Source organism: Mixophyes fleayi, chromosome 5 (genome assembly GCF_038048845.1).
Source record: "Mixophyes fleayi isolate aMixFle1 chromosome 5, aMixFle1.hap1, whole genome shotgun sequence".
Lineage (NCBI taxonomy): Eukaryota > Metazoa > Chordata > Amphibia > Anura > Limnodynastidae > Mixophyes > Mixophyes fleayi.
In genome coordinates, this window is record NC_134406.1 from 208,197,007 (window position 1) to 208,341,185 (window position 144,179).

The 144,179-nt window shown below is 40.0% G+C and overlaps 1 protein-coding gene across 2 annotated transcripts; it reads left to right on the forward strand.

The window, feature by feature from the left end:
• The first annotated feature begins 11,392 nt into the window (after positions 1 to 11,392).
• Positions 11,393 to 106,498, forward strand: MYOM1 (myomesin 1). Of its 2 annotated transcripts, XM_075213362.1 has the most exons (37): positions 11,393 to 11,532; positions 25,483 to 25,633; positions 29,891 to 30,013; positions 32,200 to 32,413; positions 38,507 to 38,664; positions 40,284 to 40,376; positions 43,701 to 43,789; positions 43,888 to 43,947; positions 45,585 to 45,749; positions 48,039 to 48,200; positions 57,947 to 58,088; positions 60,609 to 60,808; positions 62,130 to 62,186; positions 63,587 to 63,711; positions 64,611 to 64,794; positions 65,034 to 65,208; positions 66,788 to 66,909; positions 74,413 to 74,609; positions 78,262 to 78,388; positions 79,412 to 79,596; positions 81,038 to 81,152; positions 81,302 to 81,461; positions 81,617 to 81,723; positions 83,076 to 83,120; positions 84,226 to 84,362; positions 84,958 to 85,102; positions 88,233 to 88,292; positions 88,613 to 88,680; positions 88,874 to 88,987; positions 89,374 to 89,461; positions 91,738 to 91,776; positions 93,624 to 93,729; positions 93,952 to 94,115; positions 94,336 to 94,372; positions 95,559 to 95,581; positions 96,749 to 96,804; positions 104,689 to 106,498. In XM_075213362.1, exons 2-37 carry the CDS (start codon positions 25,500 to 25,502, stop codon positions 104,971 to 104,973), a joined length of 4,461 nt encoding a protein of 1,486 aa, XP_075069463.1. In that variant the 5' UTR covers positions 11,393 to 11,532; positions 25,483 to 25,499; the 3' UTR covers positions 104,974 to 106,498. The 2 variants fall into 2 exon arrangements, with proteins under 2 accessions (XP_075069463.1, XP_075069464.1); XM_075213363.1 differs by lacking the exon at positions 25,483 to 25,633 and having other exon boundaries at positions 11,406 to 11,532.
• The last annotated feature ends 37,681 nt before the right edge of the window (positions 106,499 to 144,179 follow it).

Consider the following 144,179-nt stretch of genomic DNA (forward strand, 5'->3'; position numbering starts at 1 on the left):
ATCACCAACTTTGAAAGAACATAGTCTGTAATGCAGGTCTGCATAAAGTTTGGACTTAAAAGAGGCTTGTTTGAGGGCTATATGGACTTAATCCATATAAGTGAGAGACGGCCCGCGGAGTGATGAGAATCCGGGATTTTGGAGGACGCCAGAATGGACAAGGAGTTTGACCGTGGATGGAATCCCAGGTCACAGAAGAATGTAGACACCTGTGTAGAAGAGTGGTATGCGTTGTTGTAAGCGAACTCCGCCCATGGAAGCAGAGAGGACCAGTCTTGATGGCATTTGGATACAGACAAACGAAGAAATTGCTCGAGGGATTGGTTGACCCTCTCGGTTTGTCCGTTGGACTGTGGGTGATATCCTGAAGAAAATCAGAGTTTGATTCCCAGCCGGGTACAAAATGCTTTCCAAAAGGTGGCGACAAATTGAGTGCCACAGTCCGAAACAATATTGACGGGGGAGTCCATGGAGTCGGAAGACGTGTTGGATGAACAAGGATGCCAGCGTTCTGCACATGGCTACCCTGTAAGTGGAATGAAGTGGGCCATCTTACTAAACCGTTCAACGATTACCCATATGGTGTTAAAGCCAGATGAGCGAGGTAATTCCACAATAAAGTCCATAGATATATGTGTCCATGGTTTAGCTAGAACAGACAGCGGTGTGAGAGGACCAGTAGGAAGACTGCAAGAGGACTTCTTCCTAGCACAACTTTCACAGGAAAGCACGAATTCTCTGGTATCAGCGAAAAAAGAAGGCCACCACACTGAACGGGATAGCTGTTCAATGGTCTTAGATACTCCAGGATGACCCGAGGTCTTGTTGTCGTGACATTCGGTGAGGACAGTCTTCCTCAGGTGGTCTGGTACAAATAATCTACCTGTGGGAGTCACTGGTGGTGCCAAATGCTGTAAGTCCTGAAGGATCGTGCCTAAATCCTGGGTCAGATCTAGAACAATGTCAGAGGCAGAGATGATAGAAGATGGTTCAGCGAGAGGAAGATGCGTGGAGATAAAGCTGCAAGACAAGGCATCAGCCTTGGTGTTTTTGGATCCTGGTCGGAACGTGATGAAGAACTTGAAACGAGAGAAAAACAGGACCCACCGTGCTTGTCTAGAATTTATGACCTTAGCGGATTGAATGAATTGAAGATTCTTTTGGTCACTATATACTGTAATCACATGAGCTGCTCCCTCAAGCCAGTGGCGCCATTCTTCAAATGCCCACTTTACTACCAATAATTCCAGATTACCGACATCGTAGTGGGTTTCAGCGTAAGAAAATTTTCGAGAGAGGAATGCACAGGGGTTCAATTTGTGGTCGTAGGGATCCTTTTGTGAAAGGATAGCACCAGCTTCAACATCGGAGGCGTCAACTTCAACTATGAACGGCAGTTATGGATTTGGATGTTGAAGTACCGGTGCAGAAATGAATGCATTCTTGAGTGCCCTGAAGGAATCCAACACTGAGGTAGACCACTTAGTGGCGTCGGCCCCTTTGCGAGTAAGGGCTGTAATGGGAGCCACCAATACAGAGAAGGAACAAATGAATCGCCTGTAGTAGTTTGCGATCCCCAAGAATCTCTGAATGACTTTCAGATTGGTAGGCTGTACCCAGTCAAGGATTGCTTGAACTTTACTGGGGTCCATTGAAAAGCCAGCAGGGGAGATGACATATCCCAGGAATGTGACTTGGGTAACATCGAACTCACATTTCTCCAATTTAGGGACGAGATGGTGCTGACGTAATTTGAGAAGTACCTCCCTGACGTGTAATCGGTGAAGTTCCAAAGAATTGGAGTAGATTAGAATGTCATCGAGGTAGACCACAACAAACTTGCCCAGAAAATATCGCAGCACATCATTGATAAAATCTTGGAACAGGGCAGGGGCATTACATAGACCGAAAGGCATGACCAGATACTCGTAATGACCTGAATGGGTGTTGAAGGCCATCTTCCACTCCTCCCCCCTGTTTGATCTGAACCAGGTTATATGCTCCTCGCAGATCAATTTTGGAGTAAACAGCAGCTTGTTTAAGCTGATCAAAAAGAACAGAGAACAGCAGTAAAGGGTAAGTGTTTTTTACCGTTATTTGATTTAGGCCACGGTAATCTATGAATCCGGCTCCCACCACTGATTTAGAAGGCCTTTTGAATCCCCTCCAAAGATTTTCTTCTATGTATTCCTCCATAGCTTTGGTCTCAGGATATGGATAAGGTAAACAATCTCCCCTTGGGGAACTTAGAACCAGAAATAAGTTTAATAGAGCTATCATAGTCCCGATGAGGGGGAAGAGAGTCTGCTTCCTTCAAGGAGAACACATCCTGGAACTCCCTGTAGGCTGAAGTAAGCTTTTCGGAACAGGGCTGAACAACCCCGAGAGGAAGAGTCAGGCAGGTTGAAGAGCAGGCTGTACCCCAATGTAAGATTTCCCCCTTACTCCAATCAATATGAGGGTTGTGATGTTGGAGCCAGGGTTGCCCTAGGATCAAAGGCACGGAGGAACAAGGAATAAGAAAAAATGAAAGAACTTCGGAGTGAAGGGCTCCCACACAGAGATACAACGGCAGGGTTCTGGAGTGGATCCTGCCTCCGGTCAAGGGTTGACCGTCTAATACACAGACCGTGATGCTAGAGTCCAGTTTCACTGCAGGAATGCGAGGGACTTGGCAAATTCCACGTTAAGGAAATTACCCGCAGCACCGCTATTCAGAACGGCAGACACTGAAAAGGAATTATTCTCAAAGGCAACCCGGGCAAGAATCAGGACTGATTTCTTAGAATAGACCATTTGGAGACCTAGGCGCACTTCTTCACTTACACCTAGGCCAGATCTTTTCCCATCTTGTTAGGGCAGGTGTGCAGAGGATGACCCATGTTTCCACAATACAAGCAGAGCCCCAAGGAACGCCGCCTAGATCTTTCTTCTGGAGAAAGGCGATAGGCTCCTAGCTCCATGGGTTCAGATGGGTCTTGAGAAACAGGGAAAAAGACCGGAGGAGGGTATGATGGTACAGACGTGTCCTTCTCTGCTTTCCTTTCCTTTATTCTGCGGTCGATTTTGATAACAAGTTGCATAAGTGTCTCCAAGGTTGGAGATGAGGAGTACTGGACTAAGGAGTCTGCTCTGAGAGGCCCAGGCGGAATTGACTCTTCAGTGAAGGGTCAATCTACTGACTATCAATGGACCAGCGCCTAAATTCGGCACAGTATTCTTCGGCGGTACATCGCCCTTGTCTAAGTGCCCTTAGGTGCGACTTTGCTTAAGCCACCCAGTTTGGGTCATCATAGAAGAGACCAAGGGCATTAAAAAAGGCATCCACGGACTGCAGTGCAGGGCTGACTGGGGCCAGGCTAAAGGCCCAGGACTGTGGATCACCCTGGAGCAGGGAAATGATTATGTCCACGCTCTGCTGTTCCGAACCTGAGGAGCGGGGTCTGAGGCGGAAATAAAGCTTACAGCTTTCTTTAAAGTTCTGGAATTGGATTCTGTCCCCGGAGAACCGATCCGGAAGATTCAATTTAGGTTCTAGGGCAGGTGCCAGGGTTGCTTGAGAGGCTTTGGTGGCTTCCTCTTGGGCAGCCAATCTGATTGAGAGGTCTTAAACTACCTGCGAAATAGTCTGGATCTGTGCTGCAAGGACTTGGGCTGGACTAGGCTCCATCCTAGGATCCACCAGTATTTCTTTTTATGGCCGGTTATAATGTTAGGGCTGACGGCAAGTGTCATAAACTTGTAGACCAGGTCACAGAGGTCTCGCCTATAGCAGCCACCTTTGCCATAGAGCTGAACGTGCTCACAGGTACTCAGATGCCCCCAGGTCTTAAGCTCAAAGTAGTACAAGTTTATAACCCTACCGCAGCGCAGGCGAGAGCCAGGTGGAAGAATAGCAAAGATCAACCAGGCCGAGGTCAAGGAGGTGCAGCGGGCGGCGGTGGTATAGTCCAGGCAAAAGGTCAGGGCTGGCGGCAAACAACGAATCCAGGTAACTGGCAGAGATCAAGGTCACAGGCAATATAGCAGAGTCCAGTACACGGTTCAAGGCCATACACGGTAAGATCAATCCAGAGGCAGAGAAGAGGAACAGAGCATATTAAGGGAGCAGGTAAGTATGCACAGAGCAGGAACTACTGCCTTAAATACTATGATGGACAAATCAGAAAGGAGGAGGACAGGGCTAACAATCAGCCTCAGGAGGCTGCTAATTAATTACTAGCTTAGAACAAGCATAGGTCATATCACAAACCAGGAACATGTATAAATGACAAATAGAATCATGCGAGAGCTCCCCCTGGAGTTGGAGGATGTCCCTACACCCTCCTACTCTATGCCACAAAGATAACAGTGCATTGTAACTAATGCACGTGCTCGGCTGCTACCTGACGCCAGGATATGGCGTATCACCGCGGCTCGTAACACTTTCCACATTTTCCCAGGAAGCCACATACTCCCCCTCCCCCAACTCCCCCCTGCCGGTGCTCGGCTCCGTTCCTCTCCTCCGTCTGTCCTCTTTTTCCCTTTTTCCTCTATCTTCTCTCATAACATACTGTATTTATTTTGCTGTAATATTTCCTCATAATTGATAGTTTTGCTCTTGGTATCCTTGTTTTTCTACCTTTTGTCAATACTCCCTTTGAAACCTCAATAAAGAATAATTACATAAAAAAAAAAAAAGTACAATAAATTGAGAGCAAAATGAGCCTAGAAAAGAATCCTCTCTGTAAAAGACTCCATTAATCAGTTAACGTATGACATTTAAAATAAATTGTAGATTGAGTCTGAGAATACTATGTACTGTACAAATGAAATCCCATGCTCTGAAAAGGATTCATTCAAAACAAACATAGATATTTTAGTTTGTGTCCGCTTTCCAGGATCATCATCATCATCTATTTATATATATAGGGCCACTATTTTCGCAGAGCTGTACAGAGAACTCATTCACAGTAATCCCTGCCCCAATAGAGTGTACAATCTAAATCCCCTAACTCACACACACAGACCAAGAGAAACCAAGGGCAATTTAATAGCAGCCAATTAACCTGCCAGTATGTTTTTGGAGTGTGGGAGGAAACCGGAGCACTCAGAGGAAACCCACGCAAACACGAGAAGAACACACAAACTCTTCACAGATAAGGCCATGGTCGGCAATCGAACTCATGACCCCAGTGCTGTGAGGCACATACTAGTAGGTTAATTGGCTTCTATTAAATTGACCCTAGTCCGTGTGTGTGTGTGTGTGTGTGTGATAGGGACTTTAGACTGTAAGCCCCAATTGGGCAAGGACTGGTGTGAGTGAGTTCTCTGTACAGTGCTACGGAATCAGTGGCACTATATAAATAAATGGTAATGATGATGATATTATTGGAATTTGAGCGGACACTAAAGGGGATAAGCTAACACTGTACATGAGCAATGTCCTGGTTACACTATTACAACCTCAATTCTCTCTCCCCAACCTGTGTTGTGGAGAACACTCTGATTGCATATCCACAAACTACACAAACCTCCAGGAGAGGGAGGGAGTTTTTTGGGTTCACAATTTTAAGTATTACTATATTGTAGCTTATATAGCCCAATGATTTTTTGGGCTTTCTTCTCCTTGAATGGAATTTAGGTACTGAAAGAATCATTGGCCATCAATTATTCTTTGATCTCTGTGCTACTTTGATTCTTTCTCCTCCACAAATAGTATACAGCTTTAATTCCACACACACTGCAAAGTTCTCACTTCATATATGCATTACACTGCTCTACAGAACTACACTACAACTCAGACTTAGCTGCAATATGAATAATTTAGTTAGAGGCAGACTTACCCCAACTGTATTTGTTCAAAATAAGAATAAAAACAACTGTAAGAGCTACAGATTCCAATTTACCTTTTAAATTCTTTGTAACGCTGCCATGTTTTATGTGACTGCCTTATTTTATGTATGATTTATTTGCTTCTTAAGTTTGAAACTGTTCAATTGTTCAGAGGATTGCAACAATTGAATAATAGATACGTTTTTGTTAATGGAATACATTTTCATACTTTCTTACCAGGGCATTCATTGATTGGTCAGCCCAAGTTTAAATAAGAGCGGGTAAAGACGAAATCTAATATCTTCTGAAAACCTGCATAATAATTTGATTGAACTTTGCTTTTTCCTATGGATACAATTCTTATATTTGTTAAGTCAGATGAAATCAGTTATGGTTCACTTGATCGCTTCACCCGTTCCTTGGATAACTGTGGTAATAATTCTACAGCTAATACATGGTGACGTGCGCTGCCCCCCCCCCCTCCCCGAAATGCATTCTTTTGTCAGATCCAGACCAATCGAGGGTGCCAGACAATGCTCTAAAAAGAGCCATTGTAATTCATAGCAAAAAGCAAGTACATCTCTGAGCTTCGAATCAGTCACAAAAAATTATAATATAGTTAGGTACCTTGAAGTGCAGATTACAAACATTTAGTGCAATACTAATGAAATAGCAGCGAAGTGGAAGGTAATACATATACACGTCTCTTTAGACATCCATGCTTACATTACTTCTGCAAGCAACGTTGTTCTTTGTTAATAAAAGTGTTGTCTTTATACCGTTCAAAATTTTTTAAATAATCCTCCACCATTCTTTGGATGTTGATAGTAGGATCAGGTGGAGTTGCAGCAGAGGTTTCACTAATTTTGGTCAATTCTTTTACAGTAGACAAGACCAGATGTCAGAATGTTGTGCTGAGTCATCTGCATCATCAATGGGTGTCTAAGATTTTTGCAAAGCCCACAACAGTATGTAGCACATGCAGGTAACATTGGCACACAGGAAGGAAAAGTGGTACAAAATGGAATTGTCCTTATGTTGGATCTTAAAAAGGACATAGCAAACCAAGCACTTCAACGACAAGGAGTGCCATTTTTGAGGCTTATGTGCTTGGTTTGTTTGGGCTCCCACAAAACAAGCTTACAATGGGCTTAAGACACATAAGGTAACAGTGTTGTTAATAAACTCTGTGGCAAGATGTTGTTGTCATCATCCTCAGCTTCATCCTCACCCTCATCAGTTTGTACATCATCCTCACACATTATTAATTCATCTTTACCACCGTTACAGAAGTCACAGTATTTTGATGTAATTGGCGGGAAAGGCCTTCCTCATGTAAATTGAAGTTCATTTTTATAAACATCATCTTTTCCACATTTTGAGGAAGTAGCTTCCTGTGCCGATCGCTAACAAATTTCCCAGCTTTGCTGAAAACTCTTTCCAAGTACACATTGGAGGGTGGGCAGCTTAGGCAGTGCAAAGCGAGTTGGTACATGGGTCTCCAAATTCCCTTTTTTTCCTCCCAGTATGTAAATGGACTGTCTGATGTGTCTATTTCTATGCTGTCGTGAAAATAATCCTCCACCATCCTTTGGATGTTGATAGTAGGAACTGGTTGAGTTACAGCAGAGGTGTCATGTTTTTTGGTCAATTCTTTTACACCAGACCAGATGTCAAAATGTTGTGCTGAGTCATCTGCATCATCCCTGGGTCTCTTGGGAAAGCTAAGTTTTTTCCTAGCAGTAGTTGACTGAGAAACTGAAGGAAGAGACGCCGTCCTGTCACGTAACACTTGAGCTGTCATCTTGCTCGCCAGGAGCTCCTTGCATCTCATCAGATCTGGGTCAGTTGGAAACAAAGGGAAGACATAGCTCTTAAACCGAAGATTAAGCAGAGTCGCCAAAATGTAGTGATCCGATTTCAAGATTTTGATAACTCTTGGATCCTGGCGATCGACTAAAGTACTTGATCTACAAGTCCGACATACTTAGAGTAATTGCTTTGTTTAATCTCCTTCAGTTTCTCAAGCTGCTTTTCCAAAAGACAAATTAATGGCATAATTTCACTTGAGCTAGCTAGCAGTGTCTAAACTCACTTCACAGGTGACTACTTCAAATGGTTTCAGCACCTTGCACAACACGGAAAGTATTCTCCACTGCGCCTGAGTAAAATACACCCCCGCTTTTACCAATGTCATGGCTTGTGCAGTAAGCATGGATGGCTTTTCGCTGTACCGCCATCCGCAGAAGCATCTACAGGGTGGAATTCCACCTTGTCACCACCTCTTGCTTCAGTTGATGGCAGGGCAAATTAAATTGCTCTTGTAGCTGTTGCAATCTCCTACATGCACTTTTACATAGGCTTTAGCAGATGACGTAGAAGAATTACTATCATCATGACTGGTACCAGCAGCTGCTTGGTGTTCCTGATCTTCTGTGTACTGCTGTGAATCCATTTTGATAACACAGTACAATGTGACTGCAGATTAAGAACAACACTGCCAGCCCTATTATTTCTGTTCAGCAATGACAATTAGCATTGGAGCTCTCCACTTTGTGTTTTACCTATATAACACAGTAGAATGTGACTGCAGATTTAGAAGACCAAGCCTGCCAGCCCTATTATTTCTATTTCAGCAATGACAATTAGCAATGGAGCTCTCCTCTTTGTGTTTTACCTATATAACACAGTACAATGTGACTGCAGATTTAGAAGACCAAGACTGCCAGACCTATTATTTTTATTTCCGCAATGACATTAGCAATGGAGCAATGGAGCTCTCTTCTTTGTGTTTTACCTATATAACACAGTAGAATGTGACTGCAGATTTAGAAGACCAAGACTGCCAGCCCTATTATTTATATTTCAGCAATGACAGTTAGCAATGGAGCTCTCCTCTTTGTGTTTTACCTATATAACACAGTACAATGTGACTGCAGATTTAGAAGACCAAGCCTGCCAGACCTATTATTTCTATTTCCGCAATGACAATTAGCAATGGAACTCTCCTCTTTGTGTTTTACCTATATAACACAGTACAATGTGACTGCAGATTTAGAAGACCAAGCCTGCCAGCCCTATTATTTCTATTTCTGCAATGACAATTAGTAATGGAGCAATGAAGCTCTCTTCTTTGTGGTTTACCTATATAACACAGTAGAATGTGACTGCAGATTTAGAAGACCAAGCCTGCCAGACCTATTATTTCTATTTCAGCTATGACAGTTAACAATGGAGCAATGGAGCTCTCCTCTTTGTGTTTTACCTATATAACACAGTACAATGTGACTGCAGATTTAGAAGACCAAGCCTGCCAGACCTATTATTTCTATTTCGGCAATGACAGTTAACAATGGAGCAATGAAGCTCTCCTCTTTGTGGTTTCCCTATATAACACAGTACAATGTGACTGCAGATTTAGAAGACCAAGCCTGCCAGACCTATTATTTCTATTTCAGCAATGACAGTTAACAATGGAGCAATGGAGCTCCCCTGAATGTCACTGGTGACTTTGAAGAAAACTGCTACCCCTCCTCTTTCTTTTCTATCTATGACGCTGCCCAACTGCACTAAAGACTGCAAAGAACTGTGCTACCCCTTCTGTGTCCCTCCGCTGGATCGCCGTGGAGGGCGGTACTTATGGAATCCAAAACTCACGACACCCGACAACGTAACAATGACGTTTTGCCTCATTTTCAATCCCGAGGGTGCGCAAAAGTACCAAGCTGGCTCGGCTTGGTACTCAGATCTGCTAAGTTCGGGTGTGTACGGTTCTCAGGGAACCGAGCCTGAGCATCTCTAATTTAAACCTCTAATGATTTGTTTATTTTATTTTAAGTATTTTTCTCCTTACCCTTCCTCCCCTCATTGTACGATTCTTTTTCCTGGTATTTCCTCTCTCCCATCCCTTCCATTCCAATCCTTGAATAATTGTATATGTCTTAAAAATGAATGAACTTTAAAAAATAAAATGATAAAAAGTGTGAAAATCCTCTAGCGGTTTGCAGATTAGGAAATGTCTTAAAGTTTGTTCTATCACTACCCCATCACAGATTATTTTAATATCTAATGCACAGAACAAAATTTTTGCTTTAGCTTTTTTGGCGTGTGGTCATTTAAAAAAATCATAAGCTGTAGGATTGCCAGGACCCTGCATGATCCATCTTTAACTCATAGAAAATGTTTTTTTATCCTGTGAAAGATACCATCCTATTGTGGACATCAATGCATAGAAACTGGTAAAACTGGTCGCAATACATTCATGCACATTGTTTAGGAACTGACAAAAACAGGTTCCTTATATTATTATATTCCAAGTTTATGTTAAGAGGGAAGGGAAATCAAAATGTCAAAAACAGATGTCTGCCTATCACCTTGTTGAAGATACATGTCAATTGATCTTTAAATGCTTTCACTGACATCATTCCTACTCTCTAGCAGCAGCTGTTGCTGTACATCCAGTAAACTCCTTACTGGCTGAACAGGAAAAAGCCTCTGTAATTATCCTCTTCCGCGTGCTGGTATTGTGAATTTGGATGCAGTTATAGTATAATGTATAATATCACTAGGTGAGAACATTATTTTATTAACAGTTGTAGATAAAAAAAAAATCACTAGAATAGCATTCAAAAATATTGCAAGGAGAATGTAAACTCTTTATAAAGCTGCACAGTGAACATATCAGGGAGCCATTCATCTTATGAAAGTCTACAATATAAAAAGTGGTCATGGTTCCATTTCAAACTTTTATTTTAGCAGAAAAAGAATCAATAAAAGGGCAGGTGAGTGAAATATCTCATTCCAACAACAACAAAAGAAAAGTGAATACCAATATGCTATATGTTTTACATATTTATAGTACATTTGCAGAGTACTTTTTATATTGTCTTTGTGCAATGTTGCAACATTTTTATTCATACAACTCTGCTGCCTTTTGCGATGTTTTAAATCGCCTTGATGCCTTTCCATAATCAACACCATTGGTCCTTTTCTGAACGCTAACTCTCCTTATGTTGTGCAGGCTGATTCCTTATGAGTACTAATTACCTGTGTTTGGGCAAGCTTGCTTTACCTACATTTTTGCTTTGAATATACGGGACAGACAAAGGAAAATATGTGACCTTTCTTGTAGTAACTGTACCTTTAAGCATTTTTACTCAAGCAAGGTCATTATTTTGGGCAGCTCTGTGGGACCTGCATGCCAGTTCCCAGTGCTTTCTGGGTATTACAGAAGGCCATCCTCATAAGAAGTGTCAAAATCCTCTTAGTACACAGTTAGCCTGCCAGTTTATTACTTTCATTACAATGTTACTGACAGATGGAACCTTTTAGCACTAGCAATGATCCACAATAAATTGGAAAATCTACGATTAAGTAAGCTCCACCCTTCTACTCATTCACTGTCGCAGAAAACCGTCTTTCAGTGAAAGTTTAATGGTTAATCTATAATGTTGCTGCTTGTATGAGTGTATAAGTGGCTACGAGGAGATAGCAGCTTGTGTCTGTCGCTCTCCCTCCCTGTGCTGCTATATTTATCATGACATGTGGCCATAAATGGCTTGGACTGGGGCTCTGACATTCCACTGACAACCAGGCATCATTTTTGCCCTGGACTCCAATGTCCAGTTCCTAGTACTGGTCTCTTCAAACTCTTTGTTGGATTGTGGATTTTTCTTCACAGTTTTTACCTCCATTCTGAGAGTATATTCCTGCACTGAGGTAAGTGTGAACGTTTAAATGTGACACACTTGTCTCACATGCCCAGAATAATCACCTTTAATGGCTGGTGAGATCTGCCGTTAACACACTGAATGTCACTTGTTCGTACCCCTTGGCAGGGAACATTAACCTGGGAAGCTGCTGTCCATCTGAATTACATGTCTTTGAGACTGATCTAATCCTTACTAAATATCCTTAACAAGATGGAACTAATTGTCTTTGTGTCAGCCTTAACTAACATGTTGATAACTGTCTGCATATCTATGTCACATAGATAACCAAGTTGTGCAGTTTTGTTCATCTCTACTGTGTAATAAGCACAAGGACATGTAATATTGGCAATATGTGTTTCCAACATCCTACGGGATTTTGAACTAAATGGTTTTCGGACAAATTTTTTAATGTTAAGAATAAAAAGCAACAGATTGGTGCTAATTGTATTGAGTGCTAATCAAAATGATTCAACTCTATATATGAAGAATTCATTTTTTATATAAATGTTGTCTACATTAATTTTAACCAATACTATTATAAACACCTAGCTAATTTATATTATTCAGCAATGTCACCCAGTTACCAAATCATTTTAGAAATAGTAAAATGTCTGGTTAGTAATGCAAATTAATTAACCTCATTTACGAAGAAGACTGGATGTTCACCGCAAAATAATTGGTTTTGTATTGGTGCACCGTATGGTCTGCCCAGTGTACTTCAAGGTTCATGCTTAGTCTGCAGCGGGGCATCACCATAAAATATGAGTGTACCTAGGTTTACAGGAAGGTTGAAAAATCTGAAGCGATGCACTGTGCTAAGGTGTAAACATCACATCAAACTCCAACCTCCTACCACTTTGGTAACATTCTTTTTATTACATTACACTTTAGCAATTTTTTTACTAAAATGCTGCTCAGTTTTGCCTCATTTATGGGCTCAAATTAAGCAACACTGTGAGGTGACATTGTAAAAAAAAAAATGCACTTAAATATGCTTTTCTCCACCAAAGAACTGGAAGGTGCAAAATGCTTCTTATTAAAAGTATTGAACATGATCAAATCTCCACCAACCCAGAGCTGGTGCAAATTTCAAGTATTTTTGCAATAGACAATAGCTGTCTGTCCTTTCACACAGCCCCTAAAACTGCACGTCTCCACACTTTTATCTTGTTTTAATAATTCACTGGGGAAAATAAAATCTTGTTTTTGTACTGGTCCACAAAACTAGACATATTAGTGCACCTAATCTGCCTTGAGCAAGGGATGACCTCGCTCCATCCAGCTCCTCCCACTGGCTAGTGCAAACATCTTATTTCCTGGAAGCCCATGCACTTTGGTGGATATATTGGTGCACCTGTGCAAACTGAGGCGCACAATGCCACCAAAGAGGATGTTGAGCTGCCGCTAAGCAATGTTATGTCTTGTAAATGAGGTCCAATGATTCTAGCTGAAAGCATCATTTAATGTCATTGACTAGAAGAGACTAAAACAGCAGATGTTTCTGGCCAAATCGGGCCTGATGTTATTGGATGTGAGACAATCACTTAGTAATATCATGTAATATAATGGACTCAAGAATGACCACTGTGTCTTCCAGACGATGTTAAATTATGCGATTGTATTTGGCTGAAGGGAGGGATTGTACCCATTTAAGTTTATTTTAGTTGTTGGAACAAAAAAAAGAAAATGTTACACTATATTTGTATATTTATATTAATCAGTTCAATTTGTGAATAATATATTTTGCCTAGCAAAATACTTTAATATATAATAAATGACACCAATAATGTTTTGCTATTACATACTTGCCAACATTGGCAAGTTGTTTCCCGGGAAGTCCGGGAGGCAGGTGGGTGTGTGGGGGCGGGACTCGAAGAATTGCGTCATTAGCCCCGCCCCCAAACTGTCATCAGTATTTCGATTCAATAAAAACAGGGGGTGGGGCCACGATGACAAATGCACAACGTCACAAATCCCCGCCCCCACCGTTTAATTTTACGGATCTGGCCGGGATCCGAGAGAATTGCCTGCTTGTCTGGGAGGACTCCCAGAAATTCGGGAGTCTCCCGAGTAGGCAACTATTTGCTATTATCACACATTAAGTTTGGTAACGTGCATTTTAGAATACCACAGTCTTCCAATTGGAAAAGTGTGGTGCTCAGAAGCATCCATGGTGACACCTAGCATTGAATTTGAAACTTAAAACACTGTTTTCATGCTCCATGGAAAATGCTGCCATGCACTCAGAATGCCATGTGACATGTACTAAATAGAACACAGCCCAGCTGGAGTGCCTGTTACAAGTTTGAAATTGATTCATGCCGGAATATACTATGCAACACTAACCTAGATTTGAGGAGCACCTAATTTAAGCAACTTGCTATTGCCTGCACATTCTGAATAACTTAAAAAGGAGTTAAAGCAGAGCAGTTCTTAGGGTAAATGTAAACTAATACTCTGAAAATGACTCATTTTTATCCTACATATTCATGGCACTCAATGCAATCGCCCTCCTTCATTATTTATACTGGGAGGAAATAGGTAAATAGTCTCAGAAAAAAGATTAAAAAGATAAATAACGTAAATGAATAAAATGAACCTTGCCAACCTATATGGTAAAGAAAGCTGTGATGTTATTGGTAGTAATTGATATCATAGCACAGAACAGAAAATTTTAAGAAATATTTTTTCAATTTAAAGCACTAAAACTGAACTAAACCTAATACTGTATTTTGATATATGGTAGAAGATGGTAAACTGTAATATCTTGCAGGAAAAACTAAGTTTGCTCAGAAAATAATTTAGAAGTTGCTTATTGGATCTTACATTTGTATCAATTAACTGACTTGAATCAATACTTAAATTGCCCCATTAGCAGCAAAGTATGCCACAGTAGTCTGCTTAGCTTCATTCCCCATCTAATGCATAATATGGTTTTATATAAATAGAAGGCAGTTGGATTTTTTTTTTTTTACAAAACCCAAAAAACAAGCATTTCCATTTTTTATGTTTAGTTCTACTTTGTACTTTTGTTCTGTTGTTTACTATAGTTTTGTCCATATGTTTTGCCAAGTTCTATGTATTGTGCATCATATTTAAATGGAGGCAGCTAAAGGATTCATGAATGGTCTATTATCATGTACCCACAGAAAAACACATGACATTCCAAAGCATTAGTAACATGTCAAAACACGTCTACCTGCACACTAAAATGTTTTATTTCAAGAAATGGCTGCACAACATTATTAAATAAAAAGGTCAAATATAGTTAAACCATATAATGTACTTGTGTAGATCATTTGTAACATAAGCAATATACAAGTTTGCATCAATTCGCAATATTTGAAAATATCTCTTCCTCCCGTATCCTATTGTTGTCTGCAATTAGCCAGAATAATGTCAAATATTATTAGAAAAGCAAAGAGGATTTTCATGGAAATGTTGAGATTTCAATAAAGAGTAAAATAATAGCAGAATACGTCTATGGAACCATAAGAAGCCTACCTGGCCATTCAGCGGCCCAAGGTGGCTACTGAACAGGTGCCCTTGCTTTTCATTATGCAAACTGCCATAGGCTTTTTTTTTTGTCTTTTTTTTCAGTTGTGTGTAATAAAGGACAATATTGTCATTTTCGAACCATCAATTTCCCAACTAGGTCAATATTAATTTATACATTTGCAGAAAGAAATCTGGCATTAAATGTATAACTTTCATTTTACTGCCCCCCAAATATTATGTTCCCTCATTATAGGCATACCCCTATACATTTACTGAAAGGAATCAAATGTCATAAGAGTATGTGTTTATTTCATTAAGTAAAATTAAATATTGGAATGGTTCAGTTTGTTTTGTTATAAATAAAGTAATTATAGTTGTGGTGATTTTATTATAATTTCACTCCTCCACATATGTCCTGGGATGTAACTCTGTTACACAATGTAGTTGTGATTATTATTCTGACTTTATTAAAATGTTAATAAATAAAAATGATCAATGAACAAAACATAGCACAATATAATAAAAAAGGGGAGGTCAGCACCACAAATCAATACCTTTATTTCTACTAATGAAGTAAAATGCTAATTGAAGCTATCATTCCAAGCTACCATGAAGCTTCAACTTGCACCTAACTCTATGGATGGACGGGCTGTAATATGAAGTACAGTGCAGTCCATATTTTATGGTATGGTGCAAGTGTTCCTCCCAAACATACTGTTAAATTTAATACATATATATATATATATATATATATATATATATATATATATTACACATACACACACACAGACACAGTGTGGTCGAATATATACAGTATATATATATATATATATATATATATATATATATATGTGTATATATATATACATATATATATATATATATATATATAGTGACACGGGCACCCTTCTGGTGATGCACACACGGACAATTTTTTTTTTGTATAAAAAGTACTTTAATTGTTCCATCATAATAAACAGCATACACTTCATCATGATCACCCGAAGATACCGAACAGTGACTAGACATACTTTTCTTATCGGTCGCAATGAATAGTAGCACAACACAGGTTTTTTAGAATTGACACTCCTCTCACAGTCCTAGCTTGATAGACAGGTGACACTCCTACCTTGCCTTTAAAAAGGACTTCTCTGCAGGTGTTCTGTAATAACTCTTTACTGCAGACACATCCTGTCAGCCTGCGGTTATTGGTGGAAAAGTCACTTTCAAATCATTTTCAAAGCATGTAAATTAAATCACACTTTATACTTTTACATTGTCACACATGTCTTACACCTGTATATCTTAACCCAGGTGCACTGCTATACATGTGTGTAACCCTGTCTACAGCCTTTACCTGCAGACTGTCAGTTGAACACCTGACTCCTCTCTTAGAGGCCTGTGGCAAATCACTCCCCTTTATCACAATATATACTGTATATACAATATATATATATATATATATATATATATATATATATATATATATATAATTGGTTACATTCACAAAAACAGTAGTAGCAAAAAATACTCCAACATAAACAATTGTATACTTCCTATATATACTTTATATATGTGAAATAAATGGACTAACTATGTTAGACTTTTGCTATCACATGGACATGCATTATTGTACTTTCTCAAGTAGTAATACTTGCAGGTGACCTATATTTCTTTAACATGCCTATATAGAATATATAATCCTGGCGCCCTATGTAAGGTTTAAATCCAGCATTTACCCCCTCGAAACTCGCAGAGCAATTGACACGAGCTTGGCTGTTGCAAGGGAAAGTATTAGTGTACAAATAATTCCTCAGAAACATTTAAATATATATTTGGCTATGTCATTTATTAGTAGTTTAGATTTTAATACAATTATTCACTGCAAATTGTTCATAGCTTCATAAATGAGTACAGTTATTTATATACCACATGCATTTGGTTTTTAATATCCTTATCCTTTATTTATAAAGTGCCAACTGATTACACAGCATTAATTATTAAAAGTATGCTTTGTGGTACTGTGACAGTATGAGAGCTATGGAGTGTACATGGCAGTAAGAGGACATGGGCAGCACGGTGGCGCAGGGCCCTCTTAACAACATTTGGGGCCCCCGGGCAAAGCAGTGCACCGGGGCCCCTATATATATAAAAAAAAATAAAAAAAATGATTATATATATGGGCCCTGCAGCCCAGGGGGTCCCGTCAGAGGCAGCTGAAAAAAAAAAGTTCCTGAAAAAAAGAAGAAGAAAATACATACCTTGCTCTCAGCTGGCGATCCAGCTCCCTCCCTGGTCCCCTCCTCCGTGCTGCGCTCCGCAATGAATGTCGGGCGGGCGTGATGACGTCATGCCCGACATGCACTGCGAGCGCCGCACGGAGGAGGAGACCAGGGAGGGAGTCGGATTGCCAGCTGAGAGCAAGGTAAGTATTTTCTTCTTCTTTTTTTCAGGAACTTTTTTTTTTTAGCTGCCGGGCCCCCTGGGCTGCAGGGCCCCCGGGCACATGCCCATCGTGCCCTATGGAAAAGACGGCCCTGCGGTGGCACAGTGGTTAGCCCTTCTGCCTCACAGCACTGGGATCATGAGTTTGATTCCCCACCATGACCTTATCTGTGTGTAGTTTGTATGTTCTCCCCGTGTTTGCGTTGGTTTCCTCTGGGTGCTCCGGTTTCCTCCCAGACTCCAAAAACGTAATATTAGGTTGAGTGGCTGCTATCAAAAATTGACCTTAGTCTCTCTCTCTCTCTATCTTACTCTCTCTCTCTCCCCCCTATCTCTGTCTGTGTATGTATGTTAGGGAATTTAGACTGTAAGCTCCAATTGGGCAGGGACTGATTTGAGTGAGTTCTCTGTACAGCGCTGCAGAATTAGTGGCGCTATATAAGTAGCTGATGATGATGAATAATTGTGTGTTTTTAGTAATAGGAGGTTTGGTTGTCAAAAGCAGGAGCAAAAACGAAGATTTATCTTATGATTTGTCCGCGAGGAGGTGAATTGTGATCGGTGAACAGTCGGGTGTTAGATGTTTTTCTATTTTCTACAAGCAGCTCAAATAGTTTGGATGTATATGTGAGCAGATAATGAGTTAGTAGATTAATGGAAGTGATGTCTCAGGTGAGGCGTTTTGGTCTGGAAATGTGTGTAAAAGGTAGACGGGATGAGATCAAATTAACTGGCTCTGAGGTAAGAGGGTGAGAGGAATGAGATGTCTTCATCATCAGTTGCGAGACTGAAGAAGCAGAAAATAGAGTTGGAGGTTGAGTGTGGAGTGATTTCATTTCATATCTGTCATCAATGAGGAGTCACTGTGGTACAATAGTTATTGCTGCCTAACAGCGCTAGGGTTTGTTTCCAACCAGCGCCATAGCTGTGTGGAGTTTGTATGTTCCCTCAGTATTCCCTGACAGTCCAAACACATATTTGTAGGTTAATTGGCTTCTTGCAATAATGGTCCCTAGTGTATGTGTACAGGAGGGAATTTAGAATGTAAGCTGCAATGAGGCAAGGACTGATGTGAATTTTTTTTACAGCTCTGCGGAATATAATTGGCGCTATATGAACAAAATTATCAATAATACTGTTTTCACCAAGGTTATAGAAACTTACAACAATAACACATGCAATAAAGACAGCCCCAATGTACCTTCACTCTCATGATTAATTTGTCATAACTGATCAGGAAAGAAAGAGTATCTAAAAAGACACCCATAGTTTGCAGTTACCTGTGTGGGCCAGGTTTTGATGATGCAGAAGAGGACATGTTGAAGAGAAGTTGGCTGTGGTCAGATTATGGGAAGACAGAGACTGAGACAAGCATGTTCTCCCAGGTCATGGATTGTGTATGAAGTACAGACATCCGTATAGTGCTGCAGGGTCCCAATGAGACATCCAGACTTTACAGGAGGGATTTACAGATAGAAAGGTCATGGATGAAGGTTAATTTGTTACAAACATATCAGTCATTTCAGAGGACACAAAAGAATCAGAGGTTATATTTGTGCAGGAAGGGTAGTGGGAATAAGGTCAGTGGTATTATATTTATTAGTGTGTGAATTTGAGAGCAGGTGTGAACATATTCTTGGTCGGTGGATTTGTTACGGGGGGGGGTTGGGATTTGTGTGGCCTTAGCATTTGGATGCTGTAGAATAGAGCGGTGAGAGTAAAAGTGATAAACATATTAGTTTAAGGAGCGTGTGACAGAGGAGATTGTAATATATTTTGACATAAAATGCAGAAATAAATTGTGGTGGTGATGAATATCATATAGACAGGTAGGGCCTGATTTATCAAGGCACGCATACTGAGCGCAATGTGCGCTTGGTTAAAAATCTACGTAAGTCACGTATATGTACACCCGAATTCAACAAGGAGCGGATGTGAAGATACACGTGGTGATGAATACAGGTTTGAGGGATTGTGTGAGAGGTGCTCTCCCACAGTCTGTGCTACTCTAGTAGACTAGGCGTTGTCTGCTCTACTCTACTAAACAAGACACTTCAGGATACGTCCAATATATATGTGGAATATGAAATTGTAAAAGAACGCACAGAAATAAACAACTATTCAATTAATGTTACCTGTTAATAATATAGGGCCTGATTCATTAACGAAAGTTAAGCAAAAGTAAGTAAGGCAAAACCATGTTTCAATGGAGGGGGAAGGTAAATTTAATATGTAAGGACAGATTTATATTTGGGGTAAGACATGTCCTAGAACAACTTTAAATTTCAGTGTACAAATAAGCTATGAAGTAATTGTGTGCTACATGAAAATACAGACAGTGTTTTCCTTATGTGCAAAATAATAAACTAATTTGCACCCCTTGCATTGTAACATGGTTTTGTCCAGAAAACTTGAGTAAGAAACTTACTAAATTTTTTGCTTAACTTTCCTTAATGAATCAGACCCATAGACATTAATGATAAAACATTAAAAAATAAGTGTTTTTTTTGTTTGTTTGCTTCCCATGAAATACATTTATTATGATATTATGAATGTTTACAGTACATAAAATCATTTTTTACAGCTCCTGATCACAAACAGATGTAATAACACATACACAGCTGTCATCACCAGGGCCACCTTAACAATATTATGGGCCCCGGGCAAAGCAGTACAGTGGGGCCCCTACCTCTATATATGTGTATCATATAGATATATATATATATAGAGAGAGAGAGAGAAAGAGATATGGATAGATAGATATAGATATATTTGCAGGATATTTTTTTTTTTGCAGGATTATTTATTTTACTTAAGAGCCCTGTCTATGGGGCCTCCTCACCTGTGGGGCCCCCAGGCACCTGCCCATCGTGCCCAATGGAAAAGATGGCCCTGGTCATCACTAGTAATCGGCACTTAGACTAGACCTGTAGCTGGAGCAAGAGACAAGGCTGAAAAACATGTACTTGAGAGATGCCCAGAGCTTGAACCAGACTCGAGATTGGCCTGCCCATACTGTACATTGACTACGTGCATACACCCAGTCCCCACCCAGTTTTCTCACTGAAATCGTGGGCTGTAGTGTCTTTCGAAGATGAATTGAACTTGACTGAGTTCTGAGGCGTATGGTCCGGTTCTGGGCATGCGCATTGTATGCACATAATCATTGTTTACATTCCTTGATGAATCAGACCCGTAATGTATCTTACTGATAGCTGAAGGGTGTCATTTCCAGATCAGAATCACTTTTGTAGTAGAAATAACAGGGTTGCAAACTCAAACCATGTGCTTATAAAACTCTGGAGTATGGTAAGTTTTACCGACCAGCTGTAAGACCCAAAGCTCAGTCAATGTGGCAAAGGCTGTTGCTGGTTGTACCCTATGGTGCAGAGGTACCAACATTTTAAAATATTTTACAGACGCTCTTGTAGAGTAAAAAGCCATGCTAAATGAATCAAGCTTCTGAAGTACTCATAGTTTCATGCAGTATGGGTCTATTAGTAATAGAAATTAGGGAGACCTATTGAACTCTTCAAGATCTTTACTGGGGGGTGAGAAATTGAAACAAAATAAAAAAATCATACCATTCACTAATCCCTAAATCATCTCAAACCTTGAAAAAGGTACATTACACAGTAACATTTTGTGGTAATTTTCTGGGGTTGCACCAATAGCATACAATGGCAAAACTTCAGTGTTATTTTTGTAACCGGCCTCCATTTTTCCCAGCTAATGTCCGTAAGGTAAAAATATATTTAAACCAATAAGTTACTAAATGAAATTACTACCTGTGACGATTATGTAATATATCTAATGACTGATTGTTATTTTCTGTTGAATTCATTTATGACAATGTGAATATTTTATGTAACTTTGTAATGTAATCTCAACGTGTGCTTTGCTAAAAGACATGAGTCTGAAACCTATGCAAGTGTCATTATCTGTTGAAATTAGCCAGACCAAGAATAGATAAGGATCTTGGAGGAGTTTGAAGCCCAAAGTTGTAAACCATCTATCCAAGCAGAAGGAGGTGAGAACTCAAGGCACTGTGAACATTCCAATCTCAGGACATCCCTAGCTCACTTCGAAAGCATGTGGCAAAATAATCTGTCTTTATTGACAGCTAAACTCCAAAGGTGGGGGGTGAGGGCTATGCGGAAAAAGTTTAAAATCTTCTGCTTTAGACATCATTTTGGTGAGGGGTCTATCAAGACTGAAATGCCCCATTTTCCTCAATTATGTTCCCTCACACATCAGGCCTTATCTAGTAATAATCTTATCTAGTAGTAATTCTGATTTTATTTCCTATTTTACTTTCTGAAACTTATTTGTGCAGAATATATTGTATGTCTTGATATTAATTTTTGTAACTAAGCCTTGTTACCATTTTTCGGATTAATTAAATTTAATCTAGTGTATTCTCCTTGATTCTTTGTGAGTTTACGAAGCCCAGGGAGGCTCATGCTACATGTGTATGTGATTTAAGTGTGAAACATTAAAAGGTGGTTTGGGTGAACGTAAGGACACTATAATAAATCCTTTGTGGTTGCAGAAAAGGTGTATTCATTGCTAAGTGACTAAGGTGACACCAGTCACAGCCAGCTGTTCAGATTGCTGTATCTGGGACAGGCTGGGAGTTCGTGACACTACCTCTTCTGGAAAAAAATTAGACATTGGAATAAGTAAGTCGTTCCTGCAAAAGAAAACTCTGGACAAAAACGTAAAAATGTTCCGTTCACAGAAAATACCTCCAGTCATGTAGGGGCTGTGGAATGAGGAAAATCAACTGATAGGAAATGTAACTTTGTTTAACTGATTGGGAAGGTTTATTTGAGGAATATGGTTTCTCTGTGAAGGGGATGAACTGTGCAGTGATGTGCTACTATATGCGGAATGTTCTAAGTATAAAAAGGTGTGGCTAATGAATTAGACAAGGACAAATGTGCCATTGCTTTTGGGCCTAGTCTCCTATGATGAAAATGTGGCCCTGGTAGTAACATGAGTGATACTACAAGTAAATAACTTATTGTCTACATCTGGTAAACACTAGACTAATTCTCATAATGTGTAATTAGCTTGCCAAAAGGGCTATGTAACTGTAAAAGTGGGTGTGGTTAGAGGCAGTGGTCAAAGTGGAAATTTAGAAGTGGTGGTACAGAAATTTATAGTGATAGTATGAAAGGTGTAAGTGAATAGAATCTGTTAGTTTTACAGTGAAAGCAGCAGGAGAATTGGCGGTAAAAAAGCTGCAAATAAGGGGCTGGCTGGGCTGTGGGATAGGGGAGCATATACCCCCCCCCCCCTGTCACTGGGCTACATGCATTTATTTTCCTTTAAAATGTTCCTCATAGGCTCCTGAACCGAGACTCGCCCCCCCTCCCCCCGGCTAAAGTTTGCCAGCCCTCCCCTGCTGCAAGTACAGAAGTTTGTAATATTTAAGAGGAGGAGCCATTGATGGGAAAAACGTACTGTGAGAGCATAATCTATTACTGATTATAGCATATATATGCTTTTCTGCACGTTTGGGCATATTTTCACCACTTTTCCTAGTCAGACATCATTTTTCCAGATGACACATGTCCTTTTTAACAAAAGACTACTACATTATTGAAGTCAATGTGGACACGTATTCTGTGTACATTAAGAGTAGTGCCAAGGGAATAATTACCATGTTAGCAGGGGAGGCAGCTGCTATGGTTAGGGGAGATCTGTCTGCTCTGGCAAAGCCCCATGTGTATATGGGCTTTTTTCACCCTTGGGTGGTACATGGTACATGGCTTCATAAATGTGCAGAAAAAGACTTAGGATATATACACATTGACATTATGTATCTGTGACAAATCAAGGAATTATTATTATTATTATTATTATTATTATTATTACCTTTCAATCTCCGTTATCCAGTGCGTCCAAAAAATACACACTTTACATCACACAGCCTTTTGTTGCACCCACTATTTTTATTATTATTATTATTATTATTATTATTATTATTATTAACATTTATTTATATAGCATACAAAACAAGTAGGATAAGGGGTGCTCTGGGTGTGTTCTATTTCAGGAGGTTTTATAGACTGCTTCCTATTTTGACCTGCTAATTAGGGGGATGTCCGGCCCCTCTCTGTGAAATACAGCTTGTTCTGGGATGAGGCCCGGCATTATCTATACCACCTAGAGCCAGGGGCGGATCCAGACTATTGCTATACCCCGGGCGATTTTAGGGGGGGCGATTTAGGCCCCCCCCCTTTCTAATTTCTAAGGCTGCCGGCGGCTGCACAGTATGTGCAGGTCCGCTCGGCAGTGACAGTGTGCTGCCCCGCTGCTCTGATTGTGTTTAAAAGACAATCAGAGCAGCCGGACAGCACACTGTCACTGCTGAACGGACCTGCACAGTGTGCAGCCGCCGGCAGCAAGCCCCTGCTAGGGGGGGGGCAATCGCCCCGATCGCCCCCCCCCTGGATCCGCCACTGCCTAGAGCTGTCTATTTGTAGTGACCAGTTGTATGTAATTGTATATAAACGTTCTGTTGTGCTGGCCTGTCATAAGCCTTTAGTGAAGTAACCATATTACCTTGGTTAAAGTAGCATTATAAAGCCAAAAAATTAACATAAAAAGTTGGCAGTAGCCACCAGCGTGTATATACAAAGTATCAGTCCTTTGAACAGGGTTCTAAAGTAATCTTATTCTTTCAGTTTTTATGTAGATTCCATCTGTATTTAGATTCCTTCTATGTCCTTAAAGTTGTTGATGTTCCTGTCAACTTTAAATTTCAGTTTACAAATAAGCTATCAAGAATTTGTATGCTACATGAAAAACAGACAGTATTTTCCTTATGTGCACAATAATAAACTAATTTGCACCCCTTGCATTGAAACATGGTTTTGTCCAGAAAACTTGAATAAGAAAACTTACTAATTTTTTTGCTTAAATTTCCTTAATGAATCAGACCCACTCTCTTTTAGTTTATACTGCAAAGGGTGCAAAGTCTTTTTGATAGTATATCTAAGGGTTTGGAGTGTATTGTGCATTGGTTTCAGCAAAAAAGAATCTTTAGTAAACTAAATATAAGTTTTGCATGAACTATTTGCTAAGTGGTCCTAAAGAGATAAGTTTTCATGGAACACTTGAAGGTTTGGAGGCTAGAGCAAAGACTTACTCAAAAACAGGCCTGGAACTAGGAATGGGCTCAAGTAGTAAGTGAGGATGAGATGGGCCGTTCTGGAGCAGAGTGGAGTGGTTGAGTTGGGAGAGGTTTTAAGGCAAGAGATGAAATATACTGTATGTTGGTGCAGTTTTGTTAATGCTCTTGCATTGAAGTTGTTATCTTCATCTTCATCATCATCATCAACATTTGTTTATACAGCGCCTGCAAACGCCATAGCGCTTTACATTTGGGAAGAAACACAGTAATAAAACAATACTGGGCAATACAGACAGAGAGAGAAGTAAGAGGGCCCTGCTCGCATGCTTACAATCTATGGGAGCATGACGGATGAGAAAAATATATGTAAATATGTATGTTATTCACAACATTATCCTGTTGCTTTTATTTTGCACTCTCATTGTAATAAGGGTACATTTTAAATATGTTGATGCACGTCAGATGCAGTGAAATGGAACAAGAAGCGTTAAAGAAATGAACCTCATAAAAAAGTTAAACGTATGTAAAAACACAAATATGTCTCATGTGGTTCAGTGATTTTTTCATACATTAGCATGCACTTAACTGTGCACTGTAATGCATCTTAAACACAGAACTTTATCTCCATAACCTCTGGATTTAAGGGTGCCTTCAATACCGTGGAGATCAACAACCCTCATCTATAGTGTGATCATAGGCAATTTAGGCAATAACCAAGTACTAATTGCCCATAACAAATAATCAGTATAATTCAGTCCTGTTTGTTACACTACTGAAACAAAACTAACCTGGTTTTAACAAGCAAATTAATCAAAACCTAGCAACAAATAATTAAATAAAAGGATATATTTTTGAACCCACTATAACCAGTGAAAAGAGGTGGCAGGATGTCTTTGCCCTTCTACCAAAAGCATCATCAACATTTCGGCCGTGATTATCGCAGCACAGATCTGCAGTCCACCTTGAGCCAGTACCAGCATGAAGAGAAACGCCACTCCGCCGCCCACAGCAGCCACCTTGGGTAATGATCCGAACATTAACATTTTTCTTCTCTTATTCGGTTAATCAGTTCTTCAATTACTATTTCACTTTATTTATGGTTTCATTTTCTGTTGAATATTATTGCAGCTTTTCATATAGTTCTTTTATTCATGATGTGTCCGGTACTAATGTTCCATAATGTACTGTTCATCTAAAGTATGGTATAATATTAACCTTCTCTTTTTTATCCTCCTCTTACTATACCGAATAAGTCTCTTCTCTTTTTTCCATAACCTAAAGTCCAAAAATATCTTTTCTTTCTGTTATAACCTTTTACTAATATGTTAATTATCTCGACATCCACTGTAGCTATATTACCTTATTAGTTGTATCACTATTTCCTGCTCATCATTATCTTTGTAGTCTGTCTCTGCCCTTGTTTTACCTCCAAGCTACAGTTGGGTTAGGTTACACAAGTGATTGTTAGTCACTAGCAGACAACTGCAAGATCAGTAATTGTCTGATCACATTTAGTCACATGTGATTAATCACATCCAATCATATGAATGGAATTTGCATTAAGTTGAATTAAATCCTATTTAGTGTAATAAAACCATGCTATGATGCATATAAAAACTATCAAAACAACACACAAGAATTCTGTGTTGACAAATTTAATTAGTTGCATGTGATTTAAATGCAGCAATAAAAATTGCACAATAAATTGTTTGTGTAGACCTTTGATTACTCCTGCATGAATATCAGCTTTACGGTTTAATTACATTGACCTGTTCTATCACCGTATGATTGTGTTCCATTTAGTCACTATAGCTCTTAGCCCATTACCCTATGTGAAGTACTCAGGTCCCATTTGGAATGTTCTAATGCTGTGTAAGTCAAGTCTTACCTAATTACTATACTCATGCCGATGATTGTACTATTATTTCAAATTTCTCCCTGGGATTGAAAACTAAGCACTGCACTCTTTATTTTGGAATTTTGTTGCAATGCTTCCGTATAAACTATGTGTTCCCTGAGTTGTACAGTTATACAGTACTTCCTAATTTGGAAGAAGAAAAAAGGGCACAAATGGTATGAATGCAAGAGAGGCGAGTAAGCAATGTAACAAAACAATGAGAAAGGCACGTCAGATGCCTGGATGTGTAGGGAGAGGATTCAGTAGCAGAAAGAAAGAAGTAATAATGCCACTGTATAGGTCATTGGTGCGGCTTCATCTAGAATACAGTTTCAGTTTTGGGGGCCATATCTACAGAAGGATATAAATACATTAGAGACTGTACAAAAAGGGCAACTAAAATGGTGCATGGCCTACATCACAAAACTTACCCGGAAAGACTAAACAATTTTAATATGTATAGTTTGGAGCAGAGAAAGGAACAGTGGGGACATGATATAAATTTCAAATATATCAGGGGTTTTAACAAGGAGGAAAACATTCTTAAAAGGAATAGAAATATTAAAACACGAGGACATGCACTGAAACGGGATGAAAGTAGGTTCAGAGGAAATTTGAGGAAAATCTACTTCACAGAAAGAGTAGTGAAAAAGTGGAATAGCCTCCCATCAGAGGTGGTTGAGGCTAGTAAAGTAGAGCAATTTAAACATGCTTGGGATAGACATAAGGATATCTTCATAAAGAATACAGGATCAAATAGGGTTTGAGTTTACGATAGGTTAAAAATTGGGCAGCTGGATTTGTACACGATAGGAAGCACCAAGTATTGTGATTTCGACTGTGCTTTATGTTTGACCTGTTAAGTTTGTAAAACCCAATAAAGATTTATTTAAAAAAAATTGGGTACAATGGACAAGATGGACCAAGTGGTTCTTATCTGTTGTCAAATTCTATTAGGCAAGCATAAAGCATCCCTCTCTCTCTTTCTCTCTCTCTTTCTCTCTCTCTCCTCTCTCTCTCTCTCTCTCTCTCTCTCTCTCTCTCTCTCTCTCTGTATATATATATATATATATATATATATATATATATATATATATATATATATACATACATATATACAGATACTCACAATCATAAATATGAAAAGACTGTAGATTGGATAGAGAACAAATTGGTCCCTGCAATATTTGGGAATTGAAATATTATGTAATGCACAAAAAAAATGGTGTGGATTTAAATGTTACTGATTTTTAGCCTAAAATGAGAGCATGTGACTTTTAAAAACATTGAGCATTTATATTTAAAAATAAAATGCAAATGAAGAGTAACAAAAGTATAATCATACAATCCAATTTGTAACATATATGCTATTTGCGATTTATATACATTTATATTAAATGTGCTGTGTGCTTCTTAGATGTACAGTATGTATAAGTCTCTTTTTGTGAAGTTTGTGTTTTGCAACACTGTAGCATAATAATTACTATGCTTTTAATCAACAGCTTTCTCCCAGGAATTTTGCTGAGTGTCCATATTTTATGTTTTGTTGGGGATGAATGTTTGCAGCCTGGAGTTTATACATTATCATGCTATGCTTCTGTCTAGCAGCTTCATTGTATTCTACTCTTAATTTTACAAATTTAAATTTTATAAATATTCAATCACAGCATATTGTTATGCGAGATCCTCTGCCTTCTTTCTAAGTAGCACAGAGCCACCTACTTTAACAGACATTCAAGGTAGTCCTCATAAAGCATATGGAATCTTTTAAGTGTATATAAATATAATGTATGTAATGTACATCTCTTCAATATGTTACTATTTTCTTTGTAGAATCAGCTGTTAAAAAAGCAACATTTTCAAGCACAATTATGTTCTGAATTAATTTGCCAAAATTCATCGAAACTCCAAATTTGACCAAATATTTTATTCATCTCTTCCTTTCAATTAAATATTTAAGCTGGAAAACAGGGTCTTAAGCTATTAAGCCAGATGCATACCACACATCGACCCACAACTCCAGAAACCATATTACATGTGTTTTCATCTATGGTCCCAGAAATGACAGATCTTGGAAAATTACTAATAAAGGTCCTTTATGTAACATATGATTAGTGTCTGTAGATAAAGTCTGACAATTTTTGATAACTTCAAGAGAGTTTGTCTTTATTCTGTTAATCAATAACTACACATAAAAGTAGACCTGAATTTCAGTCAGTAAAAGCATTGTCCTATTATATAGCATGAAATGCATTAGAACCTAGTAATAGCCAATCAGGCTCTTCAGCTGTAACAATGCTACATCTCTCAGCATTTGATATGTGTTTGAATAATGTTTTGTGTGTCATTATTCTTATGTTTTGAGAGACCAAGCATTGCAGGAGTTTATGAGATAATGTCAAATGTGCAGTTGTACCATAAGATTGTGAACTTTCAAACACTTTTAGATTATTATTATATTTTATTTATAGAGCACCAAAATATTATCAGCATTGTAGAATAAAGGATCATGATGCAGACAAATCAATACAATGACATGGAACAGCACTTGCCCAATCTAACTTACTTCTCTACACCTAGGATGTGCATGTCTTGTCATTGGCGCTCTTTGGAAAGATATGCTTTTATGCCGCCAAACCTCCCAGCCAAATCACATTATTTAACATAACTGGCTCTACTATGCTAATCCACCAGGCTTATTGCATTGAATAATGCGATCTAGCCAAGATTATTTATCCTTTTTTACACCACCTCCAAGCTAGCCTTAAAACATGACTTTGGGGTCTGCTTATTACATGGGGATAAGCCCTAAATGCTGCGAAAAGGGGATTTTTCGTAGGATTTAGGGCTTCACTCTAATTACCAAAACCCACAGCCAGTAAAAGCTATCGCCTGCTATTGCAGGTTGCTAGCCATAGTTAGTGGTCTATTTACTAAGGAAAGCAGTGATATGCAGCGATAGAAAATGTAATTATCAGTGGGAAAATAGAGAATCCCTTCAAGTTTGCCTATTTTCTATCCATTTGCATTTTTCTCTTTAGTGAATAGATCTTTATATAAGAATGCCCAATTTGGCATAATTGAGACAAATTGTGTGTTGCCTCCACAAAAGCTGGTTTACAATGTCTGCTGCAATGGTGCACAGGCAGATAAGTGTCTGGTATGACAAACGATATAACCAGCTATTGCGTGATGCTGATCCCCTGTAAATTACCCTAATTTTGTGTAAACTGTAGGAGCAATTGTAAAAGCTCACTTAGATCCTCTTTACTCAGCTTACAATAAACGCATTGTGTTTATATTTATGCAATCTATATTTAGATCTGCTATGGTCACAGCATTACAGACTACAATATAAATAAACTGTTGCATTTACTGCAGATTGAAGTCATCCCATAAACTGATAGAGGATACATATAAGATGAGTCCAAGAGCAAAGCGGTCAAAACATTTCGCCCCAGAGAATGCAGATGTGGGCTATGTGGTTCCTGTGTTCAGAGGACGGTACGTGTGCTTTGTGTTTATTCTTGTATCCAGCTATTCAATCCTAGTGACTTTCACATCCCACCTGTTCTGCAAAGTTTCCTATGACAGTCACCATAAAACACATTCCATGCCAGAGAGTTAAGGAATCATTTTATTATGTGTATGCAGCATAGAAAAACCCATGGAAACAGGGTTATGTTACAGATCATATCTGTCTATCATTATATGGAAATATATATATATATATATATATATATATATATATATATATATATATATTACATAATGAATTATTTTGCCAATATTAAACACCAGATTTAATGTATTGTGAGATGGTTTATTTAGTGACCAGACGTTACGCTTTTTTGTTTGGCACTAGTTACATTCAAATTCTTGTATTAGATATAAAGTTATAGCTAATTTAATATTGTTTCTTTGAGGTATTCAAACAATTTTCCTAAAAAATAGGGCAGAAAGTTACATTGTTACAAGGAGGGAAATAATGGAGTTCCTGATGAAATTAATAAAAAATCATAGGGGGTGGGAAAAGTGATAAAAGTAGGAGAGGGGCCTAACAAGGGATCAGACCAATCTGCACAGTGATCTAGGGGCCTGAGCATCAAGCTGGTGACACTAATCAAGAGTCTATTAGGGGAATTAGGACTACCTATATATCCATTTCAGCAATGGGAGATTAGATTGTGCCAATCGTTTTATTGTTAGAGCAATATGTAGAACATTGTTTCCAGTCAATTAAATAACTGGTTACAAATGTCTTATTGCCATAACAGTTATATTGCAGAACATCAAATACTAAGTATCGAATTACTTGTACTGCGATCAAAATACAATCCATCTATGGATGAATGGATATTTTTTTCGCAAGAGACTTATTAGATACTGTATATTAGGTTCCGGACTCTATCATACATTATAGCAAAGAAAGAGAGCCACACACAGCATTTTTTAACATTTTGTTTTATTTCACTTGTCACTATAAATTTTGTTCCTTTTAAATGAATAATATTTTAATAATTATAATAAAAGTTATATTTTAATTGAATTGACTTCTCTTGTAGAACACTAATATATTATATATAGGACAGTTTTGTGAACCATTGGAGGTCCAGCTTTCTTGTTTTTTTCTTTGTGTGGATTAATTTCAGCTGGCAGGTTGCACCTCTATTTCAATTAATAATATAGATTAGCAGAATATTATAAATAAACGCAATATAACAGTATATTGAGACAGCAGTCCATTAATGATTACTAGTGCGATATTTTTTTCTTCCCAAAGGTGCTACCCCAAGAGAATTATAAGCATAAATTGTCAAATTAAAAGAAAAAGAATGCTCTTGTCATGGGGGCACTCTACCTTTCACCCTTTTATCACCACTGCATATTAAAAGCTAGATCATTTATTGATATTCTTTAAACACATGTTACTATCATACCATTCTATGTTTTATGTTGATTTAGCTTTTAATATGCATTGGTAATAGAAGGTGAAAGGTAGAGTGCCCCCATAACAATAGAATTATTTTTATTTTCCTTTTCCTTTGACAATCTATGGTATAATGTCAGATCAATAGTCTCCACTGGCCAACATTCTACTGTATGTGGCAGCAAAATGAGTTATTATCATAATGTTGTATGATCCATAGACTTATGTGCTAGAAATGGCTTAACAATGTATCAAAGTCAGTATAAGAGACCAAACTGGTTATTTTCCATAAAGGGTAATCATTCAAATGTATCAGAAGCATCTAAGAATAAATTATTATTATTACTATTATTATTATTAATATTATTATTATTCTTATTATTATTATTATTATTATTATTATATATCTTCAATAAGCAAATCAGCAGTTAGCTTTCAATGGTGACGTGCAAGTTATGGTGTCCATGTACAGGTCGATCCAACCAGACTGCTAGTGTCCATCCTTAGAGCATTTGGGCATTTTCTAACATTGTTTTAAGAATAATTATTTATTAACTAATTAGTAATTGTTATAATTAACATTAAGAATAATCTAATCGATTATTGGTATTAATATTTCTAATTATGTCTTTCTAAAGTGCGTAATGTGATAATATATATATATATATATATATATATATATATATATATATATATATATATATATAGCAATGATTATCAATTGCAAGAAATAAATTGTCAATTTTCTTTCATCTTACAGCCAAGAATACGTCAGTGGAATCACTGATACAGAACAAGAAAGGATTAAGGAGACAGCTGGATATGTTGCTCGAAGGAACCTCTTTACCTCTGGAGAAGGAATTAGTGTGTCCAGGACATCTTCTTCATCATCAGAGCATTCTGAGTCCTATCAAAAGAAATCTAGAAGTGTTTCAATACGAGAAAAGGCAGAGCGACTAGCCCTCAAAAAGACGGTAAGAATCAAAAATATATATGTGTAAATCAGTGTTTAAAGCCTGGAAATACCCTTGGAGGATGTGGGGAATGTGACAAATGAATGTTCCCCAGAAAATTCTTGGGGGACCTACAAGTCCTCCTGGTAGGTGCTAGATCCTATGAAGGTGGTGGTGGATCTAGCATACTAATGGATGGATGGATCCCAGCCTATTGCCGGGGCTTTTTCCATCCATCTTGTGCCATGTGAAGAACAGAACTATGAACTGCAGAGGTTGCAATCAATGTGGGTATCTCCATTACCTTTGCCATTGGTAGATGGGTAATCCTAAGTAACCTGTGACTCTCCTGCTGTTGTGGAACTACAAGTCGCTAAAATAACAATAGTAATAATAATAAGAAGAATAAATACAGTAATGTTTAAAAAATAAGAATCCAACTCCCTACCAAAAAAAATCCTTTGGGTGGGGGAAGGGGGGTCATTCCCAAGGGCATGGGGAAGTAATTAGTATTACTCCAGCCCCATACTGTTCCAGGTAGGGTAAGGAAACACTAGGGAGACGTATATTTATATTTTATTTTTGTTATTATTTATTTTTACATCCTTCAAGGTTCATTGTACCATTGTGCTCAAGATCACTGCACCACTATTGCAATCGACCCAGCACTCTCATAGGAAACAATGAGAGGCATCACGCTTTGCTCAGTATCCACAGTGTCAAGACAGACACTATTGCTGGTCACTGCAGTCCAGTAAGCAGATGAGCTATGGGACAATGCAGAGTGGAATTCCTGCTCTATGATAAAGTGCTTACATCACATTTGAGTGGTGATCCTCTGTATAATAGCTTAGTAAGGGTACGCTTTAAACATTTTTACATTTATCATCAAGGTACAAACCATTCATTTAGACTTTTGCAGAAAAAAAAGGGCATTTTTAAGACGATTACTTACATTATGTTCCAATTTAAAAATGTGCTGTGACAGAGTATTCAGGTTTTTTTGTCTGTGAATAATACCGCTTTCATACTGCCGCCCCGGCAATATCCTGGGTTTTTCAAGCCGGGTTTTTGCCAGGGCTCGGAGCGTCCCAGCTCAGAAACACCATTCATACTGCACCTCGGACCCGGGAATTTCCCGGGTTGACCCCATTCATACTGCACAAGTCTGTGCCCTGGCAATTTGTAGGAGTCATCACCAAAGCAGTTTTCATTGGCTGAAAAATTTCTCCATTTCTCCTAAACTCCTTCTCGAATCTTCCACGGGCTTTCACCGATGACATCATCCTCCAGAGACAGGCAGACAGCCAATCAGCTTGTTTTCTGTGCAACCCGGGTTGAAAAACCCGGGTTGCACCATTCATAGTGCAGGCAAGCCGGGTCCGACCCGGGAATTACCCCTCGATAAATCCCGGGTTGAAGACCCGGGTATTTAGACCCGGGATTTTTGACTTGTACCATTCATACTGCACCAAGACCCGGGTCGTTTGAGCTCGCCCGGCAAAAACCCGGGATTTTGGTGCAGTATGAATGGGGTATTATAGGAAAATACTCTCACTGGAGTAAAACTTTACTAGAGCAACTGTTAATATGGGTACACAACTATGCAATCTTAATTCAGACACAATTTCTGTAATTACTTCCCGTTTTAAAGTCCAGATGAGCATACCGATTCATGCGTACACACCTACATAATTTACCTTTAGATCTGTGTTCTTCATCTGTCATAACCATCTGCTGAAAAGATCTGACTCTGTACACTCTACAGATATCTGCCTACACTGCTGGTCGTAAGTGCAAACACACTTCCACATTTGATCGACATCATTCTTTCCTTGATTGGGATTTTAAGGACGTTTATAAAACCAAATCATCAGATGCAATGTGTTTTGGTACGATAAAGCATGATCGTGGGAGCGTGCACATTCTTGCAATGTCTGAACAAATGGCTGTGACTCATGTTATCTGCATGATAATTGCATAGATATATACCCAGCTTTTCAGTCTGACTTGTAAGAAACTGTTGTAAGATTAATGTATAATCGATGTACCAGACAAACTAATTGAAATGTTCTTTGCTATGAGCTGTATTTCACACCTCAGTGCACATTGCACTCAGACAGACCCATGTGAAATGTGAGCATGTTCAGCTGCCTAGAAATGAGGAGAGAAGATTAAGGAAGTGGAGAGCCCTAAGAGGGCATTCAAGTGAACCCTGAAAATAATTTGCAGGTTTTAAATTACATGGATATTTCGTGAAATGTTGGTGTAAATTAGTCATTCTAGTGAACCACTGTCCACCAGCTGTAAAACTATGTGTGATGAGAAGAATCATTAAAAATGAAATGAAATCATATACAAAGTTTAATAATATAATTAATACAGTTTACTAACATTTGTGTTTTCTTCAGAAAGATTCTTAATGCATTATTAAATAGATAAATAATTAAAATTCATTTCATCAACCAAATATTAGTAAAGTCTTAATTTTGGTGCTATCAGTGAAATGATATAGGAGGGATTGGGCTCATCTGCATACGTGGCATACGTGGCAGCCCCAATCAGCCTCTCATACTTTATAGAGATGCTATAAAGTCCACACATTGTTTCTCAATCTGTTTTGCTGAATCAGCAAAAAAATGGCAATTCAAAGGGAAGTCAAACAGGGTTGATCATGTTCAGGTCCGTTAGACCATATTTGGGCTCAAACATGTTCAAGTTTAAATTGAAACATTTGTAACCTTTTTTCTAAAAGATGAGTGTAGAACCTGTAAAGGCCAATGGCAAACGTGAAAGAGTCTTGGAGAACTTGACTATTAGGGGGGAATTCAATTGGCCAAGTTACTTGAAAAAATAACGCGGCCTGCGCACTGTTACCGTTATTACGGTAATAGTGCACGTAAATACCGTTATTACAGTAGTTGTAACGCCGGCTTTTTGCTCGCAGCTAAAGCCCGGTTAAAGTTACCATATTAACGGTAATAGCTTTAACGCGGCGGTACTTCGATGGGAATTGAATTACCCCCTTAGTGGCAGAACCAGAGGTGACATGGAAACTGCCCCTTTCAGCCTGTCGCTAAATCACTGTCTATATTGGAAACACATGTAAGTAGAAAATGACAAGATCTCGCAGTTTTGTCTTTCGGATAGAGCAGCAGGATCACTTCTTACATCATCAAGGCCTGCTGGTGCGGTTGGAATGTAACTGAACACAAAGGTAACAGGATCCTTATTTGGCACTGCAGCTGTTTTTGGGACCATAGCTTTGCAATACCACCCAAATGCCTGATATCATAGTAATTTCAATTTGTGTCTCCATCATTGTGCTTTAATGTTCTTCTCTGTTTTATTGATTGTGTAGACCCACTTCAAGAGGTTTCCACGTGTACTAGGTTCTACTTATATTACTTGCTCCATTCATGATCCTACTAAAATAAACAGGATCAATATCAGGCAAGGTGAAAAATGAGTTTGAAAGATGACCACTGCTGGCCTATGTGTATGGTCCTCTTCTGACCGCACTAATTGGCCACAATGAAGCCAGAAGTGATCTGGCCTGATGAACAGACAGATTATATATGATGATTCTGTTGCTCAAATCTCAGCACAAGTGGCAGGATTGGCTCATGTCTGGTCACCTTAAGAAGTCAAGTAGAAAGGGGGAGAAATCTACAATAAAACAGAACATGTGCATTTTGTGTGCTAAATTATACCTAGTGTACACTAGTGCTATATTTACATTGTAGATACCTATAGGTAAGACTCAGTAGGTTCCTCTTTCCTGTTCCTATGAAGAGAAGTTAGGTAGAAACTAAAATGATTAAAGATGAGATTAGAGGGTCATGAGTTTGATTCCCGACACATGACCTTAAATGTATGGAGTTTATATGTACTCTCTGTGTTTGCGTTGGTTTTGTTTGAGTGCTCCATTTTCCTCCCAAACTCCAAAAACATACTGGTAGGTTAATTGACTGCTATCAAATTAACCTTAGTCTCTCTCTGTCTGTGTGTGTATGTTAGGGAATTTAGACTGTAAGCCCCAATCGGGAAGTGACACATGTGAGTGAGTTCTCTGTACAGTGCTGTGGTGCTATATAAATAGCTGCTGATAATGATAAAATAAGTTGAACTGAAATTACTGAGGCTTTTTTGCATGCAGGAACCACTTGGGGCTGCAGCAAAGCCAGTGTGCCATAGCTATCACTGGTTTCTTTAACCCCATTAGCTAGACCAGCTTCCAAGACATTAACAGTAGTTATTTGCATTTTTTAATTTGTGAAATATTTAGTCTCATAAGGTTTTCAGGCATTTTAAGAGGCAGAATAACTCGTCAGATTGACATATTTTATTTTTTATGTAATTTTTTCATGTCAGTTTCTTAATTGATTGGTTCTTAGATAAAATAGTTTTTTGTGGGCTACCCAGTGATGTGTTTGGGATTATTTGGTGAGATTGGTAGCCCATTGTGTACTTTTTTGTTTATGCGGTATATGTTGAGGTTTAAAGGAACATAAAAATAAATAAAAACATGTAAGAAATTGTGTTGTGTGTTTTGTACATTGTCGATTTCAGTTAGTTGAAGTCATCTGAAAAGCACATCAGTCATGTTTCCATAACCATGCAGTAAGTAATACACGTTGTTACAGACAGCAATAAAGATGACATCAGTTTCGTTTTTAGCATTTCCTTTGCTTATAAACATAATAAAAATGGAACACAATGGCCCCTGTTTGCGGTATAGCAGCAATAAGTTGGGAGTTTAGAAGTGGCGGTATGGAAAATGTAAGTGAATAGAATTTGATAGTTTTGCAATCAAAGCTGTGGGATAATTGGTGTTATGGCATAATACTGTATAAAAATTCTGTGTCTACAACATAAATAATGTTCTATGACTAGCTAAGTGGATACAGTAAAATGATAAACACAAACAAGGGTTTTTGTTTAGTCAGAGACACTTTTTATTAACTCTTTTTTTTGGCGATGCCTGGTTCGTGTGTGTGTGTGTGTGGGAACAATTATTGACTTCAACAGTGTATTGCGCTATCCAATCAGAGGTCAGAGATTAACATCACATTCATTTGTAGTACCCAGCAGGGTCACAGGTCTTACCATAACAGGCGTTGAATGTGTAGTGATAACTAAGCCACAACCCCACCTTGTGATGTAAATTAGTTTCATATTAGTATCTGGCTGTAATCATCCAGTGTAAAGATTTCATCAGTGTATGACATGAGAAGCTACTTATAAGATTCCCAGCTACGTGTAAGATTCCTTTCCACAAATATCCCTATGGGTTTCTTAGACCTGGCAAAACACCACCAAGAATTATTTCTTTATTTTTGAGTAACGGAGGGACTGCCTTGGGCAAAACCTGTTATAGGACTCAATTTTATTATAAAACCCAGTACACAAACATATTGATGCCAAGAATAATTGCTGGACAAAATATATAATTGCAGTACACAAATGATCCAAGTAAAAATAGCGGGTGGGGAATGGTTATCAACCTCCACCTTCTGGCAATAGCAGGGTAATAGGAAAATATGGCATAATAATAATTAATAAATATAATTAATACTAATGACTGACCACAATATGTGATCGGTATACTACGACATATATCCATATTTTGATATACACTCATTGGTTCTATAGTCTTCCTAGGACACCTCACTGATTAATCATACCTCTTTCCTTGTGGCCATAGTCTCCTTCTGCTTCCAAATTACTGTAACCTGTTCTTGCAGCCTCTCCAGTAGACAAACTATTCTACTCAGTACAGGGGCACCAAGAGTAGGGGGGGCAGGTACAAAGCACCGGGGATTGGACTGCTTGTGTAGTGGGAGGAGCCACCTACCTGGTGTGGTCAGGCCACCTTCGGCATCTATGGAATGGGCTAAATGAAATAACCGATGTAAAAAAAACACCCTTTGGAACAGCTAATTACTTCAACCCAGGTAACTACAATAATGAAATATAGAGTTGGGATCAGAGCACTTTACAATAGGTAGAGTGTGCAGTATCTGTCAGAAGAAGTGTTGACTGTTTTATTTCTTTGCTTTACAGAATAATACAGTATACAAAAGCACAATTTCTCTTATGTCTTTTCTCCAGCTAGAAGACACTGAAGAATTTCACAGAAAGATAAATGAGGACACACTGTTACATGCTCCCGTCTTTGTCATCAAGCCTCGCTCTCATACTATCTGGGAGACGCAGAATGTGAAATTTCACTGCACAGTGAGTGGTTGGCCAGAGCCACGAGTCACCTGGTACGTTCATGTTTACTTCTGTATTAATGTAGTTGTTGGGGCAGCGATCTCAGCATAACAGGCAAAGTAGTGTGGATGCAGCTCCAAGTCTGAGGAGAGGGCCTGAACCCTCCTAGATTAAGTATACAAAAGTAATTATAATAGGCGCATAAGGGAATTTTTTTTGGAGAGAGATGAGGAATTCAGAAAGGAACAGTGTCGTTCTTTTCTATTTTTATACTCCAGAAAAGCATTTATTCCAGCGCCTAAGTAAAACATTTTTCAACTAAATGAACCACAGAAGCAAGGTTGTATGTTTCTCTCTTCTTGGCTGCTGTCCTTGACCCTATACATCTTGTCCAGGGTTACTTTTCAGCTCTATTTATACCAAGTGGCCTCTAAAATAATTCCTTATAACCGCGACAGATTCCTATATTAAATATCACCAGAATTTCTGTATCATGTACCTGTGGAAAAACACTTACATGTATATAATAGCATACTTGCCAACTTTTCCTCGTTGGCTTCAGGGAGATCCCGGGGAAGGTGGGCGTGCGGGGGCGGGGCTTGATGAATCGCATAATTTTGGCACTGCCCCCTAAATGATTGTCACAATTTTGGCCAATTAGAGCAGGGAGTGGGGCTAAGATGACGCGATATTTGCGTCATTAAGCCCCGCCACTTATCTATTGCAGGAGTGAGAACCGGGAGGTTGCCCTGCTCTCCCGGGAGCCCGGGAGGTCTCCCAGAAATGCGGGAGTCTCCCGGACATTCCAGGAGAGTATTTAACTATGTGTTAAAGAAAAACAGCTAATGAATCTCTAGAGACTGAAATGTCTTTTACATTTCTGTCCCCATTACTGAAGTAATGTTGTCTTACCTGTCAGTCTTTTATTAAATCTTGGTCTCCATGAAAATGGCCACCTCCATAGGCATCAATACATGGACATATGACACAATTTCTGAACTGTGTCATCATGCCACAGATGGTGAAGCCAACCACGTCTTGTACTGGCTCAGCCTCAGGGAGAATGCCAGACTCTTCAGGGAGTGAGGGAGATCACCCCTATTTCAGGGAGTCTTCCTGACATTCAGGGAGAGTTGGCAAGTATGTATAATAGCCACAGGATATCTGAAATAATGTAATCAGTTCTCCACCCACCTCTTAACCAGAATAGCTCCAGAATGTCCACTGCACAAGTATTAAGTTCAGAGTTCTTAGTAATAATATTCCAGGAAAGCATTAACTTGAGGCTCACGGCGTTCACAAAGGTCCTCTGTGTTTGTGTTGAGCAGATCAATGCAGTTCAAAACTATTTACTATGTTGCTGATTCACACATCATATATATTAAAATATGTACTTTTGTATCTCCAAAGGAGAGCACAATGCAGTCTGACAATTAGAGTACATTGCTCTCTCTGTTTGACTGAGCGGTTACATATAGTACTTATAAATAAGCTGCATTTTCCAGAATAGTGTTTCAGTCCACAAAATGCCTATCTCCCCTGTATTTGTGCAACAGGTACATGGGAACCAAATGTATACTTTATTGTATTTAAGATTGACAAAAAGAAGAGCACTTCTATACACCCTTGTAAACATGTGTCCCTCTGACTTCTTTGTGTTTCTTTTATTCAGGTATAAGAACAATGTTCCTATCAATGACCAAACTCATCCAGAGAAATACAAAATTGAAAGTGCATATGGTCTTCACTCGCTGGAGATTAATAAGTGAGTAACGGATAAGGTCTGAGTAGCTGAGGAGTATATACATTAACCTATCCACATTTACCATACTTGCCTACTTTGGGCAAGTTCTTTTCGGGAGGGGGCGTGATGGAACGGCGGGAGGGGCAGGGCATGGACGCGTCATTTTGTGACGGCACTAGCGGGATGCGGGAGATTTGCCAGCTCTCCCAGGAGTCCGTGAGACTGACCCGAATTTCGGGAGTCTCCCAGACATTCCGGGAGAGTTGGCAAGTATGCATTTACTATAACTATATATGTCAGTGTTTCATGCAATTTTTTACACTGTTTTTCCCATAAATAAGTGGACAATATTGTTAGTTTTATGTATCTTATTGTTTGTTAATGCAATCATACAGTGAATGTCAGAATGTGATGTACTTATCATTACACAAGTGATCAGAGATTAACACCGTTTTGTGTCTGTTTCCACAACTCTTGTCACCTCTCCATCAGTTTAAATTACACACTTATCACAAGTCACAAGTAAACCATTGGGCTTGGAAGAATGTAATACGGGTTTACAGGGCTTGCACACAAGGCTAAACAAAAAATCCTTCTAGAGGCACTATAGCTAGTACAATACCTACACGCTGTATTTAAAGTCTTATTGTACATATTTTTATTGTGTTTACTAAACTAATTAAATAATATTTTATTTGTTTAGTTAATTGCCTTGGGACATTATAACATTTTTTTAAATCTCTTGGGGCCTGATTCATTAAGGATCTTATCTCAAGAAACTTCTTATTTCAGTTTCCTGGACAAAACCATGTTGCAATGCAAGGGGTGCAAATTAGTATTCTGTTTTGTGTGCTACATGAAAAAACAGTCAGTATTTAACTTATGTGCAAAACAGAATATTAATTTGCACCCCTTGCATTGTAACATGGTTTTGTCCAGGAGACTGAAATAAGAAGTTTCCTAAGTTAAGATCCTTAATGAATCAGGCCCCTTAATTGTAAAAGTTTTAAGGTAACATAAAGATGAAACAGGCAAACAGTTACGGTATTGCAAACATTTTATACTCCCAGTACATGTAACTCAGTTAACACAGGCTGGGAGGACATTATAACATTTTAATTTGCCACAGTGAGATCTTTCCTTTCACCAATTACTTGAGGTGATGCTTCTGCTTTGATTTTTCAATGTAACATTAAAACAATAATCTGGAAATGTGTACAACGTAATATCTCACTTCCAATGCATATATTACGTAAAATATTTGGATTGTTCTCTGTTCATGTGACATATTGCGGACATTTGATTTGTTTTGTTTTTTCGTTACATTACATAAGTAAGCTACAGCTGTGTTTCTGTTCTATTTCTGGGTCAGTACTACGTTCTTGGGATACCTGTCATGATCTTTACAAATAAATGTATCAATGACCCTGTATTAACAGCTAGCAGGTGGCACAAGGAGATAAACTGATGGAATGTTTTGTTACAGCTATGATAATTCTGCTATAGATTTAGCATGAGGGTATTAAGCTTACAGCACATGAATAAAAATTCTGTTTACATAATCTTGGCCAGAGCGAGTCCTTGGGGCGAGTTAGGTGGCGCCGGTCTCCCGTTGGAAGCAGTGCCCCGCCCCCTCGCTTTACGCCCAAACCCCACAGACACCATAGTCAAGCACCACACTCCCAGCATAACACTAACATGAAGGAGCAGCTGCTAGTTTTACATGTAAGAAGCTGCTGGCTACCTCTCCTTCATCTCAATGACCAACGCGCCATGTGGGGGCGCTGCAGGTCTTTAAAAACACAGGATGAGTGCCATTATTGTACCTCCGGCCCTGTAAATAATCTGCTGCACACATACATGACAAAAATGAACATATTATGAAATTCAAAGTGTTAAAGGGATTCTTTAGATAAACATTTTTTTCTCTGTGTTATGATATACCCCCATAATTGTCATATGTCACAGTTTTTGTGCTTAAATTAATGCCAGTGTAAGTTCGGAACACTTCAGCTATGGAATCAGCAGAGCGTTGGTGACTTTTACACACCATGCGCCTTAGCAGTCGTTGACCCCGCTCTGTGATTTTACATGGTCTTCTGCTTCATGGCTGAGTTGTTGTTGTTCCTAAACACTTCCACTTTTTAATAATATCACTTACAGCTGACCGTGGATTATCCAGCAGGGATGAAATTTCATGAACCATCTTATTGCAAAGGTGGCATCCTATCACAGCTTGAAGTCACTGAGCTGTTCAGAATGACCTATTTTGTATCACAAATGTTTGCAAATGTAGACTGCATGGCTAGGTGCTTGATTTTATACACCTCTGGCAAAGGGTCTGATTGAAACACCTCAATTCAATAATTAACATGTGTGACCAAATACTTTTGTCCATATCGTGTATATTGTGATGAGGTTGGTATTTAGACGACGCTTCACTCCAGGATAGCGGAATCAAGTGTCCAATTTTATTGTCAGGATGGTTAGGACAGCAAGATTTTCAGCATATAATACACGTCTAGCCATAGGGCTGGAGTGCTAAGAACCACAGAGTTACCCGGACAATTAACTTCTTGATCCTATACATCCATTTAAATAGCACATGGTCAGTGACGAACATGAAGTCTTGTAGGAAGGAGAGGAAATTACTAGAGTCAAGACAAAGTGCAAGTCAGAAGTAGATCTATGAGGGAGAAAGAGTATTTTTATATAACATTTGAAATGTATGCAGGGGTAGTGTTGTTAAGGGCTTTGTAGATAAGGGAGAGTAGTTTGAATTGGATTCTGGAGGACACAGGGAGCCAGAGTAGAGTAGGGATTTGCCTTGTGGTGCAGCAGATGTGGAGCTGTGAGAGAGGAAGATCAGTCTTGCAGCAGCATTTAGGATGGATTGAAGTGAGAATATATGGGTGTCGGAAATGCCAGGTAACAGGAGGTTGCAATAGTCAAGACAGGAGATGATGAGAGAATGCATAAGAGTTTTTGTTAGCATGTTTGGTAAGAAAAGAGCATATTCTCTGGTAATGTTTTTAAGGTAGAGTTGACAGGACTGTGAGAGGGTCTGGATGTGAGGAGAAAGCCTTGTGGGACCCCAGCAGATAGTGGGAGTGGAGGGGAGAATGTGCCGGAGGTAGAAACACGAAATGAGTGGTTTGATATGTAGGAAGCTAGAGGTTTGTGTGCATGCTCAGATGTAATAATGCATATTATACGCCAAACCTGCAATTTGCGTTCAACTCAACATACGCCCCTGAATATTTTACACTAAGGAGATATGTACAAAGGATAATATAGTTTTAAATGTGAAGTTAAAAATGTAATTATAATATGGATATTTTACAGGTGTGATTTTGAGGACACCGCACAATATCATGCGTCAGCTATGAATGTAAAAGGGGAGAACTCTGCATTCGCTTCTCTTGTGGTGAAGAGTACGTTTGCAAATTTTTACTTTTCCTCTATATACCTTTATTTGCACTATAGACAGTGCATCTGTCCTTAAATTAATTGAATTATTTCTTTTTAACAGGGTATAAAGGGGACTTGGATGTGACGCCTTTCCCTCCTTCAAAGGGGGAACCATTCAGCTGTGAGTTATAATTTTTGCAGCTATTTTACAGTTCATATAATGTATGAAAATGATTAGTAATATATTTTCTAAGTACAGTACTTTGTGAAAATAACATTGATTAATACTGATAATGTGGTTTTGGTCTGTAACATAAAAATACAACGCACATTATGGGAACAGATGGCACATTCAGACAATTCATGCTAACAAAGTATTCTAAGGGCTAGATTTACTAAGCTGCAGGTTTGAAAAAGTGGGGTTGTTGCCCATAGCAACCAATCAGATTCTAGCTGTCATTTTGTAGAAGGCACTAAATAAATGAAAGCTAGAATATGATTGGTTGCTATAGGCAACATCCCCACTTTTTCAGACTCGCAGCTTAGTAAATCTAGCCCTAAGTGTTATATTTTTAAGGCTGGGGGTTCTACATATAAAGGTCATATGACTGTCATACACAATGAGAAAATAATATGTGGCTGTTGAATGGTATTAGTCCTCTCATCGGATAATATTAGGAACTGATTGATCTCGTACAGTACAACATAATTATATGCTATGTTCTGAAACTTCAACAAAGTGGACATAAAACAATACAGATGAGCTGACACTAAGGGCCTAATTCATTAAGGATCTTAACTTGAGAAACTTCTTATTTCAGTCTCCTGGACAAAACTATGTTACAATGCAAGGGGTGCAAATTAGTATTCTGTTTTGCACATAAGTTAAATACTGACTGTTTTTTCATGTAGCACACAAATACTTGATATCTTATTTGTACACTGAAATGTAAAGTTGATATTTGTGTGCTACATGAAAAACAGTCAGTATTTAACTTATGTGCAAAACAGAATACTAATTTGCACCACTTGCATTGTAACATGGTTTTGTCGAGGAGACTGAAATAAGAAGTTTCTCAAGTTAAGATCCTTAATGAATCAGGCCCTAAGTTATTGATATTATTGATATTGTGTGGCTAGAAAATTGGTTATCATTACAAACAGAAGATAGAGCATGTATCAAGATACCCACAATAATCATTAAAATAATGTACAGAATCCTTCTAGTAACATTAATAAGCAGAGTTCCTTTTAAACTGTTCCTGTTGGTTTATATAATGCAATTTGCAAGGAATATTTTATGGTGTAGGGCATATATTGTCTGTTAATGCATCATTCAATTACATTATCTGTGAATAGAATTGTAAGCACAATTGCACAATGTCTGGGCAGTTATTAGTTAGGAAACATTTATTACGGACAATCCAAAAAAAATAAAAGATAACACTCACAAGTGTAATGAATTACAATAAATATGAGGTAATCGTAGTGACCAGTCCTCAAAAGTATATTAACCCTATTTTTTAATAACAATTTCTATTTCTATATTAAATGCTGAGCAGGAGCCATCTAACAGCTGGGAACAGTATCATTACACAGGAACCAGCTCTTTACTGTTAAATAGCTTACTGATCCTGTTAGATTGTGGCATGTGTAGCCAGGATGTACATTTCACAAAGTACCATATTGTTATTCTTGAGAAGCAGTTTTCTTTTTATACACATGGGCACTATGTTGAACTGCTGCATGGAGAGTAATGTTTTGCTCTAAGTACATATTTTTGCTTCTTATCACTGTCTCATTGAGTTTTTCTTGCAGTTGCTGTCACCCCATATGGCTTTGCTACTAAGTTCGATATCCATTTTGTTGATTCATTCGGAGTTTCCTTTGGCAAAGAAGGTGACACCCTGAGTCTGGGTTCCACAGTCATTATTCACCCAACCATTAAACGCTTTCAGCCAGAAATCCAGTGGTACCGAAATGGTAGGGGACTATTACTCATTTCATTGAATGTTGTACATACAGTGGTACCAAAATGGTGGGGGACTATTTCTCACTTCATTGAATGTTGTACATACAGTGGTACCAAAATGGTAGGGGACTATTGCTCATTTCATTGAATGTTGTACAGGCCTAATAAGTGTGGAAATATAGAAACAGAAATATAAGAGTGAATTTGAAACAACCACAATCAGAGGTGGAACTAGCGAGCTGTGGCCCCGGGTGTATGAAGGTAGGGAGGAGGGAACCGGGGCCCCAGACCCTCTGCTTCTGCCATGCAGCGGGCCCCATTATCTCCATGGACCCCAGTGCACGGCACCGGCCGCATGAATGGTAGTTCCGCCACTGACCACAATACCACCTTAGTTGTGTACTAAAATATTTCTTCTCTAACACTATACAGCTTATTGCAAATAAGACCTTGTTAAAAATCATCCATTTGTCAACAAAACTTTCTATTGTCATGTTACTATTTTATTTTTAAACTCATCACACTGCTAATAGGAAGACCTTTTATTTTAGACCTAATGTTCCATAAATTGCACTGTTTGTGCTTAAGAATACTATAAAGCTCATTAATATCAGATGTCAGTTGGGATGAACAGTAGTTTCAGTCTGACAATGATCGTCTACGACTATGTATGTGGTCACCGTCCATCCTTGCTAATGGCACACTGTCTGACCCTTGTGTTTAGCCCAAGCACGGAACAGTCAGATATTTCAGATTTGATCACACAAGTGTCTGTATACACTCATAAGCCTACTTACTGTTTATCCAGGCACTGTTTTTTGCTATTTTAATTAGATATAGCACAATGCTAAAAATATTTACTTATCAGACAGTAAGTATTTTAATGCATCTATGTATATGAAAGATACATTTGCACTGATATATATAATGCGTTGTGGAACACGCTAAGATCAGCACTGATTCTTGTAAGCAATTATTATATAGTATAATTATGATACAATTGTAGTAATGTTAAAGGTTTAGTTTTGCTTTGTTTTTTAAATCATTTAGTACAATACATTACTAGATTTGAATTTTGAAACTGCTGACGTTGGGGACAACAAGGTGGGTGGAGAATCGTAGTATAGATCTTGACGGTTATCAATAGCAAGGAATGGCTATGTAGCTTTGGCCATTCCACGTTGAATGGCATGTTTTTAGTTTATCAGTTTGCTTGGATGTTTCTGGAGAGACCTGACCAACTGACAGAAACAAGTGACAGAAACTAAAAAGAGGTGAGAGAAAGAGTGAGATATGGAGGGAACTAGAGAAGAGAGATAGAGAGAGATAAAATATCATCATGATTGTTTAATTATAAGGCGCCACAGATTCTGCAGTGCTGTACAGCAAAGGTACATCAATACAAAACAAAATACGTATGTAATAATAAAACATAAATACAATAATAATACATAACCCAGATAATACCTAGGTGCAAATTAGAATAATAAAGTACAACAATACACATAGCCAACATAGTGGATAGCACAATACAGCATATTATATACAACATACAATGTAACAAGGACATACAGATAGGATCGACAGATGGGAGAAGGGTAGAAAGGAAGGAATGGCGCATATCTATAGAAAAGAAACCTTGCTTCATTTTACTCATCTGATGGGTTGAGACATTTTTGCAGATTATTGCTTCTTATGGTTAGTAACTACATTGCATTTTGTATGATCATAGCAATTGTCCATTTCATTTCGCATGGGCAGCATGGTGGCTTAGTGGTTTAGCACTTCTGCCTCCCAGCACTAGGGTCATGAGTTCAATTCCAGACCATGGCCTGATCTCTGTAGAGTTTGTATCTTCTCCCTGTGTTTGCGTGGGTTTCCTCTGGGTGCTCTGGTTTTCTCCCACACTCCAAAAACATACTAATAGGTAAATTGGCTGCCATTAAATTGACTTTAGTCTCTCTTGGTCCGTGTGTGTTAGGGAATTTAATGTTAGGAAACTGTAAGCCCCAATGGGGCAGGGACTGATGTGAGTGAGTTCTCTGTACAGCACTGCAGAATTAGCACTACTAATTAAATAGCTGATGATGATGATATACTTTATGGTCGTGTTCTACAGGAGCTCTTCTTTTTTCTGTGATTTGTCTTTGTCTCATTGTATATATTATGTTCTCTGTTATTTTGCAGCCATCAGTATTATAGATTGCGTTAAGCTAGTTATTCCTTATAATGTTGTCTCATTTTGTTACATGCTAAAACTAACATACGACTGTGTTTAATGCACTTTGTTTAATTTTTAGGCGTTCTGATTACCCCATCCAAATGGGTCAGCATGCACTGGAGTGGAGAACATGCCTCTTTGACCCTGAGACATCTCAATAAGGAGGATGAAGGACTGTACACCCTGCGAGCAGTCATGGGAGAGTACTATGAACAGTACAGTGCCTATGTATTTGTCAGAGGTAAGAAGAAATCATTCATCTCTTCATATACTATAAATGTAATTTTACTATTACTACATTTGTATATGTATAACTTCAGCCTATAGCTTTCTACAAAACATTGGTTAGTAAAGTGTTGTGGTTAACAAAATGCTCCTACGTGAACAGATTGTCATATACCGATTACTAACATCTCATGCAAGGGATATATGCTTTCACATATTGAAATAAATTAGGGCAAAACTATACAATACAATAAACTTGTGTGTATATATATATATATATATATATATATATATATATATATATATATATATATATATATATATATATTATACACACACACACACACACACACACAGTGGTGGACAAAAATACTGGCACCCTTGCAGCTTTTTCTAATAATGCACCATCTCTTTAAAAAAAATAAAAAATCGGATTGCATTAGAAGAAAACATAAACCACATAACAATTTACTAGGTTGTAGCTCATTGCACTCTTTAAATGGGCTGGACTAAATTACTGCCATCTGTTTGAGTAGTTAGAAATAATTAGATTGCAAGCAGCTGATTCTCCTTCACTTTGTTTCCTCGCTCTGCTAGACTATTAGCTCCCACAAACAGTGCCCTTTCTACTTTCCGTCTCCTGCCCTCACCTCCTTGTCCACTTGTAAAGGTTTATTTTTGTTCTAAATTGTGTCTTCTGCTATCGTTTGTTCTCTTGCTCCAATATTTAGTAGTATTATGTTCTATTTTTATGTTGCTGATTGTACGGCGCTGTGGAATCTTTGGAACCTCATATATTATGATGGTAATGTTGATGATAACAAGGATTATGATGATGGACAAGAAAACAAAGACAGACAATTATTTGCGGAGGTCAGAGAGAAGATTGTAGCGAAGCATGGGTAATATCAAGGTTACAAGTCAGTCTCCACAGATTTTCTTGTTCCTGCTTCCACCATACATAAGTTTATTAATAGATTTAACCACTGTAGCCAACCTCCATGGATGTAGCTGTAAGAGAAAACTTGAGATTAATAAGAGTAAATAAAAGTAAACCAGGAGAACCCCACTGCTGAGAGAGAGACATAAGAAAGCAGACTGACGTTCGCCAAAATACAGCTGAACAAGCCAAATTTCTTCTGAGAGAATGTCCCGTGGACAGATGAGACCAATTTGGAGCATTTCATTCCTGTGTTCACAGAAAACACTCCACCAGACCGGATGGGCGTCCGGGAGGCTGAGTGGGCCTCCTCCTATCCCCTAGCTGTACTTTTCGGGTCATTCCAACTGTACCTTCCCCCTCTCTTTCTCCTCCATTGAAGTACACTCCATCTGTCACTTCTCTCCCATCCACCTCTGTGTCTCTGTCATCTACCATCCCCCTGGCCCCACCTCTCTTTTCCTTGACAACTTCACTGTCTGGCTCCCCCACTACCTTTCCTCTGACCTTCCCTCCATCAAACTTGGCAACTTTAACTTCCCTATTGACAACTGCTCTGACCCTCCATCAAACTTCTCGCCCTTTCCACCTCCCTAGGCCTTACTCAGTGGACCTCTTCCCCCACCCACTGTCTTGGTCACTCCCTGGACCTTGTCTTCTCTCATCTCTGCAAGCTCTCTGACTTCTCAAACTCTCCCTTCCCACTCTCTGACTACCATCTCCTTTCCTTCACTCTGTCCTCCTCCCCTGCTTCCGCCTCGCCTAAAACTACCCTCGCTATGCACAACCTCAATGCTATTGACCCTACCTCTTTCTCCTCCTCTCTCAAAACTTTCCTTTCACCTCTACCCCTCTCTGGTCTGCCCTGACCAGGTGTCCCCTCTCTACAATATCTCCCTTACTACTGTACTGGATGCTGTTGCCCTGGCCTCCTCTATCTGCGAGCACCGCCTCATTCCCCAACCCTGGCACTCCAATCTCACCCGCCTTCTCCAAAAGTGCTCTCGCACTGCTGAACGCCTCTGGAGGAAATCTCTCTCCCGGCCAACTTCCTTCACTTTTAATTTATCGTCACCTCATTCTGCTCCACCCTCTGCCTTGCTAAACAATCCCCGCCGCCTCTTTGCCAGCTTCAACTCCCTCCTCCCCCCCACCCCGCCATCCCTCTCCACTTCTGACTTCTTCCACCTTCTTCTCTTCCAAAATTGAGGCCATCAGACAGAACATCTCCTCCTCCCATCCTTCTCCCGCCTCCCTCATCACTTCACCTCCCTCCAACAACCAACATTGGTTCTCTTTCTGCCCTACATCGGGTGAACAAGTTTGCTCCCTTATTCTTTCCTCTCCACCATCTACCTGTCCTCTCGCTCCCATCACCTTTCACTTTCTCTCTACCACTGCCTGCTCTTACCTTGCACACCTTTTCAACCTATCACTCTCCTCTGGCATAGTCCCCTCCTCATTAATCACACTCTTATCTCTCCCATCCTCAAAAAACCTAATCTTGACCCCACCTCTCTTGCTAATTAACACGCTATCACTTCTCTCCTATGCCTCCAAATTACTTGAGAGGATTGTCTGCACCCACGTCACCAGACACCTCTCGGACAATTCCCTCCTCGAGCCTCTCCAATCTGGTTACCGCCCCCTCCACTCCACCAAAACTGGCCTGGGCAAAGTTACTGATGATCTCCTATTAGCCTAATCCAGGGGTCACTTCTCCCTACTCATCTTCTTCGACCTCTCTGCGGCCTTCAACACCGTGGACCACCCCCTCCTGCTAAAACTCTTCTCTCTCTTGGCCTCTCTGGATCTGTCCTCGCCTGGTTCTCCTCATACCTCGCCAAACCGCTCCTTCTCTGTATCCACGTCTGGTTCTTCCTCCACCCCTTCCCCTCTCCCTGTTGGAGTCCCACATGGCTCTGTTCTCGCCCCTCTACTCTTTTCGCTCTATACCTCCTCCCTTGGTGCTCTCATATCCTCCTTCGGTCTTCAGTATCACCTTTATGCTGACGACATTCAAATCTACATCTCCTTGCCCGATCTTTCCTCTACCCTTCTCTCTCGTGTATCCGACTGCCTCTCCGCCATCTCCTCCTGGATGTCCTTGCGCTTTCTCAAAATTAACATCTTTAAAACTGAACTCATTGTCTTTTCTCCCCCTAGACTCCTCTCCCACCATGACCTCTCTATCATTGTCAACAACACCACCATCTCCTCTGTCACCCAACTCTGCTGCCTGGGCATTACCCTCGACTCCTCTCTCTCTTTTGCCCCCCACATTCAATCCCTTGCCCAAGCCTGTTGCTTCCAACTACACAACATTGCCCACATCCGGCCCTTACTCTCTCAAGACGCGACCAAATCATCCAGGCACTCATCATCTCCCGCCTTGATTATTGCAACCTCCTCCTTACCAGCCTCCCCCACTCCCATCTCACCCCCCTCCGCTCTATATTCAATGTGGCTGCAAGACTCATCTTCCTTTCTCACCTCCTCTGCCTCCCCTCTCTGCCTTGCCTTACACTGGCTTCCCGACCCTTAGAGAATCCTTTTCAAACTCCTGACCATCACTTAGAAAGCTCTCTCCCAGTCTACTGCACCCTATATCTCTAACCTCCTCTCCATTCACACTCCTGCCCGCTCCCTGCGCTCGGCCAATGACTGTCACCTCTCCTTCACTCTGATCACTTCTTCCCACTCCAGAATCCAAGACTTCTCCCGTGCAGCCCCCCTTCACTTGAACTAACTTCCTCACTCCATCCCTCTCTCTCCTAATCTGTGTTCCTTCAAACGGGCACTTAAAACCCACCTGTTCCTCAAAGCCTACCAACCTCTCACCTAACCTCCTCATCTCCTCCGCTCATTCTCCCCTCTCTCCTCCCATCCCCCCTGTTCTCTCTCCACATACTTCAACTGGCTCCCTTTGTGCCTGAGTTTTTTTTACCCTCCCTTAGAATGTAAGCTAGTTTGAGCAGGGCCCTCTTCCCTCCGGTCTCCATACTTGTTCTTCTGCTCCGTCTTTACTGCATTGGCCTACCTGGAATTTCTGAAGTTTTGGTATTTTTTGTTTATTGTTCAGTAATGTTTCACCCTGTATAGTCTACTGTGTGTGCTGTGTATGGCGCTGCGGAACTCTTGTGGCGCCTAACAAATAAAGGATAATAATAATAACAAAGTGTAGCTTTCAAAGAAAGAACACCTTACCTAGAGTCAAACATGGAGGAGGTTCAGTGATGTTTTTGGGTTGCTGTGCTGCATCTAGAACTGGGTGCCTTGAAGATCTGATCAATGTTGAACCCGGTATTAGAAGGCTGGGTCTCCATTGAATGTCATGGGTCTTACAACAGGACAATGTCCCAAAATACATTTTAAAAAGCTCCCAGGAATGGTTGAAGGCAAGATGCTGCGCTGTTCTGAAGAGTCCAGATCTAAATCCCATTGAACACCTGTGGAGAGATCTGAAACCTCTAAATTGGGAAACCTGGGAGAAGTCACTTCTAAAATTTAGGAGAACTGGAGCAGTTTGCACAAGAAGAGGGGACCAAACTGCCAGTAGAGAGGTGCAAGAAGCTCGTCCATGACTATAGGAAGCGGTTGCTTGTATATATTTTGATCAAAACTTATTCTACCAAATATTAAATCTAAGGTGTCAATAATTTTGCCAATCCCATTTGTTTTCTGATTTAAAATCATGTACAGTGTTAGATCCAGAATAAAAAACAAGGGTTTTTTAATATTAAATAATTGTGGAGACAAACCACTGTTGTTACTTATGTTTAAAGGAAACATGAGTCATTTGAAAATAGTGCAAGAATGCCAACATTTTTAGCCACAACTATGCACTAAGTATAATATATATATATATATATATATATATATATATATATATATATATATTATAAACTTCACAAGGTACATTTATGTACCAATGAACTGTAGATATATCTGTCCAGTTATTACTTTATTCGGGAAGCACAAAGTAGGCAAAGCAAGAGAGTACGGCTATAGCTGTTTGCTAATCCACAGCAAAATCTTTCAAACAGAATTCAGAGCTTAATTTTAAAATACTAATAATCGTATTTGCATTGCCAATCATTTAGATATAGCCTCGCAAATACAATCATGTCACCAATTCATCAGGCTAAATAATGGCATTGTGTTTATTGTTTGAGGTAACATGAAAAAATGTTTTCCTATTTGTCGCCTGATTTTATAAGAGAATTAATTTTTGCTTCTTTTTAGGCAGTGCTAGGGTCTCACATTTCCAGTAGTGTGGGGACAGATTTAATCTATGTGTCAGCTGTTGCTGAGAGCAGCTGATAGTCTGGCAGTCTAGCACTAATGACGTGCTTTGAATTCTTTGCCCTAAGTAAAGGGTCCAAAAAGACACCAGTGCTAAGTTCAGCAATACATATGGAAAGTCAACCTCAACCAGTGTGATGCAAATAGACACACCTACAAATAGTCTTTATCATAAAACTTAATTTAAATAACAAATACATATTCTGCAGTAATGTGCATAAAGGGGTAGAATTTATTTAAAGAATATTTTAAAGAAAAAACCCACCCTAAACTTCAAGATAAAATATGAATATTAGACAGGTAACAACGGTGTCAGTTCTATTGCAATGTGAGCATTAAGTTCAATGGGATAGAGATCAATAAGAAGAGCGAGATAGGATTGAATTAAAGGACGCTACGGGGTGTAAAAGGACTTTTTTTCAGTTTGTATTCAATTTTGTTTCTAAACCTGCCACTCTAATAATGAATGTCTTGGTTGATATATCCAATGATATCTATATTCCTGCCTGCAGCATTTACAATTATTAACCATATAAACCAGAGCTATATATAGGCTAAGCACGTCACTTCCACTGAGACCTAGCATACTCTATCTAATAACATACTTCAATCACAATACTTATGTGTATGAATATATGGGGGCACAGCATAATCACATTCACCATCACTCTCACATTCAAGAGACGTAGGACAAACAACCTTTCAAACAGTGCAAATAAGAATCGCTAAAGTGATTCACACACAGGGGCGGATCTAGAAATGTATTGTACGGGGCGCGATTTAGGGGGGGCAATTTAGTCACCGCCCCCTTTTTGATTGTTAAGGATGCCTGCGGCTGCACACTATGTGCAGGTCCGTTCGGCAGAGACGGCAGGGAGAGTGTGCTGCCCGGCTGCTCTGATTGTGTTTAACATAATCAGATTCCCCCCCCTGGATCCGCCACTGTTCACACATAGGGCCTGGTTCATTAAGGCACGCAAAACTAGCGCATTGTATCTTTTTGTTTTTTTTTGTTTTTTTAAAAGTGCATCATTCGGGCATACACACATCCAGGGTTTTTATTTGCATTTATGTTACTAATTCCTACTGTGCATAAAATACATTTTTACGGTTGCTCTTAATTGTGAACACATGTTCTAGCCTACATATGTGACCATCATCACTATTACACGGCACTTACACCTGGCCTATAGCTGGTGCAACTGATACAACAGAAAAACACGTACCCTAGTGATGCCAAACGCCTGAATCAGATGCTGCTGCGTGTGCTCGTGCTTGGCACGCCCTTACTGTAAAAAGACTATGTGCATACGACCATACTCCTCTGCGTTCCCTCCATAAAATCATATCCTGTCGTAAGTGTCCTTTGTGCTTGAAGATGAATTGTATATATTTGCGTTCTTTGGCATATAGTTCGTTTCTGGACATGCACAGAGCAATTTAACATAAAATATAACACGTACCGGCATTTGCTTTCCTTGATGAATCAGGCCCATAGTACCTACAAATGCAGTTATACCCCACAGTAACTGAAACAGTACATAGGTACTGTCCTTTCATAAGGCACAATACAGTCACCAAATAAGAGTCTCACACAGGAGCATTTTTGTCAAAGGCAGTTTGTCTTCTAGTTTGGATCTACTTTTTGGAACATCTGCAGCTGGCGTCTAAAAGTCTGACTGCTGATCACAGACAATGAACCTATTGTTTTCAATTCAAGCAAACTGAAGTCTCTGGCAGATAGCTCATAAGACTATTTTACTATCTATTTCCAGTATGATCATATCTTTATATGTCCATAATGGAGCCAAGTAGGTTGAAATTGTATATGATATTTTACAATCCCCTGTTGGCAGGAACTACTGTCATTCCTAACCTAATGGACTTGCTGTGCCTATTGCTTTGGTGCCAATGCTCTTCAGTCTCTCACACAAATTGCTGGTTATTTAACCTGACTGGTATATATAATGTGAGGTCCTTTTAGGAAAATATAATGCAATTTTTAATTTACACTCACATTGAGTCTTTCCTTCAGCAATTAAGGGGAAAAAAACTCACATTGAAAAATAACTCACATAGAAAACCTCTGGACAGCCATGTCTGACTAATCATTGATCGTTTGGTAAACAATCAGTAGACCAAGGTACAGGGTTAGTACAATGAGAATATTATAGTTTGGATGAGAAGGTTTGAAACTACTTAAATATATTTTTCCACCAATATATTTTGGTGTCTTCTAGGGGGTGCTTGTTATATTATCTTATATTTGTCATGTTCCAACATGATGGATACTTGTTTCTCTGACTTTTTGAGTTCCTTTGGGATAGCCTCTGTCTCCTGAAGTCAAATAGCCAGTTCTTAAGCTCTGTGTTAAAGCAGAAGGGGATCTTCTGAAGCCCCATAAGAAAATCTAAGCATATGTCTAGTCACTTCTCTGGGTGACTTGTGTCCTTGCCTTTTCATCTTAACACTGACACCTTAAGTAGAAGTAAGGGAACAATATGCTCCTTGAAGGAGTATGCCTGTCTGGGTGCAGTTATTTGTGTACTATCACGCATCGTATCAGTTTTGTTCCGTGTGCTTCATTGTGTTCCTTGGATTCCCTTGGTTACCGCTATCTGGTGTTCAGCTTGGTGTTCCTCTCTCATCAGGCGCCATCTTGCCTAGTGTACTGCATAGGTGCTACACCGGGAACCTTCAAACCTCTGCTCAGAGGTGATTGGATCATCTGCAGCCAGTTCCCTTTATAAAGGCCCTCCTCCGTTTTATGGGTGTCAGATCATCAGGTCTCCCTACCTAATTGGAAGCATCTCCTCTGACCCTTGTTCAGCTACTCCTGTTGTTCCTGACATCGTAGCTAGTGCTGCTTACCACTTCTCAGCGTTACCTCTGCAGCTCATCGCTTCCAGCTCTACCTGTACAGCTTACCGCTTTTCAGCCTACACCGATGCAGCTCTCTGCTTCTCACCGTCACATGTGCAGCTCAAACTCACAGCTGTACCTGTGCAACACACCACTCCTGAGTCTATAGCGGTGCACACCGGTTTCCCACTGAAACTATTCTAAACAATGAGGGGAAAGGATACATTCTAGTAAAGAGTATATCTAACTAATGATAAAAAGCCTGGACAGCGGTTATTTAATATAAATGCGCACTACACAGAAACAACATAATATGTAAGTGATTTTTATGTAGTAGCAGTGAAGTGAGAATTTTGTTTTTAGAAACCTGGGGGTATATTTACTAAACTGCGGGTTTGAAAAAGTGGAGATGTTGCCTATAACAACCAATCAAATTCTATCTCTCATTTTATAGAATGTACTAAATAAATGATAACTCGAATCTGATTGGTTTCTATAGGCAACATCTCCACTTTTTCAAACCCGCAGTTTAGTAAATATACCTCCTGGAGCTTTAAAACACTAACTGCAACTTTCATAATTTACTTTTGCAATAAGCTCTAACAAGGGTGTTGGTGTATGCTTATCTTAGCCCTCATGCCCACTGTGATTATCACATGCATCTTACTAATGTTTTTAATGCTAATAATAATAATGCACATGTAACCAGGTTTAACACTACAAACTAGAGATGCTCGGGTTCGGATTTCTGAAAACCGAGCCCATCCGAACTTAGGGGACCTGAGTAGGCTTGCGAGCCGGCTCGGTACTTTTGCGCATCCTCGGATCTGAATCGAGGCAAAACGTCATTGTTGCGATCTCGAGGGTTTTGGATTCCATAAATACCTCCCTTCCCAGGAGAAAAAGGGTAACAGTGTTCTTGTGACTCTCCAGTCTCCAGTGCCATTGCTCATACAGAAACAGGAGGGGTAGCAGTGTTCTTGTCACTATCCAGTCTCCAGTGCCATTGCTCATACAGAAACAGGAGGGGTAGTTGTTCTTGTCACTTGACAAAAATTGACTGGAAATGAATGAAATTAATGTTATTGAGGTTAATAATAATGTAGGAACAAAAAAAGAGTCAAATTATGTGATTTTAGAAAAAAAAATAGGGATCCAAAACCAAAGCACACGAGGGCAGTTTTGCCAAAACCAAAACACGGTGATCAGTGAACTTCTCTACTACAAACCATATCGTTTGTAAACATTGCTGTAGTGTTCCATTTGTGATCTGGTTTTCGTAACATATCTACTTCTATTTATCCTACAGTGTTCTCCAGGTGAGCTCCAAACTATAATAAATATGCCGGTAACAAACACATGTCAACATTTGCATTTGACATTTATTTTCACTCATGTTTTACTAGCGTTAGAAAAATGCAAGTCCAGTGCCAGTGAGTACCTAGCCTTACAATTCAGCCATCCTGTGCTATGGAACGTAATGGGAACTTGAGAAATGACAAATACAGCTTTAGTACAGAGAGAGATGGAATCGCAAAGAGGAAGAGAGTACTAATGTGTTCTAATGGGTTTACATATATACTGCTTAAGCTGAATAAACTTGCTTTTATAGCTATAAAAGTAGGACTTCAATACTGTATTGTATTATATTGCAGATGCTGAACCAGAGGTAACCGGGACACCAGCTGCACCTCTGGATGTGGAAAGCCTTGATGCTAACAAAGACTACGTGATAATCTCCTGGAAACAGCCAGCCGTTGATGGTGGGAGTCCAATTCTGGGATATTTTATTGACAGGTTAATATCACTCATATATACATACACATAGATGTAAACTTTTAGAACAGAATAATACTGTATATGAAGGAAACAGACTGTTCAAATGCGCAATGTTACTGCATTAGTAGCCATACTGACAATTTAATGGTAACTTAGAAAAAACATGCATAGTTTTAAGAAATTCAAGATTTTGTATTACTGTTATGTTATTTTGGGTCACCCTGTTTCCATGACACTTCAGATTCATTAATTCATCTTCTTGTAGAGTTGTCAGTCTCTATCAAAGATGTTGAGTGGTTTTAGTCTGTGGGATGATACTCAGCTAGCCTGAAACCTAATTGTTATTTCAATTATATATTTTAAGGAAATCATTTTGAAAATATAGTCAAAACATTCTTTCCATAGATGTAAAGGGGGTAGATTTACAAAACTTCTGCAAAGGAAAGTGGAGGTGTTGTCCATAGCAACCAATCAGAATTTGTTTTTACCTGCACAGTGTGGAAAAACATATTTTACATACTGAAATTAGACTTAGAACCAACTCCAAATAAGGCATATTTCTGCTAGTCCTTAGTGGTAAGCATACATGGATTGTAACAAATGAAAAGTGGAACTAGTATTTCTAAGTACTACAATTGCAGTTTTCAGCGCTGAAAAGACGATCAATCCTGACTACCAGAGAATGTAAAAGTCGTAGCAAGGTTTCGATAGGTAAAGAAAATAATATATCAGACTGATGCAACTTGTCTGTTACACAGAGCTGCAATGAATGAACTATATTGACCTGGATGGGTCAATACACACTGAGCCAATCAGAGCAGTTTTCCCACACTCCATACAATTAGATGTTAGTCACTCTGATTGGCTGAGTATATATAAAACTAAAACCCTGACACCCTCCTCATCCGGGTTGCCTGGTGCTAATCAGCACAGGGCTGGTTGGCCCTGGGGGGGTGTACATTTTTTGCATGAACCGAATGCATTCCCTAAGGGCTTCAACCTCATGCTAACCAGGTGCAGGCTGGGATGGGGGCAGGGGGGCATTTGACCCCCGGGCTGGTCCCATAGTGAGCTAACTTGGGCTCTGTCACTGGGCCATCTGCATTTTTTTTCCCTTTAAAATAGGCTGCTGAGTCAACTAGCCCCCCAGGCTAAATTTGCCTGGTGCTGGTAGACACTTTCGCAGGGAGGGGGGGGCTTGCTGCTTGTCCCCCTGCCTTAGCAGTAATCAGTCCAGTTTAAAGCACTGGTGGTGGTTATTCAGTTAGGTGGGGGGTGGGGCAAGCTTTAAATAAAAAAATAAAATATATATATATATATATATATATATATATATATATATATATATTGCTCTATAACAACAATATGGCAGTCATCATTGTCAAGTTGAGTATGATGACAGTCATTTCTTTACTACAGCCACATCTTTATGCCACAGAGTATCTTACACTCTGGGCACATTTAGTGAACTGGGTTTTAAATTGCACATATCTTAAGATATGTACAACTCAAGATCTACATGTAGAACTGCACCTTTTCACGTGCATTTTGCATGTACAACAAAATATCCAGGATTACAGGATTGCAATATTGTGTAACAATTTTAGTAATAAATGGCTGTGCCATGGCAAAAAAATAATGATATAAAATATATTGTAATATGTAATATTTAGCTGGCTCAGACATGGTCCACCATTTAACATTAGGGTGTGTTGATATCAATATATCATATAATTGAAATTTTTTTAGGAATATTTCAATAAACATTTAAAGTTTAGAAAAGTACACATGAAAATAAAGTATTAGCATGCGAATAAAATACTAATTTATCCCCTTGAATGATAGAATATTGTTAGGCCAAGAATTTACTTTTAAACTGGTAAAATGTATGTTAAAATGTGAATTCTTTTTCTTACTTGATCCATTGTGGCCATTAACAAAAATAATCAAGTTACATTAATAATGTATTACTGAAAAGCATTAACAAGTTGGAAAATGTAATGGGAATGTAAGTGAATGGAATTTTATAGTATTACATTGAAAGCAGTAGGAGAAGTGGCGGTATGGTATACCACCGTATACACTAGCACTTCCACCACCGGTATTAACAGTATAATGCAGTGTTGGCTAACCTGTGACACTCCAGGTGTTGTGAAACTACAAGTCCCAGCATGCTTTGCCAATATATAGCAGCTTATTGCTGGAAGGGTATGCTGGGACTTGTAGTTTCACAATACCTGGAGTGTCACAGGTTAGCCAACACTGGTATAATGCATGGTTCAGGTAGACATATCTATGCATTCTTCATAAACTGTAGTGATATAGTGTTAGAAACAATAGAAGGGTTAAACTATATTATATATGGATTGATATTGCATTGGCAATAAAGCCTTGCAGGAAAAAACATATATGTCAGGGTTATAAGATCACAACTTACTTAGATATATGACTGATAAAGCAACATGTATGGGATAACTATTTTTATTACATTGCTCTGCCATGTTTCTCTTGTATCATTGTATTTCTTTCTCCCATAAGGTGTGAAGTTGGCACCAGTCACTGGACCCAGTGCAATGACACACCTGTGAAGTTTGCCCGCTTCCCAGTAACTGGTTTAATAGAAGGACGGTCTTACATATTCCGTGTGAGGGCTGTAAATAAAACTGGAATCAGCAGACCTTCCCGTGTGTCAGAGCCAGTGGCAGCTCTGGATCCAGCAGATAGAGCCAGGATCAGATGTAAGAACTAACTAGAGCTAATACTGAATGAGCCCACAGTACATATTATAAAGAGGAAGCCCCAACGTTGTCTCATATAAATGCAATGTATTTGTTATTGCTTAATCGCTTCTAAATAGATTCCAATTTAATAACAAAGGGCCTTATTCATTAAGGATCTTAACTTAAGAAACTTCTTATTTCAGTCTCCTGGACAAAACCATGTTACAATGCAAGGGGTGCAAATTAGTATTCTGTTTTGCACATAAGTTAAATACTCACTGTTTTTTTCATGTAGCACACAAATATCAACTTTACATTTCAGTGTACAAATAATATATCAAGTATTTTTGTGCTACATGAAAAAACAGTCAGTATTTAACTTATGTGCAAAACAGAATACTAATTTGCACCCCTTGCATTGTAACATGGTTTTGTCCAGGAGACTGAAATAAGAAGTTTCTTAAGTTAAGATCCTTAATGAATCAGGCCCAAGGTAACATAGTTGTGTTCTAAGTGCGTCCCTTATTAGTGTTTCCAGATCAGTTGATCAATCTGGAAGACCAATTAAAAAATGTAGATATTGTGGTTCCATTGATTTCCAACTAAGCATTTAAACAGCACAGCCCTGTTGCATATATCTTAATGTGTGTCTTCAATTAATAAGATTATCTAATAAGCATATTCCACTTTTTAAGTGAGCATCCATTATGAGGGAAATGTCTACCTATGAGCAGCTATAATTCTCACTGTTGAAATAATAACAATCTGTAAGTGGTCATGGACAATTGTGGGCAACAGGTGGCTGGGAGCCATGTGCACTATTTAAGGTTCATCGTAGTCCTTCTTACTAAGCTTTGAGGTCAGTTTGAAGTGCTGACATGGTTCATTCACACAGTCGGGGCAGCAAATTAATCTATATGTCTTTTCACAAATTATCACATAAAGCTCCTTCACCGATAAACTGTCAGGTAATCTGCAATATCCAGTGTCTAGATCATCACTACTTTCTCCCACACAGGGGAGATTACAAGTGCCTGTAATCTCCCTTCTAGGCCAGACATACTGGTAAAATTATGTTGCCGTTCTAATTTGTAGCTTGGCCCCAAAACTTGCACAGATTCTCTTTGTATTATAGTGGGGTTTGTATACTGTCCCAGAGAAGGATGCATCTATGGTGCTTAATATATTGTATTTTGTATTTTTTGGAGAATGCATAATGATAGAATATTACATTTTTAGAGAAAAGCAGAAGCTGCTCTGATTGAATGATGTAGAGCATTTTCATTTTTTTCATTGAAGAACTGTTTTTTCATTGCGTTAAATGGTTGTTATATTTCAGCTCGTCCTTCTGCTCCATGGACTGGACAAATCATTGTCACTGAAGAAGAACCCACAGGTCAGAATACTTTTACCGTAATTTATTTCAAATTACTTTTCCAATAATGATTTTCTTTATTTGTTATATTTTCATCAAACGAATAATATATTTTATTTACAAAGAAGATAATAAATTATAGTTTTCATTATCCTTTCATCGTTTATCGTTTCTGGTGCTAGTATCAGTATCAATGTGTAATTTTTGACCACATGGCAAAGTGTTAACATTTTTACTCTGTTGTAATGTCATTAAAATGCATTTGCAACTGGTTTTACCCTCCTGCTCCTGGGTTTGTACAGTTAGATGATTAGTTACAGGGAAGGTGTGAGGGGTGTGGGGCAATTGTTTGTTCTATTTGATGGGGGGATTGTGGCATTTTATTTGCATAAATATTAAATTATAATTGTGTGTCCACCTAAGAGCCAACATCAAATCATCTTGTTATTCTATTAAGGGCAAACTAGGTTTGTACTTTGATGAAGTCCTTTTTTATCATGAAAAAGGTGATAAATTTAACACCTGTTTGGAAGTGGAACTAACCATTACTTTTAAAGGGTTCCATGTGCTAGGCATACAAGATAAACCATGCACACAATTCAGCACAAGTAAACCAATGTATTAAAAATGTTAGACATACATCGATCGATACTGTATGGAATAATGAATCAATGAGGTTAAGGAAGCCCACTATCCCACTTTCACCTGTAATACCTAAATATGAATAGAGGAAAATTCAAACTAACAAGAGATGAAGGTTAGGGAAGTAGACAATGTTGTAACCTGCCACCAATGGGCCTGATTCATTAAGGAAAGCATAAAAAAGTAGTAACTTTGCACCTGGGCAAAACCATGGTATATTGGAGGGGGAGGTAAATTTAAAATGTGGGGACAGATTTATAGTTGGTGTAGGGCATGTCCTAGATCAACTTTAAATATCAGTGTACTAATAAAGCTATCAAGTATTTGTGTGCTGCATGAAAAAACAACCAGTATTTAACTTATGTGCAAAATAATAAACTAATTTGCACCTCTTGCATTTTAACATGGTTTGTCCCGGAGAACATTTACTCCTTTTTTTGCCTTAATGACTCAGGCCCTATGTGTCTAACCAGATGTATAGTTCCTTTACATATTGGAATGTGAAGCTTTAAAGAGTTCAAAATAGGTGAAACATATCTAAATGATGCATGCTTACTAGACACACTCATAAACAATCCAATGAACTAAAGAAAATTTGCACATTGGATTATTAAAACAATGAATTTCAGATTTCTTTTTTGTGAATTGAAATTATGATGACTGAAGATTTTTTGACCTTTTTATTATTTGACATTAGTATACTTCTTCAATATATAACCAGTCTTACCAATATATTAGGTCTGGTTTTAAATGACCACCGCTGTTTTTATCACCTACAGAAGGGGTTATTCCTGGACCACCATCTGATCTCACTGTGACAGAAGCCACCAAGAACTATGTGGTGCTGAGTTGGAAGCCTCCTGGTTTGCGTGGCCATGAAGGTGTTATGTACTATGTTGAAAAGGTGACATTGAATTGGTATACCTTGCACAATAAAGGATTTGTTTGCTTTATTTTGAAAATATTGTATAGTAGTCTTACATAGAGTGGATGCAGCCATTTTCTCCATCTTCAGTAGAAGGACACAGGTGGTGGGTTCTGCTTCACCCCTAGTAGACAGGGCACTTGAAAAATAACTGGCTCCTCTTGCCCTCAATATACTTCCTGTTTTTTTGCTCCTCAATAGTTTTTTTCATTGGAGCTGGGCACTGGGGCTCCCTGTCCTTGCTTTCTATTGTGGCATATATTATTTCATGCTACTCTATTGTACTACCAACAGAACATTCTCAGATGAGACGTAAGGGAGGGCTCAAGTTCCTCTGGCGCTTACATCCCAGAACCTGCCTGTTCTAAATCAGAACTTAGTCCTTCATGGACCTTTTTGATGAGGGTTAAGCTCCTGCAGATTGCCCACTTCCAGACACACAAGAATCCTCCTTCCCAGCCGATTAATTTCTTGGGGAATATCTTAGACTATTCCACCTCAAGAGTGAAAGGTGAAACCAGGAACAACAACGAAGATGGGGCTTTAAACAATTTACTGACATCACATAAACTTGTCCAGTCACTCTTTGTGACTGATTTGGTTGACTTTCTTGAGTGGTATTCCATCCCTTTTCATCACATAAAAAAGTCCCTTGAATTGCAATGCATATCAGTGGAAGATCAACAGGACATATCTCCTGGCATTTGGGAAAAAGGTCAGTCTTGGGACAGTGGACCTGTCCCACCTAATTTCAGATAGCTGGTAGATATGTGTACAGAGTATATCTACTTTACTTTATTTTTGTAACTTCTTGACATATTTGATAGTGAATTTAAATTAGCACAAGCATAATGTTGTATCTATTGATGACTTTACAGACTGTTGCCGGCACAGAGAACTGGCAGAGAGTCAACACGGAAATCCCAGTAAAGTCTCCACGATTTGCTCTGTTTGATCTGGCTGAAGGAAAAGCTTATAGCTTTAGAGTTCGCTCTTGTAACTCTGCTGGAGTTGGAGAACCCTCAGAGGCGACTGAGTCTACTGTAGTGGGTGACAAACTTGGTAAGTGAGATTGAGCCCAAGGTTAATTATGGGATTAGTATAAGTGCAGTGTCTGACAAAGTTGAAGACACATATTTTCCTTTCTTCAGCCAATCATTCTTATATGTATTAATGCTTTCAGGATTGCCTAACTTGTTCATTCACATAGGTTGCCATCCTTTCTGTAACATTGAAATAAATGGCCTCGCTATTAGCCTAATGTACTAATCTGTAATCCTTTGCCTATATCTTTCTTGTAGACATCCCCAAGCCACCAAGTAATCCTGTGCCCACGAGAAACACAGACACTTCTGTGGTTCTTACCTGGACAGAGTCCAAGGATGCCAGAGAGCTGGTGGGATACTACGTTGAGGCCAGTCTCATAGGATCTGGACAGTGGGAGCCCTGCAACAATAACCCAGTGAAAGGGAAAAGGTAAAATGATACATTATTGTTATCAGTAGAGATGGAGTATAGGTATATTCTATTGTGTCGTTCCTAAAAACACTGCAGCAGTTGCAGTACAAATGAAACATCTTTATAAGTGAACTGCAAGAACAGAGTAAAAATTGACAATATCATTTACCTATAAATGATCAACGGAGAAGTAAAAATACTAGATGCATGAATTAAATAGCAAGACTGATCCACAAAATGTATTCAATGTGATTTTTTTTTTACTCAATTAAAAGTATGATTACCTAATATGATTAATGTGATGCCTAAGGTTCTATGTGCAAAGCAAACATATAAGGAATATGATTGATCGTCCTGTCACTTTGCATAATCATTCTCTAGCGGGAGTCTCCAAAGGAGGATTTGGGGAGGAGCTATAACAAGCACACTTAGGGAAGAGATTTAGCTTTACCATATGGCATGTGACCCTGTTTTGACTTTGTTGATATAGGGGGAACATTTTCATTTTTGTACCTGCAGCTTTTTACAATTACATTTTTTCTGGTTTGGAGCATAGTGAACACAGGTCCTATAAAGGACCAACATTACCTATACTGGACTCATTTGTGACAGGTACCTGATGCACAGAAGAGAATGCTTTTGTTTTGCACTCGTGCAGTAAAAATGCACATCTAGCACTTTACCACCACTTGTTTCATTAAATAACGTGCACTTAGCTTAGAATATAATGAGTCAGTCTCCACCAGCTCAGGCTATACTAAATCAAATCATTTTAAAATGGCCACGTGCTACTGAGCACAGCAAGGAAAGCCCCTAAAAATGCTTTCTCTCCACTCATTATTCCAATAATATTGCTTATCAAATTGAAATCTAATTTTTGTACTTTACCACAAAACTAGGCATATAGGTGTAATTAATCTATATTTTAACAAGGAATGCCCTCACTCTGCCCAACTCTTGTTATTGGCTGTTACACACACACCACATGGCTTCTCATAATAAGGATTTGCTCTGGACATTTTGCGCCTCGTAAATGATGCCTACTACGTGCATAGAGCACATTAATTTCTAAATACAACACTAGAACTACTTATAAAATGCTCTCTCTCTCGCAGGCGCGCCCTCTCTCTCTCTCTCTCTCTCGCTCTCTCTCGCTCTCTCTCTCTCTGTGCAGTAAAACGTACTGCATGAACAAGAAGTAGCAATATCCTTGATTCTGGGCATTCAAAATAATGTGTCGTAAATTGTATACTAAAGATTTTTTGTAATCAATACCATTCCTTCTAGATATAATATTTTGGGTAAAGAAATCATCACTAAATATAGCAGATTTGTTGCTTTTTAATCCTACAAAACAATAAGGGATGCTTAAACTCACTATATCCTTCTGTTGGAATATACTATTCCAAAATCCTCCAGTGTTTTGAAGAGGGGACTGGGATCCCAGTCATTTCTTACAGGGCCCTGTATGTTCATGCCAAGTATTGTAAAGGATCACATGTTCAGAGAGAACACTGCAGATGATTAGATATTGGGGCTGAATACAGCAAATGATCATACGTTTCTCAACCTCACATTTCTCCTTTTATTGACACAGATTTATTTGTCACGGTCTTCTCACGGGTGAAAACTACATCTTCCGGGTGAGAGCTGTGAATGCAGCTGGACTCAGTGACTACTCCTCCGACTCTGAGCAGATAGAAGTCAAAGCGGCCATTGGTAAGTCACATCATAAATAGTATCTTGTTATATCATTCAACATCTTCATGATTTTTGTTTAGACTTTAGAATGTGCCTTTATTCTATTCATTCATGTACTGTACATTAGTGATTATTTCATCAATGCTATTGCTTTGCCGTATCACCCACATTTCCTTTCAGATGCTGATTCCCTACTGGTCACTATTAATACTCCATCACTATCCCACCATTGTTAATGTTATTTCTGTTTGAGTGCACATTTCACCACCCAGTGTTTTTAGCTTCCCACTGTGTCAGAGCCACATTGTTTTCATCATCTGGTGTCCATGTGGATAGAAACTCAGACTTCATGGTTCAGTATGTTACAATGTAACGGTCATGCACTTGCAAGTCTAATTATTATTATACACATTGCCATGCCTGTATGTTGAAGCAATATACTAACAAAATGATTGCACGTTGTACCATTGCTTGATGTATTGAATGGTACAGTGATGATTCACTTGTGGGTATGTATAAAGCATGTGCCTTAATGTTTAGTTCTTCTGTTCATTGTCTGCATCATGTGTTGCATCGTTAGACTGTACATGTCATGTATTAACTTAGATAGCTAGGTATTAAAGCTAATTGTTTAGCTATAACTGCTATTTTACAAGCAGTGAGAAAGACTATAATAATTACTGTTAAAACATGATACATCCAAGAATACAATGTTATTAAACCTGAAGCATAGATGGATTTACTTCCTGAAGCCTGTACACATAAAATCGTTGGCACATTATGTTGCACCCATCAATTAGTTATCAAGATACTAGCAACCAGTAACCCCTTACGTACAACCCTCCCTTACCCATATATATAACAATAGCATTGTCCTCACATATACCAACCTCCAGTGACCTCACAAATACCACTTCCAGTGACCCAATGCCTCCAATGTCCCTAGACATGCTAGCCTCCACTGGCCCACGTACATAAGCAGCAGTGACCCAATGCCTCCAATGTCCCTAGGTATACTAGTATCCACTGGCCAATGTATATAAACAGCAGTGACCCAATCCCTCCAATGTCCCTAGATATACTAGCCTTCACTGGCCCACATATATAAGCATCAGTGACTCAATCCCTCCAATGTCCCTAGATATAATAGCCTCCACTGGCCCACGTATATAAGCAGCAGTGACCCAATGCCTACAATGTCCCTATATATACTAGCCTCTCCTGGCCCACATATATAAGCAGCAGTGACCCAATGCCTACAATGTCCCTAGATATACTAGCTTCCACTGGCCCACGTATATAAGCAGCAGTGACCCAATGCCTCCAATATCCCTGGATATAATAGCCACCCCTGGGCTACGTATATAAGCAATAGAGACCCAATGCCTCCAATGTCCCTGGATATACTAGCCTCCCCTGGGCAGTGTTCAAACCACGGACCCCCACTTCAGTTTTTGTATCTGATCACACAATGAAACACTAATTATTTAATACTTGATATTTTATTAAATAGCAAGCAAGGTTCATACTCAAAGATAAAAAGAACATCTCTGCAACTTCCTTCATGTATACTCCAAGTTCCTCACCCAAGATCATTGTATCTCTTTGTGAGATAATACACCACTGATTATGAATGGGGAAGGTCTCACCCCTACTACTGATATAATAAGACATTATACTTTCAGTCGGTGCAGCACAAATACAAGCACACAACTTTCACTGTAAAACATCCACTAACCATGAGAGTGTTCTATATTGTTATGTCTTGCACATACTGTATATGCTCTAATAAATCTTAATAAGTAAAGTTCTTCCTATAACTAATATATTTCTGTAGGTATATGTGTAAATGATATGCATGCTTTGTGATCTGCATTACTCTACTACACACACTGAGCAGCAGAGTAGTTTTGTAAATGTATCACCCTCTGCTGCTTACTGTTTGTATAATGAACAGGTGAATGTACAATATGATTAACAATGTCTTTGTTATTTTCTGGATGCTGTAGGGGGAGGATTGCCACATGGTGCGTGCCCTGAACTGAGTGCTATTGCTGATGGACTAACAGACTCCCCTGCATGTCGGGAAGTCAAGCATGAGTCCACACAGCATTCCCCCTCCACTGATGCACTGCCAGATAGCAGTGCTGATACCAAACATACCTCACCCAGTAAAGGTAGTAAACCTGGACCTACAGGAGTAAGTAACATAAATGCAAGCAGTGAGTCCATGGCTACCACACATTTACCCCAGAAAGGAGGACCAGAGCTGCAAAGTAAGTGTAAAACCAAAGCCTCTTGACAGCTGACTCCATAAACCAGAGCCAATCCAATTCATTGTGTGCACAGGAAACAACTGCTTAGCATTCTGTCTCCATCTAAAAGCAAATCTCACTACTTATAGGTCTAGAATTGTCAGCCATTGGCAGTTTACTAGAGCAATGATGGTGGAATTGATATTCAGAAAGTGTGTAGAGTAATATTAAGGATTCAAGCCATTCATCTTAAGGTCCTCTTTAGCAATGTTCTAAGTACATAACAGTAGTACTAAGGGTAATGTGTGGTATTATAATTGGTGGAATTTAGCATACACAGATCACCATCCAAAGAACATGTTCAGTATTTTACTGAGAAAGAGCAAATTGCTATTCACTAATAATTGTTGTGCAATAATAATTGACTGACTAAGCCATTTTTGTGATCATTTGATACAAAGTTAAATCAGAATTGATTTACAAAACAAATTAATAGTGCAAGTATAGTGCAACACCTATACTTTCACCGAGTTTGTATAGCCCCGAATAATAGTATAACAAATTACAAACCAGCAGCTGGAAATATAGGGATATACTGCTGCTACTACAATCCTGCCTCCTGCGTACAGTTGTAGTCTTTTTACAACTCTGGGTCTTAAGTTGGTACCATTATACACATCGTCCACTTGAAGAATTTTCAAAACCTTGCTATAACAGAGGGTGTAAATGTAATTTGTGTATAGATATCCGGCAACCCTAAATGCTCAGCAGATTATTGCAAACAAATATGAATGTCACATTTGAATTTACTTGGTATTTTGTATTTTTGCATGTGAATCATGTAGAAGAGGTATGAGATCTAATATCTGGAATTTTTGAGACTTAGAGGTATATTTACTAAACTTCGGGTTTGAAAAAGTGGAGATGTTGCCTTTAGCAACCAATCAGATTCTATCTGTCATTTTGTAGAATGTACTAAATAAATGATAACTAGAATCTGATTGGTTGCTATAGGTAACATCTCCACTTTTTCAAACCCACAGTTTAGTAAATATACCTTTTAGGGTTTTCAGGGTGAAGGGATTTCTGTAATTTGGTTTACTATAACAAAATCCTACTAAATTATATTTTAAAATGGCCCCTGTATTTACCCACACTGCCCCTGGCATTGGGCTACTCTTTAACTTAATTACAGTAACTGTAGGAGGAGTTCGGAGGTGATGATGTCTATGTGTATGACATTATCATCAAGTAGCATCAATTATTTATTTGTATCCCTTCTGGTTCAAACTGTCTGCATAACAGGTTTCTGGATAAGAGATCCCATACACGTACATGATTACATCACTGTATTCTTACTAATATATCACTTTGCATTTATACCTGTCAATGTTGTGCCTTTGGAACATATATGGCAATGTTAAAAGTTTGAATAAACAATTTATGTGAAAGGTTGTTTTGAATGTCTGCATGCATTGATACATTTGATATAGTAATGTTCACCACAAATCATTGTTCCTGTAATGAACTAAAAATAAAATAAAGTTAAGCTTTGAAGAACATGTTTTCTGGTAGCATAGTATTCTGTTCATATAAACAAATAATAAACAGAAGCCAAGTAGACCAAGTTGTGACATGCACTATGTATCATCATGAACAAAATAGTCACTTTGAGACATTTAGAACACTTAATAATCAGATTTATTAGAAGTGAAGTAGAAATGAATGAAATAGTGAGTAATATGACATAGCTGCATGCTCCAGCCCCTTCCCCCTGGGCTTACAATACCAGGGGTCATATAGCTTTATAAAGAAATATTTCCTTGTGTAATATATTCTAAAACTTGTTGTGTATTCCTTTAGCCTACATTGTAAAAATGAAAACATGCACAGTACGTTATAAAATGAGCTTGCACAGCAAATAGAAAGGAGAATCATTGAGAAACAAAACACATATATAATAATAATAATCATAATAATAATAATAATAATAATAATTATTATTATTAAGTTTTATTTATAGAGAGTAAAGGGTCTGTGTATTGTGTATTATGAACACTTGCTCAGTATAGGCACATCTGTTCTTTTAACAGCCAAAGTGAAACTACTGTATAACTGATTTTGTTGCATATATTCACACATATCTTACTATTCTACCCTTTATAGAAAACAATACTTTGTTCAATTAACCATTACCATCCAATTAACCCTCACAGTAACCTTCACAGTGTAGCATTATAGCACTGACATATAGTTTGAACATCTGATAAGACAAGTCATATATGGGTCCATACTCTGTAACATGTCACACCAAATAATAATAATAATGTGGCATTCATGTGTATTTACTAAATGTTTGATAATATTCTGCAGTGATGTATTACTCACTTCTCAGAATTATCAAGGATAGATATAGGTTCATATCTACACAGCTCTTAGTTGTTGTGACTTGTTATACTGAATTGGCAGTGTCAACGAAACCTTGAATCTGGGTCCCCGTTGCGTCAGTAATTATTTTAACTAGTAGCAGTGACGTGGGCCATGTGATGTTGTCACTTTGAATACAGGTGAGGGGGAGATGAAGGTAAGTTAGGAAGTCATTGTATTGGGTGCCCAGGTTTGTAAACATTTTCCTGTTTACATAGGTATGGTAAGTAAAACACTGTCATTTTTTGTATGTGCAGACAGACACTCATGGCTGGTTATTCATTAAACTGTTATAAAACTCACGTAACTGTTACAGTATCCCTTCTGTGTTGTCTATATTTTATCTATTGCTCACACAGATGAACCTACAATATCATTTTTATAATTTTGTACTTGTACATGTTGATAAGAAACTGAGATTGGAATCAGAAAAAGCAAAGCTGTAAGACCTAGTTTTAAAGGCATAGTGATGATGTCATCTTTTATAATTGAGTAATGATGTTATAATCTATCAAGTCAGAGTATTGTTATCATTCAGAAATCCTGTAGGACTATTTTACTATACGGTCATGAATTATTAAAGGCATATTATATGTTTTATGAACACTTTGTACTATAGAGTTTACAATATGTTACTCCCACTACACCCCACTACAAGAGTTGCCCTATTTAAGATTATAATGAAATGTCAATGTCAAAATATCACAGATTAATGAATAACCTAAAATGTACTCTTGCATCAGGTAAGTGTAGAATCTTTTCCACAGAATTCCAGGTGCAATGATTATTACTATGTTTACAAATGTATTACAGATTAAATGTTATGACTTACATATGCTTTATACATACAGTATCAATTCCACACTTGGTAAGTTTTGTCTGGTAAATATCATTGTTTTCAATAATATATCAATTGGAAATGTACAATTTGGGCCTGAGTCATTAAGGAGAGCAAAGCAAAAAAAAGGAGTAAGTTTGCTCCTGGACAAACCATATTATTTTGTACATTAGAAAAATACTGACTGTTTTGGCATGTAGCACACAAATATTTGATAGCTTTATGTTTACACTAAAATTTACAGTTGATCTAGGACAGGAGTGTCCAACCTTTTAGCTTCCCTGGGCCACATTGGAAAACGACGAGTTGGTTTGGGCCGCACATAAAATACACTAACACTAACGATAGCTGATCATCGAAAAAACCATAGAAAACATAGTTAACATATTAAACTTACTTGGAAATGAAGTTAGTAAGAGTTAGGAAACCTGTTGCAGAATCATGATTAAAGCAGTAGTCCCATTACCAGCTGCAATTTAACTTACCTGCATCTGTCCCTTAGTGGGGTTCGGGGAATTAAATGCCAAAAACTTTTTTTTCTCTCTTTCTGCACCCATGAATCATTTTTTTTATTGACCAGTTTGAAATGGTCACCGATATAGGTAGCATCAGGAGGACTAATAGAAATCTACAGAGATTTAAAGATAGGGTGGCGGGAAAAATGGCTCATGGAGCAGCCTCCGATGAGGGTAACAGTGGGTGATAATTTCACCCTACTCAGCACTGCACATTTAGAATGGTTTAAAATATTAAAAATACAATTATCTCTTAATATTTATATTAGATACATACAGAGAACACAGCTAGTTCATAATTGGATGGTGCTGAAAGTCCAAATTCAGAGTAACAACAATAAGATACTGGATAATCTTTCACTGCTGCTGATAGTTCGCGCGGGTGACTCCTCTGTGCTGCGCTACGCAATGGATGTCGGGTGTGATGACATCACCCCTGACATTCACTGCGAGCGCCGCACGGAGGAGGAGACCAGGGAGGGAGCCAGAGCGTGCAGGATTTTTTTTTTTCAGCACTACCCCCTTGCCACAACCAAAACTCCTGCTGGGCCACATTTACAGGCATGCTGGGCTGCATGCAGCCCGCGGGCCGCGGGTTGGACAACCATGATCTAGGACATGCCCTACCCCAACTATAAATCAGTCCCCACACTTTAAAGTTATCCCCCCTTCCATTGCAGCATGGTTTTGCCAAGGTGCAAAGTTACTCCATTTTTATGCTTTGCTCTTCTTAATGCCACAGGGCTTTTGTTTCCTGTTTTGTTGTACAATATATCAGTATTTATAATTACAGTGTCTGCTGCTGTTAATTATTGTTTATTTTTATGACAGACAATTGTACCTAAATATTCATGAGTGTGGACAGGACAGTTATTACTACTGTATGTTTAGTTTCTTTGGTGGGTCATTAAGAAATGGGCATTCATGTATTTTGATGATTTGTTTCTATAGTCTATAATGGGAATATGTTCACAGAATGTGGATATATTTAACTGATATTGTGAAAAACAATATTCCAAGGCAATATTTTTTATTTCTATCCAGAACATGTAGCATTTTTGACAACACATGGGATAACTACTGACTTAGCCAACAATTTAACATGGATAAAAATATTTTTAAAATGTTGCCTGTTGGACTCTTAACCTTACAATAGAATTGTACAGCTTTTAGCGAAATGCTATAGACTGTAGAGTAGAATTATAAGTATACCATTTATCTATTTGATAGTCAAAGATCATTGCACCTTTAAACCTGTACACTTGCATCGGTCCTAGATTTAGTAAAATGCTCTCACTGTAAAAACATTTAATTCACTCACTGTTTTCCACATTGCATTGTTGTACAGGATAATCCCCTTACACTGCTTTATTTCACATTAACATGTGAACCTTAGACTATTTCTTATTATGAGTGATATTTATATAAGTTTGCTTTTCTAACAAATAAACCAAAACGACTTGTCTAATGTTCATGTAAAAAACAGCAACTCCCTCCGCTCCTTATGATATCACTCTTCTCGAGAGTGTATGTGACTCAATGGTGATTGGTTGGAAGCAGCCCAAAGTTACTGGCGGTGTGGACATTCAAGGCTACTATGTCAACTATCGAGAGGTTGTGGATGGCGTTGCAGGAAAATGGCAGGAGGGCAATATTAAAGCCATAAGTGACAGGGCATACAGGGTAAGATATTACTGCCATTTTATGTCATTGTGTGTCATTTGTTTCTGTTATGATCCCTGTAACGTATAGGACTGCATAATTTGTTATAAATTAAATATAATAATAATAATGTGGATTATTCCTGTGTATTTAATGTATTGATTACCATATTTGTAGGTTAGCTTGGCTAACAACAACAATGGGTGTCCTTTGTGGCTTCAATCAAGTTTTTGGGACAGCAATATTTATGGAAAAATACAAATGTTCAAGCCAAAATGTTCTAAAATTTTACATCACTGGTAGACATAATACTATTTAGTTTTATAATGTACACTATCCTTTTTCAAATGTTAACTGTAGTTTTGTTAGGGATGAGAAGGGTGCCATTTCATTTGCCACCTTAGGCAGCAAAGGGAATAGGCACACTCCTCACAACAACAAATAATGAACTAAAACCAACATATAAAGATAAATAACAAACCATTACCGTTGGCCTTAACAGTCTTTTATGGCAATAGATCCTCGTGAGCCTCTAAAAGTATCTCTCTGGCCAGTGAACACCAGCTATCAGTTGACAGAGTGCCTCCTTAATACCCCTACTTACAGAAGATCTCCCTGGCTTACTCCACAATGAGATCAACATTGACTTCATGGGGATTGTAGTCCTTTTAACATTTTATACTTGTGTAGAACCCTTTTAGTTATTTAAATAAAAGATTTCCACTGTGATTAATGTGGTTCCAATGCACAAATATATTTAATTGCCAGTATAGCAAAATATAACTGATGCATACGCTGCATACTGGATACAGTAACAGTCATCAATCCTGAAGCATGTGAAGATAGCTAGATACTGTGTCCAATGGCCTGTTTTATACAGTTTTGAGTTGTAAAAAACAATGATGATGTCACAATGTGCACAAAGATAATACTAAGAGCATTCTTCATTGGTTCAAGGTTCAGAGTAGTTCAGTACCATGCAGGTCATAGGTCAGTTCAAACAATGCTTCTCCAAAGGTGGGGGCAACTCCAACAGTTGTGTACGTACATGCTTTGCCTCAGGGAAAAGCCGAAAATCCAGTTCAAACTAACCTATTAACATATGCTCTACAGCGTATTATTGAGTATCAATCATAACTAGCGATCGTAATATGCAATTGCTTTTCCGATGATACCGGATTCCTTCTGGACAAATGTGGATTAATATAAGACCAAACACAATACATTTCTTATGTTCTAAACCCTAAATATCTTTAATGTATGTTTACCATATTACGATAATTCTCTAAGCATTTTATATTATTAATAAAACAATGTCAGTTGAAAAGTTTATTTAAAGTGAACTATTTACAAGTGTAAGTGTGAATGTAAGTATATTTACTGTGTTTTCCTATGTGATTGTGTAATCACACAGGAAACTATGACAACCAATATTTATTAATTTAAATGTCTCCATCCAATTATTTGACTTCGAAACCTGCTTAGGCTCATGTAGAAATGTTTTGATTGTCACATGGACACTTGGCACTTGTACCTCATACCTCATGTGATTGTTAATCTGGACAAAGGAAAGCCCTTCATGAGGCCAGGCACCTGTTAGTTCATTTGTTTATATATGGTGCACACCAGCATGAAATAATGAAATACATCTCTTAATCTGACCAATAGACATCAGAGGCATAACACTGCGGCTCCTCTCACAAAGGAATTTTTAATTAACATATGTAAGATGAGTGCCAGAGATTTTCTATACTATTGTATAAACAGTTCAAATAGTTTTTTTTTTTTTATCAATCTGCTTATTCTATTAGGTGCCATATATTTACAATGAATTTGAGAAAACATTGATGCAAAGGCTATGTATTGTTTATTAAAATGTGATCAAAATGGCTATTATTTTGATAAATATACTGCACATACATATATGAAAGTATAGTGGTATAAATGTTGTACTGAGTAAAATTCTACTAGCGTTATTATTATTTGAAATGTAATAAATGCACTTTCAGTTAGAAAATCAACACTTTCTTCCCACGTTGCAGCTGTGTGACGAGAATAAAACTGTTAATGTGAATCTTTTGGTGATGTAAAGAATTAAATGTTATATTTATCCCATTGGCAAAAGCGGCAACACAGTTCTCACTGTAAGACACAATAATGATACGTAACTGTCCCATAAACATGCTTAGGGTATTGTTTACATTGATATTAATCTTACAGGGGTCAGCCAAATGTACTTTATATATTTACATTAGTGTAGCAGAGACATAGGCAGTATAAATGAATTCCGCATATACAAATTATAACGAACACTAAAGTGTTCTTGCGGTGGTTTGGAATTCCTCACCGAATTAGTAATGATTTAGCTGATTAGGACAGGTCACCATTGTTAGGTATACTATCGAGGGCAACTTAAAAAAGAGAACATTTATGACAACCGATGCAAAGGAAACAGGTAGTGTTGCAGGAAGCAATCAGATTCTGTCCTTTTACTAATGCAATTTAGAAAACAAGAAATGATATCTAATTGGTTGCTATGGGAAACATCACATTCTTAATTTGCATTTGCTTTGCAAAATCTGTACAGAAATAGTGTTAGTATGTTATATCATTACAACAGGTTGCATGAAAGAGAGGGTGTCAATAGTGTGAGTATGTTATATCATTACAAGAGGTTGTATGGAAGAGATGTTGTCAATAGTGTGAGTATGTTATATTATTACAACAGGTTGCATGAAAGAGATGTTATCAATAGTGTGAGTATGTTATATCATTACAACAGGTTGCATGGAAGAGATGTAATCAATACTGTGAGTATGCTATATCATTACAACAGGTTGCATGTAAGAGATGTTGTCAATAGTGTGAGTATGTTATATCATTACAACAGGTTGCATGGAAAAGATGGTGTCAATAGTGTGAGTATGTTATATTATTACAACAGGTTGCATGGAAGAGATGGTGTCAATAGTGTGAGTATGTTATATCATTACAACAGGTTGCATGGAAGAGATGTTGTCAATAGTGTGAGTATGTTATATCATTACAACAGGTTGCATGGAAGAGAGGGTGTCAATAGTGTGAGTATGTTATATTATTACAACAGGTTGCATGAAAGAGATGTTATCAATAGTGTGAGTATGCTATATCATTACAACAGGTTGCATGTAAGAGATGTTGTCAATAGTGTGAGTATGTTATATCATTACAACAGGTTGCATGGAAGAGATGTTGTCAATAGTGTGAGTATGTTAGATCATTACAACAGGTTGTATGGAAGAGATGGTGTCAATAGTGTGAGTATGTTATATTATTACAACAGGTTGCATGGAAGAGATTTTGTCAATAGTGTGAGTATGTTATATCATTGCAACAGGTTGCATGGAAGAGATGGTGTCAATAATGTGAGTATGTTATATCATTACAACAGGTTGCTTGAAAGAGATGTTATCAATAGTGTGAGTGTGTTATATCATTACAACAGATTGCATGGAAGAGATGTTGTCAATAGTGTGAGTATGTTATATCATTGCAACAGTTTGCATGTAAGAGATGGTGTCAAATGTTACAATCATTATTTGCTAAATTCTTTAATATACTCTATGCGAACACTGCAAAACTGATATTCAAATCAAATCACACATATTCAATTATTACTTTCCTTCTGTATTAGGTTTTGAATTTGAAAGAAAACGTTGTGTACCAATATCAAGTGGCTGCTTGTAACCTGGCTGGGGTTGGGACCCCATCCCAGCCCAGTAAGCCATTCAAATGTGAAGAATGGACCATTGCTGTGCCAGGTAATAATTTCCTGTCTGCTCATCAAACTTTTTAACATAAGATAAATAACTTTTGAATTTCAAATGCCAACTAAATATAAAATATAAATTTGCATATATAAAAGAGCTGCTAATGATATTCTCAGATATATTTGTGGATGTTTCTTGAGTTTACCAGAATAGATAGCTGAGATAAAGCTCTGATTGTGAGGGAACATATCTTCCTACACACAGTAATCCCTTGAGGGACACTGCAGCTGTCATAAATTTATCCCATGGTTGCCAACTCTGCCGGAATGTCCAGGAGACTCCCGAATTCTGAGTAGGTCTCCCGGACTCCCAGGAGAGCAGGCCATTCTCCCTCATCTTGCGGGTTGAGGGACTTGATTGCGATCACTTCATTTTGCCTCACCGCCTCCGGTGTTGTAATTCACCTCCACTGGGATCTCCAGGATGGAAAATACTTAAAGATGGCTAGTATGACTTAGCCTTTTTTAGTCAAAAACAGCTGATAATACAAAGTAATATGAAAAAATCTATCTATATATTTGTAGATGTTATTAATAGCTCATGTATGTAAGGGAACCTGTGCCATAGGTTTAGTGGCTCTTTAAGTAAAATTTTGCAGGCAAGATATAAGGTGACTTGTTGATAACTTCATCTAAAATGAATGTTTTGGGATGAGTTAGTTAAGATAAATAAAATAGCAAAAGCTCTCTTACCTGCAGTCTCCCAATTCAACTTGTCCCAGAATGTCAGAGCAGGAGATCTTCTCTCCTGCTCAGGACAGACTTTTCTCAAACTGCTGCTACATTTTCAAAGACCCTGACAACACCACAGTAGTCTGACAAAAGCCTGCCCCGAGTAAGAGATAGGACTTACTATTTGGACCATTATACACATTTTTTTCATTTTATTTAGCTCACCCAATGCCACCCAAAAATCATTTTTTTTTTTCATTTTATCTGGAGTTGTCCATTGAGGCAGTGCAACTGGCAAAGGAATATGTTATTCACAAACTCATAAGTATTTTGCCTATATTAGGACCTCCACATGAGCTCACCGTCACAGAGATCAGGAGTAGCTCCATGGTTCTATTATGGAAGTCTCCAGTCTACACGGGTCGTACTCCAGTTACCGGCTTTTTTGTGGACGTCAAAGAGGCAGATGCGCCAGAAGAAAATTGGAAAGGTGTAAACAAGAAGCCCATCGCAAACACTTACTTGAAGGTATTTGAAGACATTTTCAATTTAATTTGGAATTTATATATTTGTAAAAGTATTAATGAAATAAATTTATATACATAAGTATAAGATGTGTACGTTTCATTTCACAGATAGTTCACGTTATCAAATAAACATATAACTTGTATACTCTAGAGTTGTATACACATTGTATTACATGATTGTAATATAGTGATAGCACAGCACAGATCGTGTTTAAGTAAATTAGCTTTCACTCATAAAATTCTGTCTTTCTATCCAGTTTCAGATTTAATTCAACATTAAATGGGCTACTTTATGATTAGAGAATGTACTGTATGAGGAAGCTAATCAAAAAAGATTTCAAAAGTATTTTCTACAAACATTGGCACTAACTTCTATTCTGGCTTCCAGGAATATACAGGTTGGGGGATATCAATAAAAACTTTTAAAGTCTGCATTTTCTCATTAGAAAAAAAAATCCAGCATATCCATACATCTGAATTTGCCTTTTTAGAATTCTATATGCATCTAGAATTACTCTTATTGCTTTCAAGACTGTTGTGGTCATGTACTGTAGATCAGTACTTTGTACAATGGGCACTTCATGGTGGTCACACAGCATTAGAGCTTAGTGTTTACTCATAACACTAGATAAACATATGCAACAAATGCAGCCAGAGAGCTTACAGGCCGAAAAGCTCTATTGCTGGTATCTTTTCACTGGCGATATTTTGTTTCATTCAATATAACATAGGGTTATCACTGGAACACAGATAACCTCTGCCAGCAATATGATTTGCCTGCTTTCACTTGGGGAAGCCTAGTTAACAAGAATAGCGGCAGTACGTGTACGTCAATACCTCTGGTGTTATCACCATCTCAGAATGCAACAACAGATGAAAATCATTTTCAAATTATTTGCTCTTTGAATAAAATATTTTATTATGTTTAAGGGTTTCTTTTAAAGTAAAAAAAAATGAATAAAAAATAAAACAGTATTTATCTATTTATACACTTTATTTACTTAAATTTTTTAATGGTGCAACAGAAAGCTCAAATCTGCGTTTTAAATTCCATTTGGCATTCGCAAGCTGGCTACGTATGTGCATATCTGCAGTGACTATTCCTTACAGCTTTGGGGCAGTATCACTGGGGCAGTTGAGAGTTGTTCAGCTGGTCAGTGATATTTTCTTGCTAAATTGTGGTGGCAAGCAATTTTATTACTGCTGTAATAAGCAGCGATAGAAAATTAGCCTTATCAATACTAAAGGTACCTATTGACAAATCTGGCTCTAGTGTACAGTAGATACTTGTCAATGTGTGCAACAGGAAAGCAGACAGATTGTGTCCCCTTACTTCCGCAAATTATTTATTTATAACAGTATTACTTGGTCCTTTAATTAGGATGAACATTTATGTAACATTATTTTACAAACTATTTTTTAATTTTGCTTTTATCTTCCAGATTGAAAACTTGAATAATCATGTACTTTACGTGCTGAGGGTGAGAGCAGTGAACCAGGCTGGCGTTGGCAAGACATCCGATGTAACAGATCCTATCCTCGCACAAACCAAACCAGGTTGATATAAACATTTATAGATGAGGGAGCTGATTTTGAAACTATTAACACATTAATTTTATTAATTTTGTTAAACATACTTGGAAGATTTAATTTAAACCATAGAGTGCAACAGTTACCAATCTTTTATATTTTGTTTGATTTTGTAGGTACTAAAGAGGTAGTGGTGGAAGTGGATGACAATGGAGTCATCTCATTGAACTTTGAATGTGATCAGCTTACTCCAGACTCTAAGTTTGTGTGGTCCAAGAATTATGAAGGAATAGATGATGATTCATCAAGAGTATCTATTGAGACCAAAGGTGGCAAGTGAGCAGTTTTTGTATGACCTATTAAACAGTTCTTCAGTTATTGTTCAAGTAAAACTGTCAACATAATGACTGGACCTTTATTGAGTTGTATTTTAACAGTTGGACATAAATATATCTTTATGAATATAACTTTAAAATATAACATTTCACCAGGACAAAGATCGTTTTTAAAGACCCTTCAGAAGAAGACATTGGCATTTACTCCTGCGCTGTTACTGAGACTGATGGCGTGTCATCCAGCTACACACTAGATGAAGAAGGTAAAAATATGATGGTGCTCATATTAAATTTTTATTATTTTTAAAATAACCTACACCTAAACCACACACACACACAAACACACAAATACACACATAGATATATATACCTTTACTTGATCCTGACTCTCTATCCAACTACAACCCCATCTCCCCTTCTCCTCCAAGTTTCTTGAGTGGATTGTCTACAACCACCTTACCATCTTCCTTTCCTCCCACTCCCTCACTGACCCACTTCACTCTGGCTTTCATACACTCCACACCAAGGTCACTAATGAACTTCTTGCTTCCAAATGTAAGGGTCATTTTTCCTTTGCCTTCTCCATTGCCTTCGACACCATGGACCACCCACTCATCTTTGAACTCTTTCATTCCTTTGTCTGCGTGACACTGTCCTCTCTTGGCTGTGCTCAGACTTTTACATGCTGCTTCCATATATTGCAACTCACTACCTCTCCCAATCAAACATTCCATTTCTCTTTGAGGCTTCAAACTGGCTCTCACAACCCAATTCTTTATCATAACTTACACCTATTCCCTTTTCACACTGTCCCATTCCTTCTGTTTCACACCCATTTGTCTGTACCACCAGGGAAATTGTGTCTACCCCCCTATCCTTAATCAGTGGCTCTGATCCTGTTTGCTGTGCCCACACTCCTGGGTACTGGCTTAGATTGTGCTGATTTGTTCCCCTACCTCTCATGCCTCTTTCCTCAAATTATAGCAAGAGACTATTTCCCGAGCACTTTTTAACTTCAATTCCCACTGGTTTGGCTATTCATTTGCTGTATTTTACTCTTTTTTGCCTATTTTGTATTGTAGTGTTTTTGTCTTTATTGTAATGTCCTGTTTTGCCATGTACTGTTTTACTGTATCCCCTATTTACAACCCTGTGGAACCTTTATTAATAATATAAACTTAGTGACCACTTTATTATGTATATCTTTCTAGTACTTGGTAGCTTCACACAGGTGCTGCAATATTTGTCATCAGCACATTCATGCAGCGAATCTCCTGTTCCACCACATCCCAAAGGTGCTCTATGTGATTGAGAGTTGGTGATAGTGTAGACCATTGGAGTATACTGAACTCATTGTCATGTTCATGTGCTTTGTGACATTGGGTCCAAAGAAAACATTCCGCTTACCCCATTACACCACCGCCACTAGCCTTCACCATTGACACAAGGCAGGATGGGTCCATGGATTCATGTTTATGCAAAATTCTGATCCTACCATATGCATGTTGGAGAAGAAATTGAGATTCACCAGTCCAGGTGATGTTAAACTCATGTGATTTTACTTTCCTGACATTTGCCTCATGTAAAATAAATAAAATGTATTTTCTCCCTTTAGAGCTGAGGCGCCTGTTGCAGCTCAGCCATGACAACAAATTCCCAGGTAAATTTTAATAAATTGGTGTTTTGTTTTCCATTTTTTTATATTGTAGTTGTATTATTAGTTGTACTGTAAGTGACTTCCAGGATATTCTCACCCAAAACTAAACATGTACTTTTGAGTGGAATTATGGGAGATAAAACAGTACAAAATCTCATCTGCATTCCTTGATCCTCCGGTGAGACGAGTCCTGTAATGTATCTAATGGAGGTCCTCCTTTCTGCTCAGAATGCCCTTTTTTCAAATGTTACACCAGATAACCATAAAGATACTTTATTCAATGCTAATACAGATAAAACAAATGTAGGAATGTAGATTCTATTAGTGTTTACATTTGTGGGGTAGTTCTGCATGGTATAGCTGTTTATGGAGAGCACATTGAGTAACGTATAGTTTTTCAAGGGGTCCTTTATGGCAGGATTGTAGGCTGTGTGCCTACTGTTGCTTATACATATGCATATACCTACAAAATGTACATATTTGTCTAATATTTTCAAAATAATATCTGACCACTTGTGTTCATTTGGTTCATCCCTTCATTAAAACAACTTTACTTAACAAATGTCTTTAGTGAGGATACAGAGCGCTGTGACTCATTAATATTTCTGTTTATTAATTTAAGTATTTTTATTATAATTATTTCCAGTTTGCATAAACTCACTTCAAGCACTTTTTGTACAATTGGGTGCAGTGCACTCAATCAAATTTCCGATTTAAAGCTCTTTGGGATCAAACATAACAATCCAGCCTGTTTGTATTCTGAATATTCTCTTCCTCCTATTGAAAATGAAAGACAGTCCTTCAAGTTTTCCCAATCAAGTGCCCTTTTGAGCACTATGGTTGCAACACTACCATTGTGTTTATGTTATTGTGTTGTTGTGAATGAACCTATCTAGATATACCTACGAACCATACATACCTGCCCATTGTCCTGTCACATTCCTTGCCTCAATTGTCTTTGCGCTAATGAACACTTTCTTGGCTCAGCCACCTTAAATTACTTTCATACAGCATATTTTTATTTTTGTTTTATTTAAAAACTGCCCAATTTTAAATGTATTCAGTTTAAGTCTACATTGTCTTTGAAAACTCTGTAATTGTTTTGCAGTTATTCCTCTTAAATCTGAGTTGGCTGTAGAGATCCTGGAGAAAGGACAAGTTCGCTTTTGGATGCAAGCTGAGAAACTCTCGGGTAGTGCCAAGGCCAACTATGTGTTCAATGATAAGGAGATTCAGAATGGTGATGTAAGTCAATAGACTAGAATCTCTTTAAGTAGATGAGATAGCAATGTCTAAATTTAAAAGTAGTTTGTGACATCAATAACAGATATTTCAATGAATATACTAGTTTTAGAGAGCTTTAAAACCTCCCCCAGTCCATTACATACCTACAAAAGCAATATAAATGAATGGAGATGGACATATGGATATATTTAACAAAAATAAGTTATATAAATAATATATGTATAAATATTCTATCCTTTAGAAAAATGTGTGCATTATAAGGACAAATGCCTCCTCTAATGTAGAAAATTATAGATATTAGAAGTCGCCTTATATCTGTGACCTGTATAAAATCACTCACCTTTGAGACTGGAAAACTTCAAATGTGCATATCATTTACAATAGGGAGTGTGTTATCCAATATATTTCTATAACTTGTATACCACATTTAGCTCCCTTTTTATTCTATTCATACTGTTTGGCTCCATTTATAGCACTTATTTCACAAACAAGGAGAAATAATGCTTTTCTCTGGGTATGTACGCTATATCACATTTATGATGTAACTTGCAAGCTATTTATGTATGGTTGCTTAAGTTATTGTTCTGTCTCAAAGAAATACAAGATGAATTTGGACAGTAAGACTGGCATTGTGGAGATGATCATGGAGAAGCTTGAGGATGAGGATGAAGGGACCTTTACCTTCCAGCTTCAAGACGGAAAGGCAGCAAACCAATCCAGTCTGGTACTTATTGGTGATGGTGAGTATGACTGTCTAGTACACTGCATGTTACAATGCACACAATCTCACTATGTAAGCACAGATATGAAGTTTATTTAGGTATTATTATTATCTTTTATTTATAAGGCACCACAAGGCTTCCACAGCGCCATACATAGGAGGTTACAACATATAACAAAATGACATAAGTACATACAGATAAGAACAATGGGTACAGATAAGCAGAATAATAAAGGCATAGATCCATTTAACAGAACAAATTGTATGGCATGCAAAAACAATACATCCCACAAACAAAACGGGACAGAGAGTGGGTAGACATGAGATATAGAGTACAGACATGGGACATAGGGTAGAGAACCCTGGCAGTGAGAGCTTACATTCTAAAGGGAGGGTCTGCAAGATACTGAGACCATAATGTAGAGAGGCCTAAAAGGGGCAATGATGATGCACAGGCCTAGGTAGGACAGAGTCCTGGTGCAGAAGCTTAATTGAGCAACGTCCAGGAGGGTGCAGGGGCCAAGTAGGTGTAGGGGCCATAATGGTGTTTGGGTTTAGGTAGTGTAGAAGTCCAGATGGTGACCAGGGATGTATGATATGTGATGGAAATGTAATCAGCAATGCTATAAATGGTAAAACAAGAGCAAGGCAGCACCACAAAAATAAAATCCAAGAAATCTCAAAGGGATATGGAGATAGAGGAGGTGACACCAGAGACCAGTAACAAGGGTGACTCTCTGGTCAAAGAATCAAATTGATGCTGGAAAAATGTAGTGCAAACGTGCAGATTTCTGCTCTGCCCCTTCTCTTGGAGAATTGTAGTAGTACAAATGAGTGGATTATTGGTATGAAGTAATGTTATGGTGGACCAGTACAAAGGCAAATGTAATGCAGTGTAACAATAGTAGAGTTAAGAAAGTGAAGCAGCAATATAAGAGAAAACAAAGATATAATTACCAAGTAACATTGTCCAGGACAGTGAAATAGGAAGTGTAGTGGAAGGCTACAGCAGGCTGCAGCTTGTTAAAGGTATATCAGAGGTTGTTCGCGATTTCTTCAACTGTGTCGTTTAATTGTGCATTTCCTAACACTTTGTGAGAGAAACCACTTAGTGTAGGAAACCCCAAAAGGTCCCCCCTTAAATGAATGCTAAGATATAGGTGTGAAGAATACAGATACATCTATGCTAATTGGTCAGCTGATCAGAAAACACTATTGGTCTATGTCAGGCTAGAGGCGAGCAAGGCCAGACTGATGTCATAAACTATGTTTCTCTGATCAGCAGCCTAAGACAGGTTATAGCAAATTCTGTTACATACTTTTAAAAAACAGAATTTGCAGAGATGTGAAACACAAATTACAATCAGATGAGACGAGGATAGGGAAGGAGAGGATAAGACTAGTAGCAGCTGATGCACATATCTGGGAAAGAAAGAGAAGAAAGATGTGTAGCAGTTTTCTAATTTAACTGTGCATTTCCTAACACTGTGTGATATAAACCACTTAGTATAGGAAACCCCAACCATACGTACACTACCCTTAGATAGTGTACATATGGTTATTTCATGAGGCATTCTAGCCACATCTGTACTATGGTGATGGAGCTTAAACGTTAAGCACTGTACAGGAAGCCCTTACACGTGGTTATTTGTGAAAGCTCATGAAGCTGTCATGTGCATTCTTCAATATCTGTGTGCATTGACTTCCCATACAGCACAGGTATCAGTGATTCTTATTCCAAGCTGGCTTTACTTCTATTTACCACAAGTTGTTCTGAGTACATTGGGTATGTAAATAGGAGGTTGTGTTTCGGCCGTTTTATATATATAAAACTCTAATGGTTATGTGACCAACCTGTATAGAACTTTCTGCAGCACCTGTCACTCTTCATAATTGTTAGGAACATGCAAATTCGCAATATTTCTGTAGTAGACAGAAATTTTGATGGTTAGAGGGCCATCTATGTGGGTCCTGAAGTGTATAAGGCTGTCTTTCGCTGAAGTAATCTCTTGTGTTACATGACTAAATATCCAATCATGACATGCATGTAATTCATGTGATATAAGTCAAACACAAGTATTGTAAATGCATGTACAACCTCTTGATGTACAGTATTATATAACATGAATTTCTCCATGTTTTACATTTACTTTTGTGTTATAATTACAGCCTAATTCTATAGAATATATTAGACAAGTGCTGTATTTTTATATGTTTTACTGTTATAGGGTCCTGTGTTCCGCCATAATAATGATACAATGCCTTTGATCTTATTAATAACTAATCTTATTAATTATTGGGATATAATGCAATCTGCGACTTTTTTTCTATTTTAGTCACGTCGAATAACATGCACCCGTGACATCTCAGATGTACTCTAGAGGCGTTATTTTACACAACCTTTTTGTGCTTTCGCCTTGTACCGCTTTCTTTGTTTGAAATGCCCTCTGCCAAATGCACATGTAATTCTGTGTTTAAAATGCTTTGGCTTTCAGTCAGTTCTTAATCTGTGCATAAATTTGGCGCATGCAAACAGCAGTGAAATGCTAGTAGCTAGTATGAGTAACTCAAGCTCTGCCCACCGCGATTGCATCATCAGGGGCGATATAGGAGCTCCTTCACAGTCACTGACCACTCTATGCCTTGTTTATACTTGCACTTCAGTCTAGGGTGGCATGGGTGACATTCTGCACACTTTGTACATCATTGTTCAATCAGGCTTTATGAAAATGAAACATACAATGCTTCAGTGATGTCACTGGTTCCTAGCAAGTTAGGATGCTTTCTGGTTCAGCCTAAAAATCAGGTCATTATCTATAAGGGGCAGGTCCACCTTATTGATCACTACATTGGATTTGTAACTGTTCATATATTTTTAGAACACACAACCAGGGCACCCATGGGATATGGTATTTTGTGCAGTCCATTACAAGTCCCTTAGTTTTTTTTTAGTTGTCAAATACAGTAAACCAGGTGTAGGACCCAATCCCTACAATTTATTTTCATATAGATGCCTTAGGAACCTGAATTATGTGAAAATCCCAAATTACAGATTTTCAACAATATAGGCCTGATTTAAAAAATTTTTTTTATTAACAAATGACCCTGTGGTGCTTTGTATTAATTATGGACTTATTTATCCTCTGCAGTGTTTGATAAACTACAGAAAGAAGCCAGATTCCAGAGACATGAATGGATCCGGAAACAAGGTAATGAATCATGGCACCGAGAGCAGACAGAAATGGTACAAAACATATTAATATAGTATTTCATCTAGATTTTTTGTGTGTTATTTGAGAAAATAAAAACATCAAAGGATATAGTCAAGTATTTTAGCTTTCCACTTGATAAAACATGAACATATGGTTAAAGGGAATTTCATATAAGGAGATTGATTGTAAGATATAGATTCTTATTTGCAAAGTACCTAATTATCTGCATAAGTGCTTTCGCTAATTTGAGAAATAATTAAAATACAATGTTAAATACCTAATATCCATCAAATGCTGTATGTTTTATTTACTATAAGGTCCTCATTTTGTGGAGTATCTCAGATGGGAGGTTACTCCTGAGTGCAATGTGCTGTTGAAAAGTAAGGTAAGAAAGGGTAATATATATATATATATATAATATACAATATAAAATAATATTTACACCCTTGTTTTCGGTGACTTGTGAAAGTGTCCAATAAAACGTATTTGGTCCTGTAACAGTACATTAGTTAGAAAGAGCTACCCTCTCCTGGGCAGATTGTGGGACTTACAATGTTTCTTTTGTAACTTAACTACAGGTTGCTAATATGAAGAACGAAACAAGTATAACATGGTATAAAGATGAAATGGAGATAATGATTGATGAGAAACATGACTTTAAGGATGGTGTATGTACATTACTCATTACCGAGGTAAGTCACACATGACAAACAATGAACCTGAGGCCCAACTAATCACCCCCCAGCCATAACGAGCAAAGAACAACTGTATCACTGTAATTAAGTGCTGCATTTTGCCCATAATGCTAGAATTCATCCACAGTGATGGAGATTTCTTAAATATATGTTTACACTGCAATTGTGTTTAGTAAATGTGTATTTTAATGTCCTGTATAAGGAAATAAGCAAATTGTAGCTCAAATCCCAAAATGTTCTCTGAGTTTATCATCATAATGAATAGGATTCTCAAGGCTTTGCAGTGAGCACTGTGTTGTGACACTTCAGTAAAAACTGTTATTTTTTACAATAATTTATTATTCCTACATGGCAAAGACCCTATTTTTATATTATTTTTGTAGATCACTAGGAAAGATGCTGGTATATATGAGTTACTACTGAAAGATGATAGAGGAAAAGACAAGAGTGTGCTTAAGCTTGTGGATTCCGGTAAGACTTGCTCAGCTGGTTTCTTTACACTCCTTGGTCTGCTTTGAATACTTGTCTGTCTGCCTTAAAAGATTGTTATACTGCTTTTGTTCTTTTGTTGTTATGGAATTAAAGACCTCTGGGGATGTATTTTTCTATGAGTGTTAAGTTTTCTCTTCTTATGTTATGTCTGTCTTTAAATCAGTGAATCAGATTAAAGAGGAATATATATGAGTTTTATTCTGCATTAAGTGATGGCTTCATTCTGTTGCTTGTTTTTCTTCGGTTAGGTATCCCTCTACTACTGTCCTCATCTACTATCACTGTACCCTCTATTATAGTACCACACTCTGTTACTGCCCTCCTTTACTCTCATTGTACTCTCAACTATAGTGCTTGTCTCTACTACTGCTCTCCTCTACTCTCACTGTACACTCTACTATAGTGCTGCCCTTCTCTACTCTCACTGTACTCTCTACTATAGCGCTAATCTCTATTATTGATTTCCTGTATGCTCACTATACTCTCTATTATACTGCTTCTGTCTACTACTGCCATCCACTACTCTAACTCTACTCACTAACATAGTGCTACTCTCTACTACTGCCATCTCTACTCTCACTGTAATCTCGTAATCTCTACTACTACCCTCCTCTACTCTAACTCTACTCTTTACTATAATGCTTCTGTCTACTACTGTCTTCCTCTACTCTACCGCTAATCTCAACTATAGTGCAACTCTCTACTGCTGCCTTTCTGTATTCTCACTATACTCACTACTAAAGTGCTTCTCTCTACTACTGCGCTCTTCTACTCTAAGGCTACTGTCAACTATAGTGCTAATTTCTACTGCTGCCTTCCTGTATTCTCACTATACTCACTACTATAGTGCTTTTCTCTGCTACTGCGCTCTTCTACTCTTACTGTACTCTATACTATAGTGCTACTCTCTACTAAAGCCATTTTCTACTCTCACTGTATCCTCTACTATAGTGCTTCTTTCTACTACTGCCCTCCTCTAATCTAACGCTACTCTCTAGTATAATGGTACTCTCTACTACTGTCTGTTTGTACTCTCACTATACTCTCTACTAAACTAATTCTATCTACTACTGCCCTCCACTACTCTAAGTTGACTCTGTACTATAGCACTGCTCTCTAATACTGGCCTCCTCTACTCTCACTATACGCTCTACTATAGTGCTCCTCTTTACTACTCCACTCCCCTGCTCTAACTCTACTCTTTACTATACTGCTATCTCTACTACTGCCCTCCTCTACTCTCTATGATAATGCTTTTCTCTACTACTGCCCCTTTCTACTCTACCTCTACTCTCTACCTCTGTCCTCCTCTACTCTTACTGTACTCTCTATTATAATGCTCCTCTCTACTCCTGCACTCCTCTCTAATACAGTGTTAGGGCCTGAGTCATTAAGGAAAGCAAAGCATAAAAATGGAGTAACTTTGCACCTTCGCAAAACCATATTACATTGGAGGGGGAGGTAAATTTAAAATGTGTGGACAGATTTATAGTTGGGGTAGGGCATGTCCTAGATCAATTTTACATTTCAGTGTAAAAGTAAAGCTATCAAGTATTTGTGTTCTAGATAAAAAAAAAAAACAGGCAGTATTTAATGTGCAAAATAATAAACTAATATGTAACCCTTGCATTGTAACATGGTTTGTCCCAGAGAACATTTACTCCTTTATTTGCCTTATTGCCTTAATGACTCAGGCCCTTAGTCTTTACTATTGCATACCTCTACTACTGCATCCTCCATTCCAATGGCCCCCTTTTCTACTGTGCTGCTCTCTAATTACACACTCCTCCATTTCTATGCTCCACCTTAATACAGTAGTACTCTATACTATAGCACATATCTATTGCCATGATTGCTTCTCTCTGCTACAGCAATTTTCTTTTCTACTTCACACCTTTATTACTACAGTCCATTTTTACTCCACTTCTATGCTAACTACACTTCTGTGCTCTTTACTACCGAACTACTCTCAAATACTCTTTTACTGCCTCATTGCTACACTCTACTACTACACAACTTACTACTACGCTCCTCTCTGAGACAGTGCTACTTTCCACTATTACACCTCTCTACCACCATACTACTTTTTACAACTGTGCTACTCTTCACTACTACATTCCTCTTCTTCTACAACAGCACTTCCCTCTTTTATAGCGCTACTCTGGCTCCATGTTCCTCTACTAGCTCTACAGTGGCAATGTTTTGACTGTTTCTTTAACAAAACAGCCATGTAACTATATTTCCTATTTTCACAGCATTTGATGAACTCATGACTGCAGTTTGCAAAATGATTGGTAAGTATTTATTAGCCTGGTCATATTGTTTATTTTTTTTCAACCAAATCATATATGACACTAGGTCTATGCTTACAAATCCCAAACAGAGGCACAAAAAGTTAAATTTAAAGTATATTGGTAACATAAAAAGTTGGTAATACAAATCAACATTGGTTTATTTTATAATAACACAATAAGCACATATATTGTGTGCCAGGTAGCTACTCTCATCACTTGGACAGAGACTTTCAAATGAGAAGTCACATCCCAAACAGTCCAACCACTCTATGGGACCTGTTTATTAATGGGGTTCGTTCTCCGGTGATAAGTCTATTTTCTTACCATAGCTTATTGTGGCGATAAAAAAACAAAACGTATCACTGCAATTTACAGAAAAAAAATATAGTCAGGGTAGCTGTTACTCAACTGAGTCAGAGACAGTGGTCTGAGTGGTAAGGGTTAACTTACCGCTTCTCCGGGCCAATCTCTGTGGATATGCGCATGTGTGAGGTGGCTAGCAATGGCTTTAAGTTCCATTAGTAAAGATAAATACAAGTTAAAAACAGCTTAAAAATGTTAAAACATTTCCACATTCAAAGAATAAAGCATTGTTTTGATGATTTTCATCTGTTATTGCGAATCCCAGATGCAGATAGCAGAACAGGTATTACAGCAGTACTATATACTTGTTAAAGAGGCTTCTCCATGCAGAGTTAGGTTACTGTAGTGATAGCAGTGTTATTGCCGGTGGAAACCCTTTGTTGTACAGGGAGAAGGCAGAAAAAGCCCTTCACTGGTCAAAACATCCATGTTCGCTGGCAATAGGGCTTTTCACCATTTGATAAATTGACCCGTATGTTTTGTCCTCCTTCTCACCAGAGATCCAGAAATCAAAAAGTTAACACACTCATCTCCAGCAGATAAAGATTAATATATCTAAACAACAGTAGCTAAATATAAAAGTTTATTAACTAATTTAGTGAATCAAGGACAATGCGTTATTTTATTTGAACAGTACACTGTTTATTGATAAAAAGTTCCAAAACTAACATGCAGATCAAAAGGATTGAAGCAAAAACCAAACGCATCATCAATGATTCTTTGTGGTCTTCTGTTAAATTGACAGGAAAAATGTAACCGTACTACCAGAATCTTAGGAAGTTTTTGGATAACTCTGCCAACCTTCCCTAAGAAGGGGGACAAAAGGCTGACAAAGTATCAGTTAAGATAAGCCATTAATGTAGTTTGTGGTACAGGAAACAAAAAAGTTTAAAGGTGCAGACTAGAGAGGAGTGAAGTAAAGAAGGGGTAATAATAATATGTAATGGAAGAAAAGGAAAGAAAGAGAAGTGCAGTAAAAGTAAGTAGAAGAAAGAGAGATGGTAAATTCTGTAGGTGGATGGTGGATGTGAGATATGCGGATGAATGTTGATTAGCTAGGGTAGGTATTGAGAGAATGGGGAGGAACAATTGATACAAGTTATGCAGAGTCCTCTACCTGGAGTAATGGAGTAGTCAGAATCTGCAGCTTGGGTGCTGAGAGTTGAGCACAGTGGGACCAGCAGCCCAACAGAGATGACAATTGAGCTCAGTGGGTCTTGCAGCTGAGTAAAGATGATATTTCAGTAGATCCTTGAATCATCCTTGTTTTTTACAATGATGGCAATCTTCAGCTCTACTGTGCTGCTCAATCTATGTGTGCACTAGACTTACATAATGTGTTAGGCTTTTTTCAGCTCTTTTTTGCCCAGGACTTCCACTGTCACTCCCAGTAGTAGCAAATATATGTTTCTTTAACAAAACATAATTAATTAATTAATTAATTAAATATGATAAAAATATTTTGTCTTGTTCTTTTTTTTCAGCTGAGTCGGCCACTCAGGTCAAAATCCAGAGCAATGAGGAAGGCATAAGGCTGTACTCATTTGTAAACTATTATGTAGATGATCTCAAAGTCAGCTGGGGTCACAAGTAAGTCAAAATTAATCAGTCTAACAAGTGTTTATCAATTAGAAGCCTTAGCTATTTATTGAAGTGTTTATGAAAGAGGCCAGTTTGCCTAGATATATGTTTCATGTAAGCGTGTTTTGTGGGGTTGTGCTTTGTGGTGTAGGCATCTAGTCATGCAGGAACATCAGCCGGTGTGTGGTCATCTTACATAATCTTCTACTTATGGATTTGTTTGTTTCCTAGTGACAGCAAGATAAAGTACACAGATAGAGTTAAGAGTGGGGTCACTGGAGAAATGATTTGGCTACAGATAAATGAACCCACACCCAACGACAAAGGCAAATATGTAATGGAAATGTTTGACGGTAAAACAACATATACAAAGGACTTAGATTTGTCTGGACAAGGTAAGGAATGGTATACACATATATTGTATTTTGTATTATGGCCATTTTATATATATGCATCATATTTTCATAGTTCATAATCATTTTAATAATTGCTAAAACATATATAAATGATAACTATAATGCCTTAACTAATTCAGATTAATATATTATAATGGCTGATTATTTGCTTGTATCTATTATTATTACAATCATATGATCATGATTATTTCTTTTATAGCTTACGACGAGGCCTTTGCTGAATTCCAGAGACTAAAGTAAGTTCTATGGGGCAATTTACACTTAGAGCATCAGGAGACAATGCTCATCTTTCTAGAACATAAAAGAAATACTACTTGGAAACTACTTGCTGATCCTAAATAAACAGATACTTTATTAACACCACAAACACATATTTAAAATAGCAATAAATTTAGAAATGCAATTACTTAAAATACACCTTTGTTAACTATAATAGTGCAAGTATTTCCTGGGGTAAGCAAAGGTGCTGTGAGTTTCTGTCGGTTGCATCCTTTAACCCTTAAAGCGCAAATTCATAACATGAAAGCTGGTAACTTCTGCTTTTTACAGACTGGAAATTTTGTTTTACTAACATAATTTTTCAGTCTATTAGTCTTTAGTCTATTTATCTTTAATTAGGAAGTGCAGAGATGTATGTGTCCTACAGGGAGGGTATATTTTTGTAACCAATAATTGTAAAGATTGAAACATTACATCTGTGCTCTTCAAAATTCTAACTTATAACATCCCCTGAGAGCATTGCTCCATGGATGTCTGCATGCTTCTCCTGGGGGTAATGTCTAACAGTGCCTGTGTTCTTAGTCGCATAAGAGAATGATCATGGCTATAAGGTGGCTTCAGCTTAGATATGATTGTGTTGGAGATATACGATTGATCTCATGCTATATCACCATGTTGCAGTCAGACACCCATGTTATTCCTTGGCTTGGTTAATTAGTTAGCACACCCTAGATATATTTCTGAAGTCTAGTTTATTCAGACTTTTATTATGCAGTCCACCATTGACAGGTTTGTGTCTCTGTCAGCTTTGTTGTGTCTTCTCATGGATACTGCTACAGCCCTCTACATGTCTGCCTCCATTGTGTGGGCGTGACAGATTAAATAAATAAAAAAAAAAAGAATCTTAATATTTTATATCAATTAGACCACAATGTGACAATCAAGATTCGTTGAAATATGTGTTTCTATTAGTTAATCATTTTTCATTGATTGTGTTATGATGAGTACTAAAGCCTTTTGGAATCAATCTTGAAGTTTGGGATGAATCAGAGAACTCCATACTAAGGAGTCTTGATTAGGAGAAAATATGTCCGTTTCAGTACTGGAAAATATACCACCAGTTTATGTGTTCACACTGTGTTTACAAGGATAATATGCCAGAAAATGTTAATCTTTCTTTGTTTTGTTTTTCTCCAATATCAGGCAAGCTGCAATAGCAGAGAGGAGTGAGTTACACCTTTTAATTATTTATATATTTATATGTGAAAATGTATTGTAGCGTTTAAAGCTGCATTACCACCTAAAGTGGTGACCGTTTTTATTCACAACTTCAAAATATCTGGAGAACAGGGGTGTGAGTGGGTGGACCAATAAGAAGCCACAATGTCTGTGATCCTCTCCAAATTGTCACAGGGCCCAAAAACATCTGCACGCTTCAATGCTCCACTGCCTACCTATGAGCACATTTAGGGGTGTCATTTTGTAGAATGTACTAAATAAATGATAGCTAGAATCTGATTGGTTGCTATAGGCAATATCTCCACTTGTTCAAACCTGCAGTTTAGTAAATATACCCCTTAAAGTTTAAGAACAGTAGAACTTTGCAATATCTTTTTGATGCTACCCTGAAGTAATATTACTGAATGGTTAATTAAATTATTTATAAAGTAATTTCCCAGGAAGAAATACATTGAGCATTCCTCCCAACATTGTCCTGGGGTTATTAGGGACAAATTGAGCTCACAAAGATTGCTGTCACACCATGTTGCCTAAATCAGGACAGTTGAGATGTATGCATTGAGACACCTCTCTGATTCAAGTATGCTCAGAAATTAATGGCGGTAGTCTGCTTGACGCATGGGGGATATATTTTTTAATTTTGCAACTTTCATCCTCCTCCTTGAGTGCGTGATAATAAACCATAGCAAATTAAAGTCCCTTAATACCCCAACTAGTACTTCCTCTAGTTCCTATATATATCTTATGTCTAGTTATTCCTCAGTCGTTAATCAGCTAGGTTATTTCATTCACCATGACATATTGCACATAGATCGAATTGGCCAGCTCAATCATTTATAAAGTCAATCCTACAGCCGTAGTGCTGTGTGTGGGGTCACTTACAATCAGTTTACCTTAATTTGCTCTGAATTAATTTGTCATGTTATGTTAGTATATTGCACCTACTTTGGTTGCTGATGAGATGGAAAAATGGTCATTTTGGAACATAAAAATGGTCTGGATATAGCTGACTTTCTTAAGTTTTAAAAGCACTTTGTTGTTCATTTTGTGATGCAAAGCAGTAAAGGAGCAATTACATCATCTCTTGCCCTTATTAAGGCTATATGTTGTATGAGTGCATAATGATTAATAAATGCATTTTTTTTACACTTTAGATCGTGCCAGAGTAATAGGCGGTTTGCCTGATGTTGTAACCATACAAGAAGGAAAGGTAAAGTAAATATATAATGGAAATCTTGGCAAATTGTTTAAAAATAGGATTTTTTTTATTTGGTAAATCAGGAATAAATTTGTGGAAAGGATACATAGCCTTAAGCCTAAAGAGTCATCAGTCTGTCACTTAAGCTCCCACCAACTTATAGTTTTTCAATAAACTTTCTTATCAATATTAAATTCATCTGCAAATGTTTGCACTATTTGTTTCATTGGACATATCTCATAGGGGCATATTCAATTGTTGGTGTTACACAGAAAAGTAATGCGGCGTGCGCACTATTACCGTCATTACGGTAATAGTGCATGTAATTACCGTTATTATGGTACCTTTCACGCTGGATTTAAGCTCGCAGCTCCGTGAAATCCGGCTCAGTATTACCGTAATAACGGTAATACTTTTAACGCTGCGGGAAAATCAAACAATTGAATATGCCCCATAGTGCATTACTTTCAATTGATACAATAGTTGCCTAATACCAAATAGCAAGCATTTGCTATTTGGTGTGTATAGCTAACATTAGCACTATTTTATGGCTACCTGTCTGCTATAATTTTATGTTAATTTAAGGTAACCCTGATTTAGGGAACAAGTGTAGGCATAATATAAGTTAATATTAGAAGAAGTAATTAAAGTAAATTTACCATCAAACTATAAACTATCAAATAGGTGGAAAACTGAATCAGGGCAGTAACAATCACTGGGCCCCATAGAAAATTTTGAGGGTATATTCATTTGTAGTAAAGCCCAGTTTGAGCTTCCAGTTCTAGAACTAAAGAAATATTGGACAAAGTGGAAGAACTACCACCAGAGTAGCCCATGTAACCAGCGTGAAAGGGGCCAGCGATGCTGGTCCATCCTCTAAGAAGGTCCCCTGCTCTACTATGATTCAAAGGCCCTCTGCTCTGCTTCCGAGAAGACACAGGGGTTGGGGAATGTGCAGTGTAGCACCATTGGGGAGTTCTGCAACAAGGTTGGGAGAGGGCCTATAGAGCAGGTCTCAGAGTTACCTCATATTTTGCTATGAGGCCCAGCAATTGAGTATTTCTCACCTAATTGGAGCATAGTGGGGACCACCATGGCAAACAGACCAGCATCTCTGGACTCTCCTCGCCATTGGATGGCATAGTAGCCATATAGGCTTCTCTGGCTGTACTTCCACCTGTCACGGGCACTAGGAGTCTTTACCCAGGGATCACCAGATGGTAGGCTTACCAGAGCAATGTAGATGGTAATAGAGTACTCTGGTAGCTGGGTGATCACGGAACATGAAATGATGGCCGATGAGATGCTCAGGAAAGTCTATGACTAGCAACACTGGTAATAATGAGGTAATAATACACAAGGAACTGTATGGACAAGGACACGTGGAGGTAGTCAGTGGTCTGCGATAGCAAGTTGTACCACTGCTATAGTGAGGAGGAATGTCCAACAGAAACAAGGAGGTGATGAGAGTCAGTGGTCTGCGGCAGCAAGTTGTACCACTGCTATGTGAGAGGATGATGGAACAGGTGATAACGGAAACAGGGATCAGTGGTCTGACATCAGCAAGTTGTACCACTGAATATATATGTGAGGAGGTGCACAGGGGAAGACTGCAACACAGGATATACACAGGCACCTTATACACGATCCACTGTAATATGCACAATATAGATATACATATAGATATAAATGACTGAGCAGGTCTGCAATCTAGAAAGTCTCTTGAAGTAGTCCAGCACAATAATAACACAGTCAATGATGGCAATAGACTCAGCGGATAGCAGACTCCAGAGAGAACCAAACACAGTCCAGCAAGATATGCAATACACAGCACAGTCAATGAGAAGCATGCATACCGTGGTTCAGCAGGAGCAGTCAGATGGGATAGCAGCGGTACCTGAGCGGCGGGAGGCCGCCTGGATAGGAAGTCCCTGGATAGGTGAGGCAGCGGTCTAGCAGGTGCAGCGCACAGGTGAGTAGACCAACAGGGACACGAATTCACAGGAGTCAGCAACACGTGGAACTGGACTCATAGGAGACCCAGGAGAATGGAGATGATCCAGCAGAGGGTAGTAGATGAGATACAAATCAAATGCTGACAGGAGGGTAGAGACCAGTGGAACACGTGAAGGCGTGGAGAGTGGATCAGCAGGAGATGGAGGATAGCGCTGACCACAGCAGCAGGACTCAGCGGCACACGGAGGTAACCAGTAGCAACCACAGGAACCAACAGCGATGGGAAACAGGAGTGCAGCGCAGGGCAGGAGCTGTTGATCATGAAGTGTAGCAGATGGTAATGAAAGCGGCAGGCTTGAGGAAGTCACAGCAAAGATGAGATGAGACTGTAGTGCACGGAGGCAGCGGATAGTAATCAGCTGGCAGTAACGATGTTGAACACAGGCGAGTTGAAAGCAGGAGACTGTAGTGCACGGAGGCAGCGGATAGTATACAACTGGCAGTCACGATGATGAACACAGGCGAGCTGAAAGCAGGAGACTGTAGTGCACGGAGGCAGCGGATAGTATACAACTGGCAGTCACGATGATGAACACAGGCGAGCTGCAAGCAGGAGACTGTAGTGCACGGAGGCAGCGGATAGTAATCAGCTGGCAGTCACGATGTTGAACACAGGCGAGTTGCCAGCAGGAGACTGTAGTGCACGGAGGCAGCGGATGGGAATCAGCAAACAGACTTGATGAGAAGCAGGTGAGTGAAGTAAAAGCTGGAGTGCACGGAGGCAGCGGATAGCAATGAGCAAACAGTCACATAGATGTAAAATAACGTAGAAGTGGTTTAGAAGACTGTAGTGCACGGAGGCAGCGAATAGGAATCAGCAAACAGTCAAGATGATACAGTTGATGGTAGAAGTGGTATGGAACCACAGTAGTAGAAATGGTTTGGAAACCACAGGAATCAGCAGCGCTGAATACACGAGTAATACAGGAACACCTTCAGAGACTCATGAGGAATGAGACTCCAAGATCAGGCCACGTGGTGTTGACCACAGGTGCTTAATATAGGGAGGTTGCCTGATCTGCCAATTGAGTTAAAGGGGTATACACTGAAGTATAGAAAAGGGCTGCGCATGCGCAGACCCTCAGGATGGTGGACGACCACGGTTCCTAAATGTCCGGGAAGAGGCACTCACGGTCCGGTGAGTGACAGTACCCCCCCTTTTAAAGGTGGGCACAGAACGCCTGGAACCGGGCTTGTCCGGATTTTTGGAGTAAGACTTCTTCAAAAGGACAGGAGCATTAAGATCTTCAGCTTTGATCCAAGAGCGCTCCTCAGGACCAAAGCCCTTCCAATGAACGAGGAAGTGGAGGGCTCCTCGCGAAATTTTTGCATCTAGTACCTCGGTAATCTCAAAATCCTCCTCCTGATGAACTTGAACTGGCTGCGGAGCTGAGGGAGGAGTTGAAAAACGGTTGATAATAAGAGGTTTGAGCAAAGATACATGGAAGGCATTAGAAATCCGAAGACTCTTAGGAAGAAGGAGTTTCACACATACTGGATTGATAACTTGAATGATCCTATATGGACCAATAAAACGAGGGGCGAATTTCATGGATGGAACCTTCAAACGAATATTTTTTGTGGATAACCAGACACGATCTCCAATTTTTAGTGGTGGAATAGCCCGCCTCTTCTTATCAGCGAAAGATTTATATTTGACAGATGTCTTCTTTAAACAGGTTCTGACCTGAGACCAGATATTTTTAAAGGTCTGACAAACAGTTTCCACCGCAGGAACTTGGGTGGGCGGGAGGGCAGGAAATTCCGGAAAAGACGGATGGTGACCGTGAACCACCAGCACTTGACTTTTTGAAGATGACTCCTGAGATCCATCCTCAACGTCCGATGACGTCATGAACGCCCGATGAGGAGGAAGGCGTTCAGACTGAACTTTATCACACAGATCCGTAGATGAAGGATCTTGTGGAGGAGGACCTGGTGGAATAGACGAATGCTGTCTTTTGAATGAAACCACTTGGGAGAGACAACGATGATGACATTCAGTTCCCCAAGATGTAACTCAAGGAGTGCGCCAGTCAATCTGGGGAGAGTGACACTGAAGCCATGGAAGGCCTAAGACAATCGGACTTGTCGTAACAGGAAGGATCAAAAACGATATTTCTTCATGATGCAGGGCACCAATCTGAAGGGTTACTGGAGACGTACTCTGGGTGATGAGACCGTTGATGAGACGTGATCCATCTATAGCCGTCACAGTAATGGGTGTTTTTAAGGTAATCACTGGTAGAGACCATTGATTTACTAATGATTTGGAAATAAAATTTCCTGCTGCTCCGGAATCAATCAATGCCTGTGACTCAAAGGTTTTGGTAGCACAGGAAATCGTAACGTCAAAGGCGCAGACTTTAGATTTCATGGAAGATGGAGAGGACTCCAGGAACCCTAACCTTATCTCCCCAGTATTGGTTAGAGCCCGGCATCTCCTGGGACAAGAATTGAGCATATGCGTAGAATCGGCACAATAGATACAAAGTCTATTCTTTATTCTTCGGTCCCTCTCCTCTAAAGTTAATTTGGAGCGACCTATCTCCATGGGTATCACCGGAGATGACGCTGGGTGAAATTGAGGATTTGAGAGAGGAGGTGTTTTAACCGAAGTTGTTTTCTCAGGTTCTCTTTCACGAAACCTCAGGTCTACCCGATGGCAAAGAGAGATCAAATCTTCTAAAGAGGAGGGTAGTTCTTGTGAAGTCAGTGCGTTTTTAATTTTATCGGAAAGCCCCTGCCAGAAGGCGGCAATTAATGCTTCAGTGTTCCACTGAAGTTCAGAGGCTAAGATCCTAAATCGAATGACGTACTGAGCCACAGTGCGAGATCCTTGGCGAAGACGGAGAATGCTGGATGCAGCGGAAATAACACGACCTGGTTCATCGAATACACTTCGGAACGTGGAAATAAACTCGGCACTATCCTGTAACAATGGATCGTTTCTCTCCCACAGAGGGGAAGCCCATGCGAGAGCTTGTCCAGAAAACAATGAAATAAGATAGGCCACTCTGGAACGATGGGTAGAAAAATTTTGAGGTTGGAGCTCAAAATGAACTGAGCATTGAGTAAGAAAACCCCTACAAGTTTTGGGGTCTCCATCGTATTTTGACGGAGTAGGCAGGTGAAGCGTGGAAGCTGTAAACACCTGGGATGGCACTGGGGAAACGGAGGAAGGCACAGGAGCATCAACAGTAGTTGTGGCATCTTGTACAGACGGTCTTTGGGAGGCTAAGGCCTGGTAACACCGCAGTAAATGCCGTTGGCGAACTTCCTGTTGCTCAATACGAGTAACCAGATGCCGCAGCATCTCTTTGGCTGTAGGTTCCGTATCTGGGTCTGTCATGGCCTGATCTTACTGTCACGGGCACTAGGAGTCTTTACCCAGGGATCACCAGATGGTAGGCTTACCAGAGCAATGTAGATGGTAATAGAGTACTCTGGTAGCTGGGTGATCACGGAACATGAAATGATGGCCGATGAGATGCTCAGGAAAGTCTATGACTAGCAACACTGGTAATAATGAGGTAATAATACACAAGGAACTGTATGGACAAGGACACGTGGAGGTAGTCAGTGGTCTGCGATAGCAAGTTGTACCACTGCTATAGTGAGGAGGAATGTCCAACAGAAACAAGGAGGTGATGAGAGTCAGCGGTCTGCGGGTAGCAAGTTGTACCGCTGTCTGAGTGAAGGGATGGAATCCAAGTGGAGGTATCCGGGTAGTCAGTGGTCTGCGGCAGCAAGTTGTACCACTGCTATGTGAGAGGATGATGGAACAGGTGATAACGGAAACAGGGATCAGTGGTCTGACATCAGCAAGTTGTACCACTGAATATATATGTGAGGAGGTGCACAGGGGAAGACTGCAACACAGGATATACACAGGCACCTTATACACGATCCACTGTAATATGCACAATATAGATATACATATAGATATAAATGACTGAGCAGGTCTGCAATCTAGAAAGTCTCTTGAAGTAGTCCAGCACAATAATAACACAGTCAATGATGGCAATAGACTCAGCGGATAGCAGACTCCAGAGAGAACCAAACACAGTCCAGCAAGATATGCAATACACAGCACAGTCAATGAGAAGCATGCATACCGTGGTTCAGCAGGAGCAGTCAGATGGGATAGCAGCGGTACCTGAGCGGCGGGAGGCCGCCTGGATAGGAAGTCCCTGGATAGGTGAGGCAGCGGTCTAGCAGGTGCAGCGCACAGGTGAGTAGACCAACAGGGACACGAATTCACAGGAGTCAGCAACACGTGGAACTGGACTCATAGGAGACCCAGGAGAATGGAGATGATCCAGCAGAGGGTAGTAGATGAGATACAAATCAAATGCTGACAGGAGGGTAGAGACCAGTGGAACACGTGAAGGCGTGGAGAGTGGATCAGCAGGAGATGGAGGATAGCGCTGACCACAGCAGCAGGACTCAGCGGCACACGGAGGTAACCAGTAGCAACCACAGGAACCAACAGCGATGGGAAACAGGAGTGCAGCGCAGGGCAGGAGCTGTTGATCATGAAGTGTAGCAGATGGTAATGAAAGCGGCAGGCTTGAGGAAGTCACAGCAAAGATGAGATGAGACTGTAGTGCACGGAGGCAGCGGATAGTAATCAGCTGGCAGTAACGATGTTGAACACAGGCGAGTTGAAAGCAGGAGACTGTAGTGCACGGAGGCAGCGGATAGTATACAACTGGCAGTCACGATGATGAACACAGGCGAGCTGAAAGCAGGAGACTGTAGTGCACGGAGGCAGCGGATAGTATACAACTGGCAGTCACGATGATGAACACAGGCGAGCTGCAAGCAGGAGACTGTAGTGCACGGAGGCAGCGGATAGTAATCAGCTGGCAGTCACGATGTTGAACACAGGCGAGTTGCCAGCAGGAGACTGTAGTGCACGGAGGCAGCGGATGGGAATCAGCAAACAGACTTGATGAGAAGCAGGTGAGTGAAGTAAAAGCTGGAGTGCACGGAGGCAGCGGATAGCAATGAGCAAACAGTCACATAGATGTAAAATAACGTAGAAGTGGTTTAGAAGACTGTAGTGCACGGAGGCAGCGAATAGGAATCAGCAAACAGTCAAGATGATACAGTTGATGGTAGAAGTGGTATGGAACCACAGTAGTAGAAATGGTTTGGAAACCACAGGAATCAGCAGCGCTGAATACACGAGTAATACAGGAACACCTTCAGAGACTCATGAGGAATGAGACTCCAAGATCAGGCCACGTGGTGTTGACCACAGGTGCTTAATATAGGGAGGTTGCCTGATCTGCCAATTGAGTTAAAGGGGTATACACTGAAGTATAGAAAAGGGCTGCGCATGCGCAGACCCTCAGGATGGTGGACGACCACGGTTCCTAAATGTCCGGGAAGAGGCACTCACGGTCCGGTGAGTGACACCACCACTGCTTCCAATATAATATACATGTGTAGTGGAGGGTGGTTAGCTCCAGAACTAGAAGTTGCATAAACATTAGTTCTGAGTTTACTGTATTTGTGAAGTGATATGACATGTAGTTCACAGACCTGTTCCAGTCCTCTTCCTCTGATGTGTTGCCTGGAAGTTTTGAAGATAATAACTAAAATCTAAGTCAAAGAGTAAGGATATGCTACCAAAAGGAGAGGCTGCTACAGTCCTCCCTGTTCTAAAGGAAGGTGCAAAATCTGGATTTTTAATGTAAAGCATAGCTGATAGGTATAGCTCTGTATTGTATCTGCCCAGGTTGGGAGGCAGTATCTACATTCCCTTGGGTATATCATGATTGCACTTGTGTGTAATAGTTTTTTATGGATGACAGAGTAAGGACACATTGTCATTTACATGGATCTTATATCACTGATATTATTTTGTAGGCGCTTAACCTCACGTGCAGTGTCTGGGGAGAACCAGTACCAGAGGTCACATGGCTAAAGAATGAGAAAGAATTGATTGGAGATACACACTGCATTCTCAAGTTTGAATCTGGGAAGTATGCCAGCTTCACTATTACCGCGGTCGCCACCTCCGACTCTGGCAAATACTGCATCCGGGCAAAGAACAAATATGGCACTGAGACTAATGATTTTACTGTAAGTGTGTTCAATCCAGAGGGTGAAGAAGCAGAGGAGGAGGCTCAGCCCGATCCTAAGAAAAAATAAATAAATAAAAAGGAGACATTAGGGAGGGTAGAATGATGTGCTATTATAATGTGAAAGAGCCATTGTTTCTAAAACTTGTCCTCAGGTCTTTCAGCTGTGCAATTTTTTTGTGGTGTCCATCCATAACACTCTTAAACATGTCTCTGTGATATTATAAGGGACATCCCTGCTCCTGGGAGAAGATCTTGAAAGCAGAAACTATTTTGAAGACCTTAGACCCGGTTTGAGAAACAATGGCCTATGTGACTGGCTCCACTCCTTTGACCTACCTCACTTCTAGTTTAAAACTTAATTGGAGCAGCTTAAAGTGTACATGTCAGCTACATACTGGTGGCAACCTCTTTGTGAAATGAACCAATATTCCTATAAATTCACTAAAAACAAATGGTTCCCTTGTGACATCACAGGTTCCTAGTGAATTGATAGGCTGCATGGTTATTGGTTCAGCCAATAGAATGGCTGCATCAGCTGTGTGTGTAGGTGATGGATACAGTTATAAATGAACAGTGACTCAAAAGCTCTAGACATCATTTGCAACTTTATTATAAATTGATGCATAGTTTAAAATATTAACAAGCATCTAAGAATATTTGTGCTGAAACATTTTGTTTGTTGTATTTTTAACCCTTAGTATCATTATTCAAATATTTATCTATAAGCATAAATCTACCAAAAACAATTTGAAATAGCAAGAATATATACCTACCAAAATAATTTACTGTTTAAAAACATAATACTGCTATAATAATCGAAAATGCAACTAGTGCTGTATTTAGATTAGTATTTTGTACCATACTACATCTATTGTACAAGATCACTTATATAATATAATACAATTTGGCAGCATTACTTAAGTTAAAACATAACAGTATTTTCTAACAATATTTAATTATACATTTTGTCTTCTTTAGAGCCACATATGTACATACATGTTTAATTTAATTTATAAATGATATACTTAATTTATCACATGAAGACTCCTTGTAGTAGAACAGATTCTGTTTTCATCTTAATTCTATCATTAGTTTCTAGAATTCTACACCTGTTTACGAATACAAATAAACTACACTTTGTTCCGTTGTTCTATATTGGAATTTGTAAAAGAATAATAACTATAAAACATAGTTTGACTATTAAAAACTTTTACTATAGATGAGATGGGTTGTGCAACAGTTGTTGAATTATAACTATAAGCAGGCCAAAGCCTGACTGTAAGTAACATGGGAGATATGAAGATGAGGTGGGTGAAAGAACTGGAGTGAGGTTAAGGATAAAATATATGCTTTAAGTTGGCAGTACACAACTGGAGAATGATAGTATTTAAGGAGTCTAATTAATCAGTACTGTAGAATAACTAAACTGTGTACAATCATTCTGTACTGTAATACCACCATTGTGCTGTATTGTATGTCTTTCATTAGTGTTAATTTTCATTTTTGTTAATAGTAGGGTATTCAATCACTTCTGTATGTGTCTGCTCACTATTCACTAATAAACAGAGCACATATTTTCATCTCTACCTCCACCCTTGTTTCACTGTGTGTCTTTCTTTTTATCACAATATTTCACAATATTTCACCCCCCCACCCCACACCATGGTTTAACATCTCTCAGATTTACTATGTCAGCTTACCTGTGTAATTTCACAAAAAACATAATATAATTCACAAATCATTTATATCCACAAATATTATTGTCACTGTAAACTAGGCAAGAGCCTTGCAGCAACCAAAGAGCCAATCAGTTTGCAACACTACAATAATATTTATTTCCAAATCATTATTTTATATTCTAATATTACATGTTTAACATTTAACCAATGTAAGGTTCTTACCATGAAATCTACAATTCAAGTTGGCTTATATATACAATCTGCTAATTAGATTCACAAATGTTACATTTAGATTTCAGGACCTTACCAGAATTGACATTATGTTGAAAACAGTGGTGATCAGAAGTCAATTTATGTTCATTCATAATAGACTTCTAGGGGTAAATGTATTAAGCTCCGGGTTCTTCAACACCCGCGAGTTCGGCGTCTTCGGTGTTTAAATTTAAAGCGGCGCTGCCTTGTAAAGGGAAACTTCCCTTTACAAGGCAGCGCCGCTTTAAATTTAAGCGCTGAAGACGCTGAACTCGCGGGTGTTGAAGAACCCGGAGCTTAATACATTTACCCCCTAATCTTTAAAGATGCCTATACAGACATATCAGATCTCAAGGCCATAAAGTGTCATATCGGGTCTCACGGCCTGGGCACTGTGTGACCGGACACACAAGTGGGTTACCATGGTGCACAAGTTTGGAAGCTTGGAGTATAGGCAGAGTGATATGAGGACGCAAGTGCATCACAGTCCTCAGCCAACTGACTTACATCTGATTAGTCCTGGTCAGATATAGACTGATATTGCTTGTCTTTTGAACATACACACGCAGTTATTTGGGTCCTATCTGGTATAAAATGATCCAATTGGCCATCCATTATGCAGTGGGTAGGCAATGTTAAGCTGCCTACACATACAGTAGGTATATCTAAACCCTCAGCCTCTTTTGTGACTCAGTTGGCCACTGGTGTCCAGACAAAAGTGGATCTATATGATAATTTGACACTCAGTCCATGTAGATTAGGGGCATAATTGTTTGTCAGCCGATGACCACATATACTAGGAAATTTCGTTAATAAACTAACTGGATTTTCTTCTAATCCTGATCAACTTCTGATGGTTGTCGGATTAGGATGGTTAAGCATTTGTGGCCCACACACACAGTAATTTCGGTCTAAAACAACCAAACCATCCAAATCACTGTGTGTATGAGCCTATTGAAAGGCACTGTGGTCAGCTTCTCTCCATCTGAAATGTCTGGTAACAGAGAACAATAAAGTGCATTCCACTGCATTAAAATATACATACAGTATCAATGCCAAGAAAACAACAAATGTAAATGAAATGTGAAAGCATCTAAGTTCTGTCAAACTAAGATGCGACTTTTACAAATAGATTTGTGAAATCATTAGCAGCTCTTTTATATAAGACAACTTTTATTTTGTGTCAAATGTGCCAGCTTTATTGGGTCAACAGATTATAAAAAAAGGTAACTGATAAGTGACTAGTAATCACAGTAAACAGTCATACATTGATTGCCTAAGATTGCTGAACTTAATATGTTATGTTTTACTTTTGGTTTATAAGATATATATTTCTGCATTTTTTCCTGAACTGAAAATGAGAATTTTTCAAGTTGTTCACGCATAGCAAGTCTGAACACTGAGCTGGTTATGTATGGCCATATCCTCGAAGAGCCAAATTATACAGTTCTAGTTGTTCTAGGATCTGGGCAAATAACTGGGTTACAGGGTCCTCCTGCTTTCTTGTCAATAAATGACCACACACACCAATGTGGTCTTCAAGTGATCACATTTTAAAATCTGTTCAGTCAGATACAATCATAATTTGATGATTTAAACCATTACTTTTTGGATCCATATGTGAGAAAATCAATTAGGTTTGAATCTATTAATCTGTTCAATAAATAACACTATACTGCCAGCTCTACAAAATGCAAGTCTTAAGACTTAAGATGATACAGTCATATTTATAATTTCTATATAATTACCTAGACATATCCCACAGGACACCTTTAGTGGTCTTGGAGTTCAATCCTGCGGCTGAATGGTGTATATACTGTATAAATACATATATGCACACACACACACACACACACACTCATATGTCACTGATCTTTCTGTAGACGGCATTTCTGCCACTGAAATGTAAATGCAACCGATATAGTAAAGTGTGGTACAAATTACAAAGTTCCACTTTACTCTATCATTTTGGTTATCATTCAGTAGCAGGAACACATATTATCTGGAGGGAGGTGAAAGTAAACAGAACCGTTATTATGGTTGCAAGCAGCTTGTGAACACGTATCCCCAACAGAATTTTGTTTTTCTATATTAGCAAAAACACTGAGCATCATCTACAAAGTGCACAATGACCAAGGTACAGAACTAAACTGTATTTTAATGTGCCTCAATTTGTGCAAGTGCATCTAGATGTCTGGCAAATTACAGGACTTGATGTCATATTAGCAGGCACTAAGTTTTCTTGACAGAATACATGGTTAAAGTTCTCCTGAACAAAACAGACTTTAGAGTGATATTTATTACTGTAGTATATTACTATTATTGGTCCTGTCTATGCACACCAGACAGGATATCCCAGAGGGGAGGACAGGTGGCAAGTGCAGGACTGTCTATGGTGATGCTACTGAGATTCAAGCTATCGCATAGCAAGGGATGGGGCCTAGTGATGAGAATCATGGGAATCAAGTCATTAAGCCCAGCCTCCATCATGATCCGGGTAGGATGTCTACTCTCAGGAAATTCTGGAGCTTCCAAGAAATTCCCTAATGCACCCCAAACAAGCATACAAGCATTTTTTATTTTTGTGGCTTAGTCTTCCTATGCCACAACCAATGTAAGTTATCTTTATTCCGTGACCACCTCTGTTCAGTCCTAATAGTGGCTATATCATTTTTCGCTTTTACTTCTTCATCTAAGTTGTATCTGCAACATTCTTGAACTAACAAAGCACATATTCTGACTTTACTTGCCAATATAAAATCTAACACCATTTGATTCTGGAGAACCACCTTCATATGTGTCTTTGTTCATTAATCAGAGCCCACAGAGCATCTAATGTTTGATTGATGATCTTATCTAGAATGCAGTAACAGGTTCCAGGCCACATGTGAGTTAAGGGTCTATTTATTAAAGAAAAGCCAGAGGACTCAAGTTTTTCACCAGAATTGGGACGTCTAGGTAAAGAAGCTCGCAGATTGGAGCCTCCGGTGAAACTTCCCCATGCAAAGCATGGAAGAGCCTATTTACCATGAACAGTAGTGGTACAAGTACCACCACTGTCCTCCTATTGCTATAAAAAAATTCTCGCTTTATTTTCAATTTTTTATGTTTAATTTTTATGTAAAATGGACATGGAAGCCAAAGTCTGGGTTTCCGGAAAGCCGGTTCACACATGCGCATAGGCTCCCAAACTGGCCTGGCACAGTGGTAAGTTCAGCCATACTGCTGCCAGCCAGTAGATGTTAAATAGTGACAAGAGAAGATTTTCGCTGAGATTAGTGTCAATAGAAAATCCTCCATAACGCCGCTATTTTATACTCTTTAGTCTCAGATCCTATAAGGATGACCATGCTCACTACTGCCTCTTCTCTCACATTCCTTGTACTATTATTATTGTTTATTTATATAGCACCACCATATTGTATAGCGCAGTACAGAGAACATTTGCCATTCACATCAGTACCTGTCCCATTGGAGCTTACAATCTACATTACCTAACACATCAGCTAGTACTAATTTTAGTCAGTAGCCAATTAACCAACCAATATGTTTTTGAAGCATGGGAGGAAACCCACTCACACATGGGGAAAATATACAAACTCTACACAAATAGGGTCATGGTCAGGGAATTAAACTCATGACTCCAGCGCTTGGAGGCAGTATTGCTAACTACTGTGCCACTTTTATCATATTAAACATGCCCAAAAAACCTTGACTCTGAATCCGAGCTATCATCTTAGGTATGCTCAGTGATAAGTCCCCTTCTCTGCTCTTCTACAGCTAGCTGTGTTTTCTGTAAATGAACAGGGTATGCAAAGCAACTTCAAGCATCATCATCCCATAGACTGTAAGCTTTCGAGCAGGGTTCTATTACCTCTCTATCTGTATGTATTACCCAGTATTGTCTTATTAATGTTTGTTCCCAATTGTAATGCGCTACGGAATTTGCTGGCGCTATATAAATAAATGTTGATGATGATGATCATCATCATTATTTATTTATGTAGCGCCACTAATTCCGCAGCGCTATATCAGTCCCTGCCCTATTGGAGCTTACAATCTATATCCCTATCATACACACACACAGACAGAGAGACTAAGGGCAATTTTAATAGGAGCCAATTAACCTACCAGTGTGTTTTTGGAGTGTGGGAGGAAACCGGAGCACCCGGAGGAAACCCACGCAAACACGGGGAGAACATACAAACTCCACACAGATAAGGCTATGGTCGGAAATCGAACTCATGACCCCAGTGCTGTGAGGCAGAAGTGCTAACCACTTAGCCACCGTGCTGCCCATAAAGCATCCAAGCTTTGTTTGGCTATTGGTACCATTTGCAACCTGCTACAGACACAATACCTGTCTATTTCATGTTTCAATCAGCTACAGCCTTACACCAAATCTGTTTCCTGGAATCCAACTTGTGACCTGCTAGTGATTTAGTCGGTCTTCATCTGCTAACCTCTCCTGTAGTAGGTCTTTTAACCTGCTGCATTTATCTGATCTCAGTTCTGCCTCAGTATAACCTGTTCCTCTGCCATGCCCTTCTGACCACTGTCAGCGATTTTATTAATTTCCTCTTTACTATGTGTTATCCTGCTAATGGGGTCCACACACCTGTCATCACGATTTTCTTATTAAGGTTTAAGGTATGCTATTACTGCTTTAACAGTACATGTTTCTGCCTAAGATACTGAGAGAACGCCTATTAACTCCATCCATGGCTAAGAATACACCATCTGTGAAGTGGAAGATACAGAAGAGTGCAAACAGAATATAACTAATGCAGTAGACCTAGTCCCGCTGCTAATTTTTTTCCTTCCTGTCTCCTGTCCTATTTACGAAGTATAACCATTCCTCCCATCTGAGAATAGGGGATGTGATTACCCTAGCTTCCCATTATGAGACATTTGTTTGAACCTGGCCTGGTATTCAGCCCACTATTGCACTGCATGACCTGTAAAATGAGTATGTCGATCAGTTGCATTTTCTTCAAATAGGCTTTAGTCCATTATCATCTAATGCTAAAAAACAATTACATAGCTTAGCCTACATCCTCTCAGAAATAGTATCTACAGATGTGCACCAATATCTATTTCTATAGAAAATTTCTATAAAAAAAAAAAAAAGAGCATACTCTTGTCAGGCTTAAGTATTAAGTAGCATTGTATTCCTCCTGCACCCTTTGAACAGATCTGTTTATCTGTTTATTGTGGTTGTCAATTGTTGGGACCCCTAGTGTATGTTGTTATGCACGTCTAGTTGCTATCCAATAACGATTGTCCGATTGCCGTAATGTGGTTCCAAAGCACAATGTAATTTAATAGCTAAAAGTAGCAGAATAACAAGTCAGAATAAAATAAGTACTTATAACAGGCGCTCTGGATGCAGTGTACAGTCATTCAGGTCTGAAGACTGGTCCCAGAGCCCCCACTTATATACAGTTAGTGATACAGTGAAAACAATATAGATGATGTGGCTTGCTTCCATAGGTTCAGGCTACAGGAAGGTCCAGTGTAATGCAGGTCATTGGCCAGTTCAAACGATGCCATCCAGGGGTGGGCTTGACTTCTCCAGAAGATGCATACTTAATTTTCCCATCAAGAATTGGTTCAAACTGGTCTATTAGCATTACACAGACAATACCATTCTAATCATTTATTCCCTATCATCCATAACTAGCATACACAATGCGCGATCCTTTCGGTGAATGAACCAGACGTCTGCGAATAAATAGGGTGATTAGAATGATACCAAACATCATCATCATCATCATTTATTTATATAGCGCCAACATATTCCGTAGCGCTTTACAATTGACATGTTTCCTGTGACCTGAACCTTAGATCTCACTAACGTGTATATAACATTATAATATTTCACCATAAACTCTGCTACATTTCAGTACAAATAACTATGTGTTGCAACTACTTTTAATATGAGCTATTTACATGTATATGTCTCCGTCTAAATATGAGTAAAAGTGTTTGCCACATGTTGCGGTTGATGACGCTCCTCCACGCCGTAGTGTGCTATACGCATAATTTCAGATAAAGACAATCATATCCAATTATCTGACTTCGACAATGTATATCCATGTGTCCAATATTTATCTCAGGACTTTTCTTGCTCCAAAAGAAAATTCCATGCTTATCCTCCCCACACATGCAGCCCATGCAATGTCTGGTTTTCTTTGCAAAGATGGCATGTAGGTGGTCAGTCCTTTGTAAACTGTCCAACTGTCAGTTAAAATGTCTATAACATATGAGTTGTCTGTCATGCTTCCGACGTTCTCTTCTACTGCACCAGCTGTAAGCAATGGGTGAGTGGCACTCCGGGTGCAATACCCGGGATCACATGACCGCTGTTGCAGAGGCAGGAGATTCAAATCCGGAAACACTATTTAAACTAGCTCTGATTTCAGTGTCACAGCAACAAGTGTCTTACCCTTAGCGTCTAGCTCCTTATTCTGTGCGACATTTCTTACCTGGTTGCATATTAGAGCTTCTGGTTTTGATCATGGCTTGTTTGCGACTATTCTTTGGCTCCTGATTTGACACTTGGCATTCCGCTCGTACAGCAGTCGCCAGTATGTGTTTGTCTAACTCTTATCTTCTACATTTGACACCTGACATGGCCTTCCTGTATTACCGTCAACACTGCCTGTATTTCGGACAACTGGCTTGATCCACCTTGTCCAGTCTCCTGGAGGACAGTTTTAATGGTAGGATTGTATGCCGCTGCTACTCCTTTGTGTCCATCATGCATCACAGCCGCCAAGAATCCATGAGCCAATCAAAAGTATATTCATCCTCAGAAAGCTGTTGGTATAGTGGAGCTTCTGCCACTGGTGAGGCTTCAAGAAGGTGTGAGGATACCGCCCTTAGCTGGGATGGCAGTTACCCACTGTGGGATTCAACTAACTCGGGTAGACCAGAGTATATCCAAAATAAGGCTTTTTACGACAGCACAATACCACAAGACATTTACAAGTTACAGGGTAAATGGTAGCATGTATCCTCCAGCAGCCTCTTGCAGTCAGCACTCCAAAGTAATAATCTCTGTCTCTTTCAGAGTCTTCTGCTCCCGCAATATTACCACTACCATTTAGCTAGACAGTTACTATGTCGCCCAGCTTGGGATACTGGCTCACACAAACCCTGTCCTGGTAGGGTTTCCTCCCGCAGCACTACAATGCCTACCCAGAGTCATTTTCGCTGATGTCTTGTACACCAGTATCTTTGAAGCTAGAATAGCTCTCTTGGAATTCTGCTCTCCTTATATTCTTGGGAGTAGGGTCAAATGTTTCAATCTTCCCCCTTTCAATCTTCCCCCTTTTAGCAGGGGTCTATCAGTGGATACTTTAACTGTTAGACATAATGGGCCTGAGTCATTAAGGAAAGTAAAGCAAAAAAAAGAAAGAAGTAAATGTTCTCCGGGACAAACCATGTTACAATGCAAGGGGATCAAATTAGTTTATTATTTTGCACATAAGTTAAATACTGATTTGTTTTTTTTCATGTAGCACACAAATACTTGACATTTGACACATTGTATCTGCAACATTACAACATTACATAATCTGAGTCTGTGATACATTTTGATACAATAACATTTATATTGATACATGTCAATACATTTCCCAATGCTAGTTCAGCCAATATATTACTCTGGAGGCACATTGTATATCATCTAGAAGTTCTAACCTAATTACCTCTCAGATTACCTGTTGACCTAGCTAATTAATGTGGGCTGCCAGCTAGCTATGTCAAGTACTCAGACATTGTTCTGATTACAAACCAGTTCTAAGCCACAACTCATCACAATGGACATTTGAGACAAACGGTAATTACTTTAGCTTACACAAACAAAATGACTTCTGCTGTCTTGTTATTTTCACACAATATGGCAATATTCTTTCTATTTCTAATACATACAATATCGCAGGTAATAGCAAGGGCAAAATGTACCTAATAATATGAAATAATAATATGCATAATACACCGATGTTCTGGTGTATATACTTAGATGGGGCCAAGGATTAAAAAGTACATTAAACAAGTGATGAATTAAAAGTTCTCAGTTCAATTGCACCCCGTTTCCTCATAGAAGGAATTTTATCCTTAGTGTCACGGGCACTAGGAGTTTTTACCCAGGGATCACCAGATGATAGACTTACCAAAGCAGTATAGTTGGTAATATGGTACTCTGGTAGCGGGGTGATCACGGAACAGGAGACAGCAGGTGATAAGAGAATGCTCGAGGAAAGTCTATGACTAGCAGCACTGGTAATAGGTAGATAAATGTACACGAGGAACTGGATGGACAAGGAAACGTGAGGGTAGTCAGTGGTCTGCGTATAGCAAGTTGTACCGCTGTCTGGGTGAAGGAATGGAATCCAGGTGAAGGTATCTGGGGAGTCAGTTGTCTGCGTTAGCAAGTTGTACCACTGCTATGTGAAAGGATACTGGAAACTGGTGACTCAGAAAACAGGGAACAGTGGTCTGCCTCTAGCAAGTTGTACCAATGAAATATATAAGTGAGGAGGAGCACGGGGAGATAAATGCAATGCAAAGTATACACGGGCACACTGAACTTGATCCCACGATGATATGCACACAATAATAATAACAGAGCAGCACTGCACAAATATACAAAGTCACTAGAACTATCCAGGCTAAAAGGTAACACAGTCAAATGATAGCAATAGTCCCAGTGGATAGGAAACTCCGGAGGAGAACAACTCAGTCCAGCTAGATATGCAATACACCAGCACAGTCAATGAGAAGTATGCATACCGTGGTTCAGGAGAGCAGGCTGTCAGAGAGAGGTGCAGGGATACCTGAACGGCTAGAGGCCGGCAGGATGCGAAGTCCCAGGAGGGTGGAAGCGGTAACCAAGTAGGTGCAGCGCACGGTAGGTAGACCAGCAAGGATGTAAACAATACTCAGGAAGCAGTAGTATATAGAACTGGACACCTGGAGAACACGGGAGAGTTGAGGCGGTCTAGCTGAGATGAAAGCAGCGGAGCGTTGATCCGATGCAGACAGGCGAGTTGACACAAGCAGGAACGCTGTAGAAGCACGGAGACAGCGGATCGGCTGGCTGCAGACACGATGAGTACTGGAGGGATGCGATGAGCAGGACACTGCAGATACACGGAGGCAGCGGATAGGAATCAGCTGGTGCAGTCATGATGAAACACGGAAGAGTTGAGGTGAGCAGGATACTGTAGAAGCACGGAGGCAGCGGATAGGAATCAGCTGGTGCAGTCACGATGAAACACGGGAGAGTTGAAGTGGTTTGGAGACTGTAGAAGCACGGAGGCAGCGGATAGGAATCAGCTGGTGCAGTCACGATGAAACACAGGAGAGTTGAAGTGGTTTGGAAACTGTAGAAGCACAGAGGCAGCGGATAGGAATCAGCTGGTGCAGTCACGATGAAACACAGGAGAGTTGAAGTGGTTTGGAAACCACAAACGAACAACAGGAATCAGCAGGAGCTGAATACACGAGGAAACACAGGAACACCTTCAGAGGCTCATGGGAAATGAGACTCCAAGATCAGGCAACGAGGTATTGACCACAGGTGCTTTAAATAGGGAGTGTTGCCTGATCAGCCAATTAACTAAAAGGAACATGTACTGAAGGGTTGAAAGGGCTGCACATGTGCAGACCCTCAGGATGGTGGACGGCCACGGTTCCTAAACACACGAGAAGTAGCACTCACAGTCCGGTGAGTGACAGTACCCCCCCTTTTAAAGGTGGGCACAGAACACCTGGAACCGGGTTTGTCCGGAAACTTGAAATAAAACTTCTTAAGAAGAGCTGGAGCGTTGAGATCTTCAGCCTTGATCCATGAACGCTCCTCAGGACCAAAGCCCTTCCAATGAACGAGGAAACGGAGAACTCCTCGCAAAATTTTTGCGTCCAATATATGAGTAATCTCAAAGTCTTCCTCTTGATGATTTTGAACTGGCCGAGGTGCTGAAGGAGGGACCGAGAAACGGTTGATGATGAGAGGTTTGAGTAAGGACACATGGAAGGCGTTGGAAATACGAAGATTCTTAGGAAGTAGAAATTTGAAACAAACTGGATTTATCACTTGAATGATCCTATATGGACCAATAAAACGAGGAGCGAATTTCATAGATGGGACCTTCAAACGAATATTTTTGGTAGATAACCAGACACGATCTCCAATTTTCAGTGGTGGAATAGCCCGCCTCTTTTTATCTGCAAAAGACTTATATTTGGCAGATGTTTTCTTTAAACAGGTTTTGACCTGAGACCAAATATTTTTGAAGGTTTGGCAAACAGTCTCTACAGCAGGAACTTGGGTGGAAGGGAGGGCAGGAAATTCCGGAAAAGACGGATGGTGACCGTAAACCACAAGCACTTGACTTTTTTAAGATGACTCCTGAGATCCATCTTCAACGTCCGAGGACGTCACGAACGCCCGATGAGGAGGAAGGCGTTCAGACTGAACCTTATCGCACAGAACCGTAGATGAAGGATCCTGTGGAGGGAGACCTGGTGGATCCGGTGAAATAGCAACTGCTGTATTTTGAATGGAACAACTTGAGAGAGACAACGATGATGACATTCAGCTCCCCAAGACGTAACTTGAGAAGTGTGCCAATCAATCTGGGGAGAGTGACGTTGAAGCCATGGAAGGCCTAATACAATCGGACTTGTCGTAACAGGAAGAATTAGAAATGAAATTTCTTCTTGGTGTAATACACCAATTTGAAGGGTTACTGGAGACGTACTCTGGGTGATGAGACCATTGACAATGCGTGATCCATCGATAGCAGTCACAGTAATAGGTGTCTTTAAAGTAATCACTGGTAGGGACTATTGATTCACGAGGGATTCAAAAATAAAGTTTCCCGCAGCTCCAGAGTCAATAAGTGCTTGGGACTTAAAGGATTTGGTAGCAAAGGAAACTGAAACATCAAAAGCACAGACTTTTAATTTCGTAGAACAAGGAGAGGACTCCAGGAACCCTAACCTTATCTCCCCAGTATTGGTTAGAGCCCGGCATTTCCTGGGACAAGAATTGCGCATATGCGTGGAATCAGCACAATAGATACAAAGTCTATTTTTTACTCTTCGGTCCCTCTCCTCTGAAGTTAATTTGGAGCGACCTATCTCCATGGGTATCACCGGAGATGAAGCTGGGTGAAATTGAGGTACCGAGCGAAGAGGCGCTTTAACTGAAGTTGTTTTTTCAGACTCCCTTTCATGAAATCTCATGTCTACACGATGGCAAAGAGAAATCAAATCTTCTAAAGAAGTAGGTAGTTCTTGAGTAGTCAGTGCATCTTTAATTTTATCGGAGAGCCCCTGCCAGAAGGCGGCAATTAACGCTTCAGTGTTCCACTGAAGTTCAGAGGCTAGTATCCGAAATTGAATGATGTACTGAGCTACAGTACGAGAACCCTGACGTAGACGGAGGATGCTAGATGCAGCGGAGATGACACGACCTGGTTCATCGAATACACTTCGGAACGTGGAAATAAATTTGGCACTATCCTGTAATAATGGATCGTTTCTTTCCCACAGAGGGGAAGCCCATGCGAGAGCTTGCCCAGAAAACAAAGAAATAAGATAGGCCACTCTGGAACGATGAGTAGAGAAATTTTGAGGTTGGAGCTCAAAATGAACTGAGCATTGAGTAAGAAAACCCCTACATGTTTTGGGGTCTCCATCATACTTTGACGGAGTAGGCAGGTGAAGCGTAGAAGCCGTAGACACCTGGGATGGCACTGGGGAAACAGAGGAAGGCACAGGAGCATCAACAGTAGCTGTGATATTTTGCACAGACGTTCTTTGGGAGGCTAACGCCTGGTAACACCGCAGCAAATGCCGTTGGCGAACTTCCTGTTGCTCAATACGGGTAACCAGATGCCGCAGCATCTCTTTAGCTGTAGGTTCCGAATCTGGGTCTGTCATGGCCTGATCTTACTGTCACGGGCACTAGGAGTCTTTACCCAGGGATCACCAGATGATAGACTTACCAGAGCAGTATAGTTGGTAATATGGTACTCTGGTAGCGGGGTGATCACGGAACAGGAGACAGCAGGTGATAAGAGAATGCTCGAGGAAAGTCTATGACTAGCAGCACTGGTAATAGGTAGATAACTGTACACGAGGAACTGGATGGACAAGGAAACGTGAGGGTAGTCAGTGGTCTGCGTATAGCAAGTTGTACCACTGCTATAGTGAGGAGGAATGTCCAGGAGTAACGAGGAGGTGATGAGAGTCAGCGGTCTGCGTATAGCAAGTTGTACCGCTGTCTGGGTGAAGGAATGGAATCCAGGTGAAGGTATCCGGGGAGTCAGTGGTCTGCGTTAGCAAGTTGTACCACTGCTATGTGAAAGGATACTGGAAACTGGTGACTCAGAAAACAGGGAACAGTGGTCTGCCTCTAGCAAGTTGTACCACTGAAATATATAAGTGAGGAGGAGCACGGGGAGATAAATGCAATGCAGAGTATACACGGGCACACTGAACTTGATCCCACGATGATATGCACACAATAATAATAACAGAGCAGCACTGCACAAATATACAAAGTCACTAGAACTATCCAGGTTAAAAGGTAACACAGTCAAATGATAGCAATAGTCCCAGTGGATAGGAAACTCCGGAGGAGAACAACTCAGTCCAGCTAGATATGCAATACACCAGCACAGTCAATGAGAAGTATGCATACCGTGGTTCAGGAGAGCAGGCTGTCAGAGAGAGGTGCAGGGATACCTAAACGGCTAGAGGCCGGCAGGATGCGAAGTCCCAGGAGGGTGGAAGCGGTAACCAAGTAGGTGCAGCGCACGGTAGGTAGACCAGCAAGGATGTAAACAATACTCAGGAAGCAGTAGTATATAGAACTGGACACCTGGAGAATACGGGAGAGTTGAGGCGGTCTAGCTGAGATGAAAGCAGCGGAGCGTTGATCCGATGCAGACAGGCGAGTTGACACAAGCAGGAACGCTGTAGAAGCACGGAGACAGCGGATTGGCTGGCTGCAGTCACGATGAAACACGGAAGAGTTGAGGTGAGCAGGATACTGTAGAAGCACGGAGGCAGCGGATAGGAATCAGCTGGTGCAGTCATGATGAAACACGGGAGAGTTGAAGTGGTTTGGAGACTGTAGAAGCACGGAAGCAGCGGATAGGAATCAGCTGGTGCAGTCACGATGAAACACAGGAGAGTTGAAGTGGTTTGGAAACTGTAGAAGCACGGAGGCAGCGGATAGGAATCAGCTGGTGCAGTCACGATGAAACACAGGAGAGTTGAAGTGGTTTGGAAACCACAAACGAACAACAGGAATCAGCAGGAGCTGAATACACGAGGAAACACAGGAACACCTTCAGAGGCTCATGGGGAATGAGACTCCAAGATCAGGCAACGAGGTATTGACCACATGTGCTTTAAATAGGGAGTGTTGCCTGATCAGCCAATTAACTAAAAGGAACATGTACTGAAGGGTTGAAAGGGCTGCACATGCGCAGACCCTCAGGATGGTGGACGGCCACGGTTCCTAAACACACGAGAAGTAGCACTCACAGTCCGGTGAGTGACAGTACCCCCCCTTTTAAAGGTGGGCACAGAACACCTGGAACCGGGTTTGTCCGGAAACTTGAAATAAAACTTCTTAAGAAGAGCTGGAGCGTTGAGATCTTCAGCCTTGATCCATGAACGCTCCTCAGGACCAAAGCCCTTCCAATGAACGAGGAAACGGAGAACTCCTCGCGAAATTTTTGCGTCCAATATATGAGTAATCTCAAAGTCTTCCTCTTGATGATTTTGAACTGGCCGAGGTGCTGAAGGAGGGACCGAGAAACGGTTGATGATGAGAGGTTTGAGTAAGGACACATGGAAGGCGTTGGAAATACGAAGATTCTTAGGAAGTAGAAATTTGAAACAAACTGGATTTATCACTTGAATGATCCTATATGGACCAATAAAACGAGGAGCGAATTTCATAGATGGGACCTTCAAACGAATATTTTTGGTAGATAACCAGACACGATCTCCAATTTTCAGTGGTGGAATAGCCCGCCTCTTTTTATCTGCAAAAGACTTATATTTGGCAGATGTTTTCTTTAAACAGGTTTTGACCTGAGACCAAATATTTTTGAAGGTTTGGCAAACAGTCTCTACAGCAGGAACTTGGGTGGAAGGGAGGGCAGGAAATTCCGGAAAAGACGGATGGTGACCGTAAACCACAAGCACTTGACTTTTTGAAGATGACTCCTGAGATCCATCTTCAACGTCCGAGGACGTCACGAACGCCCGATGAGGAGGAAGGCGTTCAGACTGAACCTTATCGCACAGAACCGTAGATGAAGGATCCTGTGGAGGGAGACCTGGTGGATCCGGTGAAATAGCAACTGCTGTATTTTGAATGGAACAACTTGAGAGAGACAACGATGATGACATTCAGCTCCCCAAGACGTAACTTGAGAAGTGTGCCAATCAATCTGGGGAGAGTGACGTTGAAGCCATGGAAGGCCTAATACAATCGGACTTGTCGTAACAGGAAGAATTAGAAATGAAATTTCTTCTTGGTGTAATACACCAATTTGAAGGGTTACTGGAGACGTACTCTGGGTGATGAGACCATTGACAATGCGTGATCCATCGATAGCAGTCACAGTAATAGGTGTCTTTAAAGTAATCACTGGTAGGGACTATTGATTCACGAGGGATTCAAAAATAAAGTTTCCCGCAGCTCCAGAGTCAATAAGTGCTTGGGACTTAAAGGATTTGGTAGCAAAGGAAACTGAAACATCAAAAGCACAGACTTTTAATTTCGTAGAACAAGGAGAGGACTCCAGGAACCCTAACCTTATCTCCCCAGTATTGGTTAGAGCCCGGCATTTCCTGGGACAAGAATTGCGCATATGCGTGGAATCAGCACAATAGATACAAAGTCTATTTTTTACTCTTCGGTCCCTCTCCTCTGAAGTTAATTTGGAGCGACCTATCTCCATGGGTATCACCGGAGATGAAGCTGGGTGAAATTGAGGTACCGAGCGAAGAGGCGCTTTAACTGAAGTTGTTTTTTCAGACTCCCTTTCATGAAATCTCATGTCTACACGATGGCAAAGAGAAATCAAATCTTCTAAAGAAGTAGGTAGTTCTTGAGTAGTCAGTGCATCTTTAATTTTATCGGAGAGCCCCTGCCAGAAGGCGGCAATTAACGCTTCAGTGTTCCACTGAAGTTCAGAGGCTAGTATCCGAAATTGAATGATGTACTGAGCTACAGTACGAGAACCCTGACGTAGACGGAGGATGCTAGATGCAGCGGAGATGACACGACCTGGTTCATCGAATACACTTCGGAACGTGGAAATAAATTTGGCACTATCCTGTAATAATGGATCGTTTCTTTCCCACAGAGGGGAAGCCCATGCGAGAGCTTGCCCAGAAAACAAAGAAATAAGATAGGCCACTCTGGAACGATGAGTAGAGAAATTTTGAGGTTGGAGCTCAAAATGAACTGAGCATTGAGTAAGAAAACCCCTACATGTTTTGGGGTCTCCATCATACTTTGACGGAGTAGGCAGGTGAAGCGTAGAAGCCGTAGACACCTGGGATGGCACTGGGGAAACAGAGGAAGGCACAGGAGCATCAACAGTAGCTGTGATATTTTGCACAGACGTTCTTTGGGAGGCTAACGCCTGGTAACACCGCAGCAAATGCCGTTGGCGAACTTCCTGTTGCTCAATACGGGTAACCAGATGCCGCAGCATCTCTTTAGCTGTAGGTTCCGAATCTGGGTCTGTCATGGCCTGATCTTACTGTCACGGGCACTAGGAGTCTTTACCCAGGGATCACCAGATGATAGACTTACCAGAGCAGTATAGTTGGTAATATGGTACTCTGGTAGCGGGGTGATCACGGAACAGGAGACAGCAGGTGATAAGAGAATGCTCGAGGAAAGTCTATGACTAGCAGCACTGGTAATAGGTAGATAACTGTACACGAGGAACTGGATGGACAAGGAAACGTGAGGGTAGTCAGTGGTCTGCGTATAGCAAGTTGTACCACTGCTATAGTGAGGAGGAATGTCCAGGAGTAACGAGGAGGTGATGAGAGTCAGCGGTCTGCGTATAGCAAGTTGTACCGCTGTCTGGGTGAAGGAATGGAATCCAGGTGAAGGTATCCGGGGAGTCAGTGGTCTGCGTTAGCAAGTTGTACCACTGCTATGTGAAAGGATACTGGAAACTGGTGACTCAGAAAACAGGGAACAGTGGTCTGCCTCTAGCAAGTTGTACCACTGAAATATATAAGTGAGGAGGAGCACGGGGAGATAAATGCAATGCAGAGTATACACGGGCACACTGAACTTGATCCCACGATGATATGCACACAATAATAATAACAGAGCAGCACTGCACAAATATACAAAGTCACTAGAACTATCCAGGTTAAAAGGTAACACAGTCAAATGATAGCAATAGTCCCAGTGGATAGGAAACTCCGGAGGAGAACAACTCAGTCCAGCTAGATATGCAATACACCAGCACAGTCAATGAGAAGTATGCATACCGTGGTTCAGGAGAGCAGGCTGTCAGAGAGAGGTGCAGGGATACCTAAACGGCTAGAGGCCGGCAGGATGCGAAGTCCCAGGAGGGTGGAAGCGGTAACCAAGTAGGTGCAGCGCACGGTAGGTAGACCAGCAAGGATGTAAACAATACTCAGGAAGCAGTAGTATATAGAACTGGACACCTGGAGAATACGGGAGAGTTGAGGCGGTCTAGCTGAGATGAAAGCAGCGGAGCGTTGATCCGATGCAGACAGGCGAGTTGACACAAGCAGGAACGCTGTAGAAGCACGGAGACAGCGGATTGGCTGGCTGCAGTCACGATGAAACACGGAAGAGTTGAGGTGAGCAGGATACTGTAGAAGCACGGAGGCAGCGGATAGGAATCAGCTGGTGCAGTCATGATGAAACACGGGAGAGTTGAAGTGGTTTGGAGACTGTAGAAGCACGGAAGCAGCGGATAGGAATCAGCTGGTGCAGTCACGATGAAACACAGGAGAGTTGAAGTGGTTTGGAAACTGTAGAAGCACGGAGGCAGCGGATAGGAATCAGCTGGTGCAGTCACGATGAAACACAGGAGAGTTGAAGTGGTTTGGAAACCACAAACGAACAACAGGAATCAGCAGGAGCTGAATACACGAGGAAACACAGGAACACCTTCAGAGGCTCATGGGGAATGAGACTCCAAGATCAGGCAACGAGGTATTGACCACATGTGCTTTAAATAGGGAGTGTTGCCTGATCAGCCAATTAACTAAAAGGAACATGTACTGAAGGGTTGAAAGGGCTGCACATGCGCAGACCCTCAGGATGGTGGACGGCCACGGTTCCTAAACACACGAGAAGTAGCACTCACAGTCCGGTGAGTGACAGTACCCCCCCTTTTAAAGGTGGGCACAGAACACCTGGAACCGGGTTTGTCCGGAAACTTGAAATAAAACTTCTTAAGAAGAGCTGGAGCGTTGAGATCTTCAGCCTTGATCCATGAACGCTCCTCAGGACCAAAGCCCTTCCAATGAACGAGGAAACGGAGAACTCCTCGCGAAATTTTTGCGTCCAATATATGAGTAATCTCAAAGTCTTCCTCTTGATGATTTTGAACTGGCCGAGGTGCTGAAGGAGGGACCGAGAAACGGTTGATGATGAGAGGTTTGAGTAAGGACACATGGAAGGCGTTGGAAATACGAAGATTCTTAGGAAGTAGAAATTTGAAACAAACTGGATTTATCACTTGAATGATCCTATATGGACCAATAAAACGAGGAGCGAATTTCATAGATGGGACCTTCAAACGAATATTTTTGGTAGATAACCAGACACGATCTCCAATTTTCAGTGGTGGAATAGCCCGCCTCTTTTTATCTGCAAAAGACTTATATTTGGCAGATGTTTTCTTTAAACAGGTTTTGACCTGAGACCAAATATTTTTGAAGGTTTGGCAAACAGTCTCTACAGCAGGAACTTGGGTGGAAGGGAGGGCAGGAAATTCCGGAAAAGACGGATGGTGACCGTAAACCACAAGCACTTGACTTTTTGAAGATGACTCCTGAGATCCATCTTCAACGTCCGAGGACGTCACGAACGCCCGATGAGGAGGAAGGCGTTCAGACTGAACCTTATCGCACAGAACCGTAGATGAAGGATCCTGTGGAGGGAGACCTGGTGGATCCGGTGAAATAGCAACTGCTGTATTTTGAATGGAACAACTTGAGAGAGACAACGATGATGACATTCAGCTCCCCAAGACGTAACTTGAGAAGTGTGCCAATCAATCTGGGGAGAGTGACGTTGAAGCCATGGAAGGCCTAATACAATCGGACTTGTCGTAACAGGAAGAATTAGAAATGAAATTTCTTCTTGGTGTAATACACCAATTTGAAGGGTTACTGGAGACGTACTCTGGGTGATGAGACCATTGACAATGCGTGATCCATCGATAGCAGTCACAGTAATAGGTGTCTTTAAAGTAATCACTGGTAGGGACTATTGATTCACGAGGGATTCAAAAATAAAGTTTCCCGCAGCTCCAGAGTCAATAAGTGCTTGGGACTTAAAGGATTTGGTAGCAAAGGAAACTGAAACATCAAAAGCACAGACTTTTAATTTCGTAGAACAAGGAGAGGACTCCAGGAACCCTAACCTTATCTCCCCAGTATTGGTTAGAGCCCGGCATTTCCTGGGACAAGAATTGCGCATATGCGTGGAATCAGCACAATAGATACAAAGTCTATTTTTTACTCTTCGGTCCCTCTCCTCTGAAGTTAATTTGGAGCGACCTATCTCCATGGGTATCACCGGAGATGAAGCTGGGTGAAATTGAGGTACCGAGCGAAGAGGCGCTTTAACTGAAGTTGTTTTTTCAGACTCCCTTTCATGAAATCTCATGTCTACACGATGGCAAAGAGAAATCAAATCTTCTAAAGAAGTAGGTAGTTCTTGAGTAGTCAGTGCATCTTTAATTTTATCGGAGAGCCCCTGCCAGAAGGCGGCAATTAACGCTTCAGTGTTCCACTGAAGTTCAGAGGCTAGTATCCGAAATTGAATGATGTACTGAGCTACAGTACGAGAACCCTGACGTAGACGGAGGATGCTAGATGCAGCGGAGATGACACGACCTGGTTCATCGAATACACTTCGGAACGTGGAAATAAATTTGGCACTATCCTGTAATAATGGATCGTTTCTTTCCCACAGAGGGGAAGCCCATGCGAGAGCTTGCCCAGAAAACAAAGAAATAAGATAGGCCACTCTGGAACGATGAGTAGAGAAATTTTGAGGTTGGAGCTCAAAATGAACTGAGCATTGAGTAAGAAAACCCCTACATGTTTTGGGGTCTCCATCATACTTTGACGGAGTAGGCAGGTGAAGCGTAGAAGCCGTAGACACCTGGGATGGCACTGGGGAAACAGAGGAAGGCACAGGAGCATCAACAGTAGCTGTGATATTTTGCACAGACGTTCTTTGGGAGGCTAACGCCTGGTAACACCGCAGCAAATGCCGTTGGCGAACTTCCTGTTGCTCAATACGGGTAACCAGATGCCGCAGCATCTCTTTAGCTGTAGGTTCCGAATCTGGGTCTGTCATGGCCTGATCTTACTGTCACGGGCACTAGGAGTCTTTACCCAGGGATCACCAGATGATAGACTTACCAGAGCAGTATAGTTGGTAATATGGTACTCTGGTAGCGGGGTGATCACGGAACAGGAGACAGCAGGTGATAAGAGAATGCTCGAGGAAAGTCTATGACTAGCAGCACTGGTAATAGGTAGATAACTGTACACGAGGAACTGGATGGACAAGGAAACGTGAGGGTAGTCAGTGGTCTGCGTATAGCAAGTTGTACCACTGCTATAGTGAGGAGGAATGTCCAGGAGTAACGAGGAGGTGATGAGAGTCAGCGGTCTGCGTATAGCAAGTTGTACCGCTGTCTGGGTGAAGGAATGGAATCCAGGTGAAGGTATCCGGGGAGTCAGTGGTCTGCGTTAGCAAGTTGTACCACTGCTATGTGAAAGGATACTGGAAACTGGTGACTCAGAAAACAGGGAACAGTGGTCTGCCTCTAGCAAGTTGTACCACTGAAATATATAAGTGAGGAGGAGCACGGGGAGATAAATGCAATGCAGAGTATACACGGGCACACTGAACTTGATCCCACGATGATATGCACACAATAATAATAACAGAGCAGCACTGCACAAATATACAAAGTCACTAGAACTATCCAGGTTAAAAGGTAACACAGTCAAATGATAGCAATAGTCCCAGTGGATAGGAAACTCCGGAGGAGAACAACTCAGTCCAGCTAGATATGCAATACACCAGCACAGTCAATGAGAAGTATGCATACCGTGGTTCAGGAGAGCAGGCTGTCAGAGAGAGGTGCAGGGATACCTAAACGGCTAGAGGCCGGCAGGATGCGAAGTCCCAGGAGGGTGGAAGCGGTAACCAAGTAGGTGCAGCGCACGGTAGGTAGACCAGCAAGGATGTAAACAATACTCAGGAAGCAGTAGTATATAGAACTGGACACCTGGAGAATACGGGAGAGTTGAGGCGGTCTAGCTGAGATGAAAGCAGCGGAGCGTTGATCCGATGCAGACAGGCGAGTTGACACAAGCAGGAACGCTGTAGAAGCACGGAGACAGCGGATTGGCTGGCTGCAGTCACGATGAAACACGGAAGAGTTGAGGTGAGCAGGATACTGTAGAAGCACGGAGGCAGCGGATAGGAATCAGCTGGTGCAGTCATGATGAAACACGGGAGAGTTGAAGTGGTTTGGAGACTGTAGAAGCACGGAAGCAGCGGATAGGAATCAGCTGGTGCAGTCACGATGAAACACAGGAGAGTTGAAGTGGTTTGGAAACTGTAGAAGCACGGAGGCAGCGGATAGGAATCAGCTGGTGCAGTCACGATGAAACACAGGAGAGTTGAAGTGGTTTGGAAACCACAAACGAACAACAGGAATCAGCAGGAGCTGAATACACGAGGAAACACAGGAACACCTTCAGAGGCTCATGGGGAATGAGACTCCAAGATCAGGCAACGAGGTATTGACCACATGTGCTTTAAATAGGGAGTGTTGCCTGATCAGCCAATTAACTAAAAGGAACATGTACTGAAGGGTTGAAAGGGCTGCACATGCGCAGACCCTCAGGATGGTGGACGGCCACGGTTCCTAAACACACGAGAAGTAGCACTCACAGTCCGGTGAGTGACAGTACCCCCCCTTTTAAAGGTGGGCACAGAACACCTGGAACCGGGTTTGTCCGGAAACTTGAAATAAAACTTCTTAAGAAGAGCTGGAGCGTTGAGATCTTCAGCCTTGATCCATGAACGCTCCTCAGGACCAAAGCCCTTCCAATGAACGAGGAAACGGAGAACTCCTCGCGAAATTTTTGCGTCCAATATATGAGTAATCTCAAAGTCTTCCTCTTGATGATTTTGAACTGGCCGAGGTGCTGAAGGAGGGACCGAGAAACGGTTGATGATGAGAGGTTTGAGTAAGGACACATGGAAGGCGTTGGAAATACGAAGATTCTTAGGAAGTAGAAATTTGAAACAAACTGGATTTATCACTTGAATGATCCTATATGGACCAATAAAACGAGGAGCGAATTTCATAGATGGGACCTTCAAACGAATATTTTTGGTAGATAACCAGACACGATCTCCAATTTTCAGTGGTGGAATAGCCCGCCTCTTTTTATCTGCAAAAGACTTATATTTGGCAGATGTTTTCTTTAAACAGGTTTTGACCTGAGACCAAATATTTTTGAAGGTTTGGCAAACAGTCTCTACAGCAGGAACTTGGGTGGAAGGGAGGGCAGGAAATTCCGGAAAAGACGGATGGTGACCGTAAACCACAAGCACTTGACTTTTTGAAGATGACTCCTGAGATCCATCTTCAACGTCCGAGGACGTCACGAACGCCCGATGAGGAGGAAGGCGTTCAGACTGAACCTTATCGCACAGAACCGTAGATGAAGGATCCTGTGGAGGGAGACCTGGTGGATCCGGTGAAATAGCAACTGCTGTATTTTGAATGGAACAACTTGAGAGAGACAACGATGATGACATTCAGCTCCCCAAGACGTAACTTGAGAAGTGTGCCAATCAATCTGGGGAGAGTGACGTTGAAGCCATGGAAGGCCTAATACAATCGGACTTGTCGTAACAGGAAGAATTAGAAATGAAATTTCTTCTTGGTGTAATACACCAATTTGAAGGGTTACTGGAGACGTACTCTGGGTGATGAGACCATTGACAATGCGTGATCCATCGATAGCAGTCACAGTAATAGGTGTATTTAAAGTAATCACTGGTAGGGACTATTGATTCACGAGGGATTCAAAAATAAAGTTTCCCGCAGCTCCAGAGTCAATAAGTGCTTGGGACTTAAAGGATTTGGTAGCAAAGGAAACTGAAACATCAAAAGCACAGACTTTTAATTTCGTAGAACAAGGAGAGGACTCCAGGAACCCTAACCTTATCTCCCCAGTATTGGTTAGAGCCCGGCATTTCCTGGGACAAGAATTGCGCATATGCGTGGAATCAGCACAATAGATACAAAGTCTATTTTTTACTCTTCGGTCCCTCTCCTCTGAAGTTAATTTGGAGCGACCTATCTCCATGGGTATCACCGGAGATGAAGCTGGGTGAAATTGAGGTACCGAGCGAAGAGGCGCTTTAACTGAAGTTGTTTTTTCAGACTCCCTTTCATGAAATCTCATGTCTACACGATGGCAAAGAGAAATCAAATCTTCTAAAGAAGTAGGTAGTTCTTGAGTAGTCAGTGCATCTTTAATTTTATCGGAGAGCCCCTGCCAGAAGGCGGCAATTAACGCTTCAGTGTTCCACTGAAGTTCAGAGGCTAGTATCCGAAATTGAATGATGTACTGAGCTACAGTACGAGAACCCTGACGTAGACGGAGGATGCTAGATGCAGCGGAGATGACACGACCTGGTTCATCGAATACACTTCGGAACGTGGAAATAAATTTGGCACTATCCTGTAATAATGGATCGTTTCTTTCCCACAGAGGGGAAGCCCATGCGAGAGCTTGCCCAGAAAACAAAGAAATAAGATAGGCCACTCTGGAACGATGAGTAGAGAAATTTTGAGGTTGGAGCTCAAAATGAACTGAGCATTGAGTAAGAAAACCCCTACATGTTTTGGGGTCTCCATCATACTTTGACGGAGTAGGCAGGTGAAGCGTAGAAGCCGTAGACACCTGGGATGGCACTGGGGAAACAGAGGAAGGCACAGGAGCATCAACAGTAGCTGTGATATTTTGCACAGACGTTCTTTGGGAGGCTAACGCCTGGTAACACCGCAGCAAATGCCGTTGGCGAACTTCCTGTTGCTCAATACGGGTAACCAGATGCCGCAGCATCTCTTTAGCTGTAGGTTCCGAATCTGGGTCTGTCATGGCCTGATCTTACTGTCACGGGCACTAGGAGTCTTTACCCAGGGATCACCAGATGATAGACTTACCAGAGCAGTATAGTTGGTAATATGGTACTCTGGTAGCGGGGTGATCACGGAACAGGAGACAGCAGGTGATAAGAGAATGCTCGAGGAAAGTCTATGACTAGCAGCACTGGTAATAGGTAGATAACTGTACACGAGGAACTGGATGGACAAGGAAACGTGAGGGTAGTCAGTGGTCTGCGTATAGCAAGTTGTACCACTGCTATAGTGAGGAGGAATGTCCAGGAGTAACGAGGAGGTGATGAGAGTCAGCGGTCTGCGTATAGCAAGTTGTACCGCTGTCTGGGTGAAGGAATGGAATCCAGGTGAAGGTATCCGGGGAGTCAGTGGTCTGCGTTAGCAAGTTGTACCACTGCTATGTGAAAGGATACTGGAAACTGGTGACTCAGAAAACAGGGAACAGTGGTCTGCCTCTAGCAAGTTGTACCACTGAAATATATAAGTGAGGAGGAGCACGGGGAGATAAATGCAATGCAGAGTATACACGGGCACACTGAACTTGATCCCACGATGATATGCACACAATAATAATAACAGAGCAGCACTGCACAAATATACAAAGTCACTAGAACTATCCAGGTTAAAAGGTAACACAGTCAAATGATAGCAATAGTCCCAGTGGATAGGAAACTCCGGAGGAGAACAACTCAGTCCAGCTAGATATGCAATACACCAGCACAGTCAATGAGAAGTATGCATACCGTGGTTCAGGAGAGCAGGCTGTCAGAGAGAGGTGCAGGGATACCTAAACGGCTAGAGGCCGGCAGGATGCGAAGTCCCAGGAGGGTGGAAGCGGTAACCAAGTAGGTGCAGCGCACGGTAGGTAGACCAGCAAGGATGTAAACAATACTCAGGAAGCAGTAGTATATAGAACTGGACACCTGGAGAATACGGGAGAGTTGAGGCGGTCTAGCTGAGATGAAAGCAGCGGAGCGTTGATCCGATGCAGACAGGCGAGTTGACACAAGCAGGAACGCTGTAGAAGCACGGAGACAGCGGATTGGCTGGCTGCAGTCACGATGAAACACGGAAGAGTTGAGGTGAGCAGGATACTGTAGAAGCACGGAGGCAGCGGATAGGAATCAGCTGGTGCAGTCATGATGAAACACGGGAGAGTTGAAGTGGTTTGGAGACTGTAGAAGCACGGAAGCAGCGGATAGGAATCAGCTGGTGCAGTCACGATGAAACACAGGAGAGTTGAAGTGGTTTGGAAACTGTAGAAGCACGGAGGCAGCGGATAGGAATCAGCTGGTGCAGTCACGATGAAACACAGGAGAGTTGAAGTGGTTTGGAAACCACAAACGAACAACAGGAATCAGCAGGAGCTGAATACACGAGGAAACACAGGAACACCTTCAGAGGCTCATGGGGAATGAGACTCCAAGATCAGGCAACGAGGTATTGACCACATGTGCTTTAAATAGGGAGTGTTGCCTGATCAGCCAATTAACTAAAAGGAACATGTACTGAAGGGTTGAAAGGGCTGCACATGCGCAGACCCTCAGGATGGTGGACGGCCACGGTTCCTAAACACACGAGAAGTAGCACTCACAGTCCGGTGAGTGACAGTACCCCCCCTTTTAAAGGTGGGCACAGAACACCTGGAACCGGGTTTGTCCGGAAACTTGAAATAAAACTTCTTAAGAAGAGCTGGAGCGTTGAGATCTTCAGCCTTGATCCATGAACGCTCCTCAGGACCAAAGCCCTTCCAATGAACGAGGAAACGGAGAACTCCTCGCGAAATTTTTGCGTCCAATATATGAGTAATCTCAAAGTCTTCCTCTTGATGATTTTGAACTGGCCGAGGTGCTGAAGGAGGGACCGAGAAACGGTTGATGATGAGAGGTTTGAGTAAGGACACATGGAAGGCGTTGGAAATACGAAGATTCTTAGGAAGTAGAAATTTGAAACAAACTGGATTTATCACTTGAATGATCCTATATGGACCAATAAAACGAGGAGCGAATTTCATAGATGGGACCTTCAAACGAATATTTTTGGTAGATAACCAGACACGATCTCCAATTTTCAGTGGTGGAATAGCCCGCCTCTTTTTATCTGCAAAAGACTTATATTTGGCAGATGTTTTCTTTAAACAGGTTTTGACCTGAGACCAAATATTTTTGAAGGTTTGGCAAACAGTCTCTACAGCAGGAACTTGGGTGGAAGGGAGGGCAGGAAATTCCGGAAAAGACGGATGGTGACCGTAAACCACAAGCACTTGACTTTTTGAAGATGACTCCTGAGATCCATCTTCAACGTCCGAGGACGTCACGAACGCCCGATGAGGAGGAAGGCGTTCAGACTGAACCTTATCGCACAGAACCGTAGATGAAGGATCCTGTGGAGGGAGACCTGGTGGATCCGGTGAAATAGCAACTGCTGTATTTTGAATGGAACAACTTGAGAGAGACAACGATGATGACATTCAGCTCCCCAAGACGTAACTTGAGAAGTGTGCCAATCAATCTGGGGAGAGTGACGTTGAAGCCATGGAAGGCCTAATACAATCGGACTTGTCGTAACAGGAAGAATTAGAAATGAAATTTCTTCTTGGTGTAATACACCAATTTGAAGGGTTACTGGAGACGTACTCTGGGTGATGAGACCATTGACAATGCGTGATCCATCGATAGCAGTCACAGTAATAGGTGTCTTTAAAGTAATCACTGGTAGGGACTATTGATTCACGAGGGATTCAAAAATAAAGTTTCCCGCAGCTCCAGAGTCAATAAGTGCTTGGGACTTAAAGGATTTGGTAGCAAAGGAAACTGAAACATCAAAAGCACAGACTTTTAATTTCGTAGAACAAGGAGAGGACTCCAGGAACCCTAACCTTATCTCCCCAGTATTGGTTAGAGCCCGGCATTTCCTGGGACAAGAATTGCGCATATGCGTGGAATCAGCACAATAGATACAAAGTCTATTTTTTACTCTTCGGTCCCTCTCCTCTGAAGTTAATTTGGAGCGACCTATCTCCATTGGTATCACCGGAGATGAAGCTGGGTGAAATTGAGGTACCGAGCGAAGAGGCGCTTTAACTGAAGTTGTTTTTTCAGACTCCCTTTCATGAAATCTCATGTCTACACGATGGCAAAGAGAAATCAAATCTTCTAAAGAAGTAGGTAGTTCTTGAGTAGTCAGTGCATCTTTAATTTTATCGGAGAGCCCCTGCCAGAAGGCGGCAATTAACGCTTCAGTGTTCCACTGAAGTTCAGAGGCTAGTATCCGAAATTGAATGATGTACTGAGCTACAGTACGAGAACCCTGACGTAGACGGAGGATGCTAGATGCAGCGGAGATGACACGACCTGGTTCATCGAATACACTTCGGAACGTGGAAATAAATTTGGCACTATCCTGTAATAATGGATCGTTTCTTTCCCACAGAGGGGAAGCCCATGCGAGAGCTTGCCCAGAAAACAAAGAAATAAGATAGGCCACTCTGGAACGATGAGTAGAGAAATTTTGAGGTTGGAGCTCAAAATGAACTGAGCATTGAGTAAGAAAACCCCTACATGTTTTGGGGTCTCCATCATACTTTGACGGAGTAGGCAGGTGAAGCGTAGAAGCCGTAGACACCTGGGATGGCACTGGGGAAACAGAGGAAGGCACAGGAGCATCAACAGTAGCTGTGATATTTTGCACAGACGTTCTTTGGGAGGCTAACGCCTGGTAACACCGCAGCAAATGCCGTTGGCGAACTTCCTGTTGCTCAATACGGGTAACCAGATGCCGCAGCATCTCTTTAGCTGTAGGTTCCGAATCTGGGTCTGTCATGGCCTGATCTTACTGTCACGGGCACTAGGAGTCTTTACCCAGGGATCACCAGATGATAGACTTACCAGAGCAGTATAGTTGGTAATATGGTACTCTGGTAGCGGGGTGATCACGGAACAGGAGACAGCAGGTGATAAGAGAATGCTCGAGGAAAGTCTATGACTAGCAGCACTGGTAATAGGTAGATAACTGTACACGAGGAACTGGATGGACAAGGAAACGTGAGGGTAGTCAGTGGTCTGCGTATAGCAAGTTGTACCACTGCTATAGTGAGGAGGAATGTCCAGGAGTAACGAGGAGGTGATGAGAGTCAGCGGTCTGCGTATAGCAAGTTGTACCGCTGTCTGGGTGAAGGAATGGAATCCAGGTGAAGGTATCCGGGGAGTCAGTGGTCTGCGTTAGCAAGTTGTACCACTGCTATGTGAAAGGATACTGGAAACTGGTGACTCAGAAAACAGGGAACAGTGGTCTGCCTCTAGCAAGTTGTACCACTGAAATATATAAGTGAGGAGGAGCACGGGGAGATAAATGCAATGCAGAGTATACACGGGCACACTGAACTTGATCCCACGATGATATGCACACAATAATAATAACAGAGCAGCACTGCACAAATATACAAAGTCACTAGAACTATCCAGGTTAAAAGGTAACACAGTCAAATGATAGCAATAGTCCCAGTGGATAGGAAACTCCGGAGGAGAACAACTCAGTCCAGCTAGATATGCAATACACCAGCACAGTCAATGAGAAGTATGCATACCGTGGTTCAGGAGAGCAGGCTGTCAGAGAGAGGTGCAGGGATACCTAAACGGCTAGAGGCCGGCAGGATGCGAAGTCCCAGGAGGGTGGAAGCGGTAACCAAGTAGGTGCAGCGCACGGTAGGTAGACCAGCAAGGATGTAAACAATACTCAGGAAGCAGTAGTATATAGAACTGGACACCTGGAGAATACGGGAGAGTTGAGGCGGTCTAGCTGAGATGAAAGCAGCGGAGCGTTGATCCGATGCAGACAGGCGAGTTGACACAAGCAGGAACGCTGTAGAAGCACGGAGACAGCGGATTGGCTGGCTGCAGTCACGATGAAACACGGAAGAGTTGAGGTGAGCAGGATACTGTAGAAGCACGGAGGCAGCGGATAGGAATCAGCTGGTGCAGTCATGATGAAACACGGGAGAGTTGAAGTGGTTTGGAGACTGTAGAAGCACGGAAGCAGCGGATAGGAATCAGCTGGTGCAGTCACGATGAAACACAGGAGAGTTGAAGTGGTTTGGAAACTGTAGAAGCACGGAGGCAGCGGATAGGAATCAGCTGGTGCAGTCACGATGAAACACAGGAGAGTTGAAGTGGTTTGGAAACCACAAACGAACAACAGGAATCAGCAGGAGCTGAATACACGAGGAAACACAGGAACACCTTCAGAGGCTCATGGGGAATGAGACTCCAAGATCAGGCAACGAGGTATTGACCACAGGTGCTTTAAATAGGGAGTGTTGCCTGATCAGCCAATTAACTAAAAGGAACATGTACTGAAGGGTTGAAAGGGCTGCACATGCGCAGACCCTCAGGATGGTGGACGGCCACGGTTCCTAAACACACGAGAAGTAGCACTCACAGTCCGGTGAGTGACACTTAGGTGTGTCACTGGTGAATGTTACCATGTCTGCTGGCTGTAGTTGTACATGGCACACAGTCAGTTGCTATCTTTTCTCTCACCTGAAGGTAGAATTATATTTCATTAGGGTTTAGGACTGTACCGCAGCAGTATGTGTGAATAAGATGTTGTCCCTTATCATCTATCAATGGGAAGGTGTGTATATATGGTCACTCATAGTAGATTCCATATGTTGTAGGGTGGTGTATGTCCCAAACAGCTGTTTCTTCAGTGGGATATAGTTCATTTGTGCCCCGGTCAGTTGCTTGGACCAGAGTCCTCCTATAGTTTTTTTACTTGATTTCTTTTCTCATAGTTGCCTGAAACTCCAGGATATTACATTGTTAATGTCCAAGGCATTGAACTGAAATGGCATCCCAGGACACAGAGGGCCCAATCCACAGTGCTGTAAGACTGAATCCAAGGAAAGTTGCTTGCTGATCTGCCCCCATATAAACACTGCCTTTTTCTTTCCAGTATTGTAAATGGTCCCCAGGGCTAGACTTAAATGGGGAAAAACATGCAGGCAAAAGTTATCTTTACCAAAAGTAATAAAGAAGAATTAACTAAATCAATTACATGCCATTCAGCCTCTACAATTTTATAAAGCTTTAATTTTCTACAATCATTGACAAGGTTTCTGAGTCAATAAGGAGAGTAAAGCATTTGCAACACTGAGGCATTGGTGGACTGACAGCGGGCCTTTTGAAGTCAACCCTAACCAACTCCACAATGGTGGCCCCTCTCTGTGGCTTTCATGTAGTTGGTATTGTTTTAAAAACACTGCAGCTGGAGGTGTGTGGAATGTATAAGAGAATCCATTTTGCCTGTCCTCTCACCACAGCTTTTACTGGTCTCATTTGTTACGTGGGAACCCAAAAGTAAATTTTCCCCAGTCTGTCTCTCAGTCTGCCCCAGTAAGTTGTCCAGCTCTAGTATGTTTTTGGGGGAGGGGGCTTCCCTCATTGCCTGCACTTGTGGAGTTCAAGGAACTTCACTTTATAAGCCCTGTTAACTCCTTCCAAAGAAAATACGGTTTTTGATAGACAGAACAACACGCTGAAACAAAGTTCATGGTGGTTTGGATGTACGGCCTAATCAGCTCAAATTAAAAAAAAAAATTACAGTAAAAATCAAACTAAGCAATATAAAAATATCAAAATGAATATTGGTTAATCTAGTGTATACTGGAGTGTAGCCTCCAGTACAAAGTTGATTGTCATGCTGCTTGCATTGTTTACAAAGGGCTGGTGGACGTTGAATAGGTCCGTGATGATCTGCTGCTCCTTATTCCTTTTTATGTAAGCATCCGAGAGCAATATAGGGTCTGTAATAATTGATAGTGTTTTGTTTCTCAAAAAACATTTGCAACAATGCCAAAATGAGTTCCCCTTTCCATTTTTCATTGTTACAGGGACAAATGATTACATTTCTGCAGATGTAACATGGAGTTAAAAATAGCATAAGTGATCACACATTTTGTATGCCATTCCTTCCACGTCCATATTGGCACTGCTTCAAATCACAACTCAAATGTGTGGGATGTCACAGTCCCACATTGTCATCTGTACTGTTATTTGAGGTTATTGCCCAGCTTTTAAAAATCTGGGAAATAGTAAATTAGCAAGTACCAATACTCCATATTTCCCTTACTCCACCCACCTCTAGACAGAACAACTAATGTGGTAGGCATTAATGTACCAGGTAAGCAGCAGATAATGTGTCACATCAATATGTTGAAAGCTTATTACAGTCCAGACTCCTCAGTACTTATGATACAGTATGCAGCTTACTAGAGTAGGAGCAAGAGGGTGAGTCACTGCTGGACTTAGTAAGCAGTACTAATGGATTGCTAGTAGATATGTAAATTATTGAGCAACTGTCCAACTTCTGCTGCATATTCCTTTGGGCCCAGTTTAAGGGGAACATTTACTAAATAGTGACTTTTTTTGGTGCTTTGCAAATCCCTACACATTTTCAAGCAGTTATCATCCCCAAAGAACAGGATTACTGCCCTGTGTTTTTGGAGAGTGAAAATCTAAACCACTAGCAATGTCTGGTGGTTTGATAATCCCTAAATCGCATGTAGTTTAACCCACCTCTTATAAATGATTTATTATTAATTAATTTTTTCTCGCCCTAACAGGCAAGGTAGCTCAAACAACATACGGCATTTGGTAAAACAGAGGTTTTTCAGCAATTTGGCCTTTAGTAAATCTGGCGGTTTGAAAACTGACAAGAAAATAACTGATAAACCACCATCACCACCATTTATTTATATAACGCCACTGATTCCGCAGCGCTCTACAGATAATAAACCTGCAGTTTAACAAAACAGTACTTAAGTAAATCTCTCCCTAATACCGTGATTGCAATTCTCTTTTTTTGTCATCAGTTTGGCACCTCTTCAACACCATTCATTTATTTCTTCTGCTTCTGGAGTTAGTTGTCAGAGATGTAGTGAGCCATAAATATGGATATGACTGTGTGCCCACCCCAGGCCTTCCACTTTGGACCCCGCACCACTGTTGTATTTCAGTTTATGCACCTCTAATACTAATTAGCTGACATTACTTTCTGTTTCCTCCTTCTGACAAGCTACACACCTTGCAGACAAGTAATGCTTTTTTGCCATCTTTTTAAACATCTGACACACAGGATTGATGGAACTGGAAACTCTACCCAAGGCCCAACAGACATGATCATCCTTTGTTCTAAGAAGGAGATAGCCTTAAAAATGTAGAAATGATGAACTAGTGAAAGGGAGCTATTGCTGATGGAGAGGAAAGGACAATTTTAATTTACCATGCTGAGGCTTGCTGATTTGTATGGCTAAAAACACACTCCCCAAAGGCAGATGGGAGGCTTTGGGATCTACCATTATCACTATCAATTTGTAGCCCTTTGTAATGATTTATACCACTGGGTTGAGTGCAGGGCCGGACTGGGACTAAAAATCAGCCCTGGCATTTAAAGCACACAGGCTCACCAGTTGTGGGCTTCATGCACTATATTGTTGCACACTGATGCTAGCATAGTGTGCGTTGCTGGTGCAGTACAACATGATGTAGTATGAGTGTATGTGTGGGGGGGTATTGATTTCTCCTAATGACCTGCAAACTTACATTATTAGTACCCTAATTACATCAATAAATACCATAACAATACATTCCCACCACCACGCCACCTCATACTACAGCAATACCACCAATTATACAGGCGCCACTATAGGAAACCAATGTTTTGCAATTTTCAAATCTCCCACAAAATAGCAACAACAGAATACATGCACACATATAGTTAACATGTACCCTTTTCCCTCAATTAAATAGTAATGGCAGAATTTTCATAAATCACTCCACATGAAATAAAACTCTAACAAATATATCAGAAAAAACATAACTATTGAACGATCATTTGAACCCACACGGCCGCATTAAAAGTATTTCCATCTACAGCAAAATGTCAGAGAAAAATATTTTTTTTTACTACAGTAACTGGAAATGCGTCTTTTCTATTCATTTTAAATAACACAGTATATAAATTAATGGGGGTAAAGGAGGTGGGTGAGAGATAATTGGATGTGATCCATCAGTTTGTTTAAATAGGAGACATTTAGATTATTTACCTGGAGACGTCTACCCCCTTGACTCACAGGCAGGGCCGACAAGAGGAATTTTGGGCCCCGCTCACAATTTTGCCTAAGAACACAGCCATGAATAAAGAATGGTAGAAAAACATCCTCCAAGAGCAACTTCTCCCAACCATCCAAGAACAGTTTAGTGATGAACAATGCCTTTTTCAGCATAGTTGATGAGGTTGAAAAAAGACACCAGTCCATCAAGTTCAACCTATTTTGGATCTCCTGCGATCCTGCACTTATATTTGAAATTAATCCAGAGTAGGCAACCGCCCATCTGTTTCAATTTTGAAAATCCCCCCAGACTCAATATTGCAATCCAATTTTTACCCTATATCCACTACTATCCTTTATTTTAAATTAACGGTTGTATCCCTGGATACACCTTTCCGCTAAAAATTTGTCTAACCCTTTCTTAAACATATCTATTGAATCTGCCATCACAACCTTCCCTGGCAATGAATTCCATATCTTGACTGCCCTTACTTTAAAGAACCCCTTCCTTTGCTGGTTGTGAAATTTCCTCTCCTCTAACCTTAGGGGATGACCACGTGTCCTGTGTATGGTCCTTGGGGTAAAAAGTTCCCATGAAAGCTCTCCGTATTGACCCCTAATGTATTTGTACATAGTAATCATATCTCCCCTTAGTTAGTTATGTCACAAAACGTTCACCCGCCATTTATAACAATGCAATACAATTTTCCTATGCAAAATGTGACAGTTGGCAATTCACCTGTGCACCTGCTGGTCTCTCTGGAAACGGTGACAGTTAGTAAACTGTCTCTGTGCACCTGCTGGGTGACCTGAAACATGTGACCTGCTGGGTGGTCTAGAAACTGTGACAGTTATTTGCAGACACATATATCAGTGTGTCTTGCGGATACCATGGCCAGCAATGTAACTTCGAAGGAAGAAGTCATACATATATTGTAGTGTAAAAATAAATTCTTTAGTTCCTTTAATATAGTGATTGCAGCATCGCTGATGTTATATAATTGATAACGTCATATCGCTGTTAATAGAAATTAGCCGAAAGGAGACAGCAAGAAGATGCAGAAAGGTAAGTAAATTACTGCAGGGGTTAGATGGAACCGGGGATGAGGGGTGACTGTAGAGAATAGGGGGTGCAAATGTTGGATAGAACATAATTTAAAAATGAGGGTGGGGTTTGAGAAGGAAGGAGGGGTCGTGCCTATTACATTTTTACTGAACCCTGCCATACTCTGATGTTCAAATTTCTATATGTACCGTAGTGTATAAAACAATTATTGAATTCTGTTAATAAAGTAATTTAGTTATTACATTAATTTAAGTTGGTTACCACCAGGTTTCGCTAGTTTATTATATTGCACAATAGAGAATGTTAAGGAAATGATGGGACGAAAAGGAGGAAGGAGGGGGAGAGGGAGATGGAGGAAGCATAGAATGAGGAATAGGAATGTGAAGGGGGATGGGACGAACATAGAAGGGGGAGACAAAAAGAGGAGAGGAAGTAGACACAGAGAAGTGGGATAGAGAAAGATGATAGGGTAGAACGAAAGAGGAAGAGAAGAGGGGAGAGAGAAAAATGGAAGCAGGAGGGAAAAAGATGAATAGAAAAATAAAGTGGAGGGGATAGAAAAAGAGAAAAAAAAAAGGGGGGGTGAGAGAGAAAGAGGATATGAAGAGAGATATGGTAATTGAGAGAATGGGGAAGGTTTAGAGAAAAAGGAAGGGAAGAGAGAAAGAGTTGTGGGCAGAGATAAAGCAGAGGACTGAAAGGAAGGGGAGGAGAAAGAAAGGGGAGGGGAAGAGTGAAAGGGGACAGAAGACAGAAAGATGAGATGGGTGGACCAGAAAGAAGAGTAGTGGGCTTCAATAAATAGGAAGGGAGAGAAAGAGGAATGGGGACTGCAGTGGATTTGGAGGAAGAGAAAGGGGAGTAGGGACTGCATGGGATTGAACAGGGAGGAGTAATATATGTTTGTGTAATGCTTTATGTTCTTTTTCAGTATTGTTTATATTTTTTCTGCAAAATGGATATTTATCATGATAAATAATTATCACAATAATTTAATATTGTTATCATGGGGATATTCTTGGTATCTCCAAGCCGAATACAAAAAGGTGAAAATGGAAAGACAGTAGAGTAAGAACAAAATTTTAGGTGTAGTAAATGGACTTAGGCAGGTGCACAACAGTGCATCTTTAGGACACATAACAAAATTTGGGTACAGGCCTGGCGATGCGCTAGCCTCCCAGGCACCCCACTCGGCTCTCAAAAGCTGCACCCTCTGTAGATACCCCCATGAAAATAGGCATCTTGTTCATTACTGCTTGTCTCTTTTAAGTAAAAATTACAGTATAAACAAACTGATTGGCACAGGCTATAATTGAAACTCATCTGACTAGTCATATTAACAATCATAAGTCCTATAAATCTTAGTGCTGTGTCAAAAAGCTTACCTTACTCCCACACACTTGCTATTATGCAGAACATGTTCTCAGATTCAGATCTTGCGATCAAGACAATTATAGGTCATGATGATGTTTTTTCCCGCCAACACATGCACAAAATGCATTATGTTGATATCGAGCGCAATGCATTTCTCATTGAGAAGTTGAGGTAAATCTGTGGAAATGTAGAGTTAGGTGAACCACTTTCAGTCGTACAGGATGGCTTGTAAATCCAAATCCAAATCTTTCTGCACTCTTTTTCCACTGGAGATGTTAGGAGTATTTTATCTGTCTATTACACTAAGTGCTAATAGTCTTACGAAGTCACGCTACATGCATGTCAGTGTGTGTTATGACAAACTCTTCCTATCTTACTCTAGCTGATAGTGACACATATGATGGGCGCGCTTGGAATGGCTATGTATGTTGCTGATGCAGCAGGTAATGTCATGGAAACACTGACACCAGGAAAAAAGAAAGAAGAACCTTCACCAAAGTTTCGGTCTAAAGGAGGATCACAGAAAGGTACATCAGGTTTCATGCAACATTTGATTTAAAAAATACAAATAAGCAACCATCTGTGTATTATCAAGAAATAACTACATTTCTACAGTTCCATTTACATTGCACAGTTACATAACCATGTTATTATTTTCACTGCACCAAGAGGACTATTTCCTTTATTCACTCCCTATTATTACATAGTATTTATATAGTGACAGATTGGGGCTGATGCAGAGTGAGTACGATGTCAGTTTGTGTCATGTATTTTGTGTGAAATCAATCTGCATATGTCCAGAAGGAGAATGCATGCAAATGTGCCTATGTAAACCTGCGCAATTCTGTCACTTACGCCAGATTGTTCATGAAGAAGCAGGACAGGGTAGGAAAGGAGCATTCTAACATAGACCAAGTAATGTAAGAGTATACACTTTTTTTCAAAATACTCCTGAGTAGTAGTATGATGGTAGTCATTCACTACATGGTGTATTCAAAAGTGGATGGAGAGTTGGTAGCAACAATTTGAGGCTATGCCTGGAGAAATTTTTTTGGGAACCTAGGGATTTTCCAATTCCAGTGTGTATTCTTGAGCTGGAATGATTAATTTTGCATGCACAGAGGTACCCTGCACTGGCCTGGTGAGTGGTATGACTCCACTTACCACTGCCACCCAGTACTGTCAGTCAGCTGAGCATCAACCAGCGGACCCAGCAACTTTTGATAAATTGTATGATAGAAATCTTCAATATTGTAGTGTCTTGATAAATAGACCCCTAAATTCTTTTTAAAATACCACCACCTTTATCCCAGCTTAAAATGACAATGCCACCCCCACATAATAGCCATCAACCCAAATTATGCCCAAACCAAGCCCTACCTCTTTCAGAGTCTTTCAAGCACTAGTCCACCTCCAGACCCATTCATTTTCCCTGTAATGTAGTACCACAGTTTACAACATGTGGTTCACCATTTGTCCTGCCCAGCATTGCAATGGGGAACATACCTCCTGACTAACCCTGTAGTTAGGCAAAAGTCCTGGCTGTGCAGGATAGCGGGACTTCTCACCATCTTTCACCGCCTATAATATCATTTTTCTCACCTGAATCTATTTGACTTAGGCTGCAAGTCACAAAAATCTTCCCATACCCAATATCTCCGTACCCCAGCTCCCTTCCCCAAAACACTCCCAAAGCCCCTGTATATATATATATATATATATATATATATATATATATATATATATATATATATATATGTATATATATATATTCTAATCAGTGGGGGAACTGGCACCTGTCTCGGACAGTATCACTGAAATCAGGTTCCGGCACCCCCTCTTAGTTCTGGTGTCTTAGTTTAAGAATGCAGTACTCTACAGCCTCAACAACACCTGACTATGCTAAACATTCCACTGTAGGAAAAATGTCCACAGAAAACACAGAAAATAACCCCATAAACTAACACAAAATCTTATTCTACATCCGGTTTAGGTAAGGCCTAATATTCATCTACACAACTCACTTTTTAATTTATAACATCAAACCAGGCAGTAACAAGTATGTTAAATTGTATTCTAAATAGATCACCCATAAAGGTATTGCATTATTTAATTGGTTGTGCTGCTGTATGTGTCTTGAGGCTGATGTAATCGTATTTTCTAATTTTTAGTTTACATTTTTCTAGGCCAACAGACCAAAAAGGAAGCTGAAAACGGTAAGAGACACACAATATATTCTTTACAAATATATTTACCTTATTTTGTACAATAGGTGGTATTTATCTCTTG

Coding starts and splice junctions, on each gene's coding strand:
- MYOM1 (XM_075213362.1), top strand. CDS start 25,500: ATGTCTTTGCCCTTCTACCAAAAGCATCATCAACATTTCGGCCGTGAT. Junction 25,634..29,890: donor GCCCACAGCAGCCACCTTGG/GTAATGATCCGA, acceptor CATTTACTGCAG/ATTGAAGTCATCCCATAAAC. Junction 60,809..62,129: donor AGATAGAGCCAGGATCAGAT/GTAAGAACTAAC, acceptor GTTATATTTCAG/CTCGTCCTTCTGCTCCATGG.